Genomic DNA, 124,301 nt, shown 5'->3' on the forward strand with positions numbered 1-124,301 from the left:
GAAATGACATCCATCATTACTTTAAGACATAAAGTGTCTTTTAATTTATAAAAATAAAGAAAAGCAATTGCATTAGAAGGTGTGTCCGAAATGTTGACTGGTACTGTACACTCAAATCAACACATCTTGGTTTTTTGTCATCTTAGTCTCTGGAATTGATCCACATTGCAACTCTATAATCTGATATGAAGAATGAAGTTCACATATGCAAGCAAGAGAACATAAAGGAGCTTGAACTGCGCTGCAAAGAGGAGGGTTTAAGATTACTCTCCAGTGTCTCCAGTCCTATAAGACTTACAGCAAGATACAGATTCCTGTTATTCCCTTCACGGAAGGCATCACTGTCAGGGAAAAAATAATAATAATTTGAAAGGAACATTGTGTTCTAACAAAATAAATAAATAAATAAATAAATAAATAAATAAAAATTACAATCTCCCAAGGGCGGCATGGTGGTGTAGTGGTTAGCGCTGTCGCCTCACGGCAAGAAGGTCCGGGTTCGAGCCCCGTGGCCGGCGAGGGCCTTTCTGTGTGGAGTTTGCATGTTCTCCCCATGTCCGTGTGGGTTTCCCCCACAGTCCAAAGACATGCAGGCTAGGTTAACTGGTGACTCTAAATTGACCGTAGATGTGAATGGTTGTCTATGTGTCAGCCCTGTTCTGAAGTCACTATGTTGGTGCAGGTCTGGAGTGAACAGCGGTTTAGCCTGTTTTACAAACCGAGCTTATATTAAACAATGCCAAAATCATTTAGTACATGGAAAAAAGGAATTAAAACTTTAAAACCAAGTTTAAAATCATGTTCTTAAGTGGAGTGCTCTGCAATTGATTTAAAATTATACTTTCATTGTTACATTATGCTTAAAAGCATGCCATTTTATTACAGGTACATCATACATGTACAGCCACAGTCCCATCCAAAAGTATTGGAACAGAAAAGTCAGTTCTTTTGTTTTTGCTATACACTGAAGATATTTGGGTTTGAGCTCAAATGATGAATATTAGACAATAGATCAGAATTTCAGCTTTCATTTCCTGATATTTAAATCTAGCTGAGTTAAACGACTTAGAACATGACACCTTTTAGGTGAGCAAAAGTACTGGAAACAGTCATCAAGGAAATTCATGTAAATTATACTCAATATTTGGTTGCATATCCCTTGCTTGCAATAACTGCATCAAGCCGGCAATCTATTGGCATCATTAAATTGTTTCATTCTTCTTTTGTTATGCTTTTCCAGGCTTCTACGACAGCTTTCTGTTATTGTTTGTTGGGGTGGGGGGTACCTTTCAGTCTACTCTTCAGAAGATGAAATGTATACTCAATTGGGTTAAGATCTGGTGATTGACTTGGCCAGTCTAAAACCTTCCACTTTCTTTCCCTGATGAAGTGCTTTGCTGTGTTGGCAGTGTGTTTTGGGTCACTGTTGGATCAATGCTACATGATGAAGTTCCTCCCAATTAGATTGGATGCATTTCTCTGTAAACTGGCAGACAGAATGTTTCTGTAGACTTCTGAATGCATTCAGCTGCTACCATCATGAGTTCCATCATCAATAAAGATTAGTGAGCCTACCATGACACTACCTTCACTGTGCTTGACTGATGAGCTCATATGTTTTAGATCATCAGCAAAGCCTTTCTTTCTCCATAGTTTGGCTTTTTCATCACATTGGTAGAGGTTAATCTCGGTTGCAGGACTTTTGTGGCTCATCTCTATATTTCTTCATGACTTTCTATCTGGCCTTTGGATTCTTGCTGCTGATGAGTGGATTTCATCTTGTGGTATGGCCTCTATATTTCTGCTCTCGAAGTCTTCTTTAAACGGTGAATTGTGATATCTTTACTCCTGCTCTGTGAAGGTTGTTAGTGATCTCACTGACTGTGGGTTTGGGGGTTTTCTTCAAAGTTTTCACAATGTTTCTGTCATCTACTGCTGTTGTTTTCGTTGGCTGACCTGTTCGATATCTGGTTGTTAGTACACTAGTGATTTTGTCCTTTTCAGGACATTCCAAATTGTCATATTGGCTATATGCCCAATGCTTGTGTAATGGCTCTGATCAATTTTCCTTCTTTTCTCAGATTCAAAATGGCTTGCTTTTCTCCTATAGACAGCTCTCGTCTATATGCTAGTGTATCTTTTCCTTTTTTTTTAACAACAAATGCAGTCTTCACAAGTGAAACCCAGGGCTCAAACCAAGAGTAGACATTCAGAGCTATTAACTGTTTAAACAGTCAATCTGTTTAAACAGTCAGAACACACCTAGGCATCAAGAAACACCTATTTCAATATTTTTAATCACATAAAAATTGGATGGGTTCAAATAAAAGGTGCTGTGTTCTAAGCTCTGCGATGATTTGGCGACTTGTCCAGGGTGTACCCCACCTCTCGCCCATAGTCAGCTGGGATAGGCTCCAGCTTGCCTGTGACCCTGCACAGGATAAGCGGCTATGGATAATGGATGGATGGATGTTCTAAGCTGTTTAACACCAGGAATATGAGGAAATGAAATTTGAAATTATGATATTCTATTAATCTTTTGATTTCAAACCCAGATGTCTTCAGCGTATAGCAAAAGAATTGGTGTTGCTGTTCCAATACTTTTGAAGGGGAATGTCAATACATTTTAATAACTTTCATCCGGCTAAATGAACACACAGTTTTATCACGATACCATCCAAAGTGGTTTTCAAAGATACTGAACCATTTGTATCCAAGTACACAGTGCTGTGGAAAAACAACCATAGTGCGTGAACTGGCCTGCAAAATAAAAGCTCACAGTGGCTTTTAAGCTAATATGCAGCAACATGGTCAAAGGCTAATCACAGTCAGAGTACATCAATGCCCATGTGACAACTGCTCTGTGGACTGGTTAATTTATAGAGCTGAATGGACGAGCTCCCTGCAGGAGCGCCCATGTAGCCATTTTGTTATGACCTTTCAAACAATAGAAGGGTAATGACTTCCCTAGGCCTTTCTATTTAGTCTGATTAAGTGGCACACATAAGACAAACTTGGTGATGTGCAACATCTAGGACAATCCATTGTCTTGCTCTGTATGGGGACTGGCCAAGGGAGAGAGAAGTCACAGAACATCAGAGGCAGGGCTGTGTCTGTCGATGCTTTCTTGGTGAGAAGAATCAATTTATCTTTGGCTAGTCTTGCCACACACAGTCTGATACACAAAAAAAGGCAAAACAACAAGCTATAGAAGTCTAATGTTTAATCATTTTAATTCTCAGTTAATGGAATCCACAAACCAGTGGTACTCATGGAGTAAGAACCAGTGGTACTCCATGCCTTGTGCCTTTTCTGTCAGTACAATAAACCACCTCGTATTAACTCTAAAACATGGCCTTAGACTGATTTTAAACATTTTATTTCCATATTGAGTTTTCTTTCCATATAAACGCAAATATACACTAGTAACATGCAACTGTATTTTATGCATGTTTGCCACTTTTCCCCCCAATGTCCTTAGTACTGACATTTTTTATTGGAAATTTGGAATAACAATGTACAACAATGAATGAATACAAATTAGCACTTCTACTCTTTCCTCAGTCATCTCTGATGAAATCACCTTATGAATATTTAATTGTATTTTTTTCACGGTGCGGTTTCCATCAAATCCTGTGCTCTGATTGGCTGGCGAGCGAGTCCGTATCCTACGATAGGCTACGGACCCCAGGTATGGACCCCAGTTATGGACCTCTAGCGACTCGCTCGTTCACAATAACAACAAACATAATAGCAATTTTTGTCAACATTTGTCAATGATTATCAAAAATCTTAAAAATATTTGCCAGCGTTTCTCAGGAGAATAGCATTAATTTTACATCATGGATAGTGATAACGACAGTGTTCACAGCGAAAGCGAGTTTTACTACCCTGAGGAAGAAGAAATAAAACATTTCAGGAGAAAGCTAAAAACCTGTAACTTGCTAACGTCGAGCAAAAACATGGCTGAATCCTGAATGACTCACTTTTGTATAAATAGGGAACTACATAGGCGGCAAAATGTAGTTTTTTTTCCTGCCATGGAAGTGCACTTGTATACCGAGGAGGAAACAATTTGCATTGCAGCCGTGAGTGAGGATTCAAAATGGCGTCTCGGCCGGCTTTCCCTTTCGGGTGCTCTCGTTTTCTGTTAGAATTTGGTAAAGAAAAAAATAAATATATTATTTACCAGCTTAAGGTCGGTCTGTATGGTGAAATACCATGACCTTGGCCTTGAATACTGACCTCGGCCCAGAGTGCCTCGGTCAGTACTTTCAAGACCTCGGTCACGATGTTTCACTATACGGACCTCCCAGATGGTAAATAACACACACACACATATATATATATATATATATATATATATATATATATATATATATATATATATATTCAGTTGTATTTTTTCCTCTGTTCCCAATACTGTATTACCTTCCACTCTGTTCGTGTGACGGCTATGTATTATTGTTACTTGTGCTTTTCACAAAATGAAAAATGAGCCCAATATATACGGTATCTTACATCATTTAAGAAACATATATAAATGTGTGTGTGTGTGTGTGTGTGTGTGTGTGTGTTCAAGGTCAATCATTATTCAAATGTTTCACCTTGTAAGGCTTTAATTCTTCCCAGCAAGTATGAAAAATAGAACATACACATAACATTTTGTATATATGAAGCAGACAGACAGACAGACAGACAGACAGACAGACAGACAGACAGACAGACAGACAGACAGATAGACAGATAGACAGATAGATAGATAGATAGATAGATAGATTATGGGGCAGTGCAGTGGTTATCACTGTCACCTCACTGCAAAAAGGTTCTGGATTCAAATCTCACAGCTGACTGGGGCCTTTCTGTGTGGAGTTTGCAATGTTCTCCTCATGCTTGCCTAGGTTTCCTCCGGGTGGCCCGGTTTCCTCCTACAGTACAAAGACGTGGATTAGGTCAACTGGCTACTCTAAATTGCCCATAGGTACAGTGGTGCTTGAAAGTTTGTGAACCCTTTAGAATTTTCTAGATTTCTGCATAAATATGACCTAAAACATCATCAGGTTTTCATACAAGTCCTAAAAGTAGATAAAGAGAACCCAGTTAAACAAATGAGACAAAAATATGATACTTGGTCGTTTGTTTATTGAGGAAAATGATCCAATATTACATATCTGTGAGTGGCAAAAGTATGTGAACCTCTAGGATTAGCAGTTAATTTGAAGGTGAAATTAGAGTCAGGTGTTTTCAATCAATGGGGTGACAATCAGGTGTGAGTGGGCACCCTGTTTTATTTAAAGAGCAGGGATCTATCAAAGTCTGATCTTCACAACACATGTTTGTGGAAGTGTATCATGGTGCGAACAAAGGAGATTTCTGAGGACCTCAGGAAAAGCGTTGTTGATGCTCATCAGGCTGGAAAAGGTTACAAAACCATCTCTAAAGAGTTTGGACTCCACCAATCTACAGTCAGACACATTGTGTACAAATGGAGGAAATTCAAGACTATTGTTACCCTCCCCAGGAGTGGTCGACCAACAAAGATCACTCCAAGAGCAAGGCATGTAATAGTTGGCGAGGTCACAAAGGACCCCAGGGTAACTTCTAAGCAACTGAAGGCTTCTCTCACATTGGCTAATATTAATGTTCATGAGTCCACCATCAGGAGAACACTGAACAACAATGGTGTGCATGGCAGGGTTGCAAGGAGAAAGCCACTGCTCTCCAAAAAGAACATTGCTGCTTGTCTGCAGTTTGCTAAAGATCACGTGGACAAGCCAGAAGGCTATTGGAAAAATGTTTTGTGGACAGATGAGACCAAAATAGAACTTTTTGGTTTAAATGAGAAGCGTTATGTTTGGAGAAAGGAAAACACTGCATTCCAGCATAAGAACCTTATCCCATCTGTGAAACATGGTGGTGGTAGTATCATGGTTTGGGACTGTTTTGCTGCATCTGGGCCAGGATGGCTTGCCATCATTGATGGAACAATGAATTCTGAATTATACCAGTGAATTCTAAAGGAAAATATCAGGACATCTGTCCATGAACTGACTCTCAAGAGAAGGTGGGTCATGCAGCAAGACAATGACCCTAAGCACACAATCGTTTTACCAAAGAATGGTTAAAGAAGAATAAAGTGAATGTTTTGGAATAACCAAGTCAAAGTCCTGACCTTAATCCAATCGAAATGTTGTGGAAGGACCTGAAGTGAGCAGTTCATGTGAGGAAACCCACCAACATCCCAGAGTTGAAGCTGTTCTGTATGGAGGAATGGGCTAAAATTCCTACAAGCCGGTGTGCAGGACTGATCAACAGTTACTGGAAATGTTTAGTTGCAGTTATTGCTGCACAAGGGGGTCACACCAGATACTGAAAGCAAAGGTTCACATACTTTTGCCACTCACCGATATGCAATATTGGATCATGTTCCTCAATAAATAAATGAACAAGTATAATATTTTTGTCTCATTTGTTTAACTGGGTTCTCTTTATCTACTTTCAGGATTTGTGTGAAAATCTGATGATGTTTTAGGTCATATTTATGCAGAAATATGGAAAATTCTAAAGGGTTCACAAACTTTCAAGCACCACTGTATGCAAATGTGAATGGCTTTCTGTGTTGGCCCTGTGTTGGATTGGCGAGCCGTCTGGAGCATGCCTCGCTTCTCACCCGATCTCAGCTGGGATTGGCTCCAGCGTCCCTGTGACCTACAATGGCTATAGAAAATGAAATATATACAGCTCTGGAAAAAAATTAAGAGACCACTGCAAAATATTAGTTTATCTGGTTGTACTATTTATAGGCATGTGTTTGAGGAACATTAACATTTTTTGTTTTATTTCATAAACTACTGACGACGTTCCCCCCAAATTCCAGATAAAAATATTGTTACTCAGAGCATTTAATTGTGCAAAATGACAACTGGTCAAAATAACACAAAAAGGTGAAGTGTTTTCAGACCCTGAATAATGCATAGAAATCAACATCATATTTGATTTTAAACAAGGCAATACTAATGTTTGAACTTAGGATGAGTTCAGAAATCAATATTTGGTGGAATAACCCTGACATTTAATCACAGCTTTCATGCATCTTGGCATGCTCTCCACCAGTCTTTCATGTTGCTCTTGGGTGACTTTATGCCACTCCTGGTGCAAAAATTCAATCAGCTCGGCTTTGTTTGATGGCTTGTGACATCCATCTTCCTCTTGATCACGTTCCAGAGGTTTTCAATGGGGTTCAGGTCTAGAGATTGGGCTGACCATGACAGGGTCTTGATCTTGTGGTTAATGCTGTTAATGCTGGCTAAAACAGGAAAGTGTCAGCATTAACCTTTTCAGCAGTTTGTGCTCCAGTAGCTCTTCTGTGGGATTGGACCATATGAGCTAGCCTTCATGCCCTATGAGAATCAATGAGCCTTCGACATCCACGACCCTGTTGCCGGTTCACCGATTGTCCTTCCTTGAACCACTTTTGGTAGGCACTAACCACTGCATACCAGGAACACCCCACAAGATGTGCCATTTTGGAGATACTCAGACCCAGTCATCTAGCCATCATAATTTGGCCCTTGTCAAAGTTGCTCAGATCCTTACACTTGCCCATTTTTCCTGCTTCCAACACATCACCTTCAAGAACTGACGGTTCTCTTGCTGCTGAATGTATCCCACCCCTTGAGAACTGCCATTGTAATTAAATAATCAATGTTATTCACTTTACCTGTCAGTGGTTTTAATGTTATGGCCGATCGGTGTATATGCATATTGTATGTAAACAAATGTAACCAAGCAGATAGATAAAAGTAGATCATTCAGAATGAACAGATAACATGTCTTAAACAGACAAATACAGATGCAAATAGAGGCACACTAATTTTTTTTTCCACAGGGAATTTGGTTGAGAGTAGAGGTGTGTATTGGGCGAGGAAGGTTTTCACACAAGTGTGAGGTTTTTACATTCATGCAGGGAAGTGCTAAGATATTCGTTTATCATTAAAACTGCCTTGTTAGGGTTTTGGTGGTTTGAATTAGGCTATTAGTTTGATAACCAGACTATATATATATATATATATATATATATATATATATATATATATATATATATATATATATATATCGAGACGAGACATACATATACATATATATATATATATATATATATATATATATATATATATATCGAGACGAGACATACATATATATACATATACATATATATATATATATATATATATATATATATATATATATATATATCGAGACGAGACATACATATATATATATATACACACACAACCCCGATTCCAAAAAAGTTGGGACAAAGTACAAATTGTAAATAAAAACAAAATGAAATGATGTGGAAGTTTCAAAATTCCATATTTTATTCAGAATAGAACATAGGTGACATATCAAATGTTTAAACTGAGAAAATGTATCATTTAAAGAGAAAAATTAGGTGATTTTAAATTTCATGACAACAACACATCTCAAAAAAGTTGGAACAAGGCCATGTTCACCACTGTGAGACATCCCCTTTTCTCTTTACAACAGTCTGTAAACGTCTGGGGACTGAGGAGACAAGTTGCTCAAGTTTAGGGATAGGAATGTTAACCCATTCTTGTCCAGTGTAGGATTCTAGTTGCTCAACTGTCTTAGGTCTTTTTTGTCGTATCTTCCGTTTTATGATGCGCCAAATGTTTTCTATGGGTGAAAGATCTGGACTGCAGGCTGGCCAGTTCAGTACCCAGACCCTTCTTCTACGCAGCCATGATGCTGTAATTGATGCAGTATGTGGTTTGGTATTGTCATGTTGGAAAATGCAAGGTCTTCCCTGAAAGAGACGTCGCCTGGATGGGAGCATATGTTGCTCTAGAACCTGGATATACCTTTCAGCATTGATGGTGTCTTTCCAGATGTGTAAGCTGCCCATGCCACACGCACTAATGCAACCCCATACCATCAGAGATGCAGGCTTCTGAACTGAGCGCTGATAACAACTTGGGTCGCCCTTCTCCTCTTTAGTCCGAATGACACGGTGTCCCTGATTTCCATAAAGAACTTCAAATTTTGATTCGTCTGACCACAGAACAGTTTTCCACTTTGCCACAGTCCATTTTAAATGAGCCTTGGCCCAGAGAAGACGTCTGCGCTTCTGGATCATGTTTAGATACGGCTTCTTCTTTGAACTATAGAGTTTTAGCTGGCAACGGCGGATGGCACGGTGAATTGTGTTCACAGATAATGTTCTCTGGAAATATTCCTGAGCCCATTTTGTGATTTCCAATACAGAAGCATGCCTGTATGTGATGCAGTGCCATCTAAGGGCCCGAAGATCACGGGCACCCAGGATGGTTTTCCGGCCTTGACCCTTACGCACAGAGATTCTTCCAGATTCTCTGAATCTTTTGATGATATTATGCACTGTAGATGATGATATGTTCAAACTCTTTGCAATTTTACACTGTCGAACTCCTTTCTGATATTGCTCCACTATTTGTCGGCGCAGAATTAGGGGGATTGGTGATCCTCTTCCCATCTTTACTTCTGAGAGCCGCTGCTACTCCAAGATGCTCTTTTTATACCCAGTCATGTTAATGACCTATTGCCAATTGACCTAATGAGTTGCAATTTGGTCCTCCAGCTGTTCCTTTTTTGTACCTTTAACTTTTCCAGCCTCTTATTGCCCCTGTCCCAACTTTTTTGAGATGTGTTGCTGTCATGAAATTTCAAATGAGCCAATATTTGGCATGAAATTTCAAAATGTCTCACTTTCGACATTTGATATGTTGTCTATGTTCTATTGTGAATACAATTTCAGTTTTTGAGATTTGTAAATTATTGCATTCCATTTTTATTTACAATTTGTATTTTGTCCCAACTTTTTTGGAATCGGGGTTGTATTTATTTATTAATTAAAATTCTATCCACATTCACTGGATATGAGCAATCACACGCTCTGATTGGCTACTCTACTACTAGGCTATCGGCTCATATACCATGAGCAGAGAAAAACAAAATGGCAGAGCGTGTCACTGAACCAACCGAGGATGAAATTAAAACTCTATGCGAAAACAAAACCCCAAAAAATACAAAAAAAGCAACAAAATATGGAATAAAATTATTTGATGGCAAGAGTGTATCTTTTTATTTTTCAACAATTACTATTATAGCATTTTTCACAAATTGCTACTGTCATTTCACCAGTTTGTTTACATTCTAAGTGGAAATTATTTTATCTGGCAATTGTATAAAGTTGACATTTATTGAATTTGCAAAAAAAAAAAAAATTAAAACGCTCTGCTTCTCAAAATTCAGTGAATATCCAGCCATCCATTATCCATAACCGCTTATCCTGTACAGGGTCGCAGGCAAGCTGAAGCCTATCCCAGCTGACTATGGGCGAGAGGCGGGGTACACCCTGGACAAGTCGCCAGGTCATCGCAGGGCTGACACATAGAGAGACAACCATTCACACTCACATTCACAGCTACGGTCAATTTAGAGTCACCAGTTAGCCTAACCTGCATGTCTTTGGATTGTGGGGGAAACCAGAGCACCCGGAGGAAACCACATAAGGAGAACATGCAAACTCCATACTGAAAGGACTCCATTGGCTAATGGGCTCAAACCCAGGACTTTCTTGCTGTGAGGCAACAGTGCTAACCACTACATCACCATGTTGTTGTTGTTGATTTATTCAATATAAAAATGATCTTGTACATAATATATAAAATACAAGTACAAAAAACTTTAAAATATTGGGATGACACAAGAAAGTGTAAACACTTATTTCCATTGTGGTGCCACCCCTTTCCAGTGAATGTGGATATAATAAAACATTTATTCCACTCAATGTCATTGTACATAGCTTATGGCCAACTTGATGCTTTGCACCTCAACGGCTATCAGCTCATGTATGACTCGTTTCATGGAATAACTGTTAAATATATAGGTGGGACTATCTACAACTATATCTAAATGCTCTGTATCTCTTTGTGCATCTCTCTCTCTCATATATATATATATATATATATATATATATATATATATATATATATATATATATATATATATATATATATATATATATGGGCAGCACGGTGGTGTAGTGGTTAGCGCTGTCGCCTCACAGCAAGAAGGTCCGGGTTTGAGCCCCATGGGCCTTTCTGTGCGGAGTTTCTATTTTCTCCCCGTGTCCGTGTGGGTTTCCTCTGGGTGCTCCGGTTTCCCCCACAGTCCAAAGACATGCAGGTTAGGTTAACTGGTGACTCTAAATTGACCGTAGGTGTGAATGGTTGTCTGTTTCTATGTGTTAGCCCTGTGATGACCTGGCGACATGTCCAGGGTGTACCCTGCCTTTCGCCCGTAGTCAGCTGGGATAGGCTCCAGCTTGCCTGCGACCCTGTAGAACAGGATAAAGCGGCTAGAGATAATGAGATGAGATGATATATATATATATATATATATATATATATATACACACACAATGGTATAAAGCACTCTGGTGAACAGTTCCCAATGGGTTCAGACATTGACGTCACTCTCCTGCTATGAACGAACTCTCCCCAGCTCCACATCCTGCTGCCACAGTCTGCCTCAGGCATCGTCTATACTTGGCAAACATTGTCACTACCTGCAATGTCAGAACACTTTCATCTAATTCATTACAGACTTCCACTTCTGGGGTGATTTGTCTGAATATGGAAACCCTTTTTTCAGACTTTTCTTGGTTACACAGTTAGTTGATGAAGAGCTCCTGAAGTGTATGGAATTCAAAGCAACAGGAGTCGCTCTCCGATCAATAATGACTTATTACCAGACCTCTAAAGTCTTCTGAGTGAACAGTGAAAAAAAACCTGTTTGAATTTTCTATCGAGAGCTCAAATTTGATATTTCCTCCATAGAAGCCCAAGAAGCCTCGCGTTGTGAATTCTACTCATTGCTCACCCACTGCATGCATAAATCCTTCTTTTCTGGTTTCCTGAACCATACAGACACCTCCAGCAGAAAGTCCTGGAGGAAGAGAGTCTCTTTTTTCCTTTTGTTTGTGCTGCTGTGTACAATGCCAAAGTGACACCTCTTAATGGACTGTACAACATTAGAGTAATAAAAAATCCCCCTTACAGCAATACTATTCTATTTAATCCTTTTGTCTGTGTGTTGTTGAGGGATTGTTTTCATCAGTGTCATACAATTGAATTGTGGTAAAGGCATCTGCGTCCTTGTGAAGAAATGAAAAGCTAAACTCACAGTACATCATGAAAAACAAATTGGGAGCACGAGGCAGGAAGCAAGCAGAGGGAGAGAAAAAAAGACGCAGGAGTTATTTGTGTGATGTTATGCAACACAGGGTTTATTGCAATCCCGGTTTATTTTTTGCAGCTGGGGGAAAAAATGAGAGTGGTGTATCTGAAGAGCCCGGGTGCCTTTTGTTACACACCGGAAAATGTTCACAAGTTATGACTCCCTGTGGCTTTGCATGGCAGCTTTTTAGCTCTGACTTTAAACTACCTTGGTTTCTCATTTTCTTTTAGTTTATGTGACATTTGGAAATGAAAAAAAAGGCTGCTTTCTTATCCAGCCATTAAATCATGATGTGTTTTTTTCTTCTTTTTTTTGACATTCATCAGTGCAAAGCAGCAGGGCTACTGATTAATCATACATGTAAGTTGAATTTGGAAGGAAACAATTATTACAATGACGGTAGAAAGAAAGAAAGGATTCTCCTTTGTAAACACAGGTCAAATAAAGGCATTTTATGTACGTTAAACATGTTCCTCAGCATTTATACACCAGAGCTTCTTGAGTTCCTTTCCTTTCTCCCTTCCTGATTGAGTAACCTTTCTAGATGGCCTTTAATAAGAGCTGCACCATCAAAAGAACAATAGCAGCACTGACACGCTGAAGAAAGCATGGCAAGACAATTCCCGAGGAGTCTTTCAATAAGTTAATATTAGAGCCAGAGCCAGAGCCAAGGCCTCATTGTCATTCCAGACACACCCTGAGTCTCTACTCCGCTCAAAACCTGTTCTGAAAGGAATCTCCCACCAATAGACAGCAATTTCAGAGAAATACAAAGAGAGGGGATGCATGACGAGTTGACAAGAAACACGCAGAAGGGACAGAGAGAGAGAGAGAGAGAGTACTCCTACTTTTGGATGACACAGTTGGAGGGAGAGTCACATCACCGAACCTTATAGCAATCTCACACAAAGGCTCTGAAATCTCAATCTCCACATGCCCATTTAGAGTGACTATGTCTGAGTGCACCAAGCTGAAGGTACAACAAAATGTTCGTCTACCACCCTTCGTGCGTGTCATGCAAGAGACAAAGCCAGAATTTTTGGCATCCTTTAAAATAACTGTCAAAAAAAGATTTTATAAAATTACATGAGCAATGACAGGCCATTTCTTAAAAGTAGTTGTCATAGTGTTGTGTAATGTATCAAATTAAAAAACGTGAAGATCTGAATGGAAAACTTGTTTAATTTTGTAAATATGTCTAAAAAAATCAAAGTTATGAACATTTGAAAATCCATCCCATAGCTGCCAACATTCTGAAATTGTAAATAGTAATACAAGGTTGGGTACTGAGTCTTGGTGGGGGGTCGGGGCCCCCCGCCGCCAAAGCTTTCTAGCAAAACTACCCTGAAAAATCACACTAAAACAAAATAGTTTTACAAAATTTATTCCACAAACTAAACTATCATCTTGCATTAATTTGCAAAGTTCTTTTCAACAATGTATGAAAATAGTCAGTGAATCAGGCAAAAACTTCAAACAATGCAATTGGCACATATAACTTTTGACAAAGTACACATTAGAGAAATAGACTAGAGCTTACTCAGTCAACAGTTGATGTTATTGCACCACATAAACTTGGCAATATCTAACACCATTCGGAAATGCTTTTCTGAGCAAGGGTCCAACATGACTAGCAACAGCTAGGGGAATGTTGTGTTCAGTGAAAAAAGATGTGAACAAACATTTGGCCCGGATTGTTGAGAGTTCATTCGAAGTGGCCACCCATTTCGTTAGTTTTGCAGTCTTTGAAATATTGTCCGTGCTTTCCTTCTGAAGGGAGGTTTTCACGTGTTACGATATCAGAACGCCCGCCATGACTGATAGAAATGTCTCGCCGACATGGAGCACAAAACGCGTAGTGATCGCCCATACTTGACTTAGGCCCTGTCCACACAGCAACGGATTCAGGTGACTCCAATACAATTGCTTATCGTTTAGGCCTGGCGTCCACACGGCACCAGCGTTTTGGGTGCCCAAAACGCAATCTTTTTGAGAACAGGTTCCAGAGTGGAAAGATCTGGCAACGTTGCCATTGCGAAGTCGTCTGGATTAGTAGAACGGATTTGTTTACGATGACGTCACAACCACATGACTGTGAGTGCTTCATGCCGGGTAGAAGTGTAACGAACTCGATGTGAGTTGTCAACAAATCCTATAACTTGGTTCATGAAACGCGCTTACAAAATATTTTCACTGTGAATATTTATTGTGTAATGGTGCAAAGAGAGAGAGAGAGAGAGAGAGAGAGAGAGAGAGAAAATAGCCCTTAGGGCAGAGTCAATCCCGCCAGCAAAAATAGGGAAAAAAAGGAGCGATCTCCCCTCTTCAGATGTTGGTTTAAGTCCTACAATACATTCATCAAAAAGGGCATAGACCAACAAATTAATCCATCAACGTGTAGCATTCAATTTATTCCGGACCATTAAAGACGCCGCCTTCTGCGTAGAATCATACGTCATCCTCGCCGCCATATTGGATAGGTCAAAGCAGAGAATAAAGATGCCTCATTCATGTGCTGCGTTTAACTGTACCAACAGGTTTACCGTCCAAACGAGATCACATGGGATTACCTTTCACAGGTGAGACTGGAAAAATACTTTTCATTGTATTTGGTCATTATAATGTAATTTCACGAACAGATTTTCCTGACTTTGTGGCTAATATGAAGTCTCGCGCATAATAGTTTATGCGCATGCGTCCTTACTTCTATTGTTCTGGTGTCTCCGAAGGGACCGTCTTACAGCGCCCCTAGAGGTGTGGCATGTGTATTGCATCGTTTTCAGCAGGCGTTGCGTTGCCATATGGACCTGATATTTTACTGATCGTTGCCCATTTGGACGCGATATATTTTTAAATAACATCTCGTTGCCGTTGTCATGTGGAGGCTACATCCACACGACAACGGCAACGAGATGTTATTTAAAAATATATCGCGTCCAAATGGGCAACGATCAGTAAAATATCAGGTCCATATGGCAACGCAACGCTTGCTGAAAACGATGCAATACACATGCCACACCTCTAGGGGCGCTGTAAGACGGTCCCTTCGGAGACACCAGAACAATAGAAGAAGTAAGGACGCATGCGCATAAACTATTATGCGCGAGACTTCATATTAGCCACAAAGTCAGGAAAATCTGTTCGTAAAATTACATTATAATGACCAAATACAATGAAAAGTATTTTTCCAGTCTCACCTGTGAAAGGTAATCCCATGTGATCTCGTTTGGACGGCAAACCTGTTGGTACAGTTAAACGCAGCTAATCTTTATTCTCCGCTTTGACCTATCCAATATGGCGGCGAGGATGACGTATGATTCTACGCGGAAGGCGGCGTCTTTAATGGTCCGGAATAAATTGAATGCTACACGTTGATGGATTAATTTGTTGTTTCTCACCTGTGAAAGGTAATCCCATATGATCTCGTTTGGACGGTAAACCTGTTGGTACAGTTAAACGCAGCACATGAATCTTTATTCTCCGCTTTGACCTATCCAATATGGCGGCGAGGATGACGTATGATTCTACGCGGAAGGCGGCGTCTTTAATGGTCCGGAATAAATTGAATGCTACACGTTGATGGATTAATTTGTTGTTTCTCACCTGTGAAAGGTAATCCCATATGATCTCGTTTGGATGGTAAACCTGTTGGTAGAGTTAAACGCAGCACATGAATCTTTATTCTCCGCTTTGACCTATCCAATATGGCAGCGAGGATGACGTATGATTCTACGCGGAAGGCGGCGTCTTTAATGGTCCGGAATAAATTGAATGCTACACGGTGATGGATTAATTTGTTGTTTCTCACCTGTGAAAGGTAATCCCATATGATCTCGTTTGGACGGTAAACCTGTTGGTACAGTTAAACGTAGCACATGAATCTTTATTCTCCGCTTTGACCTATCCAATATGGCGGCGAGGATGACGTATGATTCTACGCGGAAGGCGGCATCTGTAATGGTCCGGAATAAATTGAATGCTACACGTTGATGGATTAATTTGCTCTTCTACGCCCTTTTTGAGGAATGTATTGTAGGACTTAAACCCACATCTGAAGAGGTGAGATCGCTCCTTTTTTTTCCCTATTTTTGCTGGCGGGATTGACTCTGCCCTAAGGGCAGAGTCTCTCTCTCTCTCTCACTTTGCACCATTACACAATAAATATTCACAGTGAAAATATTTTGTAAGCGCGTTTCATGAACCAAGTTATAGGATTTGTTGACAACTCGCATCGAGTTCATTACACTTCTACCCGGTGTGAAGCACTCACAGTCATGTGGTTGTGACGTCATCGTAAACAAATCTGTTCTACTCATCCAGACGACTTTACAACGGCAACGTTGCCAGATCTTTCCACTCTGGAACCTGTTCTCAAAAAGATTGCGTTTTGGGCACCCAAAACGCCGGTGCTGTGTGGACACCAGGCCTAAACGATAAGCAATTGTATCGGAGTCACCTGAATCCGTTGCCATGTGGACAGGGCCTTAGAAATGAAGGGAAACTCCTCTCGGTACGAGTCCTTGAAGCGCTGGCCCTTCCCCTTAGCCATGCTTTCTTTAGAGATTAGTACTACGCTACATCTTCATAACAAAAGCTTGAAACGCCATGCTTTGTTCAGAAACTTCGTGAACAAAGGCCAGATGATAGCGTGCCATGGATGATCTTATAGACCCCTTCGCATGTTTGTAAACAAACCGACCGTTGCTAGGATGCGCGCACCCTGGACTCAGAAACAATGGCGCTGCCCATAGACCGGCATTATGAGCTGTCAGATTATGCAAAACAATTGTCGTTACAAGATCGAGAATGCTACATAAATAAGTTAACTCTAACAAGTGGACATCGCCTACCGGATCCGTATTTAATTAAAGAGTGGACGGACGATGTTAGTAAGTTCTCTGGTATACAATGGCCAGATATATACTCGTACCTTATTGACAAGACTTCAGTGTACACCCACGAAAAACTTCGTGCCTACAAGTCTTTAGACGCATATGATTATGTTATGTGCGGGCATGTACAGAACGTGTTTTACACTGAAATTGTTTTAATCAAATTATGCCAGTGATGTGATGGCAATGTGGCTTTAGCTACAACAGCAAATACCAACACTAAACAGCAATTTGCAGGAGGTAATGGCATGAAAGGAATGATGGTGTAAAGAGTGCAGCTAAGAGAAATCAGAGCTGCGTAAAAAGCGAGAGGCAGAGAGCAGAAATGAAACTGAACGGGGCGGGAGCTAGGTTAGAGCAGTCAACGTAAGTTGGCATTTAGAGTGAGGGCACACAATTTTACCTTTCCATCCTTGCTTTAAAATTGTGATTTTCGGCATACACAAATAATGATGGCACAAAATCTGGACTGCTTGAGTCAAGCGAGACCTCTCCTACAAACAAAATTGCACGCAAAGCTAAGTTAACATGCTAACAATATTCATTACATTGTGTAACTATGACCCAGCTAATCAGACAAACGTTACCAAAGTATTTTGCTACATCAATAAACGAAGACTAGAAAGAATAAAAAAGAAAGATTTAATAAATAGCCTGATCTTACCTGTGATGAAGTGGACGCTGCAAACCCGCGCATTTTTGATAGTGCTTTCATCCCAGTCTACACGTTTGATGGCTTGTAGTCATAGACGTCGGCGATTTTTTTGGAATGGGGGAGATCCTGCTGGAATTCTGTACATTTTAACCCCATCACTGCTACGATTCTGACACCCGACAACACAACAACTAGGCATTTCTTCCAAATATTTCTTTTCGTCTGACCGTCGCTGAGTCTTTTTTGAGTCCAGGCTGTTGTTGTTGTTGTTGTGGGATTTAGGGTCGCTCCCATCAAGTGATGCTATGGCGACCTGTAGCAAAATTACTGAGGTCAAGACCTCACTAAGTGTTTCTATATACATTTGCAATATATAGTACTTATAGGTACTATCTGTATCAGTTATTTACACCACAAGTGTATTGAAACCAAACCCAACATAATATGGACCTTCATTAATGATTTCCCTATAATACAACTTTAACACCCTACTCTAAAAGTGCTTATCCTGAAATGGAAAATTGAAAAGTCCCAATCACCTTTTACTCTGGGCCGATTCAGAGTGAAACCAAGACAAAGTGGGCCTATTAATAAAGTAAGGCGAAATTGTGCACCTAAATCTAAATAAATTTTTTAGTTCCTAGCACATATTTCCATATTTTGTCATAATGACTTTTATTTCCTAATAGAGAAGTACTGTCGACTTTTAAAGATTTTGACATAAGCATATTAACAAGTTCCTCCTGCAAGTGCTGGAATTCAATACACTCTAGCAGGTAGTGCTGGACATTTTCTGGGAATTGACAGAAATCACAATTTCCATCAGGGTGCTTGCCTATTAAGCATCTTGTAGAATTTAACCAGCAATGACCAAACCTGATTCGAGTCATACACACCTCCTTCCTTCGGTTGGAGTCTGTATACTTCACCTTAAGAGACACTTTATTTTCAGACTTGAAATAAAATCTTCCCTTAACATCTTTATTCCAGCGATCCTGCCATAACCTCATGATAACCCCCTTCATGTCCTTTAAAATATCTGTCATTTCTGGGGAAATTGTCAATTCAACATTTTCATGAGAAAGAGCTTCTTTTGCCAACTGATCAGCAACCTCATTTCCTCTTAGACCCACATGACCAGGAATCCAAGCAAATTCCACATTGATACCTTTATTTTGCAGCATAAATATTTGATACCTAATCTCACAAACCAACTTACTTAATTTATCTCCTTCAATAGCTTGTAGAGCAGATAAGGAATCTGATAAAATTACAAACTGAAAAGGAGGATTCTCTGCTAACCAAGAAATGGCTAACAGAATAGCCACCAACTCAGATTCACACACACTTGTATTATCAGTTAATCTCATGCATTTTTTAAAGCCCATTTCTGGAACATAGAATGCACAACCTGTTTTATTCTCACTTTTAGAACCATCGGTGTATACCTTTAAATGATTATTCCACTTTTGCAAATACTCCTTACTATGTGCTAAATTTATAACTGGAATATCCTTTTTAGAGATATTATTAGCTAAATCTAAACAAACTTTTATGTCTCCACATTCCCAATAAGGAATATTATCAACTATTATTTCCTGACCCTCAATATTGAGATCTTTAGTGTACTCATTTACTTTATTAAATATACTGTTGAAAGAATCCTGGTATTTACCATCATAAGCTTCGTTAAAGCATGCACTAGTAGGATGATTAGAATTAAATTTATATTTAACCGCTAGTTTACATTGCAACCACAACCTTCGTAGATCTAAAGGCATATCACCACACTCAACCTGTAGTGCATTAATAGGTGTTGTCATTAATGCTCCACAGCATATTCTTAAACATTGAGCCTGAATTTTGTCCAACTTATTTTTATGAGTTTTAACTGAAGTGTCATAAACTTCACTCCCATAATCAATAACAGACCTAATTAGACCTTTATATACAGATGACAATACTTCTTTACTTGCACCCCACTTTGAACCAGAGATCACCTTTAGCAGATTTATCCTCTTTTTACATTTCTTAACTACATAGTCAATGTGATCTTTCCAAGTAAGTTTTTGATCAAAAATTAACCCTAAAAATTTAACTTGTTTTTCTTGCTCTAGCTTAGTACCTTGAAAATAAATATCTATAGGCTCTTTACACTTTTTCCTATGAAATAAAATCACTTTTGTTTTGGCCTTCGAAACCTTAAAGCCCCATTGATCACACCATGTTTCTAGATCATTGATAGCTCTCTGAACCTGTCTTTTTATATATTTAATGTTTCTTCCTGCTTTCCATATTGCAGTATCATCAGCAAATATGGACACTTGCATACCACTTAAATTTAAATCATTGATAGCAATCAGAAAGAGAATAGGACTAATTACACTTCCTTGAGGAACACCATTTTGTACATTAAACTCATCTGATATTGCCTCCCCAACCTTTACTTGTAAGACTCTATTATGTAGAAAACCATTTATCCAGTTAAACATATTACCATCTATACCTAGTTTATCTAGTTTGTATAGTAAACCTTTCTTCCAAATCATGTCATATGCTTTCTCAATGTCCAGAAAGACACCTAAAACCACAGATTTATTAGCAATACTTTTTACAATATCATCACTTAACTTTATAAGCTGATCGATTGTAGACCTACGTTTTCTAAAACCAGATTGATTAACATTGAACAGATCATGTTTTTCCATAAACCAATTTAATCTATTAGTGATCATTCTCTCCATTAATTTACAAATATTAGATGTTAAAGCTATTGGTCTATACGAAAGAGTATCACTTTTAGCTTTACCTGGTTTAAGTAAGGGAATTATTAAAGCATGCCTCCAAGAACTAGGCACATACCCAGTACTCCATACCAAGTTATAAAACTTTAATATTACTTTACAACTTGTTTCAGACATATGCTTGAACATTTCATAACAAATCTGATCTTTTCCTGGAGATGTGTTTTTACATTTTTTTAAAGCTTTCTTAAATTCACTCATTTTAAAGGTTGCATTTAAAATAGAATCATTACTAGCCCTTTTATTAAACAAATTGTTATTGTTATTTTCAAATGACTCCTTATGCTTACTAAACTTTTCAGAATAGTTGGCATCACTACTCACTTTTGCAAAGGATTTACCTAACAGGTTTGCCTTATCTATATTTTCAGTAGCTACAATATCACCACTTTTAATAGTTGTTATTTTTTCACCAGAGTATGCATTATTCATCTTTTTAACTACTCTCCAGACAGAACTTAGGTTTGAGTTTCTATTTAGTGTAGAACAATAATCACGCCATTTTCTCCTTTTAGTAGATTTTATAACTTTAACAGCTATTGCCCTGTATTTTTTATACTCAATCCAATCTTTTGGGTCCCTAGTTCTTCTAACTTTATTTCGACACCTTTCCCTATTTTTAACTGCTATTTCACATTCCTCATTCCAAAATAAACCACTCTTTTTAACAGTTTTACCACCTTTAGACCTGGGAATATATTTTGAAGCTATATTAAATATACCATCAGATATGTAACTATTGACCTCCTCTAAATCAACCTCAAAGTTAACATTATCTAATACAGTATCACATTCCCTAGAGAAATTTTCCCAATCTGCTTTTTTAAAAGACCATCTTCCTAAATTCTCTTCTTCATATGCGGCTATAGATTGAATTTTAGTTATAATAACAGCATGATCACTCCCAAATGTATTATCAACCACATCCCAACTAGAAAGGGCTGCATACCTTGGAGATGTAAATGAGAGATCTATTGCACTTTCACCACCAGAATACATGTGTGTTTTTAGACCAGTATTTAATATAACCACATCATTAGTCTCTAATATATTTTCAATCATCTTTCCTCTGCTGTCAGTTTTACTATTGCCCCACAACTCACTTTTGGCATTGAAATCTCCACATACAAAAATATTATTTTTAGATAAAATGTCACTTAACTCATTTTCACTTACTATTACACTAGGAGATAAATACAAGTTAAAGATTTCTAAATCACCTATATTGGTTGTAACTTTTAGAGAGATTCCTTCTAAATTTTGTAATATATTAACATCTTTGTATTTTATACCTTTTTTGACAAAAACTGCAACACCACCTCTTCCATTCAAACCCTCCTTTCTAATAACTTCATAACCACTAAGACTATACTTAAGATCTGGTTTTAAATAGGTTTCCTGCACACAAATAACATCTGGTTGGCTTTCTAACTGAGATATGTAATTTTTAAATTCTAAACCATGAGCAATAATACTATTAGCATTCCACTGTACAATACACAATCCTAACCATAGTGACCTATTCATGAACTGTTGTATCCTTGGCCTTCATGTTAGTAGGAAGCTTTTTAAAAATTTGCTCTGCATTCAGCTCTTTTCCCACTATAGTCCCGATTTCTCTGGTTAGTATATACACAATGTTTGACATTGTTTGCCCTTTAAACCTGTCAGAGATTGCATAGAACCATAGCCTAATCATGAGTTCTGCCAGACTTTGGATATCCACATAAACTTTATCTGTATTTCCCTTTTCGCTATCCGTACTAGTACTTTGAGAAGGAGCTTCACTAATGTCTATTTTAGACCTTACCTCCTTGACTGCCTCAGAATAACTAAGCTTGTTTTGCACCTTTACAACCATGATTTCCCTTGCCTCAGTAAACTTTGGGCATTGTGTAAATGCTGCCGAGTGCTTACCCCCACAGTTACAGCACACTGGATCCTCATGCTTAGAACACTCCTCATAATCATGATTTTCCCCACATGAAGGGCACCTCTTATTCCCATTACAAGATGTTGCAATATGTCCAAAACGTTGACACTTATAGCATCTGATTGGCCTGGGAATGAATAACTTTACTGTGTAACAATTGAAACCTATGTATACCCTTTCGGGCATGATTTCCCCCACAAAGGTCAATACTACAGACTCAGTCTTTTTGACTCCCCCTAGACGCTTAACATCTGAAATCTTTATCTCATTTTGTGTTTTAACATTGGCTAGAATAGACTGGTCGGATAAATCAGTACCTACCCCATGAATGATTCCTTTTGTGGACACATCTTTTCCTACTCGCTTGGTTCTCAATTCTACACCTTGAAATTTTTTGGCTCTTGCCAATTGTTTTGCTTGATCTTTAGCACAATGAATTTGAATTCCCCCATCAAACAAAGGGACCACTTTCTCAACACTTTCTACAAATTTCTGTATTTCTTGTGCAACAATAATTGGGTTTGTTTTAGCAAGATTTATTGAGTCACACCTCCACACTACTATCTCAAGATCACCTTTTGTCCTTTTTTGACTACTATTGGGTTGTTCATATTCCCCAGAATTAGACCTTTTCCTACCACCTCCCTCACTATCCTTCCCCATTTCTCAACATTAACAGGTATAAAATATAGATAAGTATTAAAGATATGTAAATATATTGGAAATTATATAGAAACACTTAGCTTTATCAGAATACCGCCACCTGCTCTCAGAGCTCATTAACAGGCCTAGTCACCAAGAGAACCCGATCACCGCCGCTTTTCTGAGTCCAGGCTGCGCGCGCAATTTCCTCTTACGTATGAATGACGTTTACTGCGAAGGGGTCTATAGCATCATTGATTGGCTGAGAGAACAAGCAATAGCCAATGAAATTTGGCGTAGTATCTGCCGCTTGGAACGAAGCGGTGTTTTATCAAATACGAATCCCACCGGTGATAGACTTTGAAAATGACCCATGAAAATTGGCAAAATCGTATTTTATTGTAGTAAATTTGTATTTTCGTAATCAAAATGACAAATCGTAATAAATACGATTTATTCGTAGTAGTTGGCAGCTATGCATCCTTCCATTATCCATAGCCGCTTATCCTGTGCAGGGTCTCAGGCAGGCTGGAGCCTATCCCAGCTGACTATGGGCGAGAGGCAGGGTACACCCTGGACAAGTTGCCAGGTCATCACAGGGCTGATACACAGAGACAAACAACCATTCACACTCACATTCACACCTACGGTTGATTTAGAGCCACCAATTAGCCTAACCTGCATGTTTTTGGACTGTGGGGGAAACCAGAGCACCTGGAGGAAACCCACACAGACACGGGGAGAACATGCAAACTCCACACAGAAAGGCCCCAGTCAGCCACTGGGCTCGAACCCAGAACCTTCTTGCTGTGAGGCAACAGTGCTAACCATGACACCACCGTGCTGCCCCATTTGAAAATTTTATTGTTTTATAAAATTTCCATTTTGGTCTGTTGCCTGGGTCACAAACCAGCAATCATTTTCCATTGGTTTAATTTTCCATTCATGAGAAAAAAACTCAATCAGAAATGAATAAACCAAAAGCCAAAAATAAAGAGATTTATAATTTTGAGTGTCAGGGTAAAATTACAGATGAAGGCTTCTTCTTGTATATCACAATTATGCACCTAGAAGGCTGAAAAGTAATACATCAATGAAATTGGTCCATCCTTTGTGTTTAAACATAAAAGCCAGAATTGAGCAGTTATGTTCATTTTAAATTGTGGACACCAAGCATGACTAATGACGGTGGTGCTCAAATACGCTGTGTATAAGAGGGTCAAACTTTTCTTAATTCTCTTCAAAACAGTATTACTGATATTTATACACCTTCTCATTTTTTCTCCATGAAAAAAAATTTTATTCTGAAAATCATTGATTTTTAGGAAGGATACAAAATTTTCCTCAGTGATCCGATCTTTCACAGGCACTAGACAGCAAAGTGTTCAGCCGATATTATTGGAAAATCAAGTCAACATGAGAGATTCAACCACGAGGTGGGAATCATGAGTTTCAAGCTGATTGAACCAACAGTGAGCGACCTGGAAGCAACAACAAAACACACGGACCGGTGACGAAGATCACTAAAAACCCCAAGATAGTTTGGTGTATTGCTGGGTTTCACATGACGTCACATCTGTCTAATTAGTTATTCAGAACTTTAGCTGGTGGTCTAACAAAGCTCAGTTGAAAGTGTTTGTACAGAGAAGGTGCATTGCTTACATGAAAAATGCCTGACGCTTGCATTGTTTTAGGTTGTTCGAATCGATCAAACTGTGAAACTGATAAAAGTTTCTTCAGCGTTCCCTGTGAACTAATAAAAAAAGGGTAAAGGAACACAGGATTTCACAAAAAGACGTGGAGAAAGGTGGATTTTGAACCTGTCAGTGAAATCGAAGGGAGCCGAGTCGAACCACGCTCAAGTTTGCAGTGATCACTTGGTGAAAGGTTTGTATCTCCCTCTCAGCTATGTCCTTAGTGTTTTCCAAGTAGAGGTCTGCGCAGGTCGGATTTTTCAGTCCCGCTCCCGCCCGCATTGTGCAGTCCCACTCCCGCCCGCGCCCGCAAAGAATTATGATTTTCAGTCCCGCTCCCGCCTGCCATATTTTGTCCCGCTCCCGCCCGCAAATCCCGCATGATGCAGATGTTCACGTTATTTCTCAGGAAAGTTCTCGTCTTGACACAGCGTGATGGTGCCCCGCCCCCTACTTTGAGTATAAATATCTACAGCTCACGTTCACGTTTGTTATTATTTACCTTGTTTCTGAATTCAGCATGTAGTGTCTCTAATAATAATAATTAATGCTGTCAAGCGATTAAAATATTTAATAGCGAATCGCACATTTTTGTCAAATGAGAAACCATTGTAATTCTCTGATCAGCATAAAAAAGTGAATTGGCTTGCTTTGTACCAATGTTTTTTTTTTTTAATTGCAAAGCAGAGCTAGCAAGACAACCATGAGTGAACAACTCTAATCAGAGAGACAGGTTACACAGTGATGGTAGGCTTGACTCAATGCTATCCCAGAAATCCTTCCTGTAATATGCAAATTTGGCTGCCTCTGATTGGACAGCCAAATTTGCATATTACAAGAAGGATTTCTGGGATAGCATTGAGTCAAGCCTACCGTCACTGTGTAACCTGTCTCTCTGATTAGAGTTGTAGACTAACTCAAGCAGTAAATCACTTCACTCATGGTTCTCTTGCTAGCTGGGTGTGAACGGCGAGTCATTAGAGTGATCAAAGGATTTCCCGTTAGGGTGATCAATGGTGAATTCAAGATGCTATTCCTCATGCAATCTGACTCTCTCTGCAAATTTAGGCATCTTTAAATGTTTTTATTAAAGCTAAATAAAATATCCAGCACAAATTATATATGATAGACAAATTAATAATTTATAAATTGTATTTCAAACATGTTTGTAGTTAGCGGGACTGCAGCTTATCACCGCTCCCGCCCGCGCCGCATATGTGCACTCCCGCTCCCGCCCGCGCCCTCATATGTGCACTTCCGGTCCCGCCCCCGCCCGCAATGAGCTTTCAAAATTTGTCCCGCCCCGCACTGCTTTGCGGGGCGGGTCCCGCGGGACTCCCACGGGAGTGCAGGGCTCTATTTCCAAGTACTTTTCTTGCTATGTGTCATTATTTTACGTTACTTTTTTTAGTCACGAAGTGCTAAAGTCCCCAGGTGTTTCTTTGTTTACTCCTCACAAAGTCCATATACATCAAGGTCGCGACAAAATTCTTCCCCAGCCATACAGTTAGTGTGCCATGATCACTTCTCCGTCTTGTTGAACTAAGATCCAGGTCTTTAAAGGGGTTTCTGATGACCTTTGTGAATGATTTACTTGAGAGATAAAAACCAACACAAGTTAGAATCAAGCCAACTGTTGTTTGTTTACACTTCAACTTACAGTGCTTTGTTGCAAAGACATGAATGAAAAGCTTAAAAAAAACATACTTACACGGGCAAAAGCAATACAGGATTCATTCGGCAGCGACTTGATCCCGAGGTCCTTTACCCAGCCACATACAAAAAAGTTGTAAGCCTCAATACTCTTCCACGCTTTCATCTGTTTTGCAGTGTAGAAGGACGTCTGCAACACCAGATAGTTCGAGATGTCGGGGAACTCGACTGAAGGGTAGTTTTCGAGATTGTATGACAAATCCTTCTTTCCCAGACTGTAGGGGTCGATTCTATTGCACATAGCAATCTTTTGAATATATCTAAAGCTAGCAGTGGCTTCTAGATTATGAGCGTACTCTGATACATTATCGCTAGTTGTTTGCACTACGGCAGTTGTTTAGACCACCAGCTATTTCACTTCCAGTAAAACTGCTAAGAAAAGTCACGTGACTGAAACCCAGCAAACCCAGCATTACACAACGTTAAAAAATGTTTAAGGTAAAAGCTCATCACAAAGCCGCAAAAAATGAACAATATATTCCGTAAATATGTTATTTATTCTTGAATCGATACTAGTTTTATGTAGATTAAACATTTTTAAACATCTTTAAATGCCAAACGAAAACATGCTGTTGTCCCATACGCACGCATGGGAGGTTCATCAGCACAGCGGCACGCTGTCAAGCCTAATTATATATAATGATTTAAATTTTCCCCTCAAAGAATTTGAGAAAAGAAACACATGTACACTAACAAAAATAACAACATGAAAAGCAGGAGTATTCATCCATTTTCTGTGTCACTTATCTATCAGGGTCGCGGGTAAATCTGGATCCAGTCCCAAATGACTTCAGGCAAGAGGCAAGGTACACCCTGGACAAGTCACAGGGCTAACATAGAGAGACAGTCAGCCATTCACACTCACTTTCACACCTATGGGCAGTTTAGAGTAGTCAATTGAACTAATCTGCATGTCCTTGGACTGTGAGAGGAAACCAGAGGACATGCATGCAGTGAGGCGACAGTGATAACCACGGCATCACCATGCCACCCAAAAAAAAAAAAGTAATCTCCCTTAAAAACATATGTGCCAATGTGCAAATGCAAGCTGCCATCTTTCAAAAATATATTTAAAGCTGTCCTGAGTTTCCATTTAAAATCTGTTTGACATCCATCTGTGGAGATTTACTCGGACTTTGACCCAAACTTCACCAAAGCTTTACAGAATATTAATTATAGCTTGGCAATGAATATATTTAACTTTCTTCTTCTTCTTCTTTTTTAAGTTTTTCCCTCACTTTTTCTTAATTTCACCTACTACATTTAAAAATATCTCTATTTTCTACTAAATACTGTTTCAAAAACTACACTTTTCTACAACCATATATTTGTAAAGTCATAAGGTGTTTTTTTTATCATCAGCCAACTTCAAGGAGTTGAGTAAACAAATGTAACAGGAGGAATTAGAGTTAACATCCATCACTATAATCTATCTGTTGCTATGTATGCTTTTTATTCATCATGGTTTGTATTGTGGTAGCTAGCTATTAGCATTCAGCCAGTTTGCATCATCAGAGATATTCGCATGTGAGTGAACACTTGGGATATTAGGAATAAAGATGCTATTAGTTAGCCTTAACTAATGTTTTCCCTTGAATCATTTTCCACACCAAGTACCAAGTACAAAATGTAATTGTATACAGTGGTTCTTGAAAGTTATGGCCCTTTTCCACTACCCTTTTTCAGCTCACTTCAGCTCACTTCAGCCCGACACGGCTTGCGTTTCGACTATCTAAGAACAGCACGACTCAGCTCGCTTCAGCCCGACTCAGCACGGCACGGCTCAGCCCAACTCAGCCGCGTTGGTAGTAGAAAAGCGGCATTTGTGAACCCTTTAGAATGTTCTATATTTCTGCATAAATATGACCTAAAACATCATCAGATTTTCACACAAGTCCTAAAAGTAGATAAAGAGAACCCAGTTAAACAAATGAGACAAAAATATTATACTTGGTCATTTATTTATTGAGGAAAATGATCCAATTTTACATATGTGAGTGGCAAAAGTATGTGAACCTCTAGGATTAACAGTTAATTTAAAGGTGAAATTAGAGTCAGGTGTTTTCAATCAATGGGATGACAATCAGGTGTGAGTGGGCACCGTTTTATTTAAAGAACAGGGATCTATCAAAGCCTGATCTTCACAACACATGTTTGTGGAAGTGTACCATGGTACGAACAAAGGAGATTTCTGAGAAGCTCAGAAAAAGCGTTGTTGATGCTCATCAGGCTGGAAAGGGTTACAAAACCATCTCTAAAGAGTTTGGATTCCACCAATCCACAGTCAGACAGATTGTATACAAATGGAGGAAATTCAAGAACATTGTTACCCTCCCCAAGAGTGGTCGACCAACAAAGATCACTCCAAGAGCAAGGTGTGTAATAGTCAGCAAAGTCACAAAGGACCCAAGGGTGACTTCTAAGCAACTGAAGGCCTCTCTCACATTGGCTAATGTTCATGAGTCCACCATCAGGAGAACACTGAACAACAATGGTGTGCATGGCAGGGTTGCAAGGAGAAAGCCACTGCTCTCCAAATAGAACATTGCTGCTCATCTGCACTTTGCTAAAGATCATGTGGACAAGCCAGAAGGCTATTGGAAAAATGTTTTGTGGATGGATGAGACCAAAATAGAACTTTTTGGTTTAAATGAGAAGCGTTATGTTTGGAGAAAGGAAAACATTGCATTCCAGCATAAGTACCTTATCCCATCTGTGAAACATGATGGTGGTAGTATCATGGTTTGGGCATGTTTTGCTGCATCTGGGCCAGGATGGCTTGCCATCATTGATGGAACAATGAATTCTGAATTATACCAGCCAATTCTAAAGGAAAATGTCCCAGAGTTGAAGCTGTTCTGTATGGAGGAATGGGCTAAAATTCCTCCAAGCCAGTGTGCAGGACTGATCAACAGTTATCGGAAATGTTTAGTTGCAGTTATTGCCGCACAAGGGGGTCACACCAGATACTGAAAGCAAAAGTTCACATACTTTTGCCACTCACGGATATGTAATATTGGATCATTTTCCTCAATAAATAAATGACCAAGTCTAATATTTTTGTCTCATTTGTTTAACTGAGTTCTCTTTATCTACTTTTAGGACTTGTGTGAAAATCTGATGTTTAAGGTCATATTTATGCAGAAATATAGAACATTCTAAAGGGTTCACAAACTTTCAAGCACCACTGTATCTTTGCATGTGGAGTTATATAGTATCGAGCCTATACATTTCAAGTGACTACGTTTCAAAATACTTTATCTTCTTGTGTTCAAAATTATATAGCATAAGTATGTGTAATGCACAGCTGTATGATAACATGACTCATTGCTAATTTTAAATTTTTGTTACTGTTAAGGGCTGTCATCCCTCCCCACCCCCTTCACACACACTGGTTTGGTTCTGGTCTTGACTTAGTCTCACCCTGCCTTTGTCTCGGTCATGACTTGGTCTCGGTTTAGGTGATCTTGACTACAACACTACTGCAGAGGGGAACTGTCAGGGCCTTCTAGGCCTTCAGAGAAGGCCCAAACATATCAGCATTTCAAATGTTATGTTTAATGTTTCATTCTTTAATTGCTTTCATTCTTTCATAATTTCATTATAATTATTCTCTTCTGATTTTAATTTGGCCTCATTTTCTATCGAATTTGCTTCAGAAATGAAAGGGTTACTGTCCTGAAAGCATTAAAACTGAGTTATCCAATGAGATTTTTTTTGTTTGTAGTCTCTAGGCTGAGAAGAGTTTAGAGCTGGCTCACTCATTGGTTAGGACTTCATTGCCGGGACAGAAGGCCATGGCAGTGTATGTTTATGTAGGAAGTGACAGATTAATTAACCAATCAGATTTTGATTTATAGTGAGAGGGACCAAAAATGTATCGCCCTCGGCCTTCTCAAAGGCCAACGCAAGCTTAACTGTGAGTCGGCGCAGCAGTGAAGTAAGATAGTTATGGCTGCGGCTATAGTAGAGGAGATCGATGTGGCTAGCTTAATAGTGTTGCCTTTTTCAAGGCGGGCTTTTGTGGAGAAACAATTTATAATACAAAAGGGAACACCAACTCCACACTGGACCAAACAGAAAAGGGGAAAAGCTATTGAAAGGCATGATGTTTGGGCCATTTAATTTGCCATTTGTGTAGACAGTTATTGCAGTTATGTCACGCATTTATATTCGTATGCCTGTAAATAGTGTTAAGCTTTGTTTGGAGCCAACCACTGTGACTGGAAGGAGTACGGTAGTTAGGAGCCTTCCAGCCGGTGTAGCGTTCATCAGTAGTGTTAGCAAACGCTAATAAAATGGTCAAGCCAGTGCTATCAAGAGTAAATAGCACAGGCTAACGACTGAGAAACTAAGATTTCTGTCTCCAGACCCTTCTTCCACACACACTCACTACAGTATTTTTCACTCAGACTTAAGTACAACCCCGATTCCAAAAAAGTTGGGACAAAGTACAAATTGTAAATAAAATTGGAATGCAATAATTTACAAATCTCAAAAACTGAAATTGTATTCACAATAGAACATAGACAACATATCAAATGTCGAAAGTGAGACATTTTGAAATTTCATGCCAAATATTGGCTCATTTGAAATTTCATGACAGGAACACATATCTCAAAAAAGTTGGGACAGGGGCAATAAGAGGCTGGAAAAGTTAAAGGTACAAAAAAGGAACAGCTGGAGGACCAAATTGCAACTCATTAGGTCAATTGGCAATAGGTCATTAACATGACTGGGTATAAAAAGAGCATCTTGGAGTGGCAGCGGCTCTCAGAAGTAAAGATCACCAATCCCTCTAATTCTGTGCTGACAAATAGTGGAGCAATATCAGAAAGGAGTTTGACAGTGTAAAATTGCAAAGAGTTTGAACATATCATCATCTACAGTGCATAATATCATCAAAAGATTCAGAGAATCTGGAAGAATCTCTGTGCGTAAGGGTCAAGGCCGGAAAACCATACTGGGTGCCCGTGATTTTCAGGCCCTTAGACGGCACTGCATCACATACAGGCATGCTTCTGTATTGGAAATCACAAAATGGGCTCAGGAATATTTCCAGAGAACATTATCTGTGAACACAATTCACCGTGCCATCCGCCGTTGCCAGCTAAAACTCTATAGTTCAAAGAAGAAGTCGTATCTAAACATGATCCAGAAGCGCAGACATCTTCTCTGGGCCAAGGCTCATTTAAAATGGACTGTGGCAAAGTGGAAAACTGTTCTGTGGTCAGACGAATCAAAATTTGAAGTTCTTTATGGAAATCAGGGACGCCGTGTCATTCGGACTAAAGAGGAGAAGGACGACCCAAGTTGTTATCAGCGCTCAGTTCAGAAGCCTGCATCTCTGATGGTATGGGGTTGCATTAGTGCGTGTGGCATGGGCAGCTTACACATCTGGAAAGACACCATCAATGCTGAAAGGTATATCCAGGTTCTAGAGCAACATATGCTCCCATCCAGACGACGTCTCTTTCAGGGAAGACCTTGCATTTTCCAACATGACAATGCCAAACCACATACTGCATCAATTACAGCATCATGGCTGCGTAGAAGAAGGGTCCGGGTACTGAACTGGCCAGCCTGCAGTCCAGATCTTTCACCCATAGAAAACATTTGGCGCATCATAAAACGGAAGATACGACAAAAAAGACCTAAGACAGTTGAGCAACTAGAATCCTACATTAGACAAGAATGGGTTAACATTCCTATCCCTAAACTTGAGCAACTTGTCTCCTCAGTCCCCAGACGTTTACAGACTGTTGTAAAGAGAAAAGGGGATGTCTCACAGTGGTAAACATGGCCTTGTCCCAACTTTTTTGAGATGTGTTGTTGTCATGAAATTTAAAATCACCTAATTTTTCTCTTTAAATGATACATTTTCTCAGTTTAAACATTTGATATGTCATCTATGTTCTATTCTGAATAAAATATGGAATTTTGAAACTTCCACATCATTGCATTCCGTTTTTATTTACAATTTGTACTTTGTCCCAACTTTTTTGGAATCGGGGTTGTATTAATTTCCTTGTGTAATTTACTTCGTTACTTTTAAAATCAACATCGACAGCTACACACATCGGAGCGACCTGGCAGCCTGCTGCTACTAATCCCTTGCAAAATCCTTTGCCCTGTTGCTTTTTTGGTGTCTGTGGCTGAGTTTTGGTTAAGTCCCAGCTCTAATAGTAATGATTCGCCACTGCACTACTGCACATACCTTGCTGCGGTGTCCAGCTTCATGGCTCCACAGGAAGTAGGTTACTCCCAGTACACCTAACTTCTGATGTAATCTAAAATCTGATTGGTTTAAATTAATTTATGGGAATACAACCTGTCCCAAGTCTCCCCTGTCCCAACTATCCCTTATCTATTACTAACATATATACCGTATATACACACACACCTGTGATTGTTTAGTCTATGTCTATTTCTTATCTAGAGTGTTTATACTGTTTATTTCAATTATTCTATTTTTATTTATTGCATTGCCAGTTTGCACCGTGGGTCAGAGAGGACCGAAATTTCATCTGTGCTGTATGTCAAGCATGTATAGCATATTTGACAATAAAGTTGACTTGACTAACATTGTGGGGACATTTGGCTCCTTAACTCGCACACAAGCAAAGTTGATTAAACATCTTTTTTTTTTTAAAGACTATTTTCTCTACTCTGAAAATACAGTTTGCACTCCAGAGACGAGCTGCTATTTGCAAAGCGTAAAATAATAATAACAAGATCATTCAGATGTCACTATTTGTTGTTGTGTGTCTCTTCAGCCAACAGGAATGTTATTTTCTCCCTACAGAACACACTCCATTAGACAGGTTCCCCAACACAAAAAGGCTGATTGGACTATTATAAAACTATTTTTGTAGGTCCACAGAGGCCAGTCTATTTTATATTGCCTCTTTTGTATGGTTTCAGGGTTGAACATCAGTCCCTGATTATGTTCCATGTCTTTGCCATCGTGTCCGTCTCTGATGGAGCGCAATCGAAACACAACTGTATTGTATTTTGAAGCCAGGTCCAACATGATCACGCATTCATTATGGCTTGAAGTTCACTGATTGCTATTTTCCCCATAGTTTAACATCATAAGCATAGTTCTGTGATATTGTAGCTTTGTAGACATTTTTTCCATTTTGTTTTATTGCTTCAGCTATTTCCAGAAGTTAACATATATTAAACAAAGGATAATACTCTGACTCCTTTGAAGCAATGATGAATGAATCCTTTTTCTATTATTAAACACAGACAGTGTTCCCAGTGTGCTTTGGGTCGATTCTACACCCAGGCTAGTTATTTTAATTTAACCCTTTACTACGAGAGCAAATTTAGTCTGAGACTACACCATAAAATAGGTGGTTACAGTGTTTTATATAAGTAAACATCCCCCACCCCTCATTGTACTTCTGACTTACTTGCATTTACTCACTTGACTTGCATTTACTGACTTAACTGGGATTATACAGTGCCTTGAAAAAGTATTCATACCCCTTGAACTTTTTCACATTTTTCCACCTTACAACCATGAACTTAAAAGTTTTTTATTGAGATTTTATGTGATAGACCAACACAGAGTAGCACATAATTGTGAAGTGAAACAAAAATGATCAATGGTCTTCAAAATTTTAAACAAATAAAAATCTGAAAAATGTGATGTGCATTAGTATTCAGCCCCCCTGCGTCAATACTTTGTAGAGCCACCTTTTGCTGCAATTACAGCTGCAAGTCTTTTGTGGTATGTCTCTTCCAGCTTTGCACATCTAGACACTGAAATTTTTGCCCATTCTTCTTTGCCAAATGGCTCAAGCTCAGCCAGATTGGATGGAGAGCGTCTGTGAACAGCAATTTTCAAGTCTTGCCACAGATGCTCAATGGGATTTAGGTCTGGACTTTGACTGGGCCATTCTAACACATGAATATTCTTTGATCTAAACCATTCCATTGTAGCTCTGGCTGTATGTTTAGGGTCATTGTCTTGCTGGAAGAAGGTGAATCTCCTTCCCAGTCTCAAGTCTTTTGCAGCCTCCAACAGGTTTTCTTCCAGGATTGCCCTGTATTTAGCTCCATCCATCTTCCCATCAACTCTGACCAGCTTCCCTATCCCTGCTGAAGAAAAGCATCCCCATAGCATGATGCTGCCACCACCATGTTTCACAGTGGGGATGGTGTGTGCAGGGTGATGAGTTTTCCGCCACACATAGCACTTTCCATTTAGGCCAAAAAGTTCAACTTTGGTCTCATCTGACCAAAGCACCTTCTTCCACGTTTGCTGTGTCCCCTACATGGCTTCTGGCAAACTGTAAATGGGACTTCTTATGACTGTCTTTCAACAATGGCTTTCTTCTTGCCACTCTTCCAAAAAGGCCAGACTTGTGGAGTGTATGACTTGTGGAGTGTATGACTCTCCCACCTGAGCTGTGGATTTCTGCAGCTCCTCCAGAGTGATCATGGGCCTCTTGGCTGCTTCTCTGACCAGTGCTCTCCTTGCTCGCTCTGTCAGTTTAGGTGGACGGCCATGTCTTGGTAGGTTTGCAGTTGTGCCATACTTTTTCCATTTTTGAATGATGGATTGAACAGTGCTTCTTGAGCTGTTCAGAGCTTAGGATATTTTTTTATAACCTAACCCTGCTTTAAACTTCTCTAGAACTTTATCCCTGACCTGTCTGGTGAGTTCTTTGGTCTTCATGATGCTGTTTGTTCTTCACTGTTCTCTAAAGGCCAATTTATGCTGACAACCCAGTCCTCACGGATGGCATCGCAGACAGTGTCTGCGTAGCTCCCCCACCTTCGCAGACGCTCTGCGCGCACCTCCCAAAAATTGTGACCACCGCAGAAGCCTCGCAGACAGCGCCGCAGACAAGAGGGTTCTGATTGGTCCACTCTACATCCGCTGTACACGCACTTCCGCTTCCCTACTTTCCCAGTTTGTTTTGTTTTCACGACCGGCATTTTTAAAAACACGAGCGAAGATGGAGCAGCACGAAGAGCGGTTGATTGAGGAAGTACGTACATCTATACGACTCCAGTTCTAGTCATTATAAAAAAAAAAAAGTTCTAGTCATTATAAGTAACCGGAGGATAAACACTCCACTAACCACACCCACCAACTACTCCTAGCGACTTCGCGCCCCCTTGCGTTGTGCCGGTGAATAATATCGCGCATGCCTATACTCCCCGCTCAACAATAAATTACAACTGTCTGCGAAAAGCTATCTGCGAAAGCCTTGTCGCAAGAGCATGCAGAGGCCTTAACAAACCACTGAGGCCTTCACAGAACAAGTGTATTTATGCTGAGAGTAAATTACACACAGTAGGACTCTATTAACTAATTAGATGACTTCTGAAGGCAATTGATTGCACTGGATTGTATTTAGAGATAGAGTACAGGGGGCTGAATACTAATGCACACCACATTTTTCAGATTTTTATTTGTTTAAAATTTTGAAGACCATTTATCATTTTCGTTTCACTTCACAATTATGTGCTACTCTGTGTTGGTCTATCACATAAAATCTCAATAAAAAACTTTTAAGTTCGTGGTTGTAAGGTGGAAAAATGTGAAAAAGTTCAAGGGGTATGAATACTTTTTCAAGGCACTGTATATCATGAATCTAAATTATTTGTTTTATTTATAGTTCTGGTTATTTAAAGAAAAAAATCAAAATATAGCCGCAAGTAACAGTGAAGGGCCTGAGCACCTCTGGTATACCAAATCTGGCATGAATCCAACAAACTGCCTAGGAAGAGAATGTCAAAACGTAACGTGTCAAAATGCACAAAACCAAAAACACACAAAAACCACTTCCTGTTGAGTATGGCTAATACAATGTACATTACAATTTTGTTTGTCTTGGGGCACCCTACACACCTACCAAATTTGACACGGATAGGTGAAACTATATACCGAGCAAAAGTCTCAATAACATGTGGGGGCGCGATGGAGTCCCCTGGACACACCCGGAGCCAAACCTCTATCATTGAGTAGCGGTGGCCAGGACTGATGTGTGTACCAAATTTCATGAGTTTTTGCCCATGGGAACCACCTCAAAAACGGCCAAGTCTTGAAGAAAAAAAAAAAAAATAAGAGGAAGAATCCTTAGGAAAACTATAGGGCCTTGCACCTTGGTGAAGCGCTCTCCAGTGGACAACGGAGGCTGCGCATCTCTAGTGCTCGGGCCCAAAAAATACTGTGGAGCATCAATAAATATAATCCCAATTAAATCCGTTTCAGTTCCAGGTTGTAACATTACAAAATGTTCAAGCAGATGCATACTTATCCAACACACATTAAATATTCTTTATGATAAAAAGGCAGACCTCACATGCTGAAATCATAATCCAGATTAAGCGACCGATCTTGATGACTGTACTGATCAGCGTTTTTGCATGTATTACATTAAGCATGGTCAGGCATACAAGATGTCACACTTGTAATTGTGTGGACATAGTTGGTTGGTTTCAAGGCTTTAAATTGATGGAGCGCAAATCAATCTGCAAATGAGCATGTGTGCAAAACAAGAAAACCCTATGCACAATCCGACAGATGATTGATGTCTCAGGAGACACAGAGCCCAGCGTGGCCTGAATACTCCGATTTTCCAGTGCTTGATATTGAAGAAGTAGAGGCAGAAAAGTGCCTTGACTACCCCTGTTCTCCTCTTGTAATGTATTGTACTTCATTCCACTGAACCCAAATAGTCCAGCAAGATATGAACTTAATTACCTTTATTTTAAAAAAAAAGATGAAGCAAGAAAGAACATTCATCCATCATCTGTAGCCGCTTATCTTGTCCTACATGGTCACAAGCAAGCTGGAACCTATCCCAGCTGACTATGGGCGAGAGGCAGGGTACACCCTGGACAAGTCGCCAGATCAATCCAGGGCTAACACATAGACACAGACAACCATTCAGAGGCTGTCCACACGGCAACGGATTCAGGTGAATCTGATAAAATTGTTTATTGTTTCGGCCTGGCGTCCACACGGCACCGGCGTTTTGGGTGCCCCAAAACGAGAACGGGTTCCAGAGTGGAAAAATCTGGCAACGGCGCCGTCGCGAAGTCGTCTGGATGAGTACAACGGATTTGTTTACGATGATGTCACAACTACATGACTAGAACAAGCAGCACTCTCGCTGTTTTGTATGAACCACTCCATTGCATTCACTTTTGTATACAGCTTTTCTTTTAAATAAACAAGTAACTGAACCATTTCTTGAATTTCTTTTTTTTATTGGATAAGATTGTTTTTCAAAATGTTCACACACAATATAAAAAGTTATATAAATTATATAAAAATGCTTTTCAAAATGTTCACACAATAAGAAAATTAAAGTTATATAAAACTATGCACACTAAAAACTAATTTGTACACACAGAAGGCACGATTTCCTCGCGTAGTCGCAGCCATCTTCTTCTTGTTGTGTGCTTGTTCCTGTGAGTGCTTCACGCCGGGTAGAAGAAGGGGTTTATGCGCATGCGTCCTACTTCTTCTATTGTTCTGGTGTCTCCGATGGGACCGTCTTACAGCGCACGTAGAGGTGTGGCATGTGTATTGCATCGTTTTCAGCAAGCGTTGCGTTGCCATATGTACCTGATATTTTACTGATCCGTTGCCCATGTGGACACAATATTTTTTTTAATAAAATCTCATTGCCATTGTCGTGTGGATATAGCCTCACACTCACACCTACGGTCAATTTAGAGCCACCAATTAACCTAACCTGCATGTCTTTGGACTGTGGGGGAAACCGGAGCACCCGGAGGAAACCCACACGGACACAGGGAGAACATGCAAACTCCACACAGAAAGGCCCTCACTGGCCGCTGGGCTCGAACCCAGGACCTCCTTGCTGTGAGGCAACACTGCTAACCACTACACCACCGTGCCGCCCTGAGAAAGAACAGTCACAATTAATTTAATTTCTACTTCTCTACAGCCTCCCTTGTGACCTTCTTCAATGACTCTGATATCTGAATTTTTCATTTTGGCCAGTCTGAATGTGCTGAGCATTTCAAACCAATTTTAAACAAGATTTTGATCAAAATCCAAATTGTGAATCAGTTATGACCTCGTCGTCTATCATTGATTGATTATTGTTCCACTCTGTGCTTGCAGAATATGGACAGTCTCTCCTTTATCACTCTACTGTCAGTGCCATTAATATCTATGCTTTCAAGAAGCTGTCTCCATCCGACCATAACTTGTCTTAGCATATGACAGGGCAGAACATGTGCTGCATCAGTGCAAAGTGTTATCTGCGAGCCTGGAGCATCCCATTCTGACGCTCTTCCAGCTGTCAGGGCCGCTAATGTTCCTGGGATCGATGTCGGTGAAGCGCTGCACCTGCACACACTTCCTGAATAAGCAAACACAGAGATGCAAGGTGTGGCCTCAGGTCATCTCCTTTCCATCCCCAGAGAGCCCAACGCTGAATTCTAGGCTTTCACACAGAGTGCAGGTGATAACGCATGCATCTCCAGCATTTTGATGAACAGGTTTGGTGGTCTCTAACCTCCCTGCAAGCATATTCAGGCCATTAGCCACATTCCTCTTGCTGAGATCCATTCAGCACTGCAATTTTCCCCAGCAGACAAGCGACAGCGTAAGGAAGGGAGGCAGACAGATGTGAATTACTCCTCCATGCCAATGCGTGATGCAAGGACAAAAGCATAAAAGTAACCTTGCCACCAATTTCCTTCAACACAACCCTAGTGTGATCAACAAGTGCCTAAATTTCCCTTTCTCTTTCTTTCTGCTTAAACGCTTTGCCTCCATGCACGTCATGCTACACAACGTATACACATACAGTACCTTACATAACTTTTCTCCCCTTTGAACGTTTACATATTTTGTAGTGTTATATTCTGAAACCAAAATGGATTTAACTCCGATTATATGTCATGAATGTATATGAGACAGCCCATAATACTAAAGTGGAGGAACATCAGTGTAGTTTGCAAAAATACTGTATTAACAAATAAATATCATAAAAGTTGTGATTGAATAAGTATTCACCTCATAAATTCATTGCCATAACTGAATGGTGCCATGAGTGTCATGTGATCTCAAAATACAAGCCCAGTTCCAAAAAAGTTGGGATGCTGTGTAAACTGTAAATAAAAATACAATGCGATGATTTGCAAATCATGGAAAGCCTATATGTCATTGAAAATAGCACAAGGACAACATGCTGGAAACGAGAAAATTTTACTGTTTTTTTAAAGATATATACATGGAAAATGAATCAAGGAGACAACAGAGTAGTAGATGTCTTTCAGAATAAGTGCCTTAGACAAATCCTATGAATCCACTGGGAACATCATGTGACCACCGAAAAACTACTTGAGAATGCAGATATGAAACCATTTAGCGTGGAGAAATGGCAATAATGGAAGATGATTGGCCACATTCTAAGACAAGATCAAAACAATCATAGCAACACAGCGATGACTTGGGCACCAGAAGGGAAAAGGAAAAAATGGCGATCAAAAACAACCTGGAGGCGTACAGTGGAGAAAGAAAGAGGAGAAGCAGGATGGAGCTCATAGGACGAGGTGTGAGTGACTGCTGTAGACAGGAAGAAGTGGAGGAACTCTGTGGAGGCCTTATGTGCCACTCAGCACGTAGAAGATAGGTAACAGGTAAGGAAAATATATACTTATTTTAAATTTGATGCCAGGAACACATTTAAAAAAAGTTGGGATAGGGGCATGTTTATCACTGTGTTGCATCACCTCTGATCTGGGAACTGAGGAGACCAATTGCTGTAGTTTTGAAAGAGAAATGTTGTCCCATTCTTGCCTGATATACAATTTCAGTTGCTCAACAGTTCGGGGTTTCCTTTGTCATATTTTGCTGCTTCATAATGCACCAAATGTTTTCACTGCGAGATAGGTGTGGACTTCAGGCAGGCCAGTTTAGCACTCAACTTCAATATTTGATATGTTGTCTTTGCATGCTTTTCAATGAAATATCAGAGTTCCATGATTTGAAAATCATCACATTGTGTTTTTATTTACGTTTTACACAGTGTCCCAACTTTTTTGGAATTAGGGTTGTGCATACACTAGTTTCTGGAGGGCTATAAAGTTTTGTTACTTCAACAAACAGCATCATGAAGAATAAAATAAGTCTTGACCAAAGTTCTAGAAAAAGTATCAGTCAGGGTTTGGTTATTAAAAAAAAATCCAAAATTTGAACATCCTGCAGAGCACTATGCGATTCATTGGAAAGAAAAATGGAAAGAATATGGCACAACCACATCTCCACCATACATCAGTGACCAGGGAAAGAATGGCTTATGTATGGGTGTGTAACATTTCTGTCATTGAATGATAAAATATCAGGGATGTGTCAGGTATGCAGGCGACAGATGGATGTAAAAGCAGTAGAGAGTTTATTGTAGCAAAGCTGGCAGATAAACCCAAATCGACAATCAAAGGCAGAGTCATAAAACAGGCAATGGTCAGGCGAGGCACAAACAGGATATCAAAGGCAAAGACGATAAGCAGTAATCAAAGTACAAACTGGGTCAATAACCAAATAATCAGCACAAACAGTCAAGGCTTGGTCAGTCATGGACAGGAACATTGAACAATGTCTGTGTGAACTGAGAGTCCTTTTATACTGTGTGGTAATGAGGCAGTGATATGGAGCAGTTGTGTATGACAGTCAGTATTCCAGAAACTGACAGTAGTGCATGGCGGCCATGTTTGAAAACCACTGCGAACTCTGGGCAGTGGAGTCTTGAGTGCAAGCAGGTGCAGACGTGACAGGATGTGTCACTAATATTGTATAACAAGGAAACAGTGCCACTGATTTCATGCACAAGTCCCAGAATTTCACAATGTTCACTCCAGCACACGATCTGCTGTGCTAATATCTGCAAAAGCAACATCAGCGACCAACCTATCAATCAGTAGGTTCAGGAGTTGTCACAGTACAACAGACTGACAGAACCAAGCCCACTAGATGCAACACTTAAAGGCTCTGGAGTAACAAATTTGTATATAATTATACAAATATCCATCTGTTATCCGTAACCACTTATCCTGTGCAGCAAGCTGGAGCCTATCCCAGCTGACTATGGGTGAGAGGCGGGGTACACCCTGGACAAGTCGCAGATCACCGCAGGGCTGAGACACAGAGACAAACAACCTGTGGCAGCGGGGGCATGGTCAAGCATCGGTCTGTGACCGGAGGGCGGGGTCAGGGAAGGTAAGTGGCAGAATCACTACACCTGATGTCAATTAACTTGTGTTTGTGTGTCTTCCCAGCGACCACGCCCGATATAAGGAGAGAGAGAGCAGAGGAAGAGAGCTCTCTCCCCAACCAGATGGCTGATGTGTGTGTGCGCGTGTGTCTGAGTGTCTGGGAGAGTGAAAAACGCTGAAAAGTGTTAAAGAGTTTTTGGAAACTCAGTTCTGGCCTGTCGTACTTCTGTGCTCCACCCACCCGTGCAAAGTTCCACAGTGGTGCCGAAACCCAGGATCGGAGCACAGAGGAGAACAGCCCCATGGAGTCCTCCCCCTTCGTAGACCTGATCCACGCCCTCGCCACAGCCCAACAGAGCCAGCACCAGGCGCTGCTTGCCCTCCGAAAGGAGCAAGAACAACGGTTTGAGGCCCTGGTGCTGGTGCAACAGGAAGATTGTCAGGCGTTCCGGCAACTCCTCGCGTCGGCGGGGTCCACCACTTCCACCACCGCGGGCCCACCCCACCTCACCCTCACGAAGATGGGCCCGCACGACGACCCCGAGGCCTTCCTCACACTATTTGAAGAAGCAGCAGAGGCCTCAGGCTGGCCGGTGGAACAACGTGCGGCGTGCCTCCTCCCCCTGCTAACGGGCGAGGCGCAGCTGGCCACACTACAGCTCCCCGCCAGCCGGCTGGTCTATGCGGACCTGCGCTGGGCTGTCCTCCAGCGTGTGGGGCGCACCCCCGAACAACAATGCCAGCGCTTTCGCGCTCTACGCCTAGAGGAGGTCGGCCGGCCATTCGCGTTTGGCTAGCAACTCTGGGACGCCTGCCGGCGGTGGCTGAGGGCTGACAACTGCGACGCCGAGGGAATCATCCATCTGGTGGCACTGGAGCAGTTCATCATCCGGCTTCCCAAAGGAACAGCGGCATGGGTCCAGTGCCATCGCCTGGCATCGCTGGATCAGGCCATCAAGTTGGCGGAGGATCATTTGGCGGCTGTTCCCACAGCAGGACAGCAGATCTCCTCTTCTCCTCTCTCTCTCTTTCCCCCTCCCCTTCTGTGTCTCGTCCTTGCCCCATTCCCCCACCATGGAGGCGGGGGCCGGCTCCACCCCAGCCGGCCCGCCGCACCCATGGTGCCCTCCCATTTCCCGCTTCCGTGTCTGTCTCTCCCCCCTTCAGGTGAGTGAGCCCCAGAGCGCCGGTGCAGAGAGAAAGCCCAGGCTGGTTTGCTGGCGCTGTGGGGACCCGGGGCACCTCCAGCATCAGTGCTCGGTAATGGAGGTGGGCGCGGTGGTCCGGATCCCCGACACGCCAGGAACTGCCCTCAATTGGGCCGGAGCGTATTGCATACCGGTGAGTGTCCAAGGGGATACGTATCAGGCTTTGGTGGACTCTGGCTGTAATCAGACCTCAATCCACCAAAGCCTGGTGCAAGGCGAGGCATTGGGGGGAGCACAGTTGGTGAAGGTGTTGTGTGTGCACGGGGATGTTCACAACTACCCTTTAGTGTCGGTCCACATTCTATTTCGAGGGGAGAAATCTAGTGTAAAGGCGGCAGTTAATCCTCGCCTTACCCACTCGATAATTTTGGAAACTGATTGGCCGGGATTTCGGGAATTAATGATTCGTTTAATAAAGAGTGGGTCCTGCCGTAGTTCAGCAGGGGGAGGTCCCGGTGTGGCATTGGCGGGAGCAGCTGTCACAGAGCCGTCTACGCCATCTTCGCGTCAGAGTGAGGAGCAGCAGGCTCCACCTCCCTCTCTCGGGGAATCCCTTGCGGATTTCCCATTAGAGCAGTCATGGGACGAGACTCTGCGGCATGCGTTTGACCAAGTGAGAGTAATCGATGGTCAAACGCTCCAGCCAAATGCCACCCCGTCCTTCCCCTATTTCTCCATTATGAGAGATAGATTATACCGAATGACGCAGGACACTCAGACTAAGGAGACGGTCTCACAACTTTTGATCCCAAAGAGCCGCCGGGAATTGGTATTCCAGGCGGCTCACTTTAATCCCATGGCTGGACACTTGGGGCAGGATAAGACGCTAGCCCGAATAATGGCCCGGTTCTATTGGCCAGGGATTTGCGGTGGTGTACGGCGTGCCGCGAATGCCAGTTAGTAAATCCAGCGGCCATTCCAAAAGCACCTTTGCGCCCTCTACCATTAATCGAGACCCCGTTCAAAAGAATTGGGATGGATCTCGTCGGGCCATTAGATCGGTCAACATGAGGGTATCGCTTTATTTTAGTCCTGGTGGACTATGCAACGCGATACCCGGAAGCAGTGCCTCTTCGCAATATCTCAGCATGCAGTATTGCGGAAGCACTCTTCCACGTCATCTCCTGAGTCGGAATCCCCAAAGAGATTCTGACTGACCAAGGCACTTCGTTTATGTCACGCACACTGCGCAAACTGTTTGGGTTATTGGGAATTAAGCCGATCCGCACCAGCGTTTATCACCCACAAACAGACGGTTTAGTCGAACGGTTCAACCGCACCCTCAAGAATATAATTAAAAAATTCGTAAGCGAGGACGCATGCAATTGGGATAAATGGCTCGAACCCCTGTTATTCGCAGGGCAAGAGGTCCCACAAGCCTCCATGGGGTTCTCAGGACAGCTGCCCGGCCTGAGTCAGGCGGTGGGGGTATGTGGCAGCGGGGGCGTGGTCAAGCGTCGGTCTGTGACTGGAGGGCGGAGTCAGGGAAGGTAAGTGGCAGAATCACTACACCTGATGTCAATTAACCTGTGTTTGTGTCTTCCCAGCGACCACGCCCGATATAAGGATGGAGAGAGCAGAGGAAGAGAGCTCTCTCCCCAGCCAGACGGCTGATGTGTGTGTGCGTGTGTCTGAGTGTCTGGGAGAGTGAAAAATGCTGAAAAGTGTTAATAAAGAGTTTTTGGAAACTCAGTTCTGGCCTGCCGTACTTCTGTGCTCCACCCACCCGTGCAAAGTTCCACACAACCATTTGGCGGCACGGTGGTGTAGTGGTTAGCACTGTCGCCTCACAGCAAGGAGGTTCTGGGTTTGAGCCCAGCGGCCAGTGGGGGCCTTTCTGTGTGGAGTTTGCATGTTCTTCCCATATCAGTGTGGGTTTCCTCCGGGTGCTCCGGTTTCCCCCACAGCTCAAAGACATGCAGTTAGGTAAATGTGGGGCGGCCATGGGCTGAAGTGCCCTTGAGCAATGTACTTAACCCCTGACTGCTCTCCGGGAGCCGTAGTGTGGCTGCCCACTGCTCTGAGTGTGTGTCTATGTTCACTGCTTCAGATGGGTTAAATGCAGAGGATGAATCTCACTGTGCTTGAAGTGTGCATGTGACAAATAAAGGTTTCTTATTATTATTCACACTCACATTCACACCTACGGTCAATTTAGAGCCACCAATTAGCCTAACCTGCATGTCTTTGGACTGTGGGGGAAACCGGAGCACCCGGAGGAAACCCGGGCAGACACAGGGAGAACATCCACACAGAAAGACCCTTGTTGGCCACTGGGCTTGAACCCAGAATCTTCTTTCTGTGAGGCAACAGTGATCAGCACTACACCATTCCTTCTTCCCTCAACACACCTCCCCCCAGTCATCACAGCAGCCCCCTCCTCAACACAGACTCCTCTATGCATTACTGCAGACCAGGTCAGAGGTCAACTGAGGAAGCTTCACCCCAGGAAGGCAGCAGGCCCGGACAAGGTGTGTCCACGACTACTGAAGACCTGCGCTGCTGAACTGGGTGAACCACTCCAACGCATCTTCAACCTCAGCCTGCAGCTGGGGAGAGTGCCAACCCTCTGGAAGACATCATGTATCGTTCCAGTTCCCAAAAAGAATCGGCCCAGCGAGCTGAACGACTTCCGAACGGTGGCGCTCAATTCACATCTGATGAAGATGTTGGAGCGGCTCTTCCTCAGCCTCCTCAGACCCCAGGTACAACATGCCCAGGACTGTCTGCAGTTTGCATACTGGGCAGGTGTTGGTGTGGAAGACGCCATCCTCTACCTGCTACACCGAGTCCACTCACATCTGGATAAGGGAAATGGCACAGTGAGGATCCTCTTCTTGGACTTCTCGAGTGCCTTCAACACCATCCAGCCCCTACTGCTTCAGGACAAACTGAACAGGATGCGAGTGGACCCCTGCCTGGTCACCTGGATCTCCAGCTACCTCACTGACAGGCCGCAGTACGTCAGGCTGAAGGACATCACGTCTGACGCTGAAATTAGCAGCACTGGAGCACCCCAGGGCACAGTGCTGGCCCCTCTTCTCTTCACCCTGTACACCGCGGACTTCTGCTACAACTTGGAGCTGTGTCACATTCAGAAGTTTGCCAATGACACAGCCATCGTTGGGTGTATCAGTGATGACAGAGAGGAGAAGTATAGGAGCCTGGTGAGGGACTTTGCTGTGTGGTGCAACAGGAACCATCTGCAGCTCAACACCTCGAAGACCAAGGAGCTGGTCATTGACTTTGGGAGGTCCAGACCAAGGTCACGAGCAGTTCTGATTGAGGGAGTCGAGGTGGAGGCTGTGGATTCCTACAAGTACCTTGGGCTGTAGCTGGACAGCAAGCTGGACTGGACTTGCAACACCAATTACTTATACAGGAAGGGACAGAGCAGGCTATCCTTCCTTAGGAGGCTGCGGTCCTTTAACATCTGCAGGAAGCTCCTGTGGATGTTCTATCAGTCTGTGGTCGCCAGTGTCCTGTTTTACACCGTGGTGTGCTGGGGGGGGCAGCACATTCAAGAAGGACACATCCAGGCTGAACAAACTGATCAGGCGAGCCGGCTCTGTGGTCGGCATGAAGCTGGACTCTCTGGTGATGGTGGCAGAGAAGAGGTCCATGGACAAACTATTGAACGTCATGGATGATGCCAGTCACCTTCTGCACACCATCATCAGCAACCAGAGGAGCCTGTTCAGTGACAGAATGCTCCTTCCCAAGTGCAGGATGAACAGACTCAAAAACTCCTTTGTCCCTCACGCCATCAGACTGTACAACTCCTCTCTGGGGGGGAGGAGGGGTAACAGGAGGACAGAGGATGGGAAGGAGCAGTAGCCTAGCCTAACAATAAGCAATACCGGACAATGTGCAATCTCATCTCACTATCTCTAGTCGCTTTATCCTGTTCTACAGGGTCACAGGCAAGCTGGAGCCTATCCCAGCTGACTATGGGCGAAAAGCTGGGTACACCCTGGACAAGTCGCCAGGTCATCACATAGACACAGACAACCATTCACACCTACGGTCAATTTAGAGTCACCAATTAACCTAACCTGCATGTCTTTGGACTGTGGGGGAAACCGGAGCACCCGGAGGAAACCCACGTGGACACGGGGAGAACATGCAAACTCTGCACAGAAAGGCCCTCACCGGCCACGGGACTCGAACCCGGACCTTCTTTCTGTGAGGCAACAGTGCTAACCACTACACCACCATGCCACCCATAATGTGCAATATAAAGTGCAATATCTTTCCTGCTCCCCCCCACACACACTTACCCTAGGGTTCTCCCCCCTTCCTCTCTTCCCCATATCTTATTCTTTTATATTTGTATATGTAAATACTTCATTTTTTTTTAATTTATCTAGAAGTTTTTCTCTATTTCTTTTCTTTGTTTATCTGTAATGATGCTGCTGGAATCTTAATTTCCCTGAGGGAACCCGCCCAAAGGGATCAATAAAGTTTAATCTAATCTAATCTAATCTAATCTAATCTAATCTAATCTAATCTAATCTAATCTAATCTAATCTAATTGTGCCACCCTATACAAATATTAGGATAATTATTTAACCGTGAACAATAATCATAATTCGGCTGTTTATTGGAGCCAGAGGGTTTTTTTTTTGTTGTTGTTGTTGTTTTATTTTTTAAGTCCTGAACTGACGGAACATGTTTTTTTAGTTATTCAGATGTAATTCAAGTGACCAGCCAAGGAGGCCAATAACTATAATAAAAACTCAGTGTAAAAAATATGGTGGGTTGTGATTTCCACCACTGTAACAAAATTGAATAAAATAAGATAAAAACAAAAACAAACAACCCTCACAGACCTCTGACTATGCTTTATGGATCGTACCTTGAGAAGCACTGCTTTAGATTACTATAGTGGAAAAGAATATCATCTAATAACCCTGGATTAGACAAGCTTCTCTTCTCTTGGATAATAAATCTTACAGCTAATTCGGTAATCACATCTTTATTCCTCCATTTTGGCTTCCATGCCATTCCTTCCACATTTTGCTCCATTTTCTTGTGACGCTCAGACTGATGTTACATCAGTGCTGTTGTTGCTGCAGCTGTCAACGTACAGTACTTCCTCAGCAAAGCAGTGAAGCTACTGATTAGATTTTTCTAGCTGTCCTTGATTACATGACTCTTCTGCTGTATGCCTAAGGTAACCCTGTATATTGTGTTAAAAATAGTGGACTGGTTATTTTTTCCCTCATCCATTTGGCTTAGCATTGTCTTCTGCTCACTGAACAATTTACTGGTGTTTTTTTTTTTAATGTTTAGTTTTGAGCCTGCCCAGCCTCAACTCACTGCTATTTTATTTGAAACTGTGCTGCCTCGTTGAATGGGACTGAGTGAAAGTATACAGGTCTATGAGGTACTTTGCATCTAAAATTGTAATCAGGAGTGAAGCACCTGAAATGCTCACACTGGGTCCTAGAACCTTGATTTCAAACGTGCCATGCACAAAGTGGAAGGAAATTGCCCTCGTTGACATCACAGCTTTCTGCTGTGAGTCACACATTAACATAGCAACTTCCTTCAGTGTGAAAAGCACACATGAATTAGCTGGGTTAATTAGTGGAACTGAAAGCCTATAATTACAGCCTGTTCGGACATCTGATCTGCTGATTTAAGGTACTGTCCACTGGAAGTATATACTGGAAGTGGATGTGCACATTTATAGTCCAGACCAAGTAATTGGTCTTTATGCTCTCTCTCATTCTGCTTAGATCCGAGGGTATTTGAATATATCCTGGGTGAAACTAATAACCTGAAGTAATCGTACTCACTACTTAGTTGTTTCTTAGTCAGCATTTCGTTGATGCATTTTGATACAATAGAACACCATTAAAGCCTACAATGCTGATTTATATGTGGCATTTGCATCTGTAGCCAGTTGCTGTCATTTCTCAGCTTGAGAAGCAATAAAGACTGATGGATAGCAAAGCAATAGGTTTGTACAATATTACAATTAAATCGTCTCTACATGCCTTTATACCGCCATGATATCCAGTGACCTTTACTCAGATTTGCCAACTTTTCCACATTTTCTGGACGAGCCTCACATTTTAACATCATCGCTGAAAAATATCCCGGAAGAGTTGTCTTTTTCTCCCTAGTAAAACAGGACATGAGGTAATCAGCGTATCAATCTGGAATGATTTGTGCGGATATTTTGAACCCTGATATTAACTAGAAGCCCTGCTCCCTTCCCCCATCTCACAATCCTGACTGGAACTGCTTTCTGTCAAGGACAATGTTTTGAGTTCATTAATATAAAATAAAATCTATCAGTAATGAGTGTCAGTATAGTAGGTTTGACTTTAGACTGTATATAGTTGAACATCAATTAAGTATATTTATTATGGATTCCACCAAAAATATCAGCCAACAATGGTCAAGAGATGAGATGAAAATTTGGGCTTAGAAAGATTTAACAGGTCCACAACAAAGTACAAGATCTAACATTTCATAAATAATGCGAACTATGATAATTAGAAAGTGATTAAATATGCTCTTTTGTGTCTCTCCTCTCAAATGTGTTGAACAACAAACTTGAGAAAATATCATTACTGTCGAATCACCATCCAGATGAGAGTTCACAATTGTCGCTGCCAACAAGCAGTTCCTGACCACACAGCTGTGGTAATATTAATACACCCTTTCCATACTCTCATTAAATCTGAGATGGTCAAAATGCTCGGTTTCCTGTCTTTTTTTTTCTGGATATTTATTTACTCATTTACCCTGTAGAACAGGATAAAGTGGCTAGAGATGATGAGATGAGATTTACTTACTTATTTACCAGTTTAAAAAAGGAAACGCTTATAAAGCCAAAGCCATTATGAAGCTTGGGGTGGTATATATTCAGAGACGTGGCCGAACCAGATCCATTACTGTTCAGTACCTTGTTAACAAACACCAATATTTGTTGTGAATTTATTTAACTGTGAATTACACCTATTTGTTTGCACCGTTTAACCTGATTGGTAAATTATCAGTTGCTACATTTACAAATACTTGGATGGCACCATATTGTTACGGGTCAGATCTCTCTCAGTGATGCTCTCAGATTGCTTCGAACAGCTGGTCAACACTGCCCTTATCCTTAAATGCCAAGGTGCCAGCTTTCATCATGTGTTTACACACCAGCCAGAATTTGAGTTTTCCGGAATGAACAAGACTAGAATAAACATCTCCAGTAGGAATTGGCTGTGATTTGTCTTGCTGTTGCTCAGCAGGTATGCACACACTCAGGAAGGGAACGACGAGAGCAGTCACAGTGGGGTTGAATCAGCTGAGCCTAGCAGTCTCCAGCCAGCGTGGGCAGCCTGCGAGTTATGGCACCTCCGGGAATAACGTTCATTCAAATGGATGGGGGAACGGTGGCAGTGGAAACCGGAAGGCATTAGAACAAAGACTGGCTCCATGATGCGACTTGTAGCTGAATCCATCACTTGAAGTCACTTAGTCCCACTGCACCTCGCTCATCATCGATCACGAGTTCAACAGAATTTTCAATAGACGGAATTTTCAATAGCAGACTTATTAAACCTGGATAATGTGAATATGAATGTCCCCTTGCACTGTGCGCTTTCTAATCTCATAGGTGCTCCCATATGAGTTTTAGGACCACACTGACACCTTGTGGAGGAAAAAAAATCATTTGGATTGTGTGAAACTGCGTCAAGTCCAAATCACCAACAGACCACATCTGAAAAAAAAAAAAAAATCAATTGCTGACAGAATCCTACGCAGAAGAACATGTCGCACACGACACATCAATGTCAAGGGAGCCAATGAGGATCAACTGATCACTCTAGGTTTATATAATGCCGAAGAAAAGACTGACTTTTTAAAGAAAGGGAAAAAAAATGAATTAAGCAGCCTAGTAGTGAGTCAGCATTAATAGATTACTTCAAGAAACCAGCCAGTGACAGAATGAAATGCTTTGAAAGGATAAAGGGTTTGGTTTATAGCAGAAAGCTCTTCATGCTCGCTTCATTCTTAGAAACTCACCATCATTTTCTTATAGGACATAAGAATTTCCTAATTATATTTCCTTTAATGACATGGTGAAGTCATATATTAGATGCATGACATAATAGAACCAGTCCTTATTTTAGCTTTTTAAACAAACGAACATTCAAAACAGATTCTTTTCTACAAGTTGTTTATTTATACGCTGCTATGAACACACAGTAGATCAGATGGTGCTTTATTATCCTTAATTATGAACTATTCATATTTACATTTATAACAAGTATCACACATGATGCGAACTATCTGAATGGTAAAGAGTGAATCTTTCTTATCAACGGCATTCAGTTTGTGCCTCAGTGTGTGCTTCTCCAAAAAAATAAAAGTGGGCGTCATCCCGACGTCAGCAATGAGTCAGATTAAATGATGCCTTTGGCTTCAGTGGGAAGTGCGGATGGGTCTAAACCACACTGCTTCATCTGCACTGCTATGTCAAACAGGTAGTCATAACATTCACACCTGGAAAAGGGGAAGATGATTATTACAGGATGACTGAGACGCATGGAAACGAACAAACAAAAAAAAAGACACCAAACTATTACCTATGATGCTATCACATCCATCAGTATACAATACTGAAACCAGTAGCGCTAATATTCATTATTTTACAAATGTTATGGAAAACGAAATTGTGTAAAAGGGTAATTGCGCCTCTTGCTCAATATCTAATTACATCCATGCTGGCAGCACTGATTACAGGCAAATACGCCTCATTTGGTAGCTGGATGAGCTATGTGCTGCTGATGCTCAGACTCCGAGTCAGATGATCTGATGTAGATTTGAAACTCTACAGAAGTAAAAGGAATCAAGTCAGTGACATTTTATGAAAAAATATTTAAAATGTTAAATTATGTTAATCCCTCAAACCATAGTTGATAGAAAATGGCAAGTAAAGAGAGCCTAATATTCAATTAAAATTGTCAGCGTGTGTGTTTATTAAAAACTGACTGCTGTAATACATTCAAAAGTTATCCAGAATTCTTTTCACAGTTCTGAACTGGAAAATATATATCCTTAGGCACAATACTGAAAGGTATTTCATGATTCATGGGTGGCACGGTGGTGTAGTGGTTAGCACTGTGGGTGGTAAAAGAGAGCAACTGGACTTGCTTGAAGACGTTTCACCTCTCATCCAAAAGGCTTCTTCAGTTCTGTCTGACTAATAGGGAGTATCAGGTATTTATCCTTATAAATACCTGATACTCCCTATTAGTCAGACAGAACTGAAGAAGCCTTTCGGATGAGAGGCGAAACGTCTTCAAGAATCTTCAAGCAAGTCCAGTTGCTCTCTTTTACCACCCACAGTTTACTATGACCTGGATGACTGAGAATCTTCACAGACAGTGGTGAGCACTGTCACCTCACAGCAAGAAGGTTCTGGGTTCGAGCTCAGTGGCTGACGAGGGCTTTTCTGTGTGGAGTTTGCATGTTCTCCCCGTGTCTGTGTGGGTTTCCTCTGGGTGCTCCAATTTCCCCCACAGGCAACGCATCGAACCCCCAACTGCTCCCCAGGCGCTGTAGTATAGCTGCCCACTGCTCTGGGTATGTGTGTGTGCTCATTGTTCATGTGTGTGTTCCCGGCTTCAGATGTGTTAAATGCAGAGGATGAATTTCACTGTACTCGAGTGTGCATATGACAAAATAAAGGCTGCTTCTTCTTCGGATGCAGCAAAGCAAAGCCTTTGACTTCTGTAGTACCCAGAGGTGGACAGTAATGAAGTACATTTACTTGAGTACTGTACTTAAGTACACTTTTTGAGTATCTGTACTTTACTTGAGTATTATTTTTTTTGGCAGCTTATGACTAACTTCACTACATTTGAAAGACAAATATCGTACTTTTTACTCCTACATTTCTATCAAGGTCCTCGTTACTCATTACTATGAAGCAGCTTTGAAAGCGGATGTTTTTTTGTTTTCTTTTCTAAAACGTGATTGGGTTTTTTGCAGGTGACACTGAGATAGCCGATCAGTAATCACTAGGGTCACGTCACGTCCACAGACTATAAAATCAAGTTCAATTATTTCTCCACAGCATTATTTAACACGATCAGTTGATGGCAGAACGGAAGGAGGCGGTTCTTCTGGGGAATGCACACGCACCCATGGCTTTACCTAGAACCCATGTTTCAGTTTTCTGCAAGGAATAATGAGTCGTTTCATTTTAAATGTTTGCTTTGTTTGCCTAAAACGAACCACATCACGGCCTACAAAAACTCGCCGTCCAACCTGCGGAAGCGTATTGAGGTCTGTAAACATTTTATTCCAAGAGAAAGCTTGCAACGAAGTTGTCTGTACTTTTAGAGCTAGCGATAACGTTGCGACAACTATGCAGTCTGGTTAGTCAAATGACTTTCTATGGATTTGCCCGCCAAGTTGCCATTGCCTTGTCCACAGCTAACGTTAACACATAGCTAATTAACTTGGACACTGTTAGTTAGCATGTAAAAATGGAGTTACGCTAACATGAATAATGTTAACTTATCTGAAGTGCTTTCAGAAATGTTTTAGCATAATCTTGCCAAATGAACAGAATGTACTGAAATCTTTTTTTTTCTAGTAACGTTAGCTACCCAATATGATTTCGAGTTTGAAAAGATTTTTTTTAGCATGTCAGGTGGAGCATCACTGACTAGCTAGCTTAACGTTAAACCACCATGATTCCACAGGCAGATTCATATGTGCATGAATACAGACACTTGCGAGACCTGTGAGATGGACAGTATTGTACTAGTCAGTCACAACAAATTGTTGGCATTTTTTGTTTTGATGTCAGATGATGGTCTTGCATTTTTCGTCTTGCTGAAAGCAGTGTTGCTGTTGGGCAGTTATTAAGCTCGAGGTGTGGACCTGGGTTTTAAGCAGGTTGGATTGTCCTTTTTATTTTCTGAGCAAGCTGCATTTACAGCTATTCCACTGTCTTCCTGATTTAACATACACATGCATGTGTGCACACACTGCCAGAGCTGGGTCAGAACACTACCATGCTGCTTTGTGGGGGTGGCGAGGTGTGTTACATCTCATCTCATTATCTCTAGCCGCTTTATCCTTCTACAGTGTCGCAGGCAAGCTGGAGCCTATCCCAGCTGACTACGGGCAAAAGGCGGGGTACACCCTGGACAAGTTGCCAGGTCATCACAGGGCTGACACACAGACAACCATTCACACTCACATTCACACCTACGGTCAATTTAGAGTCACCAGTTGACCTAACCTGCATGTCTTTGGACCACGCGGACACAGGGAGAACATGCAAACTCCGCACAGAAAGGCCCTCGCCAGCCACAGGGCTCGAACCCGGACCTTCTTGCTGTGAGGCGACAGTGCTAACCACTACACCACCATGCCGCCCGAGGTGTGTTACAAATTAAAAAAAAAAAAAGACAATGGCTCTTTTTCAGTTCAGTTGTGTTTCATTTTGTAACATTCTACCAGGTGTTTATTCTACAGGCTTGACAAGTTAGTCGGTTGCTTCAGAGGCATGCGGTTTTATAAGGATTGTGGCAATAATACAACACTGCGTTGACAGAAAATGTACTTTTAATACTTAAGTAGTTTTAAAAGCAAATCCTTCAGTACTTTAGCTTAAGTAAAAATTTGACTGTACAACTTTCACCTGTACTGAAGTAACATTTGACCAGTGGGATCTGTACTTTGACTTAAGTAATTAAGTTGGATACTTTGTCCACCTCTGGCAGTATGACATTTGAACACTTCTTGTTCTCCAAGTTTTGGAAACTACTCTGTAACTATTTATTCAGGAATCTCAGCAGTTTCCTTGGAGTTGTGCCTTTCAAAGCTGTGTGCTGCCAGGTTCACTTACTACTGGCAAGAGCTCATCCTAATCAAACTTGATAGATTACTGATTTATTCCAACAGTAGAACCCTAATTATTCCAATAACTAGACAGAACTGGATGAAGGAGTTATTATTTCTTCCACCCCCGCTGCTTGCGTAATTACCTCGAAACCCAGATAAATGACAACAGCACAACACTTTAGCAACATTTCCCTTCAGGCTCTTGGTGAACAAATTCAGTGTGAAAACTTTCACAGCAGCGTTATATACAATAATATATTCAGTGTATGGACTGGTATCTCACATGGTCTTGGCTTTCTGCCAGCTCTCTCCCCACACGTAAACTCCATGCCGTCTGACGAGCACAGCACAGGAATCTGGGTACTCCTCCATAGCTCTGGCCATGCGCTCCTTCAGGTCCTTTTCCTCTGGCGTGTTCTCAATGATGGGCACCACCAGCATCTCGTCGTACCTTAAAGCACAAACAAGCAAAGTGTGAAAGCCAACCTATAGACCCTTTTCACTCACGTGACCTTCGTAAACGCGACCGCCATTTTGGACATGAAGAAATAACGGTTTATGGCACAGACCCTTTCGGTTCTCGCTCATCTAGCTGCTACAATGACTGCTTAGACAACAACAATAATACCTAACACACATTTAAGTATCCGTTGTAAAGACGTGAAACTCGTCGAGTGACGAGTGTGTTCATTGATAAGCTAACACAATCTAAAAGTAGACATACCATCACACTGCCCTGGCGCTGTGTACAGTTTACCTTCTATGGTTTGTGCACTCACTATTTGCCATTACTTTCTCCAACCCAGTGTTCGAACTATGCCGATATTTTCGGGGGGTCCCTTTTTTTCCCTTGAGGGGGTGCTTGCGCTTGTCTCAGAGCGCGGATCTCCAAACACATGAGAAGCCTATCTTACGCACATATCACGCGGACTCCACACCTCCACACACGCATCGCGTCTGAAGTCATAACTCATCAGGGGAAATCGTGTCCGCATTGGCATGTTCAAAAAACAACCTCGCGGCAACAATGATACCACACGCAAGAAAAAAAAACAGTCAGGCTACTCAACACATCTGATCCACAGCAGCACCAAAGCATCACTGGAAATCATGTCAACAACCAATCTTCCATTTCAACACGCGTCAACAAACAAATGGCACCACAAACATGAACGAATCGGTCAGGCTACCGATTCCAAACCCACAGCAGATGAATAATTAAAGCAGAATCGACCACAAAGGAAGTCTGTTGGCACACTTCCTTTCTACTAGTTTGTGTCCCCAACCTGGCAGCAGCAGTCGTTGGTCATATCGGTTTATTTTATCTTTGATGTAAACAAAACACTTCGGATATGCAAATGCTTCCCGTTACACACGATTGCTATGTCAATAAACATCATTTTGCCAATATTTTAGAGACCATCCATCTTCTCCGTCGGTCAGCATCTGTCGGGATCCGATAAAATGATAAATCTTGCCTTGTGTGTTGATGGTTACTACATCCAGGTGCACAACAATATAATGGCATGATGGAAGTCTTGCTGAAAGTAAAAACTTTCTTTGATGGCTATATTCCTTTCGATGCTTCGCCGTCGTTCCTCGTTGTTGGCTGTGGTAGACTACTGGTAGTTCATGTCCAAAATGGTGGCCGCGTTTGTCGTGACGTCACGTAGGAAGGGTCCATAGCTGTGATTGTTTTGAGCCAGTCAGAGTATATACGCCTGTGTTTGGTGCAGGTTTTGAAAATTTATGTTGCTAGTAGCATGAATCTACAGAAAGTGACTCCCTTTTGTAATTTAAGACTATTACTTGTACTATCGGACTACATGGATGAGTGCAGTCTGATATTTCAACTAGGTGATTCCTCTTGAATAATGGCTATACTGCTGGTTACATTTTCAAGTTCATTCAAAGTTTAGCTAAATAAGTACAATAAATTACGCACCCGTATATAGCTAAGTAGCTAGTCTAGGTGGGTTTGTAAATACAAATATCTAAATATAATATCTAAAAACAAAGCTTCTATAGGAAACTTTATACAAAACAGATGATTTTCTCCTTTTATTTATTTACAAGAAGGCAAACTCCCATCCTCTTCCCTTCTTTTCTTTACAAAAACATTTTATTTTACAAAACGTTCTTTATTCTTATACAGTATTTATTCTTGAGTGACACTACTACAGCAGCACTAATGGGAAAATGGATTTATTACTTTTTATTCACAAGCTTAACTTAAATTAGAGCCATAATTTTAAAACGTGCGTAAGAGACACTAAATAAAAACAATAAAAGAAGACTATTTTAGTAACTTATTTAAATTTTAGACTATATTTAGATTTACTATTAATAAAGAGTAATAGAAGTTGCACATCAGACACAGGCATGCAAACTGGTCAGGGGTGAAAAAGGTGAGAAGGGTGCACGGACACACGGCACGCGCGCAAAAGTACATTTCGTAGTCTACGTTACAAAAAAAAATTGCAACCAGTGACATCTTGAATTTAATACAATACAAAATAACTTTCCGGGCGGCACGGTGGTGTAGTGGTTAGCGCCATCGCCTCACAGCAAGAAGGTCCGGGTTCGAGCCCCGTGGCCGGCGGGGGCCTTTCTGTGCAGAGTTTGCATGTTCTCCCCGTGTCCGCGTGGGTTTCCTCCGGGTGCTCCGGTTTCCCCCACAGTCCAAAGACATGCAGGTTAGGTTAACTGGTGACTCTAAATTGACCGTAGGTGTGAATGTGAATGGTTGTCTGTGTCTATGTGTCAGCCCTGTGATGACCTGGCGACTTGTCCAGGGTGTACCCCGCCTTTCGCCCGTAGTCAGCTGGGATAGGCTCCAGCTTGCCTGCGACCCTGTAGAAGGATAAAGCGGCTAGAGATAATGAGATGAGATAACTTTCCATAAACATGTCTTAATAAGTTACTGTTGAGTGGCCGGTAAATTGTACCATTTATTTGTCAGTGGCCGGTAAAGTTTGAGATTTTGTGAAGTTAATTTTCACCCCTGTATACAACACAGTGGGCTATTTACAAAAAGGTATATATTGCTGCCTGTGCTATCTAACAGACCTACCCCAGAGGACACACCTGGCCAATCTCTGTCTGTCAATTTTCTTAAAGACATCACCTATGTGAAATCAGGGGCGGATCGAGAAAAATATTTATGGGGTGGCAAGAGGGGGGCAGGAATTTTTGAGGGGTGGCAACGTATTACAGACGTGTATATATACTGAATTTAATCACAGTTATCACAGTTTGACGACAAATAGTATGTACACACTACAAAAGGGCACGGGCTGCCATTTACAAACTCATACAGACAAACTTAATCTCATGCTTTTATTGTTTACGAAGAACACACATTCTCAGAAGAGGTCTAAACCGTTTCTGGACAGTTTTATACTGTATATGCAAAAGAACAGACACTAAAAAACAACAACATGATTACACAGCAAGTCTAATATAGAAAGAAAAATACCCTTTTTTTCCAGAGTCAAGAGACTCCCTGTGACCCCGCTGTGCTGTTTTCTGTGGCTGTTAGAACTAAAATTTCAGCTAATGTTTTAACGTAGTATTGATTTTAACAAAGTTATCACGTTTTTACAATATATTTATCATGTAATATAACATCATGTAATTTCATGATACAAAATTATTACGTTATTTCATGATATTTTCATGTAATAACGTGAAAACACCTTATCAAGAAATAACGTGAAAATATGGTTTAACGTCCTAGGCTAGGCTACTTCCATTAAAAGCAGACGGCCTAGCCTACTGTAGAACTTGGGTCGAGCAAAAACACCGAGCAAAAACATGGCTGAATCCTGAATGACTCCCATTTGTATAAATAGGGGACTACATAGGCGGCAAAACATAGTGTTTTTCCTGCCATGGAAGTGCACTTGTATACTGAAGAGGAAGCAATTTGCATTACAGCCTTGAATGAGGATTCAAAATGGTGGCTCGGCTCAGTTTTCCCTTCCTCCTTCAGTACAAGTGCGCTTCCATGTTTATGCAGGAGGGCTGATAGAAGTGGTGAAACATTTTACTTTTTATCGTTTCTTTCACAACTTGAATGCGTTGAAACAAAAAATTATGACAAACTAACGCCGCTTACACTAAAATATCGAGGGAAATTTGTAATAAAAACTTTACAGTCGGCAATTTCGACGCGGAAATTCTCGGTCGGTCGGGTTACCGGAAACACACTTTTTTTTTTTTTTTTTGGCCTTACATGTATAGTTAGCTAAATAACGTTCTCCAACCTGATTTTTATCCTCTCAAAATCAGCATCGCAACTATGCTAGCACTGTTCATTCATTATAACTTCATTTCTTGATAGACAGTTAATCAGCTTTTACCTCTGTCCTCCCGTGTCTCCTTTCCTCGGGACTCCTGGCTCCCTCACTTCGCGCCTCTCAATTTTCCAAAACAACCAATCTCTGGCGTTATCTCGTGCTGCATTCGCTGCAGTCGGACATTGGAAATTCGCGCACGTAAATGTCAAATTGGCCGTAATTTTTCTTTGAATTCGTCGCTGCCAACTGGGGTGGCAAGGCTTTCTTTTAGGGTGGCATTTGCCACCCTATGCCACCCCGGTAGAGCCGCCCATGGTTATTCACCCCTGAGCGCGCTGGAAACTGCTCCATTGGTATGTTCAGATCCAGTCGTGAGATGAGGTTGCCAGATCTCTCTATAAAAAGGTGACTTTGCGGTCTGAATCTGTGGGATATTCGTAAGCGAGGACTGGCAACCAGCAGTGGGTTGCGCACCAGCTGATCAGAACTCCAATGGAAAAGAAGTGCGTGTTACTGTTTGTCTCGATTGGCTGTAACCTTGTAAGTGAAATGTTTGGCAACAATAACGTTGTAGCCTGCCTACCCCCCCCCCCCAAAAAAAAAAAAAAAACACTTCGGATCTACACGATTCACACAAGTGACCTATTTTGGGACCAAAACGGCGAATTTCGCCGAAAGGTGAGGAGTTTGCATGTGTGAGACAAGAGTAGAACAGAATCAAGGGTTTAGCTCGAATATCCACCGAGTCACTGGCTGACCCTCCTCACATTTCAAATCAGCAATAAAAACTCATCTCTTCAATCAATCAGTGCGATTCCTACTCTTTTGCATCCCATGTTTAAAGTATTAGTTTTATCCTGATCAGGGTCAAGGTGGTTCCGGAGCCTATTCCATGCACACTGGATGCAAGCCATTAATAACTAAACCGAGAATGGAACACCAGTCCGCTTCAGGGCACCATGCACAGATACACTCACACCTTCGGGCAAATGAATAGCCAATCCACCTGCTGGCGTGTTTTTGGGAGGTGGTAGGAAACTGGAGAACCAAAAGAGAAGAAAAAAAATTATATATAACATCACACAGGCATAAGGAGAGCATGAGAAATCCACACGGATAGTAACCCGAGCTCAGGTTTAAAGCAGGGACCAAGGAGCTATAAGACAGCAATGCTGCATGCTGCCCTTACTGACATACGGATTCAACAAAATAAGACGTACCAGAAAAACTACCCGAGCTGCATTAAAATTGCAAATCGAGTGCCTGACTGATTTCCACAGCTTTGAAAGATAAAAAAAAGAAGGCAGCCTCAGCAATTCTTTTGTTCTTTACCCATATGACGTTAACAGTCTGATAGAACATGATCAAACAACAAAGCGCTGCAGAAGATCAATCCATGGACTGTAAATTTGCACATTTAAGGCCAGAACTTCAAGACAGACAACCAACAGAACTTCTGTTTGAAAAGGGCTACTTCAGTCTGTGAGAGTCACTGTTACCCAGTGAAGGGAGACTGTAATGGGTTAGAATATTGATTTACTGATCGTTGTATGTCATAAGTCATTTAAGAATGGTTTGAAACTTGGTAGAATAACCTGCTTTAATCCGTGATATAACGTTACATTCGTAAACGGACTGTAAGAAGAAGAGACTGCGACCTCATGATAGCTGCTCAAGAATTCATATCTGCCTGAGATTCAGGAATAAGGTCTCTCTGGTTCCTGAAAATAACAAAATCCACACATCACACCTTGGCAAAACACAGATAGTATAATGCTTTTCCCTGCTACCAGAATTAACACGAGAATTCTGGAGGGCTATGAGAATTTTCATCCCAAGCCAAACGGGCTGCACCTCCACTCCCACCCAGCTCAACCCTCGCTGTTCAATGCAGTTATCCCCTACGCAACTTTACATTGTCATGCAAATGTTGACAAATGTTCCGTTTGGGCAAAACAGCACCTGAGAAAGACAGAAAAAAGCCCGTGTGTGTGCATGCTTGACATAAGCACAAAACACACATTAGCACAGAATGTGTAATGTTCAAAAGAGACCGTATCAGGCAGTGGAAAACTAAAGTGTGCTTTTATGGCAGAAAAAAAAACTGAGTAAATAATAATAAGATTCAAATGATGTTATATTTAATGAAAAGCATGGTGTGAACAGCTGAAAATAAGAATAAGAAAAATATTAAATTCAAGTATGGGCTGGTGCACAGACAAAAGCTCACAAGACAAAAGCTCACACCCTTAAAGCCTAGGTCACAACCGGACATACGATTTTTTTGGCTGTGCGATTTTTGGCATTTCCCAAATCGCTGCGTTTTTTTTGTTCGTGGAGAAAGACGCACGTTGGCCGTAAGTTTGTCTTGCAACCTGAAAAAAACGTAAGCGCCCGTAGAGTTTGTTTGACATGACGAAGAACCTCTGCGGCCGGTCTGCGGCCGGTCTACGGCTCGAAAATCAGCACGTCACATGCGCGCCCTCCGTGCGTTTCTTGCGTTTTTTGCACGTAGACCGGCCGTAGAAGCACGTACGTCCAGTTGTGACTGAGGCTTAAAGGGGAACTGAAGTCATTTTTAAACTTGCTTTATTTCTTAATTAACGTGTTATTCAATTATGTTTTTGGTTTTAGTAACCTTATATCGTGACTTGTATTGGCAACTAATTGCGATTAAATATTATACTTCTTGGCCTATTCGGTTTTTAGCCATGTTGAAATTAGTTCGTTTGGTCCACGGCAGGCGTCGCTTATCCACGCGATCTTCACGAGACTTGTGCAAGACTTCGAAACGTGAAGTGTCAGCCAGGTGTCAGTGCCGCCATTTTGAAAACTGTTTTCCAAACGAAATATTGCACAAAAATGAGTTTAAATAACGATTACTGCTAACTTTTTTCAAACTTTCCTGATTGCTATCAAAACAAAACTTCTGGTTTGATTACATCAGCATTCGAAAGAGGGCACGCGCGTCTTTTGACAATCCCTGTGTCCGAAATCACTCCCTACTCATTATATAGTGAGGACGCCATTTTGTAGTGCTGTCCGAAACCTTAGTGAGGATTATTTACACCCTATATAGTGCACTCAAAGTATCCCGCAAAGCATCACGAAAAGTAGTGTACAATAGTGGTCACTAACCAAAGCAATATATCCCATCAAGCATTGTGGTCGCACTGAAAGAAATCAAATTAAAAGTCTCAAATTTGATTTAATAAAAGGCAGCGACAAAGAAGAAAGGATTCAGCCTTGATTTAAAAGAACTGAAAGATGCAGGTACTTTGTATTGATTAATGTGGGAAAGACGCTCAGTATAATATGGAATTATCACAAAAACACATGCGTGTATTTATTTTGAAAACCCACCAGCCGACTGATCTGGCACGTTTTAAATGTGCGACAGTAATGACGTAAATACCAGCGCGACGGACTAGTGTCCGAAAGTGTTTTTTCATTTTACCAATGAGCTCACTATATAGTCCTCTACGGTGCCTTGAAAAAGTATTCATACCCCTTGAACGTTTTCACATTTTTCCACCTTACAACCACGAACTTAAAAGTTTTTTATTGAGATTTTATGTGATGGACCAACACAGAGTAGCACATAATTGTGAAGTGAAATGAAAATGATAAATGGTCTTCAAAATTTTAAACAAATAAAAATCTGAAAAGGTTTAGATCAATTAGTATTGGTTTAGATCAATTAGTATTCAGCCCCCTGTACCCTGATACCTCTACATACAATCCAGTGTAATCAACTGCCTTCAGAAGTCATCTAATTAGTTAATAGAGTCCTACTGTGTGTAATTTCCTCTCAGCATAAATACACTTGTTCTGTGAAGGCCTCAGTGGTTTGTTAGAGAACACTGAAGAACAAACAGCATCATGAAGACCAAAGAACTCACCAGACAGGTCAGGGATAAAGTTCTGGAGAAGTTTAAAGCAGGGTTAGGTTATAAAAAAAAATCCCAAGCTCTGAGCATCTCAAGAAGCACTGTTCAATCCATCATTCAAAAATGGAAAAAGTATGGCACAACTGCTGTAAGAATATAATCCTGAATACTCCTAAACCTACTCTTGTAAATGCGCGGCCCAAGGGTGACTGTCGTGTAGTGTAGCAGTTTAGGGTTAACTTTAGGCCAGAGATAATACGCGCTGCTCTGTACATTTTGTACTTTCGTATGTTCTGTTCCTATTTCATATCCTGGTCAACTCACCATATAAGGAGTTGTTTTATTATACATGAAAGAGCAGACCATACACCCCCTAGAACAGGAGGAACCAGGAATGTGGTTTCAGTGAAACTAGAAGGTACAGAGAAAAGCAAAAGAGTATGTTCTCGCGGTTATTGAACTGTGCATAACTCCTGTGTGACCTTGATACTGAGTGTGCAAAACACATTCCATAACTTTCTACTGCTGATACTCCCTATGCAGAAGTGTGTATATATACGCCCTGACGCAGCTATGTGTCGGGACACGCAGAGAATAAACCAGATCGATTTAACTCATGTGGTTCGCTCTCTTCTTGTCCTCGGAGATCTCCTGGTAACGCATCTGAACAGCACGCAGCGCAATCTTAACAATTTGGTGACCCCGACGTGATACTCTCAATCAGGTAAGACATGTTTGATTGACTACCTGGTTGGAAGTAGTTCCGTAGTGCCCTAAGGAGGGCTTTGTTTTCCCTGGTTCGAGTCCAGGAAGAGCGCGCTATAGAAATTTGTGTAGTGCCCTAAGGAGGGCTTTGTTTTCCCTGGTTCGAGTCCAGGAAGAGCGTGCTATAGAAATTTAGATAAATATCTGCTGTTTGTTTCTGTTCAGATCCGTTTGCTTTAATGTACGATGGGGGGCTCGTATCCTAAACCTGAGGTCACAGACACCCCGGCGGAATGGATGAATAAGTGTGGTTTAGGCTATTACGTTACGCCGTGGCTGGACAATTTGGCTGGGTGGACGGAGGCAAATCCTCAGATTCCATCGTATCCCCGTGATGGGACGTTTAATCCAGGCTTTCTTGCTTCAGCGCACCGTATGATTTATGAAAGCTTAGGCGATCCGGATTGGGACCGCCCTTATATGCGCGCAGGGTATGATAAATGGTTTGACATGAAGAAGGTATGGGATAAATCAAAGGGTGTTTACACCCCGAGACCTGTTTTAAAGGCTATTCTAAAACCAAAACTTTCTCAGTTAACCTCCCATGTAAAGCGAGGGAGGAATAGTTACGTCCCACTCATTCCTCATCTCATATACATGTCCAGTAAATTTGTTAGCACATGATTTAATGTGCAAATTAGAAGTAAATCTCACATCCACTCCAGATGGACTAACTATTGAAGTAAGTGAAATGTGCGGTGTGCAGTATGGGTTTGGAAGCCCTCTGTATGTGTATGTCTGGCAGCTCTGTTCAGATCAGCTCACACAAACTCCAAAACACCTTGTACAGCTCGCACACTTGAACACCTCATCAGTTGACACAGATTATATGATGAGGAGCGTTTGCTCGAAATAGTCGATGTGTTGCAACCTAGAAATGACGTCGCTATGAATATAAAGGAAGAAATAGCTCCGGCTCAGGAAGGTGGCCGTCCGCATCAGCGCACCGTGTCGACATTTTTTTGGAGGGACACACCGAATGCTTTGCAGCTCCTGCGTGAGCAGTTAACTAGGTATTTACTGGCTATGAAACAAGCGAACCGTGATCTGTCGCAGGTTACTAACTGTAAACAGGAAAAGTCAGAAGTGACGTCGGCCTTTTGGAAACGTTTTGGTGAAGTTTGGCAGCACCTGGGTGGGTTAGAATTGGACATGACTCAACCCAATCCAATGTTCCTGTCCACCTTTTTATCTAACTGCCGCCCTGAGGTTCAGAACGTTTTGAAACATCACTTGAGCGATAGGACTCATTTGGTCCTTCGCCAAGCGGGTGAACGGTTGAGGACAATGGAAAGTGATGGGTTGTTAGATTGTAAGACTAATAAAGCATGTTTATCTGTGGCCCCACAGGGCCCCGGGTCGTATCGTCATAATAATGACAAAACACGCACCGGGCCTCGCACATGGTCGGGTGGGAACCGGAAGAAAACAGGCAGGTGCCACTATTGTGGAAAGGAGGGCCACTGGATGAGGGAATGCTATGCGCGGCGGAGGGATGAGCAGAGTAGGACGGGAGAATTAGGGGATGTGTTGCAAGGCCAGAATCCCGGACCTAAGGGCTATCGGCAGAATAACGGACAGGACCAGCGCTATCACGCCCCGCTATAGGGCTGCCCCCAGGGTACGGAATCCACAGCCGTTGCCATGTTAAATCTCTCTTTTAGCTCTCCTCGTAACGCGGAGCTCCCTCTTGTGCCTCTGTGTTTGGCAGGAAGGGAGTATCCGTTTATACTTGATACTGGGGCCACTATGTCCTCAGTAGGGAGGGATTATGAGGGTCCTTTATCTACACGGTTTGTTAGCTCTGTGGGGATAGAAGGGGTTCCTTTTGACTCTAGTTGTACACCACCCTTACCTGTCATCTGCACTCTGGACTCTTCATTGCGTTTTTCACACTCTTTCATTTTTATGCCAGAGTGCCCTTTTAATCTTTTAGGTCGCGACCTCATGAGTCTTCTCGGACTCTCGATCTCCTTTAGCGGCTCACACATGATTGTTGATACTCCGGACGGTGCTCCGCCTGATGTTTTTGCTCTATCCAGTTCTGTGCTGCCACATAACATTCTGAACGCTGCTTGTACGTCCCAAGCTTTTTCCCCTGTTCTCTCTGCTCTTCCTAACACCCTGTGGGCGGATCATAAGGACGATGTGGGCTCTGTGAGCTGCTCTCCGTATGAAGCTGTTATTAAACACTCTACACCTGTTTATGTTAAACAATACCCTCTGTCTCCTAGTAAGCTCAATGGTATTGACAATATTCTACAATCTCTTTTGCAGCAAGGTGTCGTGGTTCCTTGTGTCAGCCCGTATAACACCCCAGTGAACCCGGTCCCAAAACCGGATGGCACATGGCGCCTCACTCAAGATCTACGTAAAATAAATGAACTCATCGTTCCCGTGGCTCCAGTGGTCCCTGACGTTCCTTCTCTTATGTCTTCTATTCCGTGTGACCATGCTTATTTCTCTGTGATTGATTTGTGCTCTGCCTTTTTCAGTGTTCCTGTGGGCCATGAGACTCAGCCCCTGTTTGCTTTCACACACAGGGGAAGACAATACACGTGGACGCGGTTGCCACAGGGTTTCATTGACTCACCGGCGGTCTTCACTGCCGTATTGCGGGACGCGCTGGCTGATCCCTGTCTTCCCCGGGGCTCCACGGTGCTCCAGTACGCGGATGATCTTCTGGTAACGGCGGAGGATCAAGACGCTTGTGCTGCCGCCACATTGTCTCTCCTCACACTCCTGGCGCAGAAGGGTTTCAAGGTCTCCCGCACGAAGTTGCAGTTTTGCCTCACAACTGTTCGCTACTTGGGACATGACCTCTCCCAGGGTTCCAGGAGGCTTAGCCCGGAACGCGTTCAAGTCATTATGGACACTCAGGTACCTGCAACCAAGCACGCTCTCATGGCATTTCTGGGCCTCATCAATTACTGTCGTCAATGGATCCCTGACTGTTCAATCTATGACAATTGTTTGCGTTCAGCTATAAGTCACTCAGATCCTTTGACTCAGCCCCTGGTCTGGACTGAGGACATGCTAACGGCCTTAAAGGCTCTGAAGCAAGCTTTGTGCTCCGCCCCTGCTCTCGGGCTGCCGAACTATCGTTTGTCGTTTCACCTGTATGTGTGCAATCAGAAGGGGACCGCCTCTGGGGTGCTGGCTCAGGAGCACGGGGGGGGCATGCGACCTTGCGCGTTTCTGTCTAAAACTCTTGACGCTGTGGCACAAGGGCTTCCTGGCTGTCTTAGGGCTGTTGCTGCGTGTGCTCTCATGGTCACGGACGCTGAAAAACTTGTTTTGTCGCATCCGCTCATTTTACACACTTCACATGACGTCGTGTACATTCTGCGGAATCTTAGCACTCAGCATTTGTCTGCTCAGCGTCGCTCTGGCTATGAGTTTATTCTTTTGGCCACAGAGCATCTCACTGTTAAGCCCTCCTCGTCGTTTGATTCTGTCGCCCACGCTCTTCAGCGTCTTCTTAACTCACAGGATGACGATGTTGCGTTTGACTCACATGACTGTCTTTCTAATATCGTTTTTGAGACTAGCATCCGCCCAGACTTACACTCCACCCCTCTTTCTACAGGCGATTCTCTTTTTGTAGATGGTTCCTGTTCCCGCCCTGCGGATGGTGTGTTCCTGTGTGGTTACTCTGTCTGTCGCCTCCCTGATGAAATTGTTGAAGCTCATTCTTTGCCTTTTTCTTCTGCTCAGGCTGCGGAGCTCTATGCTTTGACTCGCGCATGTATTTTGGCTCAAGACACAGACGTTACTATTTACACCGACTCACGCTACGCTTTCGGCGTGGCGCACGACTTCGGCCGCATTTGGGCGTCTCGGGGGTTTACGACAGCCGACGGTAAGCCCATTTCTCATTCTTCACTTGTTACTGATTTAATCACCGCCTGTCTCCTTCCGTGCACGTTGGCCATTGTTAAGACACGCGCGCACACAAGAGGGGACTCATTTGAAGTAAAGGGCAATTCATTCGCTGATCGAGTCGCTAAAGCTGCAGCCGCATCCGGTGTCCTGCCTCCAGGCTTTAATTGCGCTTTAGTTTCTACTGATCGCATGGTTAGCGCTGTCTTACCTGACATAGATCTCATTTCTATCCAGGCCTCGGCCTCTGTGGCAGATACACAGTTCTGGGACGCCCAGGGCGCGACAGAGAAGAGTGGCGTTTTGCTTGACGCACAGGGCCGTCTTTGTTTACCTCGTCACTGTACTCCCTTTCTCGTCCGCGAGTTCCATGGTCCCACTCATCGCGGCCGAAGAGGGGTAGTGGAGGATATGAACAGAACATTCTGCATCAATAATTTGCACACAGACGCACACAACATTCTGGACAAGTGTTTAACGTGCGCCCAGAATAATCTATCTAAACCAGGCGCGGTACATCAGCACCTTCCCATACCCGACACGCCTTTCCAAGAATGGCAGATCGACTTCACTCACATGCCAAAGCAGGGCCCGTTCAAATACCTTTTGGTCATGATTGATAAATTTTCACGGTGGATTGAGGCTTTCCCGTGCAGCAAAGAGAACGCCCGAACAGCAGTGAACAAACTTACACAGGAAATTATCCCACGTTACGGTCTTCCGGTAGGAATTGACTCTGATAAGGGAACGCCGTTCACCTCTAAGGTAACGCAGGAGCTATGTAAAGACCTCAAGATCAATTGGCGTTTTCATATCCCATACCATCCACAGTCCTCTGGCATTGTGGAGCGTGCGAATAGAACAATTAAGGGTAAGTTGCGTAAGGCTATGCAAGACGCAGGCACGAAAAATTGGGTCCAAGTTTTACCGTTGGTCCTCGCTGATATGCGCATGACTGCTCAGGTCGCTCTCGACAATTTATCTCCGTACGAGCTCGTCATGGGACGCCCCTTTCCTGTCCCTTGGCGTAGAGGCATGCAGGTTATAGGAACGGGTGATCTTGAAGTACATCTCAGCGAGTACGCGGTGGGTCTCATGCGGGTGCTGGATGAGTATTGGGCGAGAGTAAATTCCAAAAAGCCTCCCATTCCAGAGGCACACACTCACCCCTTTGAGGTAGGGGACAGAGTTTTAGTAAAGAGATTCGCTAAACTAAACGCTCCCATGGAGGAGTCACCCTACAGTGGGCCCACCGATGTACTCGCTGTAACTCGCACGGCTGTACTAACGGACCTTTTTCCACAGTGGATCCATGCCAGCAGAATAAAGAAGGCTCCAATGTAATAGAAATCTATATTGTTGATGCTTAACAGATTTTTGTGTTTCAGAAAGTTGCTGTGACAATAGCTGACGGCCTTTTCAGGGATCCCCTTCCAGCATCTGGAGCAATCCAGTTTCGGCTGATCTACAAAGAGGGGATGGTTGGTGAGTCTTGCAAAGTTCTGGGCTGAAGAGTCTGAAAAGCACGGGAGCCTGTGATATTTTTCGCCGTCTGCACCCTGTGAGCATTAGAGAACAAAGTCAGTGACCAGTATGACTTTCTTCATCATCGTGCTGATCTCAACGCTTGGGGCAGGGTTACCCGCACAAGCAATACACCGGGACCCAAGGGATAACGAGTTTTGGAAATATATAAACTTCACTGTAAAAACATCAATGAATATGAGTATACCTTGTTATGTGTGTTCTTTGTTACCCCATGACAGCAGCGATCCTTTTCCGGTCCGAATAGCCCCATCTAACTACTCTAAGGTTAATATGACATGGCTCAGCCTGTGGCCCTCGTATACTCAAATTAAGGTTTTCCTGACAGACAATACAGACCCAGAGGTAAGGTTGTCAATACACTGGGGTGTGAATAATACTCTGGGCTTGCGTCAGAGTATTAAAGAGGGGATTGTAAGAATATAATCCTGAATACTCCTAAACCTACTCTTGTAAATGCGCGGCCCAAGGGTGACTGTCGTGTAGTGTAGCAGTTTAGGGTTAACTTTAGGCCAGAGATAATACGCGCTGCTCTGTACATTTTGTACTTTCGTATGTTCTGTTCCTATTTCATATCCTGGTCAACTCACCATATAAGGAGTTGTTTTATTATACATGAAAGAGCAGACCATACACCCCCTAGAACAGGAGGAACCAGGAATGTGGTTTCAGTGAAACTAGAAGGTACAGAGAAAAGCAAAAGAGTATGTTCTCGCGGTTATTGAACTGTGCATAACTCCTGTGTGACCTTGATACTGAGTGTGCAAAACACATTCCATAACTTTCTACTGCTGATACTCCCTATGCAGAAGTGTGTATATATACGCCCTGACGCAGCTATGTGTCGGGACACGCAGAGAATAAACCAGATCGATTTAACTCATGTGGTTCGCTCTCTTCTTGTCCTCGGAGATCTCCTGGTAACGCATCTGAACAGCACGCAGCGCAATCTTAACAACTGCAAACCTACCAAGACATGGCCGTCCACCTAAACTGACAGAGCGAGCAAGGAGAGCACTGGTCAGAGAAGCAGCCAAGAGGCCCATGATCACTCTGGAGGAGCTGCAGAAATCCACAGCTCAGGTGGGAGAATCTGTGCACAGGACAACTATAAGTCGTACACTCCACAAATCTGGCCTTTTTGGAAGAGTGGCAAGAAGAAAGCCATTGTTGAAAGACAGGCATAAGAAGTCCCGTTTGCATTTTGCCAGAAGCCATGTAGGGGACACAGTAAACATGTGGAAGAAGGTGCTTTGGTCAGATGAGACCAAAGTTGAACTTTTTGGCCTAAATGCAAAGCGCTATGTGTGGCGGAAAACTAACACTGCTCATCACCCTGCACACACCAACCCCACTGTGAAACATGGTGGTGGCAGCATCATGCTATGGGGATGCTTTTCTTCAGCAGGGACAGGGAAGCTGGTCAGAGTTGATGGGAAGATGGATGGAGCTAAATACAGGGCAATCCTGGAAGAAAACCTGTTGGAGGCTGCAGAAGACTTGAGACTGGGAAGGAGATTCACCTTCTTCCAGCAAGACAATGACCCTAAACATACAGCCAGAGCTACAATGGAATGGTTTAGATCAAAGAATATTCATGTCTTAGAATGGCCCAGTCAAAGTCCAGACCTAAATCCCATTGAGCATCTGTGGCAAGACTTGAAAACTGCTGTTCACAGACGCTCTCCATCCAATCTGGCTGAGCTTGAGCTATTTTGCAAAGAAGAATGGGCAAAAATTTCAGTGTCTAGATGTGCAAAGCTGGTAGAGACATATCGTACCACAAAAGACTTGCAGCTGTAATTGCAGCAAAAGGTGGCTCTACAAAGTATTGACGCGGGGGGCTGAATACTAATGCACATCACATTTTTCAGATTTTTATTTGTTTAAAATTTTGAAGACCATTTATCATTTTTGTTTCACTTCACAATTATGTGCTACTCTGTGTTGGTCCATCACATAAAATCTCAAGAAAAGACTTTTAAGTTCGTGGTTGTAAGGTGGAAAAATGTGAAAAAGTTCAAGGGGTATGAATACTTTTTCAAGGCACTGTATATAGTAATTCCCTATATAGGGAGTAGTAAACGAGTGAGCAATTTCAGACACAGGGAACGTTGGCAGATGTTGGTCACTTTGATTTCTGCTGTACGTTTTACTTCCATCCTACGATGTCTCGCACAGGTCTCAACGAATCTTGTTTACGGTCATTGCTTTGACATATGGACTGATATTACATAGCATATTTCAAAACACTCATAACTCGCTATAGCAGTGACAAAATAGCTATCAAAAATGCATCCCTATATTTAATAACATGAGATAGAATTTTGATAATAAAAAAAATTGCCTTCAGTTCTCCTTTAATGAAAAAAAAGAAATGCTCACATTCATTTTAATTTTTTTTAAATTATATACAAATCACAGGTGTTACATATCATGTATCACAATAGAAATATATTACATGTCACAAATATTGTATACAAATTCACTCTAGGTGGATGCAGTGCCCAACTGCACTGAGGAAGTCTGCCAATGATCTTCGTTCAGCTACAAAGTCCTGGCAGAGGATCTGAAGGCGCTTCTGTAACTCCATGTGTCATCATCATTCGGCTTTTTGATGAGCTGCCCTAGGAGTTGCTGGGTCCTTGGGTAGAAATCCATGGCGCTGACGCTGAAGATCCCACTTACATGTCTGGATCTTCCCAATGTTGGCACAGACTTCATCACTCGCTTTAAGGAGAGCCTGCGTGAGGATTCGGTTCGGCTGACTTCTTGACTGCTTGGCCACTGCCTTCATGGTTGTGCGCAACTTGGTGACCTCAACTCCTGTTCTGTCTGCTGTGGTTCACATGAGACCGAGGGTTCTCATATGTGTCATCGGTTGTGGCTGCTCCCTTACACCCAGTTGTTCTTTGCCGATTACACTGCCACCGGATCCAGTTCTTGTAGCTCCTCTTCTTCAGGTACATGTAGCCATCCAGACAAAGCTCACCTCCTCCTTTGTTGGTTTTGATAATCTCCATGCTGATTGAGTTTATGAGTGATTCTCAGCCTGACATCCGTATATACTGACAGACTTGGAGCTCATTACTTGCAAGAGCTGCTCAAAGTACTCTTCACCTAGTAAATTAGGAACTGCTCAAATGACTCTGAGAAGGTGTGTGATACCAAAGCTTTGTATACATGTGTGATTCAAGAAGTGTGAAATGAGGTGTGATTGATGAGGACAAATGAACACAAGTAACACCTCTAGAAGATTACCTGACTAAAGCTTTGCACTTAAAGGAGATACGCAGAACCATGGCCTCACTTTTAGTTTATAAATGCCTTGAGACCTCAAGAATGGCAGAGGAATAATTTTGAGTGTTAACAAGAAAATCTAATATAGTAATTTTTACAATTAAAGTGATTGATATAGGTAGCGGTCTGAGTGAATGACCTTGACGTCCGTGACGTCACAGCAGGAAGTCTATCGGTCTCATCGCCATTTCCGCTATACTAAAACACAGAGCTGACTGCAACGCCGATCCTCCATTTTGAGCTAATTTATCGCCATGCCACATAGATGTGTTGCTGGCAGGTGCAGCAACATGACAGAATTTACATTGCATTCATGGCCCAAGAATGTTCAAACTGCAAAGATTTGGACGCGTTTTGCGAGAAATTCACAGATTGGGCACCTACGAAGTGGTCTCTCCTCTGCTCTGCACATTTTACTGAGGACTCGTACAAAACCTCTGATCTGTTGAGGAGCGTTGGCTATAAGCCCGTATTGAAAAAGAGGGTGCAGTACCAACAATTAAGAAAAGAAGACTACAAGAAAAGGAAAGTACGTTCAGTTGCACCAGTTCTCCTGGAGTGTGAGCCGAGCAGTAATGGTGGAGTACTCAATATGGAGAATGAGTGAATCAGTTGTCAGACTTATCCGCTGGATATGTTTTTTTTTTCCTTCCCCCCCCAATGGATATGCTTGCCTCAGCAGCAATATCTTGCCCTTACGTGGAAGAAGTGAATGAACGAAGAACTGAAAGTCAGATTGTTTCAAAACAAATCGGCCACAAGCTCGGACTTCAAAAGCGAGAACACCGACAAGCAAGATGCGACTCTCATTTGGCTACGTAACAACAAAAACAACACTCGTTGTTTACCTGCATTTAGATTAATACCTGTAACTTGTATTGTGTGTTTAAGTTACCGGTATAAAATTATTTAATTTGTTTCAGAATGTGATTGTCTCAGTTCATCTGATTATTTAATTAGCCTTTTAAGGCCCGGTCCCACTGCACTTATGGATGCAAAGAGGATGTAAAACGTAAAAAAATCTTTGCCATCCGTTGGAAAACGCTATGCATCCGTTGTGTACTCATTGCATACGTGCTTCATACGCTCTATCCATCGAGCATCCGTCCACTGTGATTTCATCCGCGCAAAAAGTTTTGAGCTGCACAAAACTTTTAGAACGGATGAACTTTCCGCCGTGTACGATGTAAATCCGCGACATATACGAGCAACAAACGTTCTATGTCCGTTATCATCCGTTAAACGTCTGCTGTATCCTCTCTGCATCCTCTGGGCATCCTTGCAACTCACATCCGCTGCAGCTGAAAACGGAAAGAGGGAGGAAAGATAAGGTACATGAAACGTCTATTCATCGTTAGTAGCACGGAAATAGAAAGGATGTAAGCGTATGCATCTCGTATATAAAGTATTCAAAACGGACAAAGCGTTTATATCTGGGATGTATCTCGTATATTTAGGATGTCTGGAGTATGTCTAGAGTATGTAGAAGGACACCTAGCGCAGTGAACGGTCTGCATCCGATATACATCCGCGCAACATCCCCTTTGTTTCCGTTAGGCGTACGTGATGCATCCCCTTCACCCGCTATACATCCGCTCTTTCTGCTATGCGTCCGCTTCTCAGTTATCACCGGTAACCCCTTCGGAGCTGTCATCCACTTCCATCCGCTAGGCTTCCTATGAACATGCGTTTAACATCCCCGCTATATACTACCCACGTCCGTTCTTTTCCGTTCTGTTTTCGCCAATTTTGTCCATTTCTGGAGCGGATGAAAACGGATAGAGCCACCCCCGAAATTTTGCTCGTCCGCTGTGTCCTTTTTGCATACGTTTTGTGTCCATCGGCCAGTGGGACCGGGCCTTTATGTTTTATCAGTGAAAATGCATGCATGTACATGCATGTTGCATAAGTTATAGCACCTATCCTCTTTTAATGAGAGTCACATGAGACTATCAGTTCAATTCCATCCAATTCTCTAGACGGCTTTGTTCTCCGGCTTTATTTCATAAGGTGGGGGCCTCCGTATTACTATCGGATTCACTTTCCGATGGTTCGAACCAATACGGTTCTACGTATATAGCAGTAGCATGTACACACACTCCAATTTCAGGACTATCACAGTCCGATGTATTACTATCTGAGGAATCCGAAGACTCTCCAATAAATCAGAACGAAGAGGCCACTGCAACCACTCTCGCCTGCCGAGTCTGGCTTTGGTCTATAGCACCAGTTACCGCTGTGACGTCACCCACCCAGGGCTGGCTGGCTCAATGGGGCAGCACCAATGCCAACTTTGCAGTCGATTTAAACTCTCAAAAATATATTTTTAAAAAATTCCCAATTATGCAGCATACAAGAGTCAAGGATAGAGATACTATCCACTCAGAAATGTATTTAAAAATAAAGGTTCTGCATATCTCCTTAAAGTCTGATTCTAGAGGTGTGATAAGTGTGAAAACTTGATTTGGACATAAAAGCTTTGAAATTATGTCAGTAATGTTTGTTATTCTTAGTATTTATACAATAAATGTCTCTTTTTCCAATAAATAAATAAATAAATAAAATTACTTTTCGTTGTGAGCTTTTGTCTCTTTCTTCATTAAGGGTGTGAGCTTGTCTTGTGAGCTTTTGTCATGGAATCGTATGGACTGTATTAAGTCCAAATTGATAGGAATGAAAAATGAACACTAATTTGTCTAGATTTTAAAAATATTTTAAGTTCAAGAGAGACAGGATCCGGCAATGTAAAAATAAGTGTGCTTTTATTCAAGAATAAAAATTGATTCAAATGACGTCGCTGTGACTACATTCATTTCGTTGAGCTCCGACATATGTATGCATGTTTTAGTATGTTTAGTGTAGTGTAGAAGATGGAAAATAAGATTAAAAAAAAATTCAAATTGAAGTGTAGACTGTATGAAGTCCAAATCGACGGTAATGAAAAATGAACACTAATTTGTACAGACGTAAAAGTTGTTAATGTTTTAGAATGTGTTTAATTGAAATATCAGACAGATTGCGCTGTTATAACTACACAAACGACTAAATTACCATGAATGTTTGTGAATTTGTGTGCTGAGTACACACAAGAGTATACTTTGCATATCAAGCAGATGCAAAACGAACATTAGCATATTTTTAAAATCTACACAAATTAGCGTTCGTTTGTCATTACTTTCGATTTGGACCCCATAGTCGACACTAGAATTTAATATCCGTCCTTATTCTTGTTTTCCACCATCCACACTGTCTCCGGTTTATTTTTGGATAAAAGCACACACATTTTTACACTGTCTCTCTTGAACGTTACATATTCTGTTGTAATGCATGTATCGCGCTTATGTCAAGGACGCACACGCAGTTTTTCCTCTTTCTCGGGTGCTGCTTCACTCAAACTGACGCACGCTCAACATTTGCATAACAATGTAAAGTTGCATAGGTCTGATAACTGCACTGAAGAGGGAGGGGATGAGCCTGTGTGGGGCATATCATTCTCTCTCACTCACTCACACACACACACACACACACACACACACACGTACCCCATACAGCTATGCCGCTTTTCCACTACAAACGCGGCTGAGCCGTGCCGTGCCGAGTCGAGCTGAGTCGGGCTGAGCGGGGCTATTGAAGTTGCATTTCGACTACAACCGCGCTGAACCGTGCTGGCTGGAAGTGGGTGGACACATTGGGTGGAGTTAGCGAAAGTGGGTGGACGTCATGTGATGTCGTTAAGCAGCGCAAACAGTGACATCAGTGACAGTGGCGGAACAAGTCAGAGCCGGGCCGGGGGCGGGGCAAATGACCGGGCCCTTTATTAAAGCTTATCATAACATCATTTTAGGCTACAAAATGTCCGCAACTGCGGTGTTTACCAATTTCAACACTACCGGGTGCAACTATGTTATTTAGTACATCAAGTCCTTCAAACGAACATGTAACTCAGAAACAAAAAACATTAGGATACTGTACATGGCTCATAATAAAACATCAATAGCCTATACTGCGCACATTATTTGAAGGGCATACGAATGAGCGCTCAGAGTGGTGACAGGAAGAGTCAGAAATAAAAGGAGGGCGGTGCAAACCTCACTGAATGCACTGTGTTTACCAATTTCAACACTACGGGGTGCAACTATGTTATTTAGTACATCAAGTCCTTCAAACGAACATGTAACTCAGAAACAAAAAACATTAGGATACTGTACATGGCTCATAATAAAACATCAATAGCCTATACTGCGCACATTATTTGAAGGGCATACGAATGAGCGCTCAGAGTGGTGACAGGAAGAGTCAGAAATAAAAGGAGGGCGGTGCAAACCTCACTGAATGCACTGTGTTTACCAATTTCAACACTACGGGGTGCAACTATGTTATTTTGTACATTAAGTCCTTCAAACGAACATGTAACTCAGAAACAAAAAAACATTAGGCGACATACTGTACATGGCTCATAATAAAACATCAATAGCCTACTGCGCGCATTATTTGAAGGGCATACGGCGAGCCTTGCGCTCCGTGAACTCGTCCACGATGCTCTGACTGATTCAGTGAGCTTTTAAGCGGTAGTCTCACGACCCGAATAGTAAACAATAAACATGGAGGACATGGAGTCGTTAGTGTTGCTGGTCTTGGTGCTGTGGCTTGTTGTCACCGACAACGCCAACAGATACTGGCAAGAGCGTATAGATGAGGCGAGGCGCATAAGGCTTCAGAAATTCTCGTAATTCATAATTATTCTTCTTCCGGGTTTGCGGTGTTTACAGATCCCAGCGCGCTCGCGGGGCGTGTGTGGGCATGTGAGGACACGCCTCCTCACCAATCAGTGCACAGGGGAGTGTCTGCTCACGCCTCCAGCCTCAGTCGGCTCGCTTTGGCTCGCTTCAGCCCCACTCCAAAACGGTGCGAGTTTTAGGGGCTAAGCAGGGCTGAAACGAGCTGAGTCGTGCTGGTTTTTGGTAGTCGAAACGCGAGCCGTGTCGGGCTGAAGTGAGCTGAAGCAAGCTGAAGTGAGCTGAAAAAGGGTAGTGGAAAAGGGCCACTAGAAGTAAGCTTTCTGTTTCAGCATGTGCAGCAGTACAAGCCCTTATACTCCATGCTTGACTCGTCTTTCATTTGAAACTCTGGTAGATAATATTACGAGGATCGCCTTCTTTCATTTCAGAAATACTGCTAAGATAAGAAGTATAATGTCACTACCCTGCGTTCCACTGATGCCCATCTACTAGCTATACCCCCTTCTCAGCTACGCTCCATGGGTGACAGGGCCTTCAGTGTGGCTGGCCCTAAACTTTAGAATGCCCTTCCACTAGCACTGTGCCAACGCACAACACCATCCACCTTCAAGAAGCTGCTGAAAACACACCTCTTCAGAATGGTTTTCCCTACTGCCTCTTAACTACTCCCATTGCATCATAAAAAAAAAAATACACTTTTCCGTATTTTCATATTTTACTTCTTTTTATCTTTGTACCGCCCACCCTTTTTGTGTTGCTCTTGTTGTACCCCTCTTAAATGTGTTCTGTTAATTAGTTCTGTCTGTGTATCTGTTTTTCATCAGGTGTACAGTGTTCTCAGTGTTTGTGTATTATTGTGTAGTGTACTATTGTTCTTGATTTTAAATTTGTACACTGTCCTTGGGTATCTTGAAAAGCGCTTATAAATAAAATGTATTATTATTATTATTATTACACGATGCAGAAAAATTTAGTTGTTACCTCCAAGTTCCATTACCATAATGCCTTACTATCTGGATGTTCCAGGAGGTGCATAAACAAGCTTCAGCTAGTCGAAAATACAGCAGCAAGATTCTTTACTAGAACCAGAAGATATGACCACATCACCCCATCTTATCCACACTGCATTGGCTCCCAATCAAATTTTCCCAATCAAAATTATAAAATACTACTAGTGACCTATAAAAGCACTGAATGGTCTCACGCCACCGTACCTGAGCAAACTTCTGGTCTTTTACAACCCACTATGCCTACTTGGATCAAAAAGTGCAGGCTATTTGTTGGTACCTCAAATAGTGAAGGCTACAGCAGGGGTCAGAGCCTTGTCTTACAAAGCCCCACCATTATGAAACGGCCTTCCAAGTCGTGTTCGGGACTCAGACACAGTCTCGGTGTTTACGTCTAGGCTGAAAAAAAATTTGTTTAGTCAAGACTTTTGTTAATAGCTTTTTATTAGTTAAAGGAATAGATGTGGAGGGTTCTCTGGCATAGAGTGTTTTGGTAAACTGGGATATTTGGATGCTGCTTCCCCCACTCTCACTCACGTTTGTTGATGGTGGAGTGGCTGGCCACTTTATGTCCCAGGGTTCCATCATGTCTGTGCGACCTAGTTAATTTTGCCAGAGTCCTTGCTTGCACTCAGCACACAACGTACACTGTTCTTAACCATTAGGTGACAATGGGCATACCTAACAATCTGTGTTTCTCTCTCTCTCTCGTTACACGTGTCACTCCTGAAATACCAGTGATGCTGACTTCACCTGCTCTCCGGACCTGCCTGATCCATCCTGATACCCTACATCTTGCTGGAGTTTTCATCACCTCGCTTATGTGGGGGATGGCCCCATGTGGACAGCCTAAAGATGCACTTAGAAGATGGTTCTGGATACTTAATGCAAACAGTTTAACTACAGTGGCTTAGGACTACAACTGCTATGACAGCTTTAGGACTGCAGTTGTCATGAACAGTTTTGCACTCAAGGCTCCATCAATGAACAATTGATAACTTCATCAAAATAGATTTCACATCAAAACTATAATGAATTTCCTGGTTACACAAATGCACTTTTTGAACATACGTATAAGACATGCCATAAATAACTCGCCTCTATAAATCATGCAATCTGTTATCACCCAAATGAGGATGGGTTCCCTTTTGAGTCTGGTTCCTCTCAAGGTTTCTTCCTTATGTCATTTTAGGGAGCCTTTCCATGCCATCATTGCCTCAGGCTTGCTCAGTAGGGATAAATTTATAAGACTGTATGTTTAAAAGCTATATTTTTATGTAAAGCTGCTTTTCAAAATGTTTATTACTAAATGCGCTCAAGAAATAAATTGACTTGTATTGACGATGGGGAGAGTTGAATCACTCTAAAAGTCTTCTCCAGCACATCCCAAAGAATTTCAATGGGGTTAAGGTCAAGACCAATTCATATATGAAAATGATTCTTCATGCTTCCTGAATCTCTCTTTCACAATTTGATCCCAGTGAATCCTGGCATTGTTGTCCTGGAATATCCCCATGCCATCAAGGAAGAAAAAAAAAAATCCATTGATGTAATAACCTGGTCATTCAGTACATTCAGGTCGTCAGCTGACTTCATTTTATTACCGCATGACATTGGCGAGCCTTGACCTAACCAACTGAAGCAACCCCAGATCATGCCACTGCCTCCAGAGGCTTATACAGTGGCCACAATGTACAGGGATGTGATTTGGGGCTGGTGAAATTATCTGAAAATTTTAGCCGGGGGTCTGGGGGCCGCAGGCCCCCAGCTGGTCCAGGGCATCGCCCTGGTGGGGGGGCAAGGGGGGCCCCCCCGAAGCTCCTGGGTTCTGGGGTTTTCTGACTTAAAAATTGTACTAAAATGGCAAGCAAACACACAAGAAAAAACTTGTCATGATTAACAAATTCAAGCCAATTTAATGGTCAACATGCAACTCTGAGCCCCTATAGTAAATTCAATGATTCTTAACTGATAAAAAGCCAGAACATGAAACCTAAAAATGTCATTCTAAATTAAATCATCTGCATTAGAATAAATAGAAAATTGTATAAGGAAAAACAAAATTTATACTTTCAATTACTGTAGAAGTTGAACATACCTAAATGTGCCTTTTCAAACAAACATGATGCAACATAAGAATTCATCCACCATTATTTATTAAACTCTATTGCTCCTGGTAGTCTCCCAGTTTGCTTCTTATGTATGGCAACTTCTAATATTTGATTAAGTTACTGCACACCCCGTTTAGACAGGGTAACAGGATTGACACAAAAAAATTAGTCATGCATAGACTACTTACCAAAACTGAAATTTTTAAGTAAATATTCTCATATTCAGTTCATTCTGCCATCCATATAAAAGGTGAGAATGACCACGTGCAAAGAGCCTTCCCAGCACGATCGATCTTCCGAACGAAATCGCTGAACAAATGTCTCACAGTCTTATGTCCAACGTCTGCAGCAACCTCTTTCTCCAACCATTCCCAGCGGAACTTGTTTTTCACTATTCTGTCGCTTTCTTTAACTCGATTTGCATCTTTACGTTCGATCACGGAGGCTGCCATCTTTCAACTCTTTGTTTGAAGCGAGCTTACGTACAGCTATCTAACAAGTGCGTTCATTGGTTGTTACAGAGCAATGGGCCAATCACATACCTCGTTTCATCTCAATGACGGAATTACTGAAAGTCGGAACGAATAGGATACGAATGCGGATTTTTGAGAGAAAAATTGGAAAAAAAATTTTAAAAAAATTTTGAGGTGAGAAAAGCGGAATTCCGCGAATTCGCGGAAAAATCACATCCCTGAATGTATGACGGGTCCATCAATTCATGTGCTTCCCTTCTTACCCTGACACGCCCATCACTGTGGAACAGGCTAAATCTGGACTTATTAGACCACATGACCATTTTTCATTGCCCCAGTGTCCAATCTTTATGCTCCCTAGCAAACTGAAGCCTTTCCTTCCAATTAGACCTCACTAACAAGTGGTTTTCTGATGGCCACACAGCTATTTAGTCCCAATACTGTGACCTCTCATCACATTGTGTGTACAGAAATGTTCTTACTTTCACTCTTAAACAATCATGAGTATTACTGTCGATTTTTTATGCCTCCGCCACCGTAAGGTGCAAGAGGCATTATGTTTTCGGGTTGTCTGTCTGTCCGTGCATCCATCCATCCGTCCTGAAACCTTGTGAACGCGATATCTCAAAGGCTAATGAAAGGAATTTCACCAAACTTTCACCATTTGTGCGCTTTGGGACAAACGTGAACTGATTAGATTTTGAGATCAAAAGGTCTAAGGTCAAGGTCACTGTGAGGTCAAATGTCTGTCCAAAAACCTTGTGAACACAATATCTAAGGCTGATACAAGTAATTTCACCAGGTCAAGATTACTGTGAGGTCAAATGTCCATCCCCAAATCACAACTTAATAAGGCGTGTAGTCTACCGGGCGGAGGCATCCCCATTGACGCCGTTGGCGTCGAGTTCTATCTAGTTTATGATTCAACTTCACCGAGTGTTTAAGTGATCTCTGATCATGGTCAGTTAAGTTTTTTTTTCAACTACATTTCTTCCATGAAGTTGGTGGTTTACTACTAGACCTCCAGGTTTTAATAATATTTTGAACAGTTCTTAATCCAGTTCCAGTAATTTCAGTGATCATCTTAGTTGTTTTCTTTCCTTGATACAGGCCAATAATTTGACCCTTCTCAAACACAGTAACATCTTTTCCACAATCACGGGATACGTCTTCTTAAGACATTAGAAGCTACTCACTGCATCAGTTCGGGCTAAAAGAATGGTTGCCAGCTGAGACACACCAATGACTGCAGTAATTATGCAATCAAAGTATTGAATCCAAACTGTGACTTTTTTTTTGGCCAGGCATTATACATGCATAAACAAACATATATTGTTCAAGATTTGGTGATTGATTAGTTAAGCCAAAATGGTGAAACGTTTTTGCACAAGGGTAAGTCAAATTACCACATTAATTCTTTGGGGTCTGAGGATATTTTCTGGCACTCTAATGATTTTGGCATGCTCTGATTTTGTTGTCAATTTCAACAAATCTAAGCAGTATTTTTAATAATAATAATAATAACTTTATTTGCCAGGTATGTGAAAACACACGAGGAATTTGACTCCGGTTTCACTTAGCTCTCTTAGTACAAACAGATAAAAAGTGTAGAAAAAAACAAAAAGCTATGTATAGACAGCATAGTGCAAGGATGAATTAGCAAATATAAATATACAATGTGCACAGAATGACGGTATGAGTGTGCAGATATTTCACAGTTGATGTTACTGATATTTGAGTCCGGTTTTAGCTGTTCATCACAGAGACAGCCTGAGGGAAAAAAAAAAAACTGTTCTTGTGTCTGGTTGTTTTTGCGTACAGTGTTCTGTAGCGTCTCCCAGAGGGGAGAAGTTTAAACAATTTGTGACCAGGGTGTGATGGGTGTGCAGAGATGTTACCTGCCCGTTTCCTGACTCTGGACAGGTAGGTACAGGTCTTGGATGGAGGGCAGGCTGACACCAATAATTTTCTCTGCAGACCTTATTGTCCATTGCAGTCTGTTCTTGTCCTGTTTGGTGGCCGATCCAAACCAAACAGTGATGGAAGAGCAGAGAACAGACTGAATGATGGCAGAGTAGAATTGTGTCAGCAGCTCCTTAGACAGGTTGAGTTTCCTGAGCTGGTGCAGAAAGTACAACCTCTGCTGGGCCTTTTTGATGATGGCAACTGTGTTGGTCTCCCACTTCAGGTCCTGGGAGATTGTGGAACCCAGAAACCTGAAGGTTTCAACAGCAGTAACAATGTTGTTGGTGATGGTGATGGGCAGCAGGGTGGGGGGGCTCCTCCTAAAGTCCACTGTCATCTCCACAGTTTTGAGCATGTTCAGCTCCAGATTGTTCTGACTGCATCACTGACCAGCCATTCAACCTCCCGTCTGTATGCAGACTCGTCACCGTCTCAGATGAGGCAGATGACCGTTGTGTCGTCTGCAAATTTCATGAGTTTAACAGACGGGTCTCTTGAGGTGCAGTCATTCGTGTAAAGGGAGAACAGCAGTGGGGAGAGCACACACCCCTGGGGGGCGCCAGTGCTGATAGTCCAGGTGCTGGATGTGATGCTCCCCAGCCTCACCTGCTGCTTCCTGTCAGTCAGGAAGTTTATAATCCACTGACAGGTGGAGGAGGGCACAGTGAGCTGGGTGAGCTTGGTGTGAAGGATATCTGGAACGATGGTGTTGAACGCCGAACTGAAGTCCACGAACAGGATCCTGGCGTATGTCCCTGCAGAGTCAAGGTGTTGCAGGATGTAGTGCAGTCCCATATTGATTGCATCATCCGCTGACCTGTTTGCCCGGTAGGCAAACTGCAGGGGGTCCAGCAGGGGGTCTGTGATGTCCTTCAGGTGTGACAACACCAGTCTCTCAAAGGACTTCATGACTACAGATGTGAGGGCTACAGGCCTGTAGTCATTCAGTCCTGTGATGGTGGTTTTCTTGGGAACCGGGATTATTGTGGAGCGTTTGAAGCATGAGGGGACTTCACACAGCTCCAGGGATCTATTGAAGATCTGGGTGAAGATGGGGGCCAGCTGATCAGCACAGACCTTCAGACAGGAGGGTGACACACCGTCTGGGCCGGGTGCCTTCCTTATCTTTTGTCTGCGAAAAAGCTGACAAACATCCTCTTCACAAATCTTGAGTGCTGGTGTGGGGTCAGAGGCGAGAGGAGGCAGAATAGTAGGGGGTGTAAATGGGTCTTTAATGTCTGAGAGGGGGAGAGGTGTGAATGTGTCAAATCTGCAGTAAAACACATTCAACTCGTCAGCCAGTTGATGGTTCATTGCAGTGTTTCAAAGTCATATGACTTTTTTTTTGTATTCAGCACAAGTTCAGCTACAATAATATCTATGTAGTATGTATGTCATGATTGTACTTAAAAAAAGATAAATGAAGACGTTGTATAAAGCAGTTTTAGAACTGTGTTGGAATGTGTGAAAAAACATGACCTTACCCATTGTGACTTGACCTGATGGGATTAAGAGTTAATCTGATGAGATTAAGGGTTGGCAGTAGGAGGAGTTTTCACTCTTCTCATTGAATGGAATGGAATTTTTTACCCTTCTAACTGAATACCCCTCCCACTGCCAACCCTTTATCCCAAAACAATAGGACGTACATTTTTTGATGGCCAGTTAATTGTCCAAATCAATGGAGCAGATTTAAGTTTCCATGCTTGATACAGTCCAAAGACTGAACAGAATCACCTCAAGTGACCAAAACGATTTGACAGAATGGGTCAGGTCATGTTTTTTCACACATTCCAACACAGTTCTAAAACTGCTTTATACAACATCTTCATTTATCTTTTTTTTTTTTAAGTACAAAGATAAATGAAGATGTTGTTTCAAGCAGTTTTAGAACTGTGTTGGAATGTGTGAAAAAACATGACCTGACCCATTCTGTCAAATCGTTTTGGTCACTTGAGGTGATTCTGTTCAGTCTTTGGACTGTATCAAGCATGGAAACTTAAATCTGCTCCATTGATTTGGACAATTAACTGGCCATCAAAAAATGTACGTCCTATTGTTTTGGGATACAAAACAATAGGACAAAATCTCGCAACAAGTTTTACCTCCAAATAGACTAAACTATGGCTGACAGATTTTATCCTGTTTACGGTGGGGGTTCCCACCGTGAAAGAGAAACCAATCAAAACCGAAAGAGTGAACGTGATTAACATTCTGTTACCATGTGAATAGTCTTTTATGAATGCGTAAGTGAGCACTTACGACTCACGACTCCGGTGTGACTAAGGTGGGGTTTACATTAGACCGTATCAGCGGATCATCAGATTAACGTTTTTAAAATGATTAGCGTGCACACAGCAACGCCAATACACGATTCGCGTGCACACAGCAACGCCGATACACGGATACGCTCGGCTCCGCAGGCATCCTGCGCTCCAAATCACTCCACCCTGAACAGCGAGTGCCCTCTGGAGGGTGCGCACTCCGGCCCTGCGCAGCTCACAGAGCGCGCGAGTGAAGCGCACGAGCAGTGATTCGGGACTGAGCCGCTGTGTGTGTGTGATCTCAGCGCATATCACTTACCACTTGCAAGTGGAAGGATGGCAAGCCTAAAGACAATCATAACTACACAATGGGCAGTATTTGCATCAGTATTTGCAGTATTTTCATACTTTTATACTCTTTAATGAAAGGTGATACAAGGCGGAAGTCCGTGCCGTTTTTCAGCAGTCGCGTCACATGACCAACGCCAGCGAATCAGGAAGGTGGATGTCACAGTGACGTTGTCCAATGACGACGCCAGCTAGAGCTCAGCACAGCGTATCCGCGTATTCTCAATGTTTACACAGCACCGGACCAGACACGATCTGGATTGAATACGTGGACCCTGGCGGATTCCTGTTTCCCGGCGTTTCCAGGCGTTTTAATGTAAACGGACAGTGCATCCGCGAAGAAAACGAGACAGATACGGTCTAATGTAAACTTGGCCTGAGTAAGGTGACAAGTTTTATGTTTCATCTAATTTAGGTCATTTAAAAACTATAATATTATTTGGTAGTGGGCACATAAGAAAGTGTAAAGTTTGTCAATATGTTTATCATGCTTGTATGATGAAAAACTCACAAAGATGTTTATCTAAATACATGACCTACTCATTCTAAACCTGCCAAGCTTCGCCAGCAAAGCTCTCGACCCCAGAGGGTTAAAACTGTATATATAAATTAGAGAAACAGCACATTAAGTTTGTAGTTGCAAAAGTAAAAATTTATTGTTAGCATCTTTTAATGCAACCTTAAATCTTTTGTAACACCCATTTTTGAAATAAACAATGCAAAAATAAGAGTGCTCTGAGAGCACAATATCCCCCACTACAATATATTGCAAACGAAATTACAATATGCATATTACTGTCCAATAACGAAGCCTTTTGCCAAGTTTTGTGAAATTCCTCCAAAAATTGTGAGCGGAGTTGATTTCAGAAGGTGAGAACCCTTTCTAGGACGGACAGACAGATGGACGGACAGACGGACTTCGTCATGACACAATCCCCCTTCAGGCCTTTTGGCCAACGGGGGATAACAAGAGTGTTCTGAGAGCACAATATCCCCCACTACAATATATTGCAAATGAAACTGCAATAGGGCAGTACGGTGGTGTAGTGGTTAGCGCTGTCGCCTCACAGCAAGAAGGTCCGGGTTCGAGCCCCGTGGCCGGCGAGGGTCTTTCTGTGTGGAGTTTGCATGTTCTCCCCGTGTCCGCATGGGTTTCCTCCGGGTGCTCCGGTTTCCCCCACAGTCCAAAGACATGCAGGTTAGGTTAACTGGTGACTCTAAATTGACCGTAGGTGTGAATGTGAGTGTGAATGGTTGTCTGTGTCTATGTGTCGGCCCTGTGATGACCTGGCGACTTGTCCAGGGTGTACCCCGCCTTTCGCCCGTAGTCAGCTGGGATAGGCTCCAGCTTGCCTGCGACCCTGTAGAACAGGATAAAGTGGCTAGAGATAATGAGATGAGATGAAACTGCAATATGTGTTCACGAAACTTGGCAAAAGGCTTTGTTATAGGACAGTAATGTCCTATAACAAAGCCTTTTGCCATGTTTCGTGAAATTCCTTCAGAAATTGTGAGAGGAGTTGATTTCAGAAGGTGAGAACCTTTTCCGGGATGGCCGGACAGACAGACAGACGGATGGACAGACTTCGCCATGACATAATCCCCGGTTGGGGGATTAAAAAAAAAAAGGACATTTTTATTTGACTCATACCCCGTACATAATCATCTTTTATAAATAATACACAAATCAAACTGGTACAACATTTCCATCTGTATCCCCTCTAACATCTTATCCTGCCTCACACTCTAGGCAGCAGCTGTTTTACTGTCTCAAGATGTGTCTTTTTTTTTTTCTATAGATATCAGTGTGTCAAAATCTTGGGATGACATGCCTTTTGTGTGTCATGTCTTATTATAAGCTGTTTAAGAATGGTTTGAAACATTGCAAGTTGTCAGTGTCCTTAATATAACAATCTGCTTTAACGTCTTATGCCCACTTTCACTTTTCTCACATTCCTGCACGTTTCCTCTTTGTGATCTTTTATTCTTTTACACACTAACTAGGTCAATGGAACAGTCATGAAATTTACATTATTACAAAACAGAGTTTTCCACCTGAAATTTGAGCCTGAGTTTCCTCTGCGAATCCCCTTGATCATCTCTTGGTGTGTGATGCGAAACTCCTTGCCAGGAAACAGCAAAGTGGCCATGACAGCAGCCTTCGAGTGTGTATGAATAACCGCTCGTGCTCCTGCACACAGTGAGGATCACAAAGAGGTTTAAACATGCCAAGTGTGAGCAATCTGAGGACTGTACATGTCTGTGTATACTCTCACCCCTCATGGTATATGCATTCATGAACAGCGGTGTGCACTGGCTTTTCTTTAGTTTCTTTGCTGCAGGAGGAGTGCTGATGTCCTGTTCCTCAATGTTGCACACAAACATGTCCTCTGGCTGCAGACAAACAGCAACGCTGCTGCATGATACTGCTATGTATTGTTAAACTACAGTGCTGTTAAATTTCCAAGTCTAACTGTTGATTAATATTCTAGAACATCTCTGACAGAGGTGCCAACTGGAAGGTATATAATATACAGTATACACACACCGATCAGTCAGAACATTAAAACTACCAGTAGTTGAAGTGAATAACATTGATTATCTCATTACAGTGGCATCTGTCAAGGGGTGGGGTACATTTGACAGCAAGAGAACAGTCAGGTCTTGAAGTTGATGTGTTGAAAGCAGGAAAAATGGGCAAGTGTAAGGATCTGAGTGACAAGGGCCAAATTGTAATAGCGAGATGACTGGGTCTGAGCATCTCCAAAATGGTACCTCTTGTGGCATGTTCCCGGTATGCAGTGGTTAGTACCTACCAAAAGTGGTCCAAGGAAGGACAACCGGTGAACCAGCGACAGGGTCATGGGTGTCAGAGGCTCACTGATTTGCATGGGCCACAAAGGCTATAGAAGAGCTACTGTAGCACAAACTGCGGAACAAGTTAACGCTGACACCTTTGTGTTTTAACTTTTTCAGCATATGAACCACTGAATTGTGTAGTGTTGTGTATTTCGCATCAATAAATTGCTGTATTGTCTTGTAACCGTGATACCAATAATGAGATACGCAGCGCAGTTACGAATACATATTTATTCCTTTCTTTGACACTGCATACCATGAACCAGAAAAAAACACCACAACATTTATTATGGTGTGACTCTGCTGGGTGCCTGGTGGACAGCAGTGAACCAGTGCTTTCACTTTACATCATTACTGTATAGTTACCATCGAATATTATCAGACATAAGAACTAATCAATATTGATCCGCAGTAGTTTTAGATTATCTAAAACTAAAGAAAGATGCTCGTAATTATTATAGAGTTCAAGAGCAATTATGTTTACACGAGTGTGCAGAGTAAGAAATCGCTCAGGTAAAAGAAAAAATATATATATATACAATGCAAAGATATGTTGCCTGCTATGAAAAAAAAAACAGTAGGATAAAAATCTTCGAGAAGAAAACCTACTGCAAAACATCCTCCTTGACCAAATGAAACCATGGTTTTCCCCAAAGCGTTTTAGCGTATCGGGCCCGATACGCTTGCTCTGCTTGCCGATACGCTTAGTCGCTTTAGTTAAAATCCGATACGCTTAGATTTATACCGATACGTTAAATTTCCTACCCACAAGTAACTAGATACATAGGAGAGCAAATAACAGATCCATTTACATATTGAAAGATATTTGTGTTAAACAGGCGGCCTTTTTTTTCCAATGTTTGTGTTGATTCTGTCAAGGTAATATGTCCGCGTGGTATGATGTAAACAAACTAATCTGTTGGCTATGTCAAGACCATGTGTTCAAACCGTCCAATAAATATATCGAAAGAAAACTTCAGGCATCCTGGAAGTTTCCGATTCATTATAAGCGATCTCATTGGCTGCCGATGTTGTCCCCCACCAGACGGACAAAGCTGACTGATTTTAATCACAAAAGTTTGACCTCGTCTATTATCATTCATGAATGTGTTTATAAGTACATAATCTTTCTGCAAACTTAAATGTATGAATTAAGTTTTTTTTCCTTTAAATATGTTTTAATCTTAATGTAGTCCATTTAATAAAGTGCCAAAATTTAAACTTTATAATATGCAGTTGCGTTACTTTTCTTTTCAGTGTATATTAGTTATAGATATATTATGGTAACTGCATCAGAAACATTCTAAATAATTACAGTTACAGTAATACAGCGACTTATTTTAAGGCGGCAGTTCTGAGGTTCAGATCCCTTTGTGATCAACAGGAGGTCATGATGATCGATTCTCTTCATTGGATTGCATAAGGTGGAGCAAACCGCTGGTCATATTTTCATGCACATTTTTTTTACAACACTACTTGATCAGAGATAATTAAGGGATCCCCGTAGATTTTCAATCTATCATATACCTAAGGAATCGATCACAAAACAGTTGAACTTGCATGTTGAACTTTAAGGTGAAATTTCAAATGTGTATACATTAATACTACAACCCCGATTCCAAAAAAGTTGGGACAAAGTACAAATTGTAAATAAAAACGGAATGCAATGATGTGGAAGTTTCAAAATTCCATAATTTATTCAGAATAGAACATAGATGACATATCAAATGTTTAAACTGAGAAAATGTATCATTTAAAGGGAAAAATTAGGTGATTTTAAATTTCATGACAACAACACATCTCAAAAAAGTTGGGACAAGGCCATGTTTACCACTGTGAGACATCCCCTTTTCTCTTTACAACAGTCTGTAAACGTCTGGGGACTGAGGAGACAAGTTGCTCAAGTTTAGGGATAGGAATGTTAACCCATTCTTGTCTAATGTAGGATTCTAGTTGCTCAACTGTCTTAGGTCTTTTTTGTTGTATCTTCCGTTTTATGATGCGCCAAATGTTTTCTATGGGTGAAAGATCTGGACTGCAGGCTGGCCAGTTCAGTACCTGGACCCTTCTTCTATGCAGCCATGATGCTGTAATTGATGCAGCATGTGGTTTGGCATTGTCATGTTGGAAAATGCAAGGTCTTCCCTGAAAGAGACGTCGTCTGGATGGGAGCATATGTTGCTCTAGAACCCGGATATACCTTTCAGCATTGATGGTGTCTTTCCAGATGTGTAAGCTGCCCATGCCACACCCACTAATGCAACCCCATACCATCAGAGATGCAGGCTTCTGAACTGAGCGCTGATAACAACTCGGGTCGTCCTTCTCCTCTTTAGTCTGAATGACACGGCATCTCTGATTTCCATAAAGAACTTCAAATTTTGATTCGTCTGACCACAGAACAGTTTTCCACTTTGCCACAGTCAACTTTAAATGAGCCTTGGCCCAGAGAAGACGTCTGCGCTTCTGGATAATGTTTAGATACGGCGGCTTCTTTGAACCATAGAGTTTTAGCTGGCAACGGCGGATGGCACGGTGAATTGTGTTCACAGATGTTCTCTGGAAATATTCCTGAGCCCATTTTGTGATTTCCAATACAGAAGCATGCCTGTATGTGATGCAGTGCCGTCTAAGGGCCTGAAGATCACGGGCACCCAGTATGGTTTTCCAGCCTTGACCCTTACGCACAGAGATTCTTCCAGATTCTCTGAATCTTTTGATGATATTATGCACTGTAGATGATGATATGTTCAAACTCTTTGCAATTTTACACTGTCGAACTCCTTTCTGATATTGCTCCACTATTTGTCGGCGCAGAATTAGGGGGATTGGTGATCCTCTTCCCATCTTTACTTATGAGAGCCACTGCCACTCCAAGATGCTCTTTTTATACCCAGTCATGTTAATGACCTATTGCCAATTGACCTAATGAGTTGCAATTTGGCCCTCCAGCTGTTCCTTTTTTGTACCTTTAAGGCCCTGTTTACATTATTTCGAATCAGCGGATCATCAGATTAACGTTTTTAAAACGATTCGCGTGCACACAGCAACGTCAATACACGATTCGCGTGCACGCAGCAACGCCAATACACGGATACGCTAATCACATGACTAATTAGACAGCACGTCACATGATCCCAGTGCATATCGGGCATGCGCAAGTCACTCACCACTTGCAAGTGGAAGGATGGCAAGCGAACACCTTCTCCAGCAGATAAACACACCTGGCTGTGATGTTCATGTTCTCACTGAGTTTAAGCGCCTGAAGGAGGTAAACAAGTTGAAATGTGTAAATAAACCTCAGTGCGGCTCAGCGCTTCCTCCTGCGCTCCAAATCACTCCGCCCTGAACAGCAAGTGCCCTCTGGAGGGTGCGCACTCCGGCCCTGCGTAGCTCACAGACCGCGCGAGTGAAGCGCACGAGCAGTGATTCGGTACTGAGCCGCTGTGTGTGAGATCCCAACGCCAGCGAATCAGGAAGGTGGATGTCACAGTGACGTTGTCCAATGACGACGTCAGCTAGAGCTCAGCACAGTGTTTCCGCGTATTCTCAATGTTTACACAGCACCGGACCAGACACGAACTGGATTGAATACGTGGGCTCTGGCGGATTCCCGTTTCCCGGCGTTTTAATGTGAACGGACAGTGCATCCGCGAAGAAAACGAGACAGATACGGTCTAATGTAAACTTGGCCTAACTTTTCCAGCCTCTTATTGCCCCGTCCCAACTTTTTTGAGATGTGTTGCTGTCATGAAATTTCAAATGAGCCAATATTTGGCATGAAATTTCAAAATGTCTCACTTTCGACATTTGATATGTTGTCTATGTTCTATTGTGAATACAGTATCAGTTTTTGAGATTTGTAAATTATTGCATTCCGTTTTTATTTACAATTTGTACTTTGTCCCAACTTTTTTGGAATCGGGGTTGTATTTAGGTCAGAAATCACTGAAACACTGGTAAAATCTATCCTATAATTATGTATCTAAAACCTCTCAGAGACCCTGAAAATGCACCCGAGAGCATCTATTTTCAAAAAAATTTCCAGGGGGGCATAGCCCCGGACCCCCCCTTAGTTTCACTTCGCGCCGTTGGAGCTCAATTGTCTGTGTATTATCATGCCAGAATTTAGAGCTTAATTCTTTTCCGGGGAAAACATATGAGCTCCAAGGTTTCGAGCTGCAATCTTGATATTTCAAATCAGCTGTCTGGTTACAACTGTCAATTATCCAACAAGCTAGTGGACTAATAAACCTGTTTTAAAGAGTTTTATAGGAAACTGTTGTGAATATTTTCTGTAAAATTCTGTGTTAGTAAATAATCCCAGATTTTTTTATTAAAAATAAGCGCTGGATAAAAACCCATGTATCTTATGGAAATAAAGATACAAATTTCGTTATCCGGTGGTCAAGTGTTTATGAGATATGTTGCCTTGTACTTATGATCACGTTCCCTGGGGTGATGTACGTACGTACATGTACGTACGGGTGTTGTATGGTCGTGAAAGCCATCAAAAATCAGGTCGATGCATGAACATGTTCTGTTAAGTATGGAGCTTTGCTCTGTGCACCACGAGCTCTGCCTATTAATATACAGTACTTGCTCGAATATATTACGTTTCTATAGCAACAGCTAACACAGGGATGTGTATGTCAGACCTGCTGCATAAACAGATTTAACAAACACGTGCAGTCATTGATATGGTGAAGCTTTGTGGAAGAGGATGCTTATTTAACATTTAGTCAAGGAGTCTCCAGTGTCAGTGCTTTGTGTCTGGCAGAGGTAAAGCTGGAACTTTAAGCTGTACATTTTCCACCACTGGAAAGTCATCAGGATGAAGGAGTTTGCAATTTGTAGTTTCTCGGTAACATGATAAGCGCTCTCTCTTGCTCGCTCTGTGTGTGTGTGTGTGTGTGTGTGTGTGTGTGTTCTTTTTTTGTCGAACTTCAAGAGTGTGAGGAAAAAAAAAAACTTGGAACAACTTGAGATGTTCCACAACATAACTATAAATTGATTTATAAAAGTAGTATGATGCATCATACTTTTAGAAATATATATATATAAAAAAAGGTTACCTTCGGCAAATTGTCTTATAAAAGATGAATAAAGCTTGTGCTGTTATTGGAAAATAATAAACTTCATAAATAATCACCCTCTCCTTGATTATTGTTCTAGAACATATCCTTTCACACAGTTTTGTGCAATAATTAAGCTGAACCCAGACCCGAGTCAAAAACTCAGGAACATTAACACTGCACTGGAGATTTTATATAATTTTCAGGGAAAATCATCATGAGGGCTATTATAAAAAAAAAAAAAACATATTCGTAAATGTATTATGATTATGTTCCATGGTTTTAGAGGAACATTATTAGATTATAAAAGATAGGAATATTTAAAAACTGGTTTAAAAAGAAAGAAAGAAAAAGGAATCACTTACCTGTATTCTTTCCTTCTGAACTCCAGACGGGGCGATATAAATGTGGTCCCTGTTACAAAATACACATATCCACAACTACATTTACTACATATTTAGTAAAAATATATATTCAAAGCTATCGTTTCGGTAAGAATGATCTGACAAACCCATGTCTAAGGCTTATTCCACCTCCTGTTCCTGTCACCCATCCAAGCTGATAGAAGAGTCTGCACAGCTCAGGGATAAGGATGCGTGGATGCTCTTTATCCTGTAAATAATAACAAATATGACATTTTAGTAGTCACAGCAAGATAGGTCCTTATTCACTATATTACGGTGCAAATGTCTTAGGCACCCTGTTTTATTTTAGTACAAACTTTATCATCATCATCATCATCATCATTATTATTATTTCATGATGTCTACATCATCAAGTCAGTGCAAAAATTTGAATTTCCAAACTCGAGAAGAACTGGTTCTGTTTTCTTCTTTTGGCTGCTCCCGATTAGGGGTCGCCACAGTGGATCTTTCGTCTCCATCGCTCCCTGTCTTCCGCATCCTTCTCTACCACACCTGCCACTTTCATGTCCTCTCTCACCACATCCATGTATCTCCTCTTTGACCTTCGTTTTCGTGTGCCTAGCAGCTCCATCCTCAACATTCTCCTTTCAACATGCTCTGCATCTCTTCTCAGGATGTGCCCATACCATCTCAGTCTCATCTCTCTTAGCTTCATTCCCAAGCTCTCCACATGTGCTGTCCCTCTGATGTGCTCATTCCTTATCCTGTCCAACCTCCCATCACAAACCTTAACATCCTCAACTCCGCCACCTCCAACTTTGCCTCCTGTCTCTTTGTTAAGCATACGGTCTCCAATCCGTACATCACAGCTGGTCTCACTACTGTCTTATACATCTTACCCTTCACTTTTGCTGGGACTTTCCTATCACAAACGACTCCCAAAATCCTTTTCCAACTGCTCCACTCTGCCTGCACTCTCTTTCTCACCTCACTATCGCAGCGCCCATTTTCCTGCACAGTTGACCCCAGGTACTTGAATTCACCAACTTTCTTTACGTCTACTCCTTGCATCTTCACTACACTCTCATCCCCATTCTCATTGATGCACATGTATTCATACTGTACATGTAACATACTCAGTAAAATGTACTAGCCAACTTCCTCATAACACAAATTTTACCTGAGACTACTATTATTTCAATGAACTTAAATGCATCTATATTTAAAAATATGATAAACAGTCGTAAACAGTAATAAATGAAACAAAGTCGATATTTGGTGTGTGATGACCCCCCCAAAAAATAGCAGTCTGAGGTACAGTGAGTGCAGTTTCATAAGGAAATGAGCTGTAGGTTTTACTGAGCATCTTCTGGACATTTTGTCACACTTGCTTTTTATTTCATTATGTTTTTATCTGAAAAGTGTCTCTGATGTAATCTGCTGCTTTATACAGATATTTTTCTGTAACATTAGTTTTCCTACATAAAATAAAATGTTTAGAAATCTGAAATGTTGTTTTACTGACTCCATAAAGCAGAAGTCAGTCAATAAAAAGTATGTACAAAAACAATTTAATTTAACAATGTAATATAAAAATCTCCTTCTCACCCCCGGCGGGGGGGTGGTATCCATGTCATCCTCAAGCTCGGGTCCTCTACCAGAGGCCTGGGAGTTTGAGGGTTCTGCGCAGTATCTTCGATGTTCCTAGGACTGCGCTCTTCTGGACTGAGGCTTCAGATGTTGTTCCTGGGATTTGCTGGAGCCACTCTCCCAGTTTGGGGGTTACTGCCCCAAGTGCCCCCACTACCACGGGGACCACGCAACCCTTGACCTTCCACATCCGTTCCAGCTGCTCTTTCAACCCTTGATACTTCTCAAGTTTCTCATGTTCCTTCTTCCTGATGTTGGCGTCAGCTGGGATCGCCACATCTATCACCACCACCCTCTTCTGCTCTTTGTCCACCACCACTATGTCCGGTTGGTTAGCCAGGATCTGTTTGTCAGTCTGGAAGCTGAAGTCCCACAGAATCTTGGCCCTGTTGTTCTCAGCCACCTTCTGTGGTATGGCCCATTGGCACTTGGGTATTTCTATTCCATACTGGTTGCAGATGTTCCTGTATACTATCCCAGCCACTTGGTTGTGCCTCTCCATGTACGCTGATCCAGCTAGCATCTTACACCCTGCTACTATGTGCTGGACTGTTTCAGGGGCTTCTTTGCACAGTCTGCATCTTGGGTCTGATCTACTCTGGTAGATCCTGGCCTCTATGGCTCTTGTGCTTATGGCCTGTTCTTGTGCTGCCATGATTAGTGCCTCTGTGCTGTCTGTCAGTCCTGCATTATCCAGCCACTGGTAGGATTTCTTGATATCAGCCACTTCCTCTATCTGACGGTGGTACATGTCATGTAGGGGTTTGTCTCTCCAGGTTGTCTGTTCCTCCTCCTCCTCTGCACTCTCATCAGGGTTCTGCTGCCTGAGACATTCACTTAGCAGTTCATCCTTTGGGGCCATCTTTCTGATGTATTCTCGGATTTTCGATGTTTCATCCTGGACCGTGGTCTTGACGCTCACTAGCCCTCGGCCTCCCTCTTTCCGCTTAGTGTATAGTCTCAGGGTGCTGGACTTGGGGTGGAACCCTCCATGCATGGTGAGGAGCTTTCTAGTCTTGATATCTGTGGCTTCTATCTCCTCCTTTGGCCAGTTTATGATACCAGCGGGGTATCTGATGACTGGTAGTGCGTACATGTTGATGGCTCGGACCTTGTTTTTACCATTCAGCTGACTTTTCAGGACCTGCCTTACTCTCTGGAGGTATTTGGCTGTGGTTGACTTCCTTGTGGCCTCTTCATGGTTTCCATTAGCCTGTGGGATGCCAAGGTACTTGTAGCTGTCTTGGATATCACCTATGTTGCCCTCTGGTAGGTCAATCCCTTCAGTCCGGATCATCTTGCCTCTCTTTGAGACCATCCGGCCACACTTGTCCAATCCGAATGACATCCCTATGTCATCGCTGTAGATCCGGGTCTACAGCTGGATCAGCTGGATAGTACAGTGGTAATGCTCACTGACTACGACGCAGGAGATCGGGGTTCGAATCCCGGTCGGGGCAAAACATCATCCAGTAAGGGTCCTTAGGCAAAAACCCCTCATGATATATCAGCCTACCTCAGGAATGAGTGAAAACATAACTGATAGAGTCATACCGGCTCAGACGTCGCCCGGGTCAACAAGGTCTGCGTCAGTTGCTAGGGAACCAGGGCAAACTGATGAGAAATGGGCTACTGGAACAAGACATCGATGGACGAGGACAGAAAATACGGATTTGCTGGAATATATATATATATATAAAAATGTCCTTATTTTTGAAAGAAAAGCACCGTTCTTTTCAATGAAGATCACTTTAAACTAATCAGAAATCCACTCTATACATTGCTAATGTGGTAAATGACTATTCTAGCTGCAAATGTCTGGTTTTTGGTGCAATATCTCCATAGGTGTATAGAGGCCCATTTCCAGCAACTCTCACTCCAGTGTTCTAATGGTACAATGTGTTTGCTCATTGCCTCAGAAGGCTAATGGATGATTAGAAAACCCTTGTACAATCATGTTAGCACAGCTGAAAACAGTTTCTCTCTTTAGAGAAGCTATAAAACTGACCTTCCTTTGAGCAGATTGAGTTTCTGGAGCATCACATTTGTGGGGTCGATTAAATGCTCAAAATGGCCAGAAAAATGTCTTGGCTATATTTTCTATTCATTTTACAACTTATGGTGGTAAATAAAAGTGTGACTTTTCATGGAAAACACAAAATTGTCTGGGTGACCCCAAACTTTTGAACGGTAGTGTATATATATTTTATCAGTGCAATCTGTGTATATACAGAACCAATACAATTCTGTTTATACTATTTTACCAGGGCAATTCTGTATACTTTACTATTTATTTTTATACTTTATTTGTTCTTATTTTTCTAACTCATAATGAGTCAATAGCACCTTCAATTTCGCTGTACCTTTGAATGACAATAAAGACTTATCTATCTATCTATCTATCTACAAGTGCCTAAGACTTTTGCACAGTACCGTATATACTGTATTAGTTGAGTCCATAAAACCCAAATTGAATTAAAACGTTTGCACCAAGTTCTTAAATACTATATACTGATAAATAAATGAAACACAAACATCTTTTTCTAAGTTACCATTAAACAGAGATGTAATGTCACAGATTTTACCACAGTAAACATTTGAAAGTGTTTATTTCGCTTACCAGTGGTACAGTTATATCGGTATTATCCCCATTAAATGTGACAGATGACATAATTTATAATTCACAACAACAGCAATGAGTTTACACAGAGATAAACACTCATACGCCTGGTGGGAACTTCATGAAGCGCTTCCGCCTTTTCTTCTTCGGATTGGTTCACATCCTACGTTATGGAGTTTTACCGCCACCTATCGGACCGGAGGATGGATACAAGTCAAAACTAGAGATGGGCGATACCAGACATCCCAACCTCATCTCATCTCATCTCATCTCATTATCTGTAGCCACTTTATCCTGTTCTACAGGGTCGCAGGCAAGCTGGAGCCTATCCCAGCTGACTACAGGCGAAAGGCGGGGTACACCCTGGACAAGTTGCCAGGTCATCACAGGGCTGACAGACACAGACAACCATTCACACCTACGGTCAATTTAGAGTCACCAGTTAACCTAACCTGCATGTCTTTGGGGGAAACCGGAGCACCCGGAGGAAACCCACATGGACACAGGAAGAACATGCAAACTCCACACAGAAAGGCCCTCGCCGGCCACGGGGCTTGAACCCGGACCTTCTTGCTGTAAGGCGACAGCGCTAACCACTACACCACCATGCCGCCCACATCCCAATCTGACAAAATTCATTTCAGGGAGGTCCCCCATGGACCCTCCCTTTGGGGAAATTTGTTTGTTTGTTTGTTTTGGGTCAAATACATTGCCAGGGGGTACTCCCCCAGAAAATTTTGGATTTGGTTGATGTGATTTCCTGCATTCTGGTGGATTTTGGGGTGGCCTTTTGGAAATGAACAATACCTGAATTCACTCAATACCCTATGTGCACGCCAGAACGTGACGTAATTTCCGCTAATATGTCAGGATGGTTGTAAACATCCAGTAGCCATTGAAAGCGCACACTGTGCTGTCCATAGCTGCCAACACTTCCGTTTTTTCCGGGTTTCTCCCGTATTTCAGACACATCTCTACATGCACTAAACATGACATGTAAATGGACAAAATTATCCTTTCAACAACGTGCAGACAGCAGGTCTAACCACCACTGCTGTGTGCCATTCTGCACAGCATCAACTAGGTCCAATTCTCACCTGAGCTTCCACACCTTTCCAAAGGACTCAGAATTGCAGAAACAGTGGGTTGTTAAGGTCAGGAGAGATCATTTTATCGTCACAAGTACTTCCCGAGTGTGTTCGCGACACTTTGTCACTGATGATCTGATCGAGTCTCCCACTCCTGCTGGACAATGATGACTGCGACCTGGAGCTGTTCCTGTGCTTTTTCATTGGAATAACTATAATATCCGAACCCCACGACTTGGAGTATGGGAAAGAACAGAGCGTCCACCCAACACCGACCCAACAGAGATGCACACTGACCCTGATGATGATGACCCATGGCTGTGTCATGAACATGACTACTGTGCCAGTACTGAGCCTGCTGCGCTTGATCTCTCCCTCAATGATACTTCCATCAGAAGTACAAACACGTTAAAAATAGGCATTTCTAGTAACATGGTTAAACTGAACAAGGACGGTTTGGTTCGTGACCAAAAGACAACAGTCACATCACTAGGCTGCCATCTCAGGCTAGCTAGAATTAATGTTAGCGTCAGCAACTTAACTTCAAAGTTACAGAGGTAGGACGAAACGTAGAACTTGAAACCCTTTTCAAGTTTACTCTGCGGCGTTGTACTTGATGCTCTGATGATACGACGTACATCGTTAACAGTAAACTTTAACTCCAAGAGGCACCTTGTGAACTTCATGGACTCAGCCATAACACTGGCACTTCCGCACACTGGCTGGAAATATCATACCATCCTTACACCAAACGAGGAAGTGATGCATGCACCGAGGCCATTCACTTAGATTCATAGCTGACACCCTGACTTGGGGACTTAGCTGCCCCCAACCCATAACTGACTGACGGAATCATCGTTAGAGGGAGAAGTGCGTGGAAGATGGCGGCCGGTTCATCTCTTCTCCTGTCCACTGCTTTGGCCAAACAGCGCACGCAGAGGCAGGAGAAAACATGCCTCGCATGCCATCACCGCCACATTGCAAGCACGTGCACACACATATGAACCACCAGAGTGCACGTGCGTACACTTGAGCTTTTTTGTTTGTTTTTTTCTTAAACTGGAAATATGCGTTGTGAAATTGGCCGCATCCCAAACCACACTCTACCCTACTCAGTAGTGTGCCACCACACTACAGGCTGCGTGGGCCTGCTATTGTGATGTACACAAGTTTGCATCTGGTCGATAGGTTTGGGATGAAGCTTGCTCGCTTGCTCTAGATTACGTGAGATTGTATGTAATTTGTGGGCATCAGGGAGCCGCTATCAATATGCGGGAGACTCCCGGAAGTTTTGGGAGACCTGGAATGTCTGCGATACCAAACTTTTTCAAGTCGAGCTTGTTCTTCTGATGACAGGTCTGCTCTGATGGCTTCAGCCACCAAAGTTTCTCGGGAAGAATTACAGTAGTGGTTTTCTGTTGCCTTCTACTGGATTATTATAGAGGTTTTCTCCTCTCAACCATTTGCACACACATTCACACCTATGGACAATTTAGAGTAGCTAGTTATCCTAACATGCATGTCTTTGGACTGTGGGGGAAACCAGAGCACCCAGACACAGGGAGAACATGCAAACTCAACACAGAAAGGCCTTCATTGGCCACTGGGCTTGAACCCAGAACCTTCTTGGTGGCACAGTGGTGTAAGTGGTTAGCATGGTCGCCTCACAGCAAGAAGGAACCCAGTGGCCTTTCTGTGTGGAGTTTGCATGTTCTCCGCATGTCTGCGTGGGTTTCCTCCGGGTGCTCTGGTTTCCCCCACAATTCAAAGGCATGCAGTTAGGTTAATATGGGACGGCCTTGGGCTGAGGTGCCCTTGAGTGAGGCACCTAACTCCCAACTGCTCCCTAAGCGCTGTTAGCATGGCTGCCCACTGCTCTGGATATGTGTGTGTGCTCACTGCTTACGTGTGTGTGCATGTATGTGTTCACTGCTTCAGGAATTTCACAAGCGTGTGATGAATAAAGTTCTTCTCCTTCTTGCTGTGAGGCAACAGTGCTAACCACTACACCACTGTGCTGCCGCTTTCAATTCGATACAATACTGATACTTCCTGTTACAATTTTAACGATACCGATACTACTCTTAAATGGGCATTCAAATTACATGACACATGCTGGCCACTACGGCACGGTGGTGTAGTGGTTAGCACTGTCGCCTCACAACAAGAAGGTCCTGGGTTCGAGCCCAGCGGCCGACAAGGGCCTTTCTGTATGGAGTTTGCATGTTCTCCCCGTGTCCGCGTGGGTTTCCTTTGGGTGCTCCAGTTTCCCCCACAGTCCAAAGACATGCAGGTTAGGCTAATTGGTGGCTCTAAATTGACCGTAGGTGTGAATGTGAGTGTGAATGGTTGTCTGTGTCTATGTGTCAGCCCTGCGATGACCTGGCGACTTATCCAGGGTGTACCCCGCCTCTCGCCCATAGTCATCTGGGATTGGCTCCAGCTTGCCTGCAACCCTGTAGGACAGGATAAGTGGCTACAGATAATGGGTGGATGGATGGATGCTGGCCACTAATAATAAATTTATTATGAGACTGTCAATGATGATGTAGCTCACTCCGGCGCTGTCTAGTCCAGAAGGAACAATCTAAAGTGGGCCACCTTGTGCAATTAATGTTGCAAGCTATATATAGAAGCTATATACACCCTAGGAATACCTACCTATTTGCCAGAAAGAATCCAAAACGGAGAGGAATTAACCGAGAAGAAGCGATTCTTGTTGAACTGCTTATTAAGGCTTAATTAGACCATAACTTCATTAATAATTGTAATTAAGCAAATCTGGGTAGAAGTTATTTTAGTACAAAATAGCCCTAGGTACCCCTACCTTCATGCCAGAAAGAATCAAAATCGGTGAAGAATTGAGGGAGAAGAAGCGATTTGTGTGGAAACTGCTTGTTAGGGATTAACTACTCCATATCTTCATTATTAATTGCAATTATGCAAAAGTGGGTTGAAGCTATATGCACTGCAGGCAGACCTACCTTCCTGCCAAAAAGAATAAAAATCGGTGAAGAATTGAGAGAGAAGAAGAGATTTTCGTGAAATATGGACGACGCTGGACAGACGACGCACAACACATGATGGCACTAGCTCATCACCTTTTGGCTAGATTAGTTAATAAAAATAAAAAATAAATAAGTATAACATAAATATGAATATGGTTAGCGCTGTCGCCTCACAGCAAGAAGGTCCGGGTTCGAGCCCCGGGGCCGGTGAGGGCCTTTCTGTGCGGAGTTTGCATGTTCTCTCCGGGTCCGCGTGGGTTTCCTCCGGGTGCTCCGGTTTCCCCCACAGTCCAAAGACATGCAGGTTAGGTTAACTGGTGACTCTAAATTGACCGTAGGTGTGAATGTGAATGGTTGTCTGTGTCTATGTGTCGGCCCTATGATGACCTGGCGACTTGTCCAGGGTGTACCCCGCCTTTCTCCCGTAGTCATCTGGGATAGGCTCCAGCTTGCCTGCGACCCTGTAGAACAGGATAAAGCGGTTAGAGATAATGAGATGAGATGAGATAAAATGTACACGCTTGCGTTTTCTTTTTCTCAATCTTCTTAAACAGGCCATAACTTTTCCAAAACAAACAATATAGACTTTCCTCATATTCAACTATTAGAGCTGTTCAGAAAAAAATAAAATTGTTTGCTACTGACAACTGGAATAGTAACAATATTAAATTCAATTTCATTTCTAACTGTCTCTCACCCTAACCAACAACCTGATACCACACAAATACATTCACTTCTCGGAACTTTACAAAAAATCAGTCATAAATTATAACCAAAAACAAAACGATCCTGATCTGGAAAACTGGGCATCATCTTTTTGTTTTTGCTCTCGTATTTAAATGTTTGAAGAGGTTACATGTATTGCTGCTGTGTGGCACATTCTTGCCACAAATAGTGCATCTCGCCGTACTTCTGTCTACAGATGAAAAGTAGCACCACACCACGCTACGTTTCCTTTCTGCCATTCTAGGTCTCTCATATATCTGTTGCAGAAGTGCAAGCTAGGGTATGCTCCTGCGGCTGCATACTCAGACCTCCAGTAGACATGAGGATTGCACAGTCATGTGACACGGGTCAGCTTATGTCCGGGCTGTTTGGATGCAAACATTATACAAAAGTACTGTAAATATTAGGAAGTGATGCAGCCACTCCTGTTTTTTTTATATATATTATCAGAGGTGGACAGTAACGAAGTACATTTACTTGAGTACTGTACCTAAGTACACTTTTTGAGTATCTGTACTTTACTTGAGTATTTTTTTTAAACTTATGACTTTAACTTCACTACATTTCTATCAAGTTCCTCGTTACTTGTTACTATGAAGCAGCTTTAAAAGTGGATGTTTTTTCTTTTCTTTTCTAAAACGTGATTGTTTTTTTCACAGGTGACACTGAGACAGCCGATCAGTAATCACTAGGGTCACGTCACGTCCATAGACTGTATAAAATCAAGCTCAATTATTTCTCTGCAGCATTAATTGAACACGATCAGTTGATGGCAGAATGGAAGGAAGCAGTTCTTCTGGCGAATGCACACACACCCATGGCTATACCTAGAACCCATGTTTCAGTTTTCTGAAAGGATTAAAGATTCCTTTTGTTTTAAATGTTTACTTTGTTTGCTGAAAACAAACCACATCACGGCCTACAAAAACTCGCCGTCCAACCTGCGGAAGCATATTGAGGTATATAAACATTTTATTCCAAGAGAAAGCTTGCAGTGAAGTTGTCTGTGCTTTTCGAGCTATAGCGATAACGTTGCAATAGCTATGCAGTCTGGTTAGTCAAATGACTTTCTATGGATTTTCCCGCCAAGTTGCCGTAGCCTTGTCCACAGCTAACGTTTACACACAGCTAGTTAATTTGAACACCGTTAGTTAGCATGTAAAAACAGAGTTAAGCTAACTTTTTTTTTTTTTTTGGGGGGGGGGGGGGGGGGGGTCATCTTAATTATTGTTTGTGTCACAATAAAAAAAACCCAATGTGCACCTTTAAAGTGGTAGGCATGTTGTGTAAATCAAATAGTGCTGACCCTCCAAAAATCCATTTTAATTCCAGCTTGTAATGCAACAAAACAGGACAAACACCAAGGGGGATGAATACTTTTGCAAGGCATGTAGTTCTAGTCAGTTTGATTGAACAAGTAGCATTCTAAGAGTGCTGATATTTAGTATAACAGTACTGGTACATTTCACCATTTGTATCACTCCACTTATCTGTGTTTACTCAAGCAACAGTCTGTTACACTGAAACTGTTCCTGAACTTTATACTATGGGCTCTCGGTCTTTCTGTGCATGGCTTCCAGCCAATGTTGGACATATTGTGCCTGAAATGTTCGGCACTCAATCCTAATTTCTTGTTGACAGAACAGTTGTATAAAAGCAATGTCACACTCCTAGTCATGCTGTTGTTTTGACTATCAGAACTCTTGCTTGTGCAATATTGCACAATATGACGCATACGTGCTGAGTCACAGCAGAGTTTCGGCTCGGGTACTTAGTAATCCACAAGATTGACGTTATTGGTGGTATTACCATGAAAGTTGATAGAGGTGAGAGACTTAGACAGAAAGGACTAAAGCACTGCTGCATCTGTCTCGTTAGTAGGGATAAAGTGCTATAATCCCATTATCAACACAGGTAGGCAGTCAAAGAGCATTATGGGTATTGAAGTATTCAGTGTTGGATTTAAAACATTTTAGAGTGCCAAACTTTCATTTTCCAGCACAAAATTAAATGTTATAGGGAAAAAAATGTTTGTATCTGAGCAGCATATTACATAAGAGACCACTTTTCAGATTAAAAAAAGAAAACATAACGAAGGCTCCTGGGTTTTGGTGCAAAATTAAGAAGCGAGTGTGATAGTCAAAGTGTCCAGAAGAACTGTGGCTGGTTCTGTAAGATGCTCAGTAAAACCTACAGCTCATTTCCGCATAAAACTGCACTTGTTGTACCTGAGACTACACTATAAAAAGTTTGACCTAAGGTTACTTAAAAAAATTGTGGCAACACAGTGACACATAATATAATCGAATAGACTTTACGGCTACAATTTTGATTAAAAAGTATTTAATAAATTAAATTTAAACAGGGGCGGCACGGTGGTGTAGTGGTTAGCGCTGTCGCCTCACAGCAAGAAGGTCCGGGTTCGAGCCCTGTGGCCGACGAGGGCCTTTCTGTGTGGAGTTTGCATGTTCTCCCCGTGTCCGCATGGGTTTCCTCCGGGTGCTCCGGTTTCCCCCACAGTCCAAAGACATGCAGGTTAGGTTAACTGGTGACTCTAAATTGACCATAGGTGTGAATGGGTGTCTATGTGTCAGCCCTGTGATGACCTGGCGACTTGTCCAGGGTGTACCCCGCCTTTCGCCCATAGTCAGCTGGGATAGGCTCCAGCTTGCCTGCGATGAGATGAAATTTAAACAGAAAAAATAAGTACATGGTAATAAAAGCAACAGTTGAAATGTGTTGGATTTACTAATAGTATGCCAAATGATGAGCTATATACTGTAGCCCAAAAATATTTAGTAAATCCAGATTAATTTCACAAGGAAAATTGAATATATATTTACTATATATCTGGGTGATATTTATTTTTATTTTTTTCGCGGTCCAGTTTCCATCAAATCTTGTGCTCTGATTGGCTGGCGAGCGGGTCCGTATCCTACAATATGGACCCCGGTTATGGACCTCTGGCGACTCGCTCGTTCACAACAACAACAAACATAGTAACAATTTTTGCCAACATTTATTTTAGCATTTCTCAGGAGAATAGCATTAATTTTACAGCATGGATAGCAATAACGACAGTCTTCATAGCAAAAGCGAGTTTTACTACCCTGAGAAAGAAGAAATAAAAGAAAACATTTCAGGAGAAAGCTAAAAACTGTAACTGCTGCTAACACCGAGCAAAAAACATGGCTGAATCTTGAATGACTCCTATTTGTATAAATAGGACTATATAGGTGGCAAAATGTACTTTTTTTCCTGCCATGGAAGTGCACTTGTATATCGAGGAAGAAGCAATTTGCATTGCAGCCATGAATGAGGATTCAAAGTAGCATTAATTTTACATCATGGATAGCGATAACGACAGTGTTCACAGCGAAAGTGAGTTTTAGTACCCTGAGGAAGAAGAAATAAAAGAAAACATTTCAGGAGAAAGCTAAAAACCTGTAATTTTGTATAAATAGGGGACTACATAGGCAGCAAAATGTAGGGGTTTTTTTTCTGCCATGGAAGTGCACTTGTATACCGAAGAGGAAGCCATTTGCATTACAGCCGTGAATGAGGATTCAAAATGGTGGCTCGCCTCGGTTTTCCCTTTCGGGCGCTCTCGTTTCCTGTTAGAATTTGGTAAAGAAAAAAATAAATATATTACAACCCTGATTCCAAAAAAGTTGGGACAAAGTACAAATTGCAAATAAAAACAGAATGCAATGATGTGGAAGTTTCAAAATTCCATATTTTATTCAGAATAGAACATAGATGACATATCAAATGTTTAAACTGAGAAAATGTATCATTTAAAGAGAAAAATTAGGTGATTTTAAATTTCATGACAACAACACATCTCAAAAAAGTTGGGACAAGGCCATGTTTACCACTGTGAGACATCCCCTTTTCTCTTTACAACAGTCTGTAAACGTCTGGGGACTGAGGAGACAAGTTGCTCAAGTTTAGGGATAGGAATGTTAACCCATTCTTGTCTAATGTAGGATTCTAGTTGCTCAACTGTCTTAGGTCTCTTTTGTTGTATCTTCCGTTTTATGATGTGCCAAATGTTTTCTATGGGTGAAAGATCTGGACTGCAGGCTGGCCAGTTCAGTACCCGGACCCTTCTTCTATGCAGCCATGATGCTGTAATTGATGCAGTATGTGGTTTGGCATTGTCATGTTGGAAAATGCAAGGTCTTTCCTGAAAGAGACGTCGTCTGGATGGGAGCATATGTTGCTCTAGAACCTGGATATACTTTTCAGCATTGATGGTGTCTTTCCAGATGTGTAAGCTGCCCATGCCACACGCAGTAATGCAACCCCATACCATCAGAGACGCAGGCTTCTGAACTGAGCGCTGATAACAACTTGGGTTGTCCTTCTCCTCTTTAGTCCGAATGACACGGCGTCCCTGATTTCCATAAAGAACTCCAAATATTGATTCGTCTGACCACAGAACAGTTTTCCACTTTGCCACAGTCCATTTTAAATGAGCCTTGGCCCAGAGAAGACGTCTGCGCTTCTGGATCATGTTTAGATACGGCTTCTTCTTTGAACTATAGAGTTTTAGCTGGCAACGGCGGATGGCTAGGCGAATTGTGTTCACAGATAATCATTATCTGTAGCCGCTTTATCCTGTTCTACAGGGTCGCAGGCAAGCTGGAGCCTATCCCAGATGACTACAGGCGAAAGGCGGGGTACACCCTGGACAAGTCGCCAGGTTATCACAGGGCTGACACATAGACACAGACAACCATTCACACTCACATTCACCCCTACAGTCAATTTAGAGTCACCAGTTAACCTAACCTTCATGTCTTTGGACTGTGGGGGAAACCGGAGCACCCGGAGGAAACCCACGCGGACACGGGGAGAACATGCAAACTCCACACAGAAAGGCCCTCGCCGGCCACGGGGCTCGAACCCGGACCTTCTTGCTGTGAGGTGACAGCGCTAACCACTACACCACCGTGCCACCCTGTTCACAGATAATGTTCTCTGGAAATATTCCTGAGCCCATTTTGTGATTCCCAATACAGAAGCATGCCTACATGTGATGCAGTGCCGTCTAAGGGCCCGAAGATCACGGGCACCCAGTATGGTTTTCCGGCCTTGACCCTTACGCACAGAGATTCTTCCAGATTCTCTGAATCTTTTAATGATATTATGCACTGTAGATGATGATATGTTCAAACTCTTTGCAATTTTACACTGTCAAACTCCTTTCTGATATTGCTCCACTATTTGTCGGCGCAGAATTAGGGGGATTGGTGATCCTCTTCCCATCTTTACTTCTGAGAGCTGCTGCCACTCCAAGATGCTCTTTTTACAGTATACCCAGTCATGTTAATGACCTATTGCCAATTGACCTAATGAGTTGCAATTTGGTTCTCCAGCTGTTCCTTTTTTGTACCTTTAACTTTTCCAGCCTCTTATTGCCCCTGTCCCAACTTTTTTGAGATGTGTTGCTGTCATGAAATTTCAAATGAGCCAATATTTGGCATGAAATTTCAAAATGTCTCACTTTCGACATTTGATATGTTGTCTATGTTCTATTGTGAATACAATATCAGTTTTTGAGAATTGTAAATTATTTCATTCCGTTTTTATTTACAATTTGTACTTTGTCCCAACTTTTTTGGAATCGGGGTTGTATTTAAAATGTTTACCTTTAAACCACTCCAGTGTAGCTTTAGCAGTATGTTATGTAGCACTGTCGCCTCACAGCAAGAAGGTTCTGGGTTCGAACCTCACGGCCGACAGGGGCCTTTCTGTGTGGAGTTTGCATGTTCTCTGCGTGGGTTTGCTCTGGTTTCCCCCACAGTTTAAAGACATGCAGATTTGGTACAATGCAGATTTGTAAATTATTGCATTCCATTTTTATTTACAATTTGTACTTTGTCCCAACTTTTTTGGAATCGGGGTTGTAAATAACATATATATATTTACCAGTTATCAGGGTGAAATTAACATAAGCTTACTAAATATCTGGATAAAAATTATTTGGATTCACCGACTTAAATTATCAACTCATAATTCAGCACATTGTTGCTTAATTCACTACAGTTACATTACTATTCATTTATATCCGTACCTAAATTGTTTAAATTACAGTTTTAATTGGTATCACAGGACTTTAAAACTTCAATATTATTGCATGCCACTTTGTTGCCAAATTTGTATTCTACACAAAATCATGTATTTTTAGTATGACAGCTTAATTAAGTTGAGTCAGTAGAACAACAGGCATAAAAGGAACAGCAGGTAAACGTTTATTTGCATCTAAATATGGAAATACAACATTTTCCAAGTGCAAAATACAACAATAAAATACACAGAGTGGATATAAGACAGTAACTGTGTACAGTATTGTACAGTGTGTACAATAGAATAAACTGTATTCTGGCAATCTATTTGTCAGTCATGTTGATAAAGGTGTAATCTTTTGTGCTACACCATTGGCTTAATTGTCCACAATTTACGTTTTACCTGACAAATTGCACTTAAATTCCAACAGTGTTTTCAGACTGCAAAAAATACTTTTTAAATTTAAATTGCTAAAATATGACTGGCTTCAACAATTATAGTCATGTGCAAATTCAAGTTCCTGAATTAAAATATGTAAAATCTGCATCTCTGGTGGACACATTGGAATCTCAGAGTACAGGAACAGCTGCCTGCGCTCAAAAACATGATGCCACTCCTATGGGGCCATTATTGTACCGAGACAATTTACAAATATGAGTGGATAGTTGTGTAACTATATCTCAATCCATGTGTATTTAATCAGAAAAATCAAAAGTAAAAGGAGCCAATTGAGAGGCAAAATGAGTTTACAGATTTGTCACATACAGTTGTGGTCAGAAGTTTACATACAGTGACATGAAAACATTCTAGGCTGAAAACATATCTGTTTAGTCAGGCCTTTTGTTAATGGTGTTTATGAGGTAAAGGAGTAGATCTGGACGGTCCTCAGACATAGAGTGTTTTGGTAAACTGGGGTGTATGGATGCTGTCAGTCCCCCATTCGCTCACTCACTCGAGTTTGTTGACGGTGTAGTGGCTGCTGCTTTATGTCCCAGGGCTCCCTCATGCCTGTGTTACCTTCTGGCTCTCTCCTTTTAGTTATGCTGTCATAGTTAGTTTTGCCGGTGTCCCTGCTTGTACTCAGCGCAAAATGTATACTGTACCTACTTATTCAGGTGACACTGGGCATACCTAACAACCTGTGTTTTCTCTCTCTTCCCCCCAAAAAAATCTGTCCCTCTGAGTTGCATGTCAATCCTGGGATCGAGATGCTGACCTCTTCTGTTCCTCGGACCTGCCTGATCCATCCTGGTGCCCTGTGTCTGGTTGGAGTCTCATCACATCGCTCCTGTAGAGGATGGCCCCATGTGGACAGTTGAAAGTCACACTTGGAAGACACTCTAGACACTTACAGTAATGCTTTTATGGCTGAGGACTACAGTTGACTTGCTAACTTTAGGACTGCGGTTGTCATGAACAGTTTTGCACTCAAGTTTCCATTAATGAAGAGTTTATAACATCAACAAAACTGACTTCATGTTAAAACTGTTAATGTTATAGTCATGTTGCCTGCTGTTGTCCAGGTGAGGATGGGCTCCCTTTTGGGTCTGGTTCCTCTCGAGGTTTCTTCCTCGTGTCATCTGGGGGAGTTTTTCCTTGCCACCGTTGCCATGGGCTTGCTCATTGGGGATAGATTAGGGATGAAATTGGCTCATGTCTTGAGTCATTCAGATTCTGTAAAGCTGCTTTGGGGCAATGTCTATTGTTAAAAGCGCTATACAAACAATCTTGACTTGACTTGACTTGACTTGACATGAATGTCATCTTTGATATGAATGCCATGGCTTTGGGCTTTCAGTAATTTCTTTGAACTGTTCTTTTTCTGTGGCAGAATGTACAGCATACATCTTTAATAAAAAAAAACTAGAATTTGGTGCACAAGTTTTAATTTTCTTTGGGTTTTCTGAAATCAACACCTGGTCAAAATTATACATACAGGGTAAAACATATACATACAGCACACCTAATATTTGGGTAAAATGTCTCTTCGCAAGATTCACCTTGACCAAACATTTTTGTTTACCATGAACAAGTTTCTGGCAGAATTCTGGTTGGATATTTTATGACTCTTCATGGTAGAATTGGTAGAGTTCAATTATTATTATTTTTTTCTTGTCATGGACTCAACTTAGAAGCACGGTCCATATATTTTCAATAGGGTTGAAGCCAGGACTTGTTTTAAGCTTAATGTTAGCCTGCTTTATCCTCCACAACCAGCTCTGATACGTGTTTGGGTTCATTGCCCTGTTGTAACTCTCAAGTCCCAAGTCGTGTTCAAGTTTCTGATGGTTTCTGCTGAAGAATTCTGAGGTAGTCCTTCTTCATTATTCCATCCACTTTGTGCAATGAACCAGTTCCACTGGCAGCAAAACAGCCTCAGAGCATGATGATTCATATCCAAGATGAGATTCATGTCACTGTATGTAAACTTCTGACTATATATGTATGTACTGACCTATGCATGTATATTTGTCTACACATTTACAGAGCTATATACACTTGTACACAAATCCGAATACAGATTTATAGATTACTGTACACATTCACAAAACTCTGTACATATTTAAAGAGATTTTTTTACACATTTGCATATCTTATTACACACACAGATTGAGATACAGTTACACAACTATCCACTCACATTTGTAAATAGTTTTGCTACAATAATGGCCCCACACACTCCCCTCAATGATGACCTGATCAACAATTAACAACACATTCAACAAAGCCTTGAAGGTAACCTTGAGACATGTTTTGACAGTCACTTAACAATTCCCTTTCAGTCACAAGGGTCAGTTTTCTTAATCTGCTGTCCTTTGGGCTGGTCACCGTCCCATAGTGAGTCTTAACGACAAAACTCACCATCTTTCCCTATCTTCAGCCAATTGCGTGGTCTCATTGATTGGAAAACCTGTCAGCTCCTTGATGTTATCGACAAATCTGATCTTTGCCTGCCGCGTTTCCTCTTACCAGCTACTTTTCCTTGCAAAATTATCTTTTCTAGATTGTCACCCTGCTGTCTAGAACGATGACCAAAATACGTCAGTTTGCGCAACTGAATACAGTTTAACAGCGATCGCTTTCGTACACCGATCTCATTTAACACCCACTCATTTGTTTTGCGATCACACCGATGAGATATGCAGGAATCTTTGGAGCACCATACTGTAACTCAAACGACAATATTCGGTCTTTCACTGCTCAACTCAATTCCCAAGATTCGCATCCATAAGTAATCACAGGGAATATTAGTGTTTTCATAAGCCTGATTGTAGTGGCTTTTGTGACAGATTTATCTTTCCATATCTCAGTCATGTTTGTCACTGCAGATTTTGCCATGGCAAGTCTCCTCTTCACTTCTTTCAGACTACCATGATCATTTACAATGAGAGAGCCAAGAAAATTGAAGCTATTGAATATTTCAATGTTGGTACCGGCAACTGAAATCGTACAATCTTCAGCATTTCCTATTATCATTGCCTTTGTTTTTGCCGCATTTAGATATAGACCAAGGTCAGCACTAGCATCCTTCACTCGACCAATTAGTTTTTCTAGCTTCTCTTTAGAGTGAGCAATGAGAGTGGTATCATCTGCATAGCGGATGTTGCACAAACTTCAACTGCCAATCAGGTTTATCAAGGGCCTTTTTCATGATATACTCCACATATATATCTCATCTCATCTCATTATCTCTAGCCGCTTTATCCTTCTACAGGGTCGCAGGCAAGCTGGAGCCTATCCCAGCTGACTACGGGCGAAAGGCGGGGTACACCCTGGACAAGTCGCCAGGTCATCACAGGGCTGACACATAGACACAGACAACCATTCACACTCACATTCACCCCTACGGTCAATTTAGAGTCGCCAGTTAACCTAACCTGCATGTCTTTGGACTGTGGGGGTAACCGGAGCACCCGGAGGAAACCCACGCGGACACGGGGAGAACATGCAAACTCCGCACAGAAAGGCCCTCGCCGGCCACGGGGCTCGAACCCAGGACCTTCTTGCTGTGAGGCGACAGCGCTAACCACTACGCCACCGTGCCGCCCCACATACATATATATATATATATATATATATATATTGAAGAGAATAGGTGATAGAATACAACCCTGTCACATACCTTTACCTATTGGAAACCAGTCTGTCTCTGAAGTCAGTTCTAACCGCTGCTGATTGATTTGCATAGTGACGAGATTAAATGGATGATGTGATCGCTCACACCTGTTTCTTTTAGGATTGCCCAAAGCTGATTGTGGTTGACACAATCAAAAGCTTCAGAGTAATCAATAAAACAAACATAGAGATTATGTTGTTACTCACAGCATTTCTCAGTTATCACTCTGATGTTATTTATCTGATCCCACATGCCTCTCCCTTTTCGGAAGCTGGCTTGCTCAGGTGGTAGTTCCTTGTCTATTTTTTTTTTTTAATTAAGCTAGTAGCTTATTCTTGAGCCTGTTGACTTTGGGGCACAGCTTTGAACAATCCAGCTCAAGGAAGAGTTTCTGGAAGACTTCAAATGTGTACCTGAGGTCCTTGAGATAGGCAAGATTCACTATGTATGCCAACCCAACGACCATGGAGCAAGCCCTTGGAAAGTTACCTAGAACTTTCATGCCCTCGACCACGATGCTGATGTAGTTAGGACCCTCTGACATAGTAGTCTTGATGCTGTAAATTTCCATCCCTTGGACAGCAAGGTCCTGTGACACACTGTCTTCATCAGCATCCTGAAACAATAATGTTTATTTCAGACTGCACAGATTCTATGAAACTCATCCTGGATCTTCATTTAAATAACCCAGTAGCCTCTGAGAGAAGAGTCAAACTTGTCAGACACCATTACAGTAGATTTGTTCCCATAAAATATGGCAAATTACACATTTAACATGAATCTATGTAGATCCTTTTATTTTAAGATTATTAATTGTATTCTCCTTTTCATTTACACCTGACAAAGACTCTTAGTGGTTGAAATATTATCAGGCAAATTAATTAGAAAGAATAAATATTGGCTATACAGATACACAGTGTGACATACTAACATAATATGTACACTGCAAAAACAATAAGGCAACATTTTCCAACCACTTTTGTAAGTTTAGTCAACTAATGGTATTTTTGAGTAAGGAGAACTTAATAATATGCATTTCGATGTATGCAAAAAGATTAAGTTGCGTTTAAAGAAAAAGCCAAGAAATTGAGTAAAATCAATATAAAAAACATCAGCATATTAAACACACAAGACTTAATTAAAATAAGTAACATTTAAATGAAAAAATAATTTTTGTACTCTATTTTATTAATTTTGACCAATTCACCCTTTCTTTCTTTTGAAAATGGAAACTCATCTCATCTCATCTCTAGCCGCTTTATCCTGCTCTACAGGGTCGCAGGTAAGCTGGAGCCTATCCCAGCTGACTACGGACGAAAGGCAGGGTACACCCTGGACAAGTCGCCAGGTCATCACAGGGCTGACACACAGACACAGACAACCATTCACACTCACACCTACGATCAATTTAGAGTCACCAGTTAACCTAACCTGCATGTCTTTGGACTGTGGGGGAAACCGGAGCACCCGGAGGAAACCCACGCAGACACGGGGAGAACATGCAAACTCCGCACAGAAAAGCCCTCGTCGCCAGCCACGGGGCTCGAACCCGGACCTTCTTGCCGTGAGGCGACAGCGCTAACCACTACACCACCATGCCGGCCGAAAATGGAAACTGCTTAAAATAATTAGTTAGCATAATAATAAAAAAATCAAGACATATCAAATTCCAACCTTTATTAAATCATTACCATATCAAAACAGTGGCAATGAGCTGGACAGTATAAACAGTCAACATCCATATTTAGTGCATATAATGCATGACCTCAACTTTTTAAAGTGCTGCGTAGAACACCTTCACAGTACAGTTTTCTTTTTTTAACCGTATACATATTATTAAAACATTTTCACAAGCCATATCCAAACCGTGTCAATAAGCTGGAATGTCTTTACATGGTAGGATATACCGCAGCCACCGCACCTGGCAGGCATTAAGGCCTGCTCCTTCTGTGTGGTGGCTAGCATAGAAGTCGGTCCCCTCAGACGTCTTCAACTAAAAACAGAGCTGCACGACGAAGACCTGTAGACTTCACAGGGTTTTCAAGTGGGCACCCCACCTCACCGGTGTTTCGTCAACAAGCCCACGCCACCTCAGTGGGGCTTGACAGCAGAACCAGCATCCTGGAACTGCTCCCTCTGTCATTCAGGAACCTGCCATGCAACTCTGTCCCCCCTCTTCTCTGCCAACCTGGCTTAGCCACCGGTCACTTCTTTTTAGCCACAGCCACCTGGATGCCTGTTTCGCCTGCTTCGAGATGCTGTTCACCAAGTTCTTACGGGTCACACCCCTAACCCCAAGCTGTCCTAGTGCTCTCCAAAGGGACTGCCCTGGGAACCCCCTGCAACCCACCTCCACTGGTAGGTTCCAGGTTCTCCACCCCCTCTGCTGGCTCTCTACAAGGAGGGGCTGGTACTTCCCCAGCTTGCGTTCGTGTGCCTCCACAATCCTCTCCTCCCAGGGTACCGTTAGCTCTATCAAGGCCACCTGTTTTGTTGCATGGGACCAGAGCACAATATCTGGTCAAAGGCTGGTGACAGCAATCTCTTCAGGAAACCTGAGTTGCCTACCCAGGTCAACTCTCATTTCCCAGTCCTCTGCCGTGCCAAGAATACCTGCACACCTGTCCTCCCTGCCTGCCTTCTCCCCAGGCCTGAGAAAGCTGATGAAGCAGGGCCCTTTGTTGTGGGCCTTGATTCTTTTCCGCTTCCTCGCCTTCTCCAGGCCATCGGCCAGTTGCGCCAGCACTTTATCATGGCGCCACCTAAACCTTCCCTCGATCAGGCTTTGCAGGATGACAAGATGTGCTCCAGGTTTGCTGGTCTCTTACACCGTGCGCAGAAGGGATCCTCTGTCAGCCTCCACCTTTGCAGGTTAGTTGGTGTTGGCAGCACATCATACACAGAACTCAGAAGGAACTTCAACCGATGCCCCTCCATGTTCCAGATGTCCTTCCAACTGAGGTATCTTCCCCGGACAGTCAAGAATATCAGTATTTAGTGCATAAAAGAATGCATGACCTCAGCATCTCAAGTTTTACTTAGAACATTCACAGTACAGTTTCTTACTAAAACAATTTAACATTAAGATGATCTGTACTTCTGTAACAATTCACAAGCAGAACACCTTCACAGTAGTGTCTTTCAGTGTGTATATGTTGAAACATTTTAACTTAAACAACTCACAGATCGCTCCTTCTGACCAGCTGGAGCTTCACAGTGGGGCAATTTAGTGTGTATAAAACATAAAAAACTTAACAATTTACACACCAGAAACGATGACCTGCAGCTTTGTATAAAACCTGAACAGGACAAACCGTTACAACATTCTGAAGAATTCCACTCAGTGTACAATGTATAATGATTTTGAACAGACACAAGAAAATAGCGGTTCATAAGTGCAAGCTGACAGTCATGGCTGACTGCCTAGGCTTGTTCTTCCGTTGCTGCAGGTGGGCGGGTCGTGATGTTTTACGTCTGATATAAACGTTTAAACTCATCTCATTATCTCTAGCCGCTTTATCCTTCTACAGGGTCGCAGGCAAGCTGGAGCCTATCCCAGCTGACTACGGGCGAAAGGCGGGGTACACCCTGGACAAGTCGCCAGGTCATCACAGGGCTGACACATAGACACAGACAACCATTCACACTCACATTCACACCTACGGTCAATTTAGGGTCACCAGTTAACCTAACCTGCATGTCTTTGGACTGTGGGGGAAACCGGAGCACCCGGAGGAAACCCACGCGGACACGGGGAGAACATGCAAACTCCACACAGAAAGGCCCTCGCCGGCCCCGGGGCTCAAACCCAGGACCTTCTTGCTGTGAGGCGACAGCGCTAACCACTACACCACCATGCCGCTCACGTTTAAACTGAGTTTTGTTAAATCAATTTATGTTGAAGTCCAATAAAATTAATCTTATCACATAAAAAAGTAAGTTACGAAAATATTCACACTTTTTACTTATAGATAACTCAAAAAACTAAAAAAGAAAAATAAATTGGTTTATTGGAATAAATATACTTTTAAAAATAAAGTAAAATGGAGAATACCACTGAAAGACTTCTTACAGTATACGGTGTTAAATGGGTCATTGCAAAAAGACAGACGAACAAAATCTCTGGCAGCTCACAGTCTGCACCATGCGCTAATTTACTGACCTCAAACGCAACACAATGTAATCTGACAGCAAGAGCTACAACCACTGTTTCACAGCTTACTCCGACAGAGAAACAGTGAAAAAGGCAGGTTATGTCCTCTGAATCTCCTGCTGTGGCCTCAGTGTCACGTGACCAGAGACATGAAACTGCATCGCGTCGAAAGAAACAGAGAGCCGCGTGAACTGCGGTTAAGCCCAACAGCAGCCTCTTCAGAGAAACCCAGATTGGGCACTAAACACACTAACAGACTATCGATGGAAATAACAATGAATTAAAAAAGAGAGAGAGGGAGGGAATAATGCACTCAGTTTTTAAGTGTAACAAGACAAATCCTACTGCCCCCCCAAAAAAAAATCTATAAAAGCTAAAAACGTATACTGCTTTAAACGGCATGTTACTTGAATAATAAAATATTACTTGAATACAGTTTACTTGAGAACACGTTGTGCCGTAACTGTATCTCATAATTACTCACCTCACTCTGCGGTCGTTACTTGCTTGCTAGCTAGCTTGTTGGGGGGGGGGGGGGGGGGAGAGAGAGACAGGAAAGCTGGTAAAAGTAGATTAGATGGTATGATAAAAGAGCATTAAATACAGTATACAGTGTTATACTTCAGAAAGTCACATGAAACTGTGACACCGAGCCGACCGACCACCTCTTCAGTCTTTCCCATGCTTGTAGTCGAATAGAAAGACAACACACACTGACTTTGAATCACTATAGAGCTTAATTTTGATTTACAGTGCAGTAAAGTTAGCATGTTAAATTAACAGTAACACAAAACAATGTTCAACTACACAACTTGGTTACAAATCGTTCATCAGCTAACAATAATTAAACAGGTCTTACCTTTAGGAAAATGGCAGTCCATGAAATGCTGAAGCAGGTGGCAGACGTTGACGGGTGTGGCACAAATTGCCTTGACTGGAAGTGTAAGGTAATTAAAAGTAAATACCTCTCAATGAGTAAAATTCATTGATTTCCCGGATCTTTGACTTTCACATTAAAATGTAATTAAATTCTACTCACTTCTTCACAGCTGATTTTATTCAAACAAAAACTGAGTAAAATGCAATTATTAAATCATTCAAGCTGGTTGAATTCAGCTCAATGTGATTCCAAACTGCATAAAGTCTTTTTTTATTATTATTATTTACAGGTTACTATGATTAATTTACTAAATATTAATTAATCTGAATCCCAGTTTTTACAGTGTACTATTTTTACTATTTTTTTTAAGGAAAGGGTCATCTCACAGTAAATATTGACTTTATTTCATTTATTATGGCTTACTGCTGTTTATATTATTATTTTTTTAATGTACGTTGGAACATTTCATTTCATAATGTTTTAAGCCATTTTTGGCCTACAGCATTTCTTTACATGTGCCTAAGACTTTTCTACAGTACTGTGTGTACACACACACACACACACACACACACACACACACACACACATATATATATATATATATATATATACGGGACGGGACGGCACGGTGGTGTAATGGTTAGCGCTGTCGCCTCACGGCAAGAAGGTCTGGGTTCGAGCCCAGCGGCCGGCGAGGGCCTTTCTGTGCGGAGTTTGCATGTTCTCCCCGTGTCCGCGTGGGTTTCCTCCGGGTGCTCCGGTTTCCCCCACAGTCCAAAGACATGCAGGTTAGGTTAACTGGTGACTCTAAATTGACCGTAGGTGTGAATGTGAGTGTGAATGGTTGTCTGTGTCTATATGTCAGCCCTGTGATGACCTGGCGACTTGTCCAGGGTGTACCCCGCCTTTCGCCCATAGTCAGCTGGGATAGGCTCCAGCTTGCCTGCGACCCTGTAGAACAGGATAAAGTGGCTAGAGATAATGAGATGATATATATATATATATATATATATATATATATATATTGCCAAAAGTATTTGCTCACCCATCCAGATTATCGGAATCAGGTGTTCCAATCACTTCCATGGCCACAGGTGTATAAAATCAAGCACCTAGGCATGCAGACTGTTTTTACAGTTTGGAGCTGGCCCCTTCCTCTTCCAACATGACTGTGTACCAGTGCACAAAGCAAGGTCCATAAAGACATGGATGACAGAGTCTGGTGTGGATGAACTTGACTGGCCTGCACAGAGTCCTGACCTCAACCCGATAGAACACCTTTGGGATGAATTAGAGTGGAGACTGAGAGCCAGGCCTTCTCGTCCAACATCAGTGTGTGACCTCACAAATGCGCTTCTGGAAGAAGGGTCAAAAATTCCCATAAACACACTCCTAAACCTTGTGGACAGCCTTCCCAGAAGAGTTGAAGCTGTTCTAGCTGCAAAGGGTGGACCGACATCATATTGAACCCTATGGATTAGGAATGGGATGTCATTTAAGCTCATATGTGAGTCAAGGCAGGTGAGCAAATACTTTTGGCAATATAGTGCATATATACAGTTGTGGTCAGAAGTTTACATACAGTGACGTGAATGTCATCTTGGATATGAATGTCATGGCTTTGGGCTTTCAATAATTTCTCTGAACTGTTCTTTTTCTGCGGCAGAATGTACAGCATACATCTTTAATAATAATAATGAAAAGAATAAAAAACACTAGAATTTGGTGCACAAGTTTAAATTTTCTTTGGGTTTTCTGAAATCAGCACAGGGTCAAAAATATACATACAGCACACCTAATATTTGGGTAAAATGTCTCTTCGCAAGATTCACCTTGACCAAACATTTGTTTACCATGAACAAGCTTCTGGCAGAATTCTGGTTGGATATTTCACAACTCTTCATGGTAGAGTTGGTAAAGTTCAATTAATTTTTTTTTCTTGGCATGGACTCGACTTAGAAGCATGGTCCATATACAGTGGTGCTTGAAAGTTTGTGAACCCTTTAGAATTTTCTATATTTCTGAATAAATATGACTTAAAACATCATCAGATTTTCACACAAGTCCTAAAAGTAGATAAAGAGAACCCAGTTAAACAAATGAGACAAAAATATTATACTTGGTCATTTATCTACTGAGGAAAATGATCCAATATTACATATCTGTGAGTGGCAAAAGTATGTGAACCTCTCGGATTAGCAGTTAATTTGAAGGTGAAATTAGAGTCAGGTGTTTTCAATCAATTGGGATGGCAATCAGGTGTGAGTGGGCACCCTGTGTTATTTAAAGAACAGGGATCTATCAAAGTCTGATCTTCACAACACATGTTTGTGGAAGTGTATCATGGCACAAACAAAGGAGGTTTCTGAGGACCTCAGAAAAAGCGTTGTTGATGTTCATCAGGCTGGAAAAGGTTACAAAACCATCTGTAAAGAGTTTGGACTCCAACAATCCACAGTCAGACAGATTGTGTACAAATGGAGGAAATTCAAGACCATTGTTACCCTCCCCAGGAGTGGTCAACCAACAACGATCACTCCAAGAGTAAGGCGTGTAATAGTCGGCGAGGTCACAAAGGACCCCAGGGTAACTTCTAAGCAACTGAAGGCCTCTCTCACATTGGCTAATGTTAATGTTCATGAGTCCACCATCAGGAGAACACTGAACAACAGTGGTCTGCATGGCAGAGTTGCAAGGAGAAAGCCACTGCTCTCCAAAAAGAACATTGCTGCTTGTCTGCAGTTTGCTAAAGATCATGTGGACAAGCCAGAAGGCTATTGGAAAAATGTTCTGTGGATGGATGAGACCAAAATAGAATTTTGGTTTAAATGAGAAGCATTATGTTTGGAGAAAGGAAACCACTGCATTACAGCATAAGAACCTTATCCCAGCTGTGAAACATGGTGGTGGTAGTATCATGGTTTGGGCCTGTTTTGCTGCATCTGGGCCAGGACAGCTTGCCATCATTGATGGAACAATGAATTCTGAATTATACCAGCGAATTCTAAAGGAAAATGTCAGGACATCTGTCCATGAACTGAATCTCAAGAGAAGGTGGGTCATGCAGCAAGACAACGACCCTAAGCACACAAGTCGTTCTACCAAAGAATGGTTAAAGAAGAATAAAGTTAATGTTTTGGAATGGCCAAGTCAAAGTCCTGACCTTAATCCAATCGAAATGTTGTGGAAGGACCTGAAGTGAGCAGTTCATATGAGGAAACCCACCAACATCCCAGAGTTGAAGCTGTTTTGTTCAGAGGAATGGGCTAAAATTCCTCCAAGCCGGTGTGCAGGACTGATCAACAGTTACCGGAAACGTTTAGTTGCAGTTATTGCTGCACAAGGGGGTCACACCAGATACTGAAAGCAAAGGTTCACATACTTTCGCCACTCACAGATATGTAATATTGGGTAATTTTCCTCAATAAATAAATGACCAAGTATAATATTTTTGTCTCATTTGTTTAACTGGGTTCTCTTTATCTACTTTTCAGACTTGTGTGAAAATCTGATGATGTTTTAGGTCATATTTATGCAGAAATATAGAAAATTCTAAAGGGTTCACAAACTTTCAAGCACCACTGTACATGCATGTTCATCATAATGATGTCTTATGTTCAGTGGCTTTTACCCCATGTCTACTTGTAGAGTGGCTATAGGTGAAGTTTCGAAGCTCCACTACACATTTTTAGGCCTGAGTTTGAAAGTTATTCCATTTCTCAAGCAATATCTTACCCTTTGATCCATATGGTGTTGCTACAAATCTATAATTCATCTAATAAATGCACTATTAGTGGTCTTTTTGGCTTCCCATTCAATACCAGACATCTGATTATATTTAGCAGTGTGCAATTTTTTATTATTTTTCCAATATGTGCTACCCATGTCCGTTTTATTTAATCAAAATGACCCCTAAGTAACCTAAAGGTTCTTCTCTTTTTTAGTTGTTGTCCACCTCAACTCTTCCCCTACCTTCTTTCTTTTAAAGATTACTTAACCCCCCAACCCCCAATGCAGAGGTGGACAGTAACGAAGTACATTTACTTGAGTATTGTATTTAAGTACACTTTCTGAGTATCTGTACTTTACTTGAGTATTTTTTTTTGGGAAACTTATGACTTTAACTTCATTACATTTGAAAGGCAAATATCGTACATTTTACTCCACTACATTTCTATCAAGGTCCTCATTACTCATACTATGAAGTGGCTTTGAAAGTGGATGTTTTTTCTTTTCCTTTCTAAAACGTGATTGGTTTTTCACAAGTGACACTGAGACAGCCGATCAGTAATCACTAGGGTCACATCACGTCCACACACTGGATAAAATCAATGATTTCTCCACAGCATTATTTAGCACGATCAGTTGATGGCAGAATGGAAGGAGGGGGCTCTTCTGGAGACCGCATGCACTCATGGCTATAGCTAGAACCCATGTTTCAGTTTTCTGAAAGGAATAAAGAGTTGTTTCATTTTAAATGTTTGCTTTGTTTGCCTAAAACGGAGCACATCACAGCCTACAAAAACTCGCCATCCAATCTGCAGAAGCATATTGAAGTATGTAAACATTTTATTCCAAGAGAAAGCTTGCAGTGAAGTTGTCTGCGCTTTTAGAGCTAACGATAATGTTGCAATAGCTATGCAGTCTGGTTAGTCAAATGACTTTCTATGGATTTTCCCACCAAGTTGCCATCGCCTTGTCCAGGGCTAATGTTTACACATAGCTAGTTAACATGGACACTGTTAGTTAGCATGTAAAAATGGAGTTACACTAATGAATAACATTAACTTATCTGAAGTACTTTCAGAAATGTTTTAGCATACTCTTGCCAAATAAACAAAATGTCGAAATCTTTTTTTCTAGTAATGTTTGCTACCGGCGGCACGGTGGTGTAGTGGTTAGCACTGTCGCCTCACAGCAAGAAGGTCTGGGTTCGAGCCCCGTGGCCGGTGAGGGCCTTTCTGTGCGGAGTTTGCATGTTCTCCCCGTGTCCACGTGGGTTTCCTCCGGGTGCTCCGGTTTCCCCCACAGTCCAAAGACATGCAGGTTAGGTTAACTGGTGACTCTAAATTGACCGTAGGTGTGAATGTGAGTGTGAATGGTTGTCTGTGTCTATGTGTCAGCCCTGTGATGACCTGGCGACTTGTCCAGGGTGTACCCCGCCTTTCGCCCGTAGTCAGCTGGGATAGGCTCCAGCTTGCCTGCGACCCTGTAGAACAGGATAAAGCGGCTAGAGATAATGAGATGAGATGAGATGTTTGCTAACCAGTATGATTTCGAGTTTGAAAAGAGTTTGCTAGCATGTCAGGTGGCGCTTCACTGACTAGCTAGCTTAACATTAAACCACCATGATTCCACAGGCAGATTCATATGTGCATGAATACAGACACTTGCACACGCACACATGTGAGACCTGTGAGATGGACAGTATTGTACTAGTCAGTCACAGTAATTTTTTTGTTTTGATGTCAGATGATGGTCTTGCATTTTTTTTGTCTTGCTGAAAGCAGTGTTGCTGTTGGGCAATTATTAAGCTCGAGGCATTGACCTGGGTTTTAAGCAGGTTGGATTGTCATTTTTATTTTCCAAGCAAGCTGCATTTGCAGCTATTCCACTGTCTTCCTGATTAACATATGCATCCATGTGTGCACACACTGCCAGAGCTGGGTCAGAACACTACCATGCTGATTTGTGGGGGTGAGGAGGAGTGATACAATTTTAAAAAATTAAAATAACAATGGCTCTTTTTCAGTTTAGTTGTGTTTCATTTTGTAACATTCTACCAGATGTTTATCCTACAGGTTCTACAAGTTAGTCAGTAAATCCAGTCAGTTGCTTCAGAGGCATGAGGTTTTGTAAGTGTTGTGGCAATAAAACAACAATGTGTTGACAGAAAATATACTTTTAATACTTAAGTATTTTCAAAAGCAAATACTTCAGTACTTTAACCTAAGTAAAAATTTGAATGTACAACTTTCATTTGTATTGGAGTAACATTTGACCAGTGGGATCTGTACTTTGACTTAAGTAAAGAAGTTGGGTACTTTGTCCACCTCTCCCTCAATGTAATGCTCATCTCCATAATGAATTAATAGCTTTCCTTATCATGTATGTCAAATTTCCATAATGTCCCATCATCAGTAAATAACGACCTT

At 42.0% G+C, this 124,301-nt stretch overlaps 1 protein-coding gene across 1 annotated transcript; it reads right to left on the reverse strand.

Moving 5' to 3' along the window:
* Window positions 1-51,237: 51,237 nt before the first annotated feature.
* Window positions 51,238-98,242, reverse strand: apip (APAF1 interacting protein). The gene is made up of 7 exons (XM_060912077.1): window positions 98,100-98,242; window positions 93,976-94,076; window positions 93,830-93,878; window positions 87,807-87,924; window positions 87,586-87,721; window positions 55,224-55,391; window positions 51,238-51,580 (listed from the first exon to the last, which is right to left on the reverse strand). The coding sequence occupies exons 1-7, from the start codon at window positions 98,148-98,150 to the stop codon at window positions 51,481-51,483; spliced, it is 723 nt and encodes a 240-aa protein (XP_060768060.1). The 5' UTR covers window positions 98,151-98,242; the 3' UTR covers window positions 51,238-51,480.
* Between the last annotated feature and the right edge of the window lie 26,059 nt (window positions 98,243-124,301).

The sequence above is a fragment of the Neoarius graeffei genome, chromosome 27, assembly GCF_027579695.1.
Source record: "Neoarius graeffei isolate fNeoGra1 chromosome 27, fNeoGra1.pri, whole genome shotgun sequence".
Lineage (NCBI taxonomy): Eukaryota > Metazoa > Chordata > Actinopteri > Siluriformes > Ariidae > Neoarius > Neoarius graeffei.

What these genes read in the sequence shown, in the direction of transcription:
- apip (XM_060912077.1), bottom strand. Translation starts at nt 98,150, where the DNA reads ATGTCATCTGTCACATTTAATGGGGATAATACCGATATAACTGTACCA. An exon ending in AACTCAGGCTCAAATTTCAG is followed by an intron (nt 55,392 to 87,585) that starts GTGGAAAACTCT and finishes TTGTGCTTTAAG; the next exon opens with GTACGACGAGATGCTGGTGG. An exon ending in TGGCAGAAAGCCAAGACCAT is followed by an intron (nt 51,581 to 55,223) that starts GTGAGATACCAG and finishes CCCCTTTTCCAG; the next exon opens with GTGTGAATGTTATGACTACC.